The sequence below is a fragment of the Sander vitreus genome, chromosome 14 (genome assembly GCF_031162955.1).
Source record: "Sander vitreus isolate 19-12246 chromosome 14, sanVit1, whole genome shotgun sequence".
Classification (NCBI taxonomy): domain Eukaryota; kingdom Metazoa; phylum Chordata; class Actinopteri; order Perciformes; family Percidae; genus Sander; species Sander vitreus.
Window position 1 is genome coordinate 19,176,226 of NC_135868.1, and position 144,179 is coordinate 19,320,404.

The window sequence follows — 144,179 nt, forward strand, 5'->3', positions numbered from 1 at the left end:
GTGTGTGTGTGTGTGTGTCTGTGTGTGTGTAGGCAGGGCAGAGTCTCTTGTCTGGTATGTCAGGGTGTGTTCCCTTGTTGCTACAATTGTGCATCGCTTAGGTAAGTACAAGGGGACCCATCTGTGTTTGACAATGGAAAGATATGTGATACAAACACTGATCTTTCTGTGTATTCCACTTCACATCACACTACTGCAAGTCAGCAATCAGCATTCATTTTCTCTCCATCAGTTCTCTCAGTCAGTCAGGCCGACATTCCTTTAAAAACCTCCAAAAACAGTCATTAGTTTTGTCAATTCTAAGTTTCTGGACACACCCGGCTCTTACTCTCCTTTTCAAAGACGTCTTTTCCTAACATCTTGTGTTTTGCTTGCCCCTCTGTTGCCATAGAAATAAGCAGGCAGGAAGTAACAGCCTCATGCCCATGCAAAGAAGGACATTTGTTTTGTTGAGTAAACAAATCATAGCTTTGAGGCTGGTTCAGAGAGCTAGAAGGACAGCAGAGGTCAACAGACTGAGCAGAGTTTTCTTTGAAGAAGACATGCGAAGCATAACTTAAGATGGACATTAAATAGAAACACATAAACACATGCTCATTCATTCACCCACATGCTCATTCCGTCTGGGTGCAATCACACAACTTCTCTCACTTACTCATCCTTTCAGCAAACAGTCAGCACTTGTGGGTTAAGCCATTTTTTGCAACCAGAATCTCTGAGGAAAAGCACCAAACAATCTGTCATTGGACTGTTCACTGTGTGATGAAGCAATGTGACCAGATTATTAAGACACATAGCCTACTGTATCCCCACACTGGCTTTTATTCGTGAATAGACTGTGTCCTACAATCCACACCCGGGTTCTAATATTAAAAGAATTCATTAGTCCATTAACATAAACATAATTGATTGATTCAAGCAAAAATATGAAACATTCACACAAACAATTAGATGCTTTTCTTTGTTTTAAGTGATAATAAACTGAATATATTAAGGTTTTGGACTGTTCTACAGACAAAACAAGCAATTTAATGACATCACTTGTAGGAATGGGAAGAATTCCACTTCATTTTGTGACGATTAATCGATAAAATAATTGTCTCTGACGCCATCTGTTCTTATGTACGAGTACACAATAAGTGTTGTGGTCATTGATTAAGGGGGAAAATGGGCCTTTGTTGTTTTTGGTGGTTGTAATCTCAATTTTTAAATCAAGCAGCATACAGTTAGCTTTGACTACAAGGCAGAATGAACGTGAGAGAATGTAAAACAAGCGTGTAGCCTAATTTTTGTTAAAATGAGTTAAAGTGTTAAAGAGTGGGGGTAATGAACAGAAACAATGATAGCCTACATTAACACACAGTAGCACATTAAATCATGTATTAACATGACAGTGTCACTTTAACAGCTGGAGCTTACCTGACGCTAAACTTTCACCTTGGTTTTGTTTACTTTGACATTTTTGTCTACGTCACTCTATGGTACGTTCAAAAAGGTGTCCGCCCAACCCTTGTTCCCGCCCATCGGGTTTGTCCTCGATTGTGATTGGCTCAGTAGAGCCTCCTCCACATAGCTCCCCGGCATTGTAACGAGGAGGAGCAGTAGCCCAACGCCAGGTATGTCTCTACCATCAGGATAGGATGCTGTAGCTTTCGCCACAGAACCGTAAGCATTTCTTGTCATTAACACTCATAACCATGTGAAATGATGTCTCTGCTTTTGCGGTTGTTGTCTAGCTTCCGTTTGAACACAGCGGCAGAGTTGACAGCGCTTCTGTCGTGGTTTTAGCTCACTGTTTCAGCGCTGAAGTGAAATATCGCTTTCGATAGAATTATTAATGGACTTTCTCGTGCCATTTGGTGCCTCCGTGTGCCCGTTTGATGTGCCCATACGGTTTTATCGAGGCTGTGTGAGCGCAGGGTTCACGACCACATGGAATATTGGACATTTTGCCTGTGCTGACAAGTTTGAATTGCTGTGTTGGCTGTTGGCAACAGGAACTGAGCAGGGCTGTGAATTTAAACGGGACACCTGTGGTTTGTTGGTTTGTTCCCGTAGAGTCAGGACTATATAATTTAACCAATCCGAATTGGTTGCTGCGCTGACATCACCCCCCAGAATAAGCAAACTGTTATCATTGCATTTAACGTTATTCAGTGTGTTCATATTAAATAAGTAGTGAGGATGTAGGCTGGTCTGATTTGATGGGAGACATTCATTCAAAGTTGTTTGTTAAGTTTACAGTATGGCAGTGTTTCTGTTTTTTTTAAGAAAGGACAGCATTTTTAGCAATAGCCTGTGTTTTTCATGTGCAGTAGGCCTACTGAGGACAGTACAGTATGTTTCCTAGGAGGCCACACACGCATCCTTAATCAACATACACTTTGCAGCAAGTAATGGACTATTGGTTGAACAAAACAAACAGTTGAATATGTTCACTATTTTCTAAATGTAAATTACTCTACTATTGATTGCATACTACTCGCCATTAATTAATGAAATGACCATGAGCCGTTAAGTGTTTTTTTTTACTCCAGGCTTTTGTGGCGCTTGAGTGGCTTTGTTTTTATTATACTGTAAATCAATACTTGGCCTAGCACCTATTATTTCAGACAGGATCACTTTATGCATGAGTGGTGATAGCATCACTATCAATCACCGGGCCATTCATAGATTGCCTGTGGGCACACAATGCCAGCCCAGTACCCAACCTAGTGTAAACACAACTGTACCCCTGAAGTTTATTGTTAACACATATCTAAACTGAGGGTGAGGCTGGTTCACAGAGTTGTAATGACGTTATAGAATATGTGAAGATTTTTACATTACAGAAAATAATGGAGAAGGATATAAAATGGGTTTAATTACAATTCCTATGTTCAAAAATCAGTTATGCAAACTACTGACAGTTCTCTGTCTAGAGTTAGAGCTGAAACGATTAGTTGATAAATCAGAAAATTAATCTGCAACTATTTGGATAATCCATTCTTGGAAGTCATGTTTTAACCAACATGGCCAGCTTGTCTGTGAGGATCCTGAAAGTGAGGATGTGCTGCTTTTCACTGGTGTGTTTTGTTTTTATACTGAATAGCTTTTGTATTGTTGGCTGGACAAAATAAAACATTTGAAGATGTCTCTGGGAATCTGACATTTCATAAACCAAGTGATAAATCAATTAATCAAGAATAGAATTGCCAGATTAATTGGTAATAAAGATAATCATTAGTTGCAGTCCCAGAAAGAGTAGAAGTAGTAAGAGGCTGCTCTGCAACGCAACAATCTGGGTTCAAACCCATTTGTTGGCATGTAGCTCTGCCCTGTTAAAAAGCCCTTGAGCAAGACACAGACTGAATCCCTACTGACTTCAGGGGGCGCTGTTCCAGGAATGTCCTGTTAAACTTCCATGATCTCAAGCCAACAGAGGATTGTGCCACAGGAATCAATAAAGTCTATCAGTCAGCTGATTACAGTTCAGCCCAAATGTTTATTCTTGCTGTAACATTTCTGGGCGTGAACATCCAGCATGGCCAATGTGACTCACTGAGTTATCTCTATGTCACTCTCTCCTTTGCACAACACCCACTTAAAAGCTGGTAACTACATACAGAGCATTTCTGCCTTGACTAATACACCAAGTAGCCAATCTGGGAATAGCCCGTCTGTAATCTCTTATGGTTTTATAAGGTTATAGGATGTTGTGCCCTACTTCCAGCCAAGCCGACTGGTCGACTCTGACACTCTCATGTGAAATCATGTTTCTGCTGGTAACGGCACAGGTTCTATAAATAGCCCCATGTTTTATGCCCTCAGATTTTCCATTAAGAACAAACACAAACTGAATATATTCTTGCTTTTTTTTTTTGTATCCATAGCAACCCGTGATTGAGCAGTAACACGGAGTGTCCCTTGTCTCAGCAGGAAAGAGACGGAGAGACATCTTTTGTGATGTGGCTTTTCAAAAATACATTGGTCATGAATCTATGGGAATGCTGGCTCACAAGCTTGTTCTCTTTTTGTCTCTCTTTGAGTGCACATGAAAATAACTGACTGCTGAATGCCATATTGGGGCTGCTTTTTACCTCTTTGATCACTCACTGATGCCCACATCAGTTTTTCCTTTGCTGCATACAGGGAATGCAGGCACTGTATTACTTTCAGATGAAAAATACTGTTTAAAACCCTCAGTCAGACATGTCACGGGTCAGATAAGCTGAGTGCTACTGCCACCAACCAATGCAAAACCATATGCTGCCGCACATCTGTTTCTTTACTTTTTTGTAAAATAAGGGTGTTAATGTATGAAGTAGCCAGATAACATAGCCAGATGTGAGTCTATTTGAAACCCACTCTGTTTGATAATAAGTGTATGATGCACAGCTTTAATGTGAAGAAGATTTACCGGAAGATTCTGACACTTTATTGGAGTTAGAGTCACAGATGGGCCATCTGTGAGGACCTTTTTGAAATCCCAGTCAGCCAGTAATGGGGAGGATATAGCCTACAAGGATTTGGATTTTTGGGTTGACGGCAGTCCTGCTGTTGCAAGAATGTGTATAGGCAGAAAGCAGATGGATTGGCTGCTAAATCTATGTCTGTGTCTTTGTCATGCCAGGACTCGAAACTCCAGTCTGACAATTCTTCTGGCTTTAGGCTAGTTGTCTTGAGCTCCTGTCATGGAAACTGGTGAACATCAGATGAGGCTTGGCTTCATGAAAGCCACAGGGCTTTCTGTTCACACAATATGTGGTGCCGGTAGCTATAGTGTACCTTACTTAGGCCTGTAACAATTATTACATAATTGTCAATATTTTCACATAATCGCGGTTTCTTTCTTTAACCGTAATTAATTGCTAACATTAGCTAAGGTCTTAAGGACTAAGCCTGTTGATGGAAATTGTTGATTTTGTATATGCCAAATTGTAATAATATAACTCATTCTTGGTCAGACTGTTATGCGATGGTAGTTGTTGGCACTTGACCCCTATATACGTTCATAGCAACAAAAATGACAAGGGGGGGGGTACAGTTACAAAATGTTTTATGATAATAAAGAGGTGTGGTTTACTTAATAGGCTGTATACCTGTGTTACTACACTATGTTTGTCGCATAACAGTGATATATAACCAAAAGGCATATCCTGGGATTAATTCAAAACTTTATTTTGTGTAAAAAAAAGTAATAAATAAATATTTTTAAATTTGACTGAGAGACAATCATATTGTTAATTGCAATTCTTTCTGAGACAATTAATTGTACAGCAACATTTGGAATTGTTACAGCTCTAACCTTAATGACTTTTAGTTGAACGATGCCTTTTAAGAGCGGCATTCCTGTAGTGCATTTCAGCCTAGGAACAACGTTTGTCATGCGAGAGCTTTGAGGGAGCACCAGTGCTTAGTGTGGTGGCCATTTTAGGGGGCTGAGCACTTTGTTGGTTGTGGGAAATCAGAAGAAAGTAGAAGAAAGGGTTCTACTCTTGTGTGTATTTGCATCTCTGCTTTTGGCTCATGGTGTCTCAAGCAGGTCTGTGCTCACCCTAGAAACTGGGTTTAAGTCAAATCTTAAAGAATGATGTTTAAGGGAGAGGGCTTCTCTCATTGTAAGGTAATTATAGGTACTTTTTCCCACAATGCAGTGAAAGAGAAAATATGCTAGAGGGGGAAAAAAGAAGAAGAGCATACCCAAGGTAGATCTATTTACTGTGCACACAGGTTTGTAGTTAGACCACACAGCACTTATGTTATACAAATGTTAGCTCATGGTGTCCCATGCAGACCCCACTGTTTCATACATCCAGACAAAACGTCTCACTTCTATCACCTTTTATTCCCTCATTTGGGCCTTGTGACTCTGTGGGATTGGCCCTTGCCATGAGAATGACCCCTTTTCCATCTTAACAGATAATTTACAAGCTGTTGTGCTATTAATGATTGACTCCAATTACGTAAGTCTAAAGGCAAAACCCCAGCACTTCTAGTCTTGCAGTGCAGGAGGCTCAGTGGTGTACAATACTACAGTAATTACTCCATCGAGGTAAGTAGGGAACTCAGTGGGATGTTTGGGGACTAACATGTCTCTGCTTCAAAAGTTCATCTGTGGCAGATAGTGTTCTAGACTAATACACAGCTTTCATACAGGCTTTTAAGTTTGTAAAGTGAAGTGTGGTATGTGGTAATGAGGTAGTGACACTCCCAAACTAAATCTGTGCACAGATGCAGTGGCAAGTGAGGTTTTACTCAAAGGAAGTGTTTTGCTGCAAACTTTGCTGCTGAGTTGTGTGAAAGGGAAAAGGCTGAGGGAATAAAGGCAGGGCTGAGTGTGTTATGTAAAGTGGTGCTTTATGCTGCTGCCCTTACTCACCACGTATTGTGTTTATAATCATGACTGCAGTCGGTGCTGGAAATTTACCATCCAGGCCCTGAGATGCAGATATGCAGAAGTTGTGTGTGAATTCCTGAACTTGATTCTATAAAGCTTCAGATGCAGCTGAAGAAGCCAGGCATGTCACAGCCTGAAAAGTGCAAACTGCAAACACAACGACTTGACGAGCTAGGCTAATTTGAGCTCCCCAAGTTTATCATTTGAAGCCTACTCTAATCTGTTGTCTGTCTTTTTAGTCTGTGCTCCAGAGGCGTGGAGTAACTGGGCCGTCCACTGTGTTTCAGGCTGCTTTTAGCCCACTGTTGACTGTAGCTAGCTGTGTGTTATGGTGTGTCGGGGGTATCGAAGCACGGAGCACATTCTTTCCTGTTGATGACTCACGTCCTGACCATGGTACTGACTGTAAGCGAGGACTTGGGGAACTACAGAATACACACACACAAACCACATGACCGTTAGCAGAGGATGTAGTTTGCAGCACGCTTAAAATCCAAGAATTTACACAAATTTGCATGCGAGCACCCACAAAGCACAAAAGCATTCTCTCACTGGGTTGAATAACCAGAAAGTTGTGTGGATGTGCCCTGCTCACATGTACAGTACACACATCCACTTTAACACACCTGAGATTAGTCTTTGATAATATCAGGTGTGGCATTAAAACACACAGAGGTATAAAATACATTACACAGGCAGGTTGGGGCATAAGAGGAATGAATGTTAAATCACAGTGAGAATGTGGTGTTCCCTGCTCATCCTTTGGAACCATAAACTTGTACAGTGCATATCTATAAGAGACTTAACGCAAAACTTTTCATATACGTGTAGAGCAAAACAAACTAATTCTTTTGTTTTTAATAGCGGCTAGTTTGGAATCATAACTTTTGGACAGCAGCATTTTGCAAAACGATAACAACAAACTCTAGAACAAATCAGAGCAAGTTTGACATGGACCCTCTGTGCCACCTAGCAGAGCTTCAGATACACAACATTTGATCAACACATGAAAGAAAAAAATCACATTTTAAATCTGAAATACAATTACAGGAGGAGGCTGCGGAAGGAGCAATTGTTTGCTGAAACCAGCCACTGGTGAAACCGCAAGGATCAGGTTCTCAACTTAGGCAGTATGCAGATGGTGTGGGCTCTAAATGTTTATGTATATGAGCCGCTTAGTGTTAGAAATAGGTTTTGGACATATTTTACGTGGTTGTTGTTTAGTTGCGTCTGGAGTCATAACTTGTATTTATTATTTTTCAATGATAGATGCTCTGCATATTCCAATGGGAATGTTTGCTGTTTTCCTGAAGTTCACATGCTTGTTTACATGTGGGCCTTTTGATCCTAAAACATTTCTGGTACCACCACAGCTATAGATACTGACTTTCAACATTTATTTGAGGTTATGTGTGCACTTAGCTTGAAAGTACCACAGCCCGCACAAAGCCATACAGTCAGTCAGAATGCATCTGAATTTGCATGGTGCAAGTTGAACCCTGAACTGTGTGTGCGTGAGAGCTCATGATAACGATTTCTGGATATTTGTGTCTGTAGCTTCCTTAAAACAAAGCTACTTTGGGGATTTCTCTATTCTCAATTAGACTGCTCACAGTCAGTCAGACACACAGTGAGTAAGTGATTCCTCTCTGTTTTTATCTGTCGTGTCCTGCACGCTGCTGCTCTCCTCTTTTAAAATAACCTTTGTGCTGCTCTGACATCAGTACGTTTTTAACCTTTCTCCGCAGTGCTGACTGTTGTGGCGTGGCCTTCAAAGGTCAGAGTGATGCTCCTGGCGGCTCTGCTGTGATCTCTGTTGCTGCTGTTTCCACAGAAACGAGACAACGGTGGGCAAAAAGCAGTCAAGTCGCAAAAAGATGCCATCGACGTCACCCACTCACAGTGACAGCAGCGGCTCCTCTAAGCACGACAGTAACCAGGTGTGTGTGTGTGTGTGTGGTACTTTGATGTACAGTATTGGAGTTTTTGATGTGTTAACAAAACGTGCTCGTAGCCACTGTTAGAATTTTAGCATTTGTTCTCAGTTCATATCAAAGCAGGTCAAATCTTATTACTGTGCATGTGTGTGTGAAATTGATTCAATTCTTAAGGGCTGTTCTATAGAGATGTATATAAAGTTGGACAGCTTGACAGCTCCCCAAAAGTGAAACCAAAACATCTCGATCGCCTCCTGGTTGGCTGCTGGCTGCAGTATAGGTAATACATCCCGCCCCCTCAATGTTAGCAGATGGGACCTGTGCCAAACTAAAAAGTACAGTTTCTGTCATTTTAGGTAATTCTTATCACGCTGATATTTGTTTAAGTGTTTATTCAGGACTGGTTTTAATTTAGTTATTTGATGTTATAAAAACTTCATGATTGACAGCGGTGATTGACTCTCGATTGGTCGGGCGGGTGTAAGGGCGGGACTTAGATACAGCCCGATTTACTTGCGCAGACTCTGGCTCCAAAATTACAAGAAGGCAGCGCCCGTAACCGGGATAGTTTGGCTTCACTTTTGTACAGTGGGAGAAAGTGGAGATGTGTCGTCCATCTTTATTTACAGTCTAGAGGCTGTTCCCAGTGAACAAACATTAAAGTCTTCCTAGAAATGCAAAATCAAACAAATGCATTAAGTGCAATAACGCTGTTTTTAGAATAATCGTTATTGCAGTCACAACATTATGCACTTAAATGGTATCTGTGATGATGATGATATGTGTTCTGTTTAGATTGTGTTATACCTCCTGTTATTCCAAGGGAAATTTCTGTCTAACTCATACACTATTGCCTCTGTGTCTCCCTTCAGGACAGCTGGGAGATTGTAGAGGGGCTCAGGGGGGCTCCCGCCAGCATGCAGGAGCCTGACAGACAGGAGGGCTTTCTGCTCAAGAGGAGGAAGTGGCCCATGAAGGGGTGGCATAAGGTGAGCACCTCACCAGGCCTTTTACAGCCCAAGAAGGCAACAGCATTGGAACACGTCTTTTTATAGAACACTGCTGCTGCCTTTTTGTTGAACCAAAGACCTATTTTCACTCTGAACTTGATTGCTTTTGATACAGAGGGTGTCAGATAGTAAGCCACATCAGTTTGCACTTATTCGCTGTGTTTCCTAAAAGGATAGATTGTGTTCTAAAATGCCTCATGTCCATTTTGGTAAAGAAATACTGTACATGGGTGTTAGTTGTGATCTCTTACCTGATGATACCAGGACTGAACCAGCAATGTTTTCAGTCCAACCTAAATGTTATCTTTTAATACCTCGAGCTATTTCCACATTTCCTCCTCCTCACCATTATAGTCCTCTGTATTTCCTGCTTTCCATTCTTTGTATTCCCAGCTGATTATACTGTAACCCTGACTCATCTTCCTCCCCCTCTTCTGTGTGCATACCTGGAAAGTTCTGCCTTGCAACATGATTGAATAGCCACGTAAACAGACAATATTTAAACTCACGAGGTCTCGAGTACTGTCAAAGTGCTTAATCAGTGCATTCCTTTTTTGACTGTAAAACTAAAGTGAGCAAGATGTGCTTGTAAGCTGTTGCTATGTCGTTATCTACACTGCTACTTAGTTCCCTGCTGCTGTTGTGAAATGTGAATGGCAGGGTCAAGGGAAAGTGGTGAACGGGTACAATGTTTGCATACCTTTTTTTTTTTTTTATTGGTGTTTTTAACTATTGTACAATCTAAGAGTGCAATAAACATGTGATTCATGGGTGGCAAGAACTGAAAACTGAGTCATTTGTGTGAAGAAATATTGACTGAGTTTGATTTCTTCCCACTTAGAGATTCTTTGTGTTGGAGAAAGGCATCTTGAAGTATGCAAAGCATGGAACTGATGTAGGTATTACCTCAAGAGTGCCCTCTGTCTGTCATTCTTGCATTACAACACATAACAGACACGCTTACAAAGTGTTGTGTTCACAGCTGAAGAAGGGAAAGCTCCATGGCTGCATTGATGTTGGCCTCTCTGTCATGTCAATCAAGAAAAAAGCCATGTGCATCGACTTGGACACCGAGAATAACATCTATCACTTAAAGGTAACTCCTGACACCCATGTTAACGTGAGTCAGTGCCATCTCTCATAGATGGAGATGTACACAAATGCATGAACACCTACACGCTGTCCTTCTTATTTACTCTTTTCTGTTTCGTACAAATACACTGACAGCAGCCGTCTCCCAGTTACTGCTCCTAATTTGACTTTATGGCACCCAGGTGAAGTCTCCGGAGCTGTTTGAGGAGTGGGTGTCAAAGCTGCGTCATCACCGCGTGTTTCGGCAGAACGAGATTGCCATGTATCCCCATGAGAGGCACCTCTTCCACCCCCACCCCTCATCCTCCCCCTCCCTCAATGACTCCCTAAGAAAAGTAAGTTGTTTTCCGTTTGCTCGTTTGTAGAAAACATAGTTGTTCCCTTAGATTTGACACAGTAGGGATGCAGTTATGTGAGGTTGCATATGCCTCACCCTCTCTCCTCTGTCTCATCCGTCTCTCCCTCTAAAACAGAGGGCTACTCTCACTAAGCAGGCGTCAGTCCACCAGGCTAAGGTCAGTTCTTGGCTCCATTCCTCAGAGGACATGAACAACTGCGGCAAAGGTTGGTTGTTATTTTGTCAGAAATGTGTTTCACTGCAGTGAATCTTTCACGTTTCATATTATCTCTCACCATCGCACGCACCCAAACTTTCATCTAATAATAATCTTTCTTTCACGCCAGACTTGGAGGAATGTGAATCGTACCTGCTCGAACTCAACCTCCTGCTGAAGAGCATGGAGGTCCTCCATCGCACATACTCCGCCCCAGCCATTAGTGCACTACAAGTAAGCACAGGCACACAGATTAAGTTTGCTGTCATGCAAAATGTAGAGGTGTTTACTTTATCAAAGCTATTTGCTGAAATATTCAATGGAAATGAATTTGCCAACTTTGTGGGTGTAACAGAACTAAAATACTGCTCTTACTCATGGAATATACGTATGTAAGACTGATGAAGGGAAATACTTTTTTTCTGGTCAAAACGGAATGTAATTTTGTTTACTAATCCCTTAATAACTCTGTTTCTCGTGGTACCACAGGCGTCTAATTACGACATGCCCAAAAAAGAGAAGAGGCCAAGGAGATGGCGATCCAAAAACAATGGCAAAGAAACCAAAGCCACGCTACAGGTACGCACAGCTTTTCTTTTGAGAATTATTAAGAAACTAAATTACAATTAATCAACGGCGGGAAATGAGGGTAAAATAATGGCTTACAGCTCTTCAACGTTCTCTGTTTTTGTCCACCAGGTCCCAAGCTGCATCTCCTCCCAATCCCCCCGTCTCCACGCCTCCAACCCCAATCTCTCCACCACTGAGTCAAACACCCAGGAGGTCTGTCCTGAATCCCCGGACTCGCCTACAGACGCCTCGCGTCTACAGGAGGACTTCTGCAGGCTGGCCAACAACAGTGAGTCTCTGCTGGGATGTCTGCTAGTTTGCAGTTTTTTGTGTGTGTGTGTGTGTGTGTGTGTGTGTGTGTGTGTGTGTGTGTGTGTGTGTGGTAAGATAGTTTCCATGACAACTCTCCACCTGTTTTTCTGTCTGGCGTTTGCTTCTCTCCAGTCCACACCACACTGAAGTCAGCCTTTAGTTCCCTAGTGGCAGAAAAAGACAGACTGAGGCACACCATCGACATGCAGGCGCCACAGCCAGCGCAGGTTATGGGTTTGAAGAGCGCCTATGCCTCAGTGAGTGTCTCTGTGACTCAAAAACATTGGTTCTGCATGATCACATCACACATGTCCACCACCTATCACCACAGGTCCAATTTCACTCAGCTGACTTTTAAAAAAAAAATTATCATCAGGAATGTCCAGGTGGCTCCCACTCCTTGGTCCACCAGGTGTCCAATGAGAGCAAAGCTTCTATCCCAGAGTCCATATCAGAGTTTTTCGATGCTCAGGAGTACCTCCTCTCCTCTTCCTCTTCTGAGAATGAGGTGAGACAATATCTACTACCTTATTCTCTATGTTCAAAGACAAATGCATCGGTCTATTAATCTAAGTCTTAATTGTTTCGTCTGTCACAATTTCAAGGTGCAAATGACTTGTTTTGTATGTTTTAAAATGATGTAGAGCAGAGAAAAAAAAGCAGCAAATCGTAAACTTTCAGAAGCTGGAACCATTTAAATGTTTTGCGAATTTTTGCGAGATTGTTTGACTATAATCAATTAACTTACTATTTGTTTCAGCACTACAGTTGTCAAACAAATCAAGTTCAAGTCTAATAAAGGGTTAGTTGTGTAGGAAAAGTAATCTGTCTTATTTTACTCATAGATCCTCTCCAACACAGCTGGTTTTAGCACAACTAACACCTGCAAATCACAACAAACATGCTGTACACTGGGTGCACTTTTTGTTGTTGTTTGACTTTTGGGTTTGTGGGTTTTTGTCCTTGATTTTACATTCTGGTCGCTCGCTGACCTTTCAACATTGATTTTCTGTCTCCAGGTGTCTGACGATGACTCGTACATCAGTGATGTCAGTGACAGCGTCTCCATGGATACCTACAGCAACGAGGGAGGCAGTGAGAGACACAACTCTGGTACATGATACAGTAACAAGCTGTGTGTGTGTGTGTGTGTGTGTGTGTGTGTGTGTGTGTGTGTGTGTGTGTGTGTGTGTGTGTGTGTGTGTGTGTGTGTGTGTGTGTGTGTGTGTGTGTGTGTGTGTGTGTGTGTGTGTGTGTGTGTGTGTGTGTGTGTGTGTGTGTGGACATCAACTCCCTCCACAATGAGAAAAGACAGACAGCGCAAAGAGACCTTATTCTGTCAAAAAGAGGCAGGGCTTGTCTGTCTTAAAGCCGTTTTACAGTCACCGTAGCTATGTCAAAATGACGTAGATCTCGCTGGGGCGCCAGGATTTTGAGTGCGCAACCAGAGGGCGCGCACCACTCTATTTTTTTCATCGGCGCGCGACAAAGCGGAAACAGGAAGCATGAACGAGCTCGAGAGCAACCGGATGCCAGGACTCTCGGAGTGACTGCAAGTCTCTCTTGTAAACTTACTGGGTTAAGATGAGCTCTTTTATGGCGAATGAAAAGCTTGATCTGACGAAGTAGGTCATTGAATCAAATCGAAGCATTGACGTCAATGCTGCTGCCAGTTCTGCCGTTGTTTACCTTTTTTTTTTCTTCTTCTCCTTCTGGTCTGTAGAAATAGTGAAGTCGGTAGCCTTTCCTCATTAGCGCCACCTCTGTTCAGGAGAAGACTGCAACTAGTTACGGCGCTCCCATGACGTCACACTGGCGCTCTGCTGCGGCGAGTAGACCCCACACATTAGAGCACTTGGGTGCGATTGTGACTAAACCTCTGTGTGCTTTTGTGCAAGTGTTGACATCAAATACATTCTAAATGTCTGGAATCATTGAAATGACTCACCTGCTTAGAGAAATGTGTTGAACATGACCACCACCAACTCCCAGACGTGTTTACAAACTCAGTACGATGTTTCCTCATTCAGTATGTGACAAAGCATCTGTGTAGAGGCCTCATTTATTCACTGCTGAAGATGGTGTTAGATTTTCACAAGCATACACCTTTGCCTTCAGGTAGCTGGTAGGGTTTGAAATACAATGACTGGAGTTGCAAATAGAAAGCTTGGTTTTCATCTGGTTTAGATCCAGAAAGATATGGAGAGTATGATTAGTTTCTGCAGAGAAAGGGGTAAATGAAAATGTCAAGAGATTGGTTGTTTAATCTCTTTGTCTTTATCTAGATTTTTTTTTTTTTTTTTTTTTTGCGTTAAATGGGTTTCTGAAGGCTTATGCCAGTATGATGAGTATTTTTGTATTGATGTTGATACAAATATTTGTGTCAATATTTTGTTTTGTATAATTGAATTCGACCATTTTCATTCCCAAAAAATATCCAAGGAACACACCCATTCAGTCAAACTGAAAAATCTCCCAGAATTTCCTTATTTGCCTCTCAAACAGCATTTAGACAATGCTGGGACACCACCATGCTCCATTCAGACAGGTGTGCTACAGCGTGTTCACATTGGGTGAAACAAGTTGTAATGCCAGACTTAAAGTGCCACCTCTGAAGTTACAACATACCCTCATCTCCATCAAATCGGCTTTGAACATTAGACACAACATCTGGTTTAAACAATGCGCACACTCAAGCAACTCCCTCTCTCCCATTTCAGCTCTCACACACACTCACTTGTCTCCGCTGTTAAAAATCTCACCAGTCTTCTCTCCACATTTCTCCCCTCTAGTTAGCAGCGTGGTGACCCTGGCTCATCGGCGCTCCGTGTTGCCCTCTACCAGCCCCACCAGCAGCGTGAGCCTGTGGAACATCCTGAGGAACAACATTGGCAAGGACCTGTCCAAGGTGGCCATGCCAGTACAGCTCAATGAGCCACTCAACACCCTGCAGAGGCTGTGTGAGGAGCTGGAGTACAGTGAGCTGCTGGACACAGCCAACCAGACCCATGACCCTTACCAGCGCATGGTGAGAGGGGGGAAAAGAAAAAAAAACACACTTGATGATATTGCATGTACAAACCTGCAAGATCTAGATAGAGCCATGTAAGAATGTACAAACAGTTAAGAGAGGGTCTAATGTACAGAGTTATTTGTACACCTACACACATGCACAAAGCAGTCTCACATGAACATTGGCACATGCACTTACTGTATAATAGGGAAAAGATAATTGGAAGTTACATGCTTTTAATAAATGATTTTAGTTTCTGATGTACATGTGTTAACTAAAGTGAGAAACAGATGAACAAATATAGCAAAATATAGATAAGAAATGTTTTTTTCGAGTTTAGTTCTCTCCCTCAGGCAGATTTTTAAAAGCTACTCTGATGTTCGTTTTTTGCTCTGTGCACGATTCTGTTAGAGGCTTTAATAAATATTTTATTTTTGCAAGCAAGACGCTTTCAATTGTTTTTTTCTTCCTAGGATGGTTTGGAAGACTTTTAAAAAAATTTTATAGTTGAGGCACACTTGCACCTAAATATTTTTCTACCTAAAATGATGTTATGTATGAACATACTCACACACACAGTTTCAGTTTATATGTCCATTCAGTAGTCCCATGTAAACAAAGTTGGTGGTGTCACACACACATACATTGTACACACAGTCATGTTCACAACCTCATGGTGACAAATGTGTCAATACTTAATATAATTCATCCCCTCTGATTGTCTGTGCAGGTGTATGTCGCTACATTTGCAATATCTGCATATGCATCCACCTACCATCGAGCAGGAAGTAAACCCTTTAACCCTGTCCTGGGAGAGACCTACGAGTGTGACAGACCTGATAAAAGCTTCAAGTTTATAGCTGAACAGGTAGAGGTTACATAACAACACACACATGTACATTTACTCAATTACTGTACTTAAGTACACATCTGAGGTACTTGTACTTTACTTGAGTCTTTTCTTTTCATGTCACTTTCTACTTCTACTCTACACTACATTTCAGAGAGAAATATTGTACTTTTTACTCCACTACATTAATCTGACCACTTTACAAATTAAGATTTTTGCACACAAAACGTATGTAGTTTATAAAATATGCTGTTTTATTATTAATTAAACTACCCAACAAGATACAGGCCTACTAGTCCAGCTGAAATGATTAGACCATTAAACACTAGTTGACTGACAGAACTGTTTTGATCGTTTCCTTTTAAGTACATTTTTCGAATGATACTTGTATACTTTTACTTAAGTAACATTTTCAATGCAGGACTTTAAATTGTAAAAGAGTATTTTTACAGTGTGGTATTAGTACGTTTACTGAGGTAAAGGATCTGAATACTTCTTCCACCGCTGGTCAGATGTATTAGTGAAGGTATTGTGCACTGGAAGAACAGTGCCCTCTTTCTGTTCGATGCTTGAAAGCAATTCACAAGACTTCTCACAAACTCCAATCCAGTAGCAAACCATGTAAAGCAGCAAAGTTGTACACTGACCTGCTATTCGTCTCTCTGGTGGTCTGGTTTGTTTACAGTAATTCTACTGATCTCTCAAAATAAATGTAGTAATGGTTTATAGCTGGCACAAGAAAGTCCTAGGTTTCACCTTTCTCACCTTTTTGTTTTTGATGATACAACGTCCTGATCTGCAGTGTCCACTGTGTGAAGCTTTTGATAAAGTACCTTTTTATCTCATCTTGTATCTCTTCTCTTCATTTCCCAGGTGAGTCATCACCCACCTGTGTCAGCATGTCACTCTGATTCAAGGAACTTCACCTTTTGGCAAGGTTAGCAGGAGAGAGCATGTTTGGAATAAACGTCTCATTTCTGTCTGGACCACACCTTTTGTTCCTGAGTGTTTGATTCATGCTGTAGGTTACATTTAAAGCGAGAATTGGTGTGGTGGGAGATTAGGTAACCTCATTTAACCTCATGTTGCCTCGTGATCACTCTGTAACTTTCCATCGCATGATAAGGAAGTGATTGATACCTACACACTCTGTGCAGATTATACTAATGTGACCTTATTTGTAGACACTTTAAACAAAAAAACAAACAAAGAAGCTGTGCCAGCTATAAACAAAGACTGCTGCCTGTGTTTGCTTTTCCCTTTGTGCACATGAATAAAGAAGCTGATTTATAAAAAGACGCTGTTTTCCGATGAGACCAGATAAAGCCTTGAAGATTTAAATTAAGACAATATGGTAATTTTCAATGTCACGAGCACTCACCTGTTATTTTGCGATTTTTTTATTTTTTATTTTTTTTTTTTAGATGTCCGATGGAAAAATAAATTCTGGGGCAAATCTATGGAAATTGTTCCCATGGGAACCACCCATGTCACACTACCTGCGTAAGTCTTTTACTTATTGTGTGTGTGTGTAAGGCATGCGCATGAGTGTCCACGTCATTGCGCACAATATCGGCTGCAAGTGTAAGTACTTTAGAATTAACCAACATTCATGTCAACATTATGTCTGTGATTTCCCCAGGTTTGGGGACCACTACGAATGGAACAAAGTGACGTCCTGCATCCATAACATCCTGAGCGGCCAGCGCTGGATCGAACACTACGGAGAGATGTCCATCAAAAATATCAACAGTGACGCCTGCCAGTGTAAAATCACATTTGTCAAGGTGAGGAAACACAGATTTTAAAATCACTGTTCCAACTGTGAATGACAGAAGCTGATCTTTATTCCGCAATTGATTTTTGAGGGTTCTTCTTTTTGAAGAAGTTGGGTAAAACATGTTTTAGTCCCTGTGGGATGTGACTTGCACTCCAGAACATTTCATGTGTCGTTCTATTGTAGAGACAGACTTTACCTATTTGTACTTAACAAAGTGTTTGTTCTCAACTGTTGGTGTGTATCTGTTTGTCACATTCACATGAACCTCTGTCAGACCCTTGTAATCATTACAGTTGCCTGGCTTTAAGCACCTGATTTAAGAGTTGCCCGTCTCTGAACAAACATGTCAAATATGCCCCTCTCTAAAGAAAAGATTACTGCAGATTTCTTTAATGCAGTGCTTCCAACTCAAACAGACATGTTTTACTTTCAGTATTCCGAATCAGCAATACTGTCAAGGCAAACAGCAAACAGCATGGAAAATTACGCAGCAAGAATCCAATCCCTTTTTAACACTGACATAAATCAACCTCTTCCTTTTTTTTGGTAGGCAAGATCATGGAGCTCTACAGTGAACGAGATAGAGGGAGTGGTTACAGATTCGAAAGGAAAAGTTGTACACTCCATCTTTGGAAAATGGCACAAGTCTGTTTTTCAAGGAGACCCACCTTCTGCCACGTGTATCTGGAGAGCAAGTGAGTGATTGGTCCCTGGGAATGTTGGTTATACCGATTTTACAACACGGCACTCAAACAACAAAACTGAGATTGACATGACAGCTGTGTGTGTGTGTGTGTGTGTGTGTGTGTGTGTGTGTGTGTGTGTGTGTAGACCCCATGCCAGTGGACCACGACCAGTACTATAGCTTCACCCAGTTGGCGGTAGAGTTAAATGAGCTGGACTCCACACTGAGACCTCTGCTGCCCCCCACAGACACACGCTTCAGGCCGGACCAGAGGTTGGCACTCTCTGTCTGTTTTTTTTTTTTTTACTGTTTAACCATATATTCTAATCTAATGGGTTGTACGGGTAACTCTGTAGTCTAAATGAATTTAAAGACCATTTTGCCTAAAATGTTTTTTTACAAACATGATTTTGTGGGCCAAGTCTGGTGGAGCCCATGTGGTGTGAAGCAGTTAATGCCTGAAATATGAACGTAACCATGGCAACAGACTATGGGAGTTTAGATCCAGGGGAATGAAGTCACAATTATTGACTCGTGTAGAGGTTTTAATTTAGAATTTAAGATTTTGAACTCCAACAAATAAATGATTATACATATTTGGTTGGATGAATAATAATAACAAATTAGTCAACGCAAGTAGTAATAGTCGTAGTTGTCACTAGAAAATGGTTTTACAATGTAAATGCAAAATGCCTTTTTCACAGAAGGCATTTTGACATGTCACAGTAGGAAAAGCACAGGTGTAAATAATAATATGATGATGATGATGATGATGATGATGGCTGACTTCCAGCTTCAGTTTCAGGGTCCTGGTATTGTGCATGCTGGCTCACTGTCACTCGCCATTTATGTTGGAAAAACTTTCCTTTCACTTTTTTTAATTCAACAAGTAAAAAATGTGTTGTATTTCAGCAGTATACTGAAAGCAGGAGAACTAAGTACACTTTTATCACGATATTCAACAACATTATTGCATATTTTCATCAGATCGTGCAGCCCTAGTTGTCACTAACACTTGTGCTTTTCCCACTATGACAAGTCAAATGTCTGCTGTGAAAAAGGCCTATCTGCAGCTTCTGTACCAAAGTGTTCTACTCAAGTCTTAAGTAGGAACTTTAAGTAGCTATATTGGCACAGCAACAGTCGGCTGCAACTACTATAGCTAAGGTCTACCCAGAGCAAGGGAAAACTAGAATGTTCCTGTTTGTGTAGGAATCATTGGGATGAATGGCGGTGGCGATCTAGTAGGACCAAATTTCTACTGTTTCCTATCCTGACTCACTCTCTTTGTGTTCTTTGTCCAGGCTGTTGGAGGAGGGGAACACAGAAGGAGCAGAGGAGCAGAAACAGAGGATAGAGCAACTCCAGAGGGAGAGGAGGAAAGTGCTGCAGGACAACAGCATGACACACCAGCCACGCTTTTTCAAGTATGCTGCTGATTTCTTTTTTCAACCAAATTGTTCTATTGCACATGATCAGAGATCACCTCCATAGTAGCCACTGTGTCGTATGTGGTATAAATGTCTGTGGCTGTCACAGTCTGCAGACTTGTGATGAACAAACCGGGTTGTTAAGATAACCGTTAATGACTAAAAAAGTAATTCTCTCTAATGTGATTGTCCATTACATCACATCCATTCCAGACGTGATATGGGACTCATCACTTCTCACATGCTCTATTAAGTAACAACTTCTAGTTAAACCTAGACAATTCAAAATACAATCCTCCCTTATATTCCTAGATGTTTTAAATCAGATATTTTTTTTTAGCTCAAAGGGATACTTTTCCAATTTTAAACCAGCTCTGTGTCATCTTTGTGTGGGCAGTGTGTTTAGGTGAACGGTGTTTGGGTTCTCGAGCAGTGAGACACATGACACAGAGCTGGATTTAAATCAGCAAAATATCTCTTCAATAAAAAATGTTATACACAAAGATAAGAAACATTACATACACTATTATTACTACTATTATTATTACAACTAATTCAATTTTTTTCTATTTCTTATAATACTTTTTGTATATTTTTCATATTTATATTTAATGTGTAGTTGTGTTATTCTGATTAGGCATGGGCCGGTTACCTTTTTTAAGGTGAAAACGTCAAGGTTTTCAAAACATTTACGGTCAAGGAGAGAAACTGCAGTTTAGTAATCTGTCTCCCTGCCAGTGTGCAGTGTGTTTAAAAATAAAATACATTGTGTTCAATGGGAAAGAAAAAAAATTTTTCCCGGACATTTAAAAACATTTTAAAGCTGTAATTGCAATACCGTGAAACCGTGATATTTTTGCTGAAGGTTATAATACCGTCTGAATCATATACCGGCCCATTTTATTTATTTATTTTTCTTCTTTTGAGCTGCTGTAACGAGGGAATTTCTCCAGTGTGGGGATTAATAAAATCTATCTTATTTTATGTGATCTCGGCTAGACCACAGAATGTTATGACATTATAAAGGCACAAAAACTTCATTTCATGATCCAGTTTTAAGACGGTTTAATTTATTATTATTATCTAACATTATTCTGGAACTGGTGTGATAATTTAATACCCTGAACATTTGACCAGTATCACTTTATTTAAATATGGTAATCATTCAAGTGAATCAATCATTGAGTGATTTGTGTTGTGTCGGCAGGAAGTCTAACGATGACACGTGGGTGAGCAACAACACATACTGGGAGCTGCGCAGAGACCCTGGCTTCAGTAAAATGGACTTCCCTGTTTTGTGGTGACCTCCGGATTTAAACAAACCTCTCCACTACAACTTAGAGGGGAAGTATAAAACTGAACTGAGACCAGCCTCCAACTGTCCTGACCTAGTTAACATGATAGACTCCATGTCATGGTAACCCAAACCTATCTGGACTTCCTGCTTCCTCTTTCAGGACTGAGCAGAGCCTGTAGAACGTCTGTTGGTTTTGTTTCTCTTGTCTATTACCTTTCTCCTTAAGGTTACATTTTTTCCTCATTATCATAACTGTAATTGACACAGTGTCAGCATAGACTATAGATCCATATCATTATGTTCATCTCAGCATTTACCAAAGTGCCTTTTTATTGCAGTGCCTCACTTAATCAACTGCTGTAGCAGTTATGCAAAAACACTTTTATTCAGAGACTTAAAAAAAAAAAAAAAAACTTGTTTGGATGGTCAATGTGGACTTCACTGAAGAGAAAAGCATCATGGTTGGAAGTGAACTCAAAACCTGCTCAATTATTTCTCCATCCAGTCAGCATCACAACCCAAGGATTGTTTTATTCAACTAGAAGCTGATCAGAGGTCCAAATTATAAATGAGGGACTTAAGCCTTTTTTCAGTACGCTGCCTTGTTGACTATGATAGGACTGTGCATAATGTTTATCAATTAGGAAAACGGCAATAATACTCCATGTTCAAAGAAGAAGATAATAAACCGTACAATGGATGGACAAGTTATGGTGTGTCACTCTTTGTTTGTTTTTATGTGTAACGGGATGAGCACCAATTTACAGTATTTCTTGTTTTGCTCTCTGCCATAAATAAGTATGTCTAATGATCATCAAAAAGTGTCCCTCTTCTGAGACAGTGTCTTTATTGACATTTTCAGACCGAATAGTAATTGCAGTTATAACTTAACACACAAATAAAATTAATTATAGTAATAATGTTAATGACAATATTATTAATAATAGAAGTAATAATAGAGAAAAACAAAAAAATCTGTGTTGTATAGGGTTTTAATTTTATTTCTGTTATATTTTCACTTTTCCCCTCCATAAAAAAATAAGCTATGCTTTCTAATTTTTTTAAGAATGTACCTGGGATCGGTAAAGGAAGAGTTTGGTACAGGTAGAGGAACCTGGGTAGCAGATTCATCTTTATGCAGTTGACCCATCCTATCAAAAAATATAGGTAGGGTGAATTGCGTGGGACACTTAAGGTCTAGTGTTTGTAGGTCCCCCATAAATACATGAATGCCAGTGAAACTATTACTTAGCTAAAGTTTTGGTGTCATGTTATCAAAATCATATTCATGACCTCTCAAATGACCAGACATATGAGGGTGCAGCAGTCATCAACAGAAAGCACCTTGTGTGTCCCACTTTAGGAAATGTGGGGTTTTTTTTTTAAAAGTGGGACAGTATAATTAGCCTAATGTGGGGCAGTGGTAAAGTCAGTCAAAAGGGTGAAACATGGTTATTGACAGGTTTTTTGTGTTGTTATGCAATATAAGAATGCTGTTACTACAGATGTTTAAGGTCATGGAAAACTTTTAGTCTTTGGGTAATGGGTGTGTGTGGGTGTGGGGGTGGGTGTGTGGGTGTCTTAAAATGAAAAATAGCTCTGAATTTAAAAACGCAATAGAAAACCAATAAAGCCATTCCACTTATCATATTACTTATATATACTTTCACCAAGATAACTCAAGTGGACACCATGTCTGATGTTCAATTATCCATGTTTCATCCAACCATTACCAAGAGAATTACTTTTTTTTTGTTCTATTCTACATGAATCAAAGCCTTTTATCATAGACTTTTCATGTGGAGGCTGCAGAGTTTCTCAGATAACTTGTGCTAAGAGCACTAATATGTCTATACTTTCTTTTGTGAATGTGTTTTCTGCATGTTCTCTTTTGATTTGATTAGGGAACATCCTGGGGTTTTTAAAATGATATTGGATGTGGATTTAATGTATTGGCTTCACATCACAATATGTCACAGATGCTTCAACCTGGCCATCGCATTTTCTACCTCTCGAGTTGTAAGAGTATCACGTTCAAGAATGCGTTGTGATTGCTTCTGAGATCATTTTAAGTGAAAGACACTGTAATATTAGACAGTAGAATGCTGTTATAATTACATTTGAAATGTGCAGTTGAACACCAATCAAGACAATTAAAAACACAGGAAGAACAATTAAATAAGAATAATTAAATAATACAGAACAGAAACATTTTTTTTATATTATTTTAATTATATTATTATTATTACTGTTAGCTTATCCCAGTTAACTTTAAGCTCTGGACAAGTCGCCAGTCTATCACAGACAGACACATACAGTATATCCAAGACCAGGGTTCTTAAACGTTTTTTAGGCCAAGGACTCCTAAGCTGATTGAGAGACGGAGCAGATACCCCCTACTTCATGTAGAAGAAAAAGGATGGATGGATATTTATGTTATGTATACATCACATATAATGTTCAACATTTGGAAGCTATTGAAAACAGCTAGTATTTTAATACTATTTTAATTAGCCTACCATAATCAGAATCCATGTTTTATTTAGCCTATGCACTATGTGAAACACTTCACTTTACACTTCTCGTGATATGTGTGATAGGTAAGGCCCTTCAAATTAGCCCTTTTCTCTTGATTTGCCTTTTTTATATTTTGTTTAGGTACAGAGTTACTTGCAGCCAATTGAATTCAACCAATTGCATTATTTTATGGGTATTTTGTGTTAAGATGTCTAATACCTTTCTAATACATTTCTTTTATGTTGTTCTTTGAATAACTAAGACTATAGAAGTGTAAAAACCAAAATGAGGCTATGTCCAGTTATTCCAAGGAACATGCATGAGGGCCCCCCCGGTAAATTCTCTATCTTGTAAGGGGTCCTTGGCTGAAAAAAGATTGAGAACCTGTGAGTCCAATTATGTCCAATTATCCTAATCTGCATATCTTTAGGACTGTGGGAGGAAACCGGAGCACCCGGAGGAAACCCACACTGGCACAGGGAGAACATGCAAACTCCACACAGAAAGGCCAGATTCTTATCAAAACCTTCTTCCTGTGAGGTAACAGAGCTAACCCCTGCACCTCCGTGCCAGCCTAAAGTTGATGTTGTCCAGATGTCTCCAGTCTTTCCATCGCCTCCGCTTCTACTGCCTCATCTTTTTCAAGATCTTCTCCAAATGATGTCTGTCTTTCACTGGGATGATCCTATCCCACTGGACCGTGAATTCCTTCTGGTGGGCGAGTCCTTTGAGCATCTTCTGTCCATAGTGCCTGTGCAGTATATATTTCACATTTAGCAATTTTGTGTATAATCACAATGCCCTGAAGGCTATAAGATTCTGACTGAAGACTGAAAAATCTAACTGAATTATTCACAGGAACCACAAACCATAAGACCATGCAAGACTTGCTAACCCACCTGACTTCTGGTGCAGGATCCACCGCCATCTTACTGACAGCAAGAAGGAAATGCTCTGTGAAGATCTTCCCTGCTGTCAAGATCTGATCCTCTCCAACGATGTCCATCAGCTGGTGGAGGTGCTCGGCTGTGCTGCCCCTCACTGCAACACAGCGGTGCCTGAAGAAGGGACAAAAACCAGAGAATGTCGATTGTGATTCACTTAATTAACTTTAAATGCTGCTGCTACACTTCTTACTAAATTCTGATCACATCCTCTCCTCTTACCTCAACCCTGTGTTGAGGAGAACATTTATTATTCTACCAGGGCTGCAGCCCTCCACCAGCGCATCCAGGGCGAGGTTAGCCTGCTGATGAATGAAGGAGTTGGTTGTCTGTGCCAACTTAAGCAGCAGGACACGGCCTGTCCACTGTGCCTCAGTGTCCATGGCCCTCCCCAGGTGGGCATGGAGCTCTGCTACGGTGCCCATTGCAGCATAGCTCACAGCAGAGCGCTGGTTGTTCACCTAGATAGTAAATAAGAACATCAATCAGTACTCCTGTGTACACAGTACAGGTACATGCACAAGTAGGCAAATGAGAACTGCATGCAACAGAGAAACAAAGAGGAAAATGTCTGCAATACCTCTTCTGTGAGGACCAGGCAGACTTCATGCAGTTTGGTCTGCAGGAATTCTGGATGGTGTCGTGCCAGAACTCGAACAGATTTCAATCCATTCAGTTTCTCCTTCCTGTGTTTTGATGACAACTGTGATAATCATTGCTTTAAAAGCAACAGCAGAATGCTGTGACCATGCTGTTTAAAATCTATCTTTATTTCTGTAATGTGGATGTCCTACCAGTTATCTGAGGTCAGCTGCGTGAAGCAGAGGGACAGGCTCTTTTCAGGGTCGACCAAAGGCTGGAGGTCTTCCTGACCTGCGTCAGCCTTTGGATGGCATTTTGTCCCACGCCGAGGTCCTTTTCTGTTGGGCGGGGCAGCTTCTGAAGGCGGTGCTGGAACTTTGGGCGCAACTGCCCGGGTCCCATGACGAAGTCCGCTTCTGTTGGGCGGGGCAGCTTCTGATGGAGGTGCTGGAACCTTGGGTGCCACCGCCAGGGTCCCATGGTGAGGTCTTTTGCTGTTGGGCGGGACAGCTTTTGATGGACGTGCTGGAAACTTGGGTGCCACCTTTGGGGTCTTACTGGGGGTTGTTGGTAGTTCAGGTGAAGGACGGTGGCGAAACTCGAATTTCTCTAGTGTCTCCATAAGTCCCTCTAGTGTCGTCTGTGATGTCTGGAGCTTGCATCCATCAGCCACCTCCTTGCCTGTTCAGATTAACAGCAAATATAGTCACGATTACTCAAATTTCCACTTTACTGTAATCACAATCTTCACCTATTTCCATTCAAATTCCCATAAAGAAAGTCATCACTCAACAGTATTTACATACCTGCTCCACCAAATTTCATAGCAATCACTGGGAGACGAGACGGTCTCCTGGTTGCTCTGGGAGGAGGGGGAGGAGGAGGAGAAGGAGTAGGGGTGAACAGGCTGGTGTGTGAAATCAGCTCAGTGGGAGTGCGCATGTCCACAGAGCTGAGGGAAGAGTCTCTTCTTGGGCTCCTGTTTGCAGCTGTCCCCCCAGCCATCTTCCTGCCCAGACGCAGCTTCTTCTCATAGAAAGGCTCCTCTTCTACCAACGTCTGATTGGCCCTGGACGTCTGAACCCATTTGTCATCCTTTAAAATGGGCCTAGGTCTCCTCCCTCGCAGAGAGGATTCAGGCCTTCTTGTGGGAGAAGCTGGAGGCTGAGGTGAGGGGAGGGTGTCCTGCTGGATGGAGAATCCCATTCTCTTCCTAACCGCATCAATTTTGGAATTCTGTGAAGAATACAGTCTCTCTACTCGTTGAAGGAGTGCATAAAACTCAGCCCTTTCAGCTCTCTCAATGTCCAGGATCCTGGACTGACTGCTGGAGCCACTGTTTCTTCTGTGGCTCTCTGATGGCTGTAAACAAAAATAATTATATATATAATTTATGTATTTTTAACTCAATTGTTCATTGTTATTCATCTATCTATAAATTGCAGGAATGTCTTTCTGTCTGTCTGTCTGTCTGTCTGTCTGTGTGTTATGCGCATATCTCTCGAACCGTTAGTCCGATGGATTTCAAAATTGACAGGTGTCTTGCTACGGGCACGAGTAAGTGCCGTGCCAAGTTTGACGTTGTTTGGATAAGAAATGCAAAAGATGTTGTCGATAAAAGAAGCACACATTGGTTTCTGCCGCTCTAGCCGCTGGCCACTCCCCCTCTCACAATGCACACAGCGCAGGACCAGACACAGAGAGGAAAAAAGCAGCGGAGCTTTAGCAGCTAAAATCAGACCCACAAAAATGTGCAAAGTAGCACTACTGGGGGGGTGGTGGTGTTACAGCCTTTGACTCTTTTCCTGCTAAGTATTAAATTGCTGCGAGCTGGCAGAACATAAAGTAATCTCGGAGATCATTCCTTCACAGCGCTGTGCAATGTGAGAAAATCTCACACATCAGTTTTCATCAGACTCACCCTGGGTCGGGTTAGTCAAGTCTACTGCTAACTTACAACACTAATAGCATTACCATTGCCAAAATACCCCCGTGAATCAAATCCATACATCACTTTTAACTGTCAAGCCACTAAACCTGTATGGAAATGAACACCTCTGCTGAAGTGTTAAATTCGTTAACGATCATACAACACGAGACAACAACATGAACGACATGAACATGAAAGAAAACATGTTGTTGCCAAAGCAGTTTACCGAAAATACATATAGTACATATCAAATATATACAGTAGGTGTCACATAGATTCTATACTGCACTGATAGTTATACAACATACTACATTACAAAACAACTACATAACACAATATAATACTTAACAGTTTGTACAATATAATTACTGCACAATCCTAAACCAATGTGTAATGTTGGGATGTTATAGTGGTGAGTCCCTCAGGTTGTGGCAGGCAGATAGCCTACATATTTAGCTGTCCCTTCTCCTAGGAGAACTACCAGCTTCTCTTCTGATGTTAACATTGGGAAATTTGCAATGTCTTCCTCTGATGTAGACATAGCCTACACTGTAAATCAGTAGTAGGCTATACAGTGGAGTAAGTGGTTTGGGGTCTTCTGTAAGTAAGTTTGGGGTACAATTTGGTTTTGAAGAATTCTACAAGCAGCAATACCACAGACCAAGCGATCTCCCGTTCCAAACAGGCACATTTTCAACGGGCTAGTACTAGTATTCTTAATTTTTGGACTTAATGGACTCATTTTTGGACATAGTATGATTTGAAAATTTCTGCGCTATTTATTTCTCGATCAATCTATCTTGCAACAGAAGGAGGTTACTTACATCACTGTATTCATTGTAGTTCATCTTCATCTTACACCATTGCAGGAAGGCCTTTAATGTCTCGCAAATACCTGTGAGGAAAAATGCAACTGTATCGTTACAAAATCTATCACTGACTGGATCTGAATTCTCCAATTCCTACATGAACATGTTCTAAGTGATGTCACTCTAGAACCATGGAACATCCAGATGGATTCCATATGCAAATGAGATGTTTTGTAAAGATGACATTCTTTTTTTTAATTAAATGATTCCAAAGCATTGTTAAAGAAAAGAAATAAAGGTAAAGAATACCACAACTTGACAATCATGATATATTTTTACTCTTGGCACACATTTTACTCATTTATCTATATTTTATATTTTCCCCAAGCCACATTTCCATTTTTGGGATTTTTTTTTGCATTTTTTATCACCACATTGCCAATGTTCTCATGCTTTTATCAGGGTCTGTTTTAGGCATAGGTGAGCTAGGCAGTTGACCCTCACCCTGCATATGAATCATGTATAGCCTAATTGACATCCCATATACATGTCATCATGATAAGATCCAAAATGGGATAAGACTCATGACTGGAAAATGCGCCCAGGTGTGTCTTCAACTCAAGTCACATTCAGCTTCAATGAGTTGTTTTATGAGTTACATAACTTTGGAAAAGATAACTCTAAATAAAGTAAATATTGGATTTCTTAAATTAAGACATGAGACCACTTTAGGAAGGTCTTAGTTATTTGTGACAACTCCCTGTCAGCTTTTACAAAGTTACTACTTATCACCAATGGTCACAAAATACGCCCACCCACTCAGACACACACACACACACACACACACACACACACACACACACACACACATAACAGAGTTCATATGATCATAATGAACTCTTCAGTAAAAGTGGGAGGGGAGGAAGCGGTCGATGTACTTCTCTGTGAAGTGGATAACTGTTTAGTCAATCTCTCTCCCGCAACTCGTCCACAGCTCTGACCGAACACCGCTGCTGCGACTGATATCAGGGATTTCGCTCTACTTACGGCTTATACTATAGTTTTGTAATAGACTTAACACTGTGAGGGGAGTGTCATTATTACATCCAGAGGACTATTTCGGTCCGCGTTTGGACAACTTGGTCTACATCGGTGACATTCCAGGAGTAACAACTCGATGGGTCGGAGCTCTGAACGTACTGTATGACGTTTCATCTTGAACTTGTAGAGTTTATACACTAATTTGAGGTAAGCCGCAACTTCCGTTATTAACGACTCATGTATCTATGTTTTAGGGAGACAGAAAACCAGTTTTTCTGTTCTCAGTCTAGTCTAGTTTGTTATGGTTTTCCTGGTCAGAACATGTTTCTTTCCCCTTTATTTCTTTGATTTAACACTCATAATCCGAGTCAAGCGTCGTTGAGGCTCGTGAGCAGTTGATCTCACCAAGCAAACACGCGCAGCTCTCGGTTAACTGCAGCTTGTTCCATTATAAAGAGTGAGCTGCCGGGAAATATCCACGCGCGCTGCCACACGTGCAAGTGCGTGTGTGGTTGTGGATAACTTGTATACTCGTGGCAAGAATGTTGTGGGCAGTCTATGGTTGTGGGTCCTCTCTTTACCAACTGTTTATATTGACAAATATTGTTTAATGGGAAATTGTACTTTCTTCTCATTTTCTTTAAACATGTTCTGCTTTGGACTGCAGTTCAAGTTCAATAAAGTTTAAAGATGTTGAATAAACGCATATAAAAGGTGCATACACGTGTATGCACCTTTTTATAGGCTATAGATAAGGATGGATCCCTAATACTTTTCTAAATAAAAATAAAAAAACTATGGATTTTGTGGATACTGTTGGTTGTTTGCTTTATGGTGGTTAGCCCAACACCAGTGACTTGCCACCATAACAACGTGAACTATATGTTTAGTTAGAAATGTCCTCACATGTTGAAAAGTTATTCCAATCAGGGGAAAAGCTTAGGAGGTCTGATCCTCTCCCCTGTTTCATATTTATTTCTTTAACTGGCCTCTTTCTCTGTCTTCCGGCCAATGTTGCGTTCTTTTGGTTAACTCTAACATTTCTCGATCCAACAGGGACACAGCTCAAACTTTCTTCTATTTCTTTTCTCTCTCTTCCCTCACAGCACAAACCCCTCTCAAGCCTGATTACTTTAAATATTTATGGAATCTGAGCACCAGAATTAGCGAGCCAGGGTATGTGTGTGTGTGTGTGTGTGTGTGTGTGTGTGTGTGTGTGCGCACTTGTGTATTTGTGGTCACACTAACATGTTAGCTGTTCATTGCAGAGTCGTATGGGCACTTACAAACACCCACACAGGGTCTGCTTAGCATCATCGGAGTGAATCACTTGCTTAAACTATCTAGAGTGGAAAACAGGGGAGAATACCAACGGGAAGTCACCCTTAGTGGTTTAGTAATTTGGGTAAAAGCATACCAAGGCTCTTGTCTTTGCTCTCAGTGCCTTTAAGTGGATAAAAAAAGCTCAAATTGAAAGCCTCTCTTCCCTTCTCTTCTTCCAGCTGTCTGCAGTCCTCATCTGCCGAAGCCATGTTTTCCAAAGCCACTGCCAACTTCGTCCGTCATATTGACCCCGAAGGAAGCCTCAAACACGTGTCCCGATTAAATGACTCAGATAAACTGGTTCCCATGGCACTGGTCGTCAAACGCAACCGTATGTGGTTCTGGCAGAGGCCCAAGTACCAACCAACAGATTTCACCCTCAGCAACTTGTTGCAAGGCGACAAGGTGCTCAGTCCTGGTATGTAGGTGTGCATGTACACGTACTGTTTATGTTGTTTTTTTTAAAACATGCAAAGTGGATAGAAATTACTGAAGCTATATAAATGTAATATTTTATTTCCATGCCAGCTAACCTTTACTAAGACATATTCTTCCCAAAGTAGAGCTTTTCCCCACACACATACATCAATAGATATGCTAAAACCACCATGTGTTGTCAGACGTGTCCAAGACAGAATTTGTGACCTACAAGGGGACGTATAGAGACAAACTCTCCGGGAAGCTGGACACTGAGGCTGGCTCTGTCAGAGCCACACTGGAGGGCCAAGGAACTTCCAAGCTCCAATCATGTTTTGGCAAGCTGAAGAAAGAGGAACTGGATGTAAAGAAGCTGTTACAAGACTCCAGCAGCAGGTGTTAAATAATTCCTTTTTATACTATTCACACATTGTTACTAGTCAGCAGAAGGTGACAGGATGATGACTTCATTATGAATGAGATGAATATGCTATAAATGTAGTTAGACATCAAACATTTCACACCTCAGACCAGTAACAAACCACAAAGATTAATAGTGTCATCTTACATAAATATACTGCACTGGTTCTGTCCATGCTTCTTGTGATTTGGATATCTGTTTCTAATGTGAATGCACTCATAGCTGATTGATACAATGACTAATACATTACGCCACCTAAATGCTATACGCACATGCAATACATTCCATTGCAGATTAAAAACCAAACAGTTTTTTCTTTGCATCAGGCTGATAGACATGCAGCAACCGCTGGTGCAGCAGCTGGAGAAGCGTGCTGACGTGCTGGCAGTGGTTAAGGAGAGGATCCTCACCGCCAACTCCTGCACCGTCACCCAGACCAAAAAGGAGCGGTGCGTCTTTCAGGGGATGCTCGGACTGGTGGGCATGATGGGGAGCTCTTTTAAGGTAGGTGTGCTGGTGGAGTTGAGTGTTTGTGTGTTTTAGGAATTTAACAAAACATACAAAATAGTTTGCTACATTTTTAGTGTGATGACCATTTCTGGTCAAATCAATCAACAATTAATTAGTTTTAAAGTAACATCTTAGTCAGATAGTTATTATTATTATTAACAATGTTAATAATGATTAAAATTGCTTGGTCAAATTCCTGTTCTGTTCCAGTTTAAATATCAGATCTACAATCCCAAAAAATATTTTTCTGTCTGATCTTAAATCACCAGATTTCAAATCACAAAATGTGCATGTGCATGTGTGTGTGTGTGTGTGTGTGTGTGTGTGTGTATTCTCAGGTGTGTGTGAAGGACAGCAACAACATTGAAGCGGACTCTGATGTTTCCTTGGAGATCCCCTCTGGTACAGTCATTGCGTACAGCATCCTGGAACTGGAGATAAAGAAAAGTGGACACTTTAGTAAGTTTGTGTGTATGGTGTGTGTGTGTGTGTGTGTGTGTGTGTGTGTGTGTGTGTGTGTGTGTGTGTGCGCGCATGTGTGCCTGTGTGTGTCGTTACAGAGAGGCAAACTGAGATTGACTTATTGTAAAAACCAATTTCTAGGTAGGAAAGTGTGAATCAGTGGTAGATTGGCCAAAGAATCGGAGCGGGAGGGGGGGAGCGGTATTGCATTTGCTTTACTGCACCATTGTGACAAAAGAGAGCTGAGCCGGAAGGCAAAGCTCTCCATTTACCGGGCAATTTTTGTTCCTACCCTCACCTATGGTCATGAAGGCTGGGTCATGACCATAAGAACTAAATCAAGCGGCCGAAATGGGTTTTCTCAGGAGAGTGGCTGGCGTCTCCCTTGGAGATAAGGTGAGAAGCTCAGTCATCTGTGAGTGAGCCACTGCTCCTTTTTTTTTTCCAGCTGAGGTGGTTCACCTGTGTATCTACATTGCTGTGTGCATTTTCAGATATATGCCTACAGCCTGGATCAATAGGAGGCATTGAGGCAGACTCACCTGTGTCCTGGCCATCCCATGATTCCTTGGATGAAGTTGACAAGTGCAATGGGGAGAAAGTACCTTTGAGTGCACTGCAAAACGGTTTGTGTCCATTCATTCATACATTTGTCATGGAAAATAAAAAGAACGTTTGGTTAACACTTATCATTTTGTGAGGAAGGAATCAAATAGGTTCCCCTTTTTTAACACAGATGAACTGTGGATTCAACTGATTGTTAAATTATCTCTAAATATAGTTGGGCTGACCAGGCTCAGTAGCAATCATTGAAAATTAAACTATCTATAATACAAATAACAATGGTATTATTGCAACTCTGAAGACTAAGGTATACTGCTCAGTGAAATGTATTTATCTGTCATTAACAGTTATGTACACCACTTTATCCTGTAATATTTTATAATTTTGCCAAAAAGTCAGCTTTCCATTCTCACATATCAAAATGACAGTATAGTACAACCCTGTCCAATTTACACATTCAGCTGTAAACATATCATTTGTTCCCAAGTGAAAGTAAAAACATGAACAAAGTCACAGAGGGCACACCCCTGCCACGGTTACATAAATATAAATGTGCTATTTTAATTGTTGCGAAGTCTGTCAATCTGCACCTGGATTTGGATCTGCTTCAAAATCAAGACTAAATTGATTAAAAATATGCAGATTTTTGGAGAATAAGACAATTTTGGGATGAAGGTTTGCAGAAATGAAAGTGTGCAAAATGCAAAGTGAGTCAGACTCATGTTTTTCTTTTAAATGAGTCATGGAAATGAGGTTGTCATTGCATAATGTGTTTAAGAATGAAGTAATAGGTCGAGCCAACATTAACTCATTTACTGTTTGTAGGAAAACAGTATCAAAAACACAAATGGGTATATAGATATTTATATGCCAAGTTTGGTGATTGAAAATAGTGGAACAAATATATGTAGGCAGAAGTAGGCATGGCCTATATGGATAGACATGTGTTGATATATTGAATTCAGGAGTTCAAATACAATTGAATTTATTTAAACGTTATGAGCAAAAACCTCCTAACCATACCAATCAAACTATTGCAGCCATCATTTTAAAGGTGGATGACTGAGGCTAGTACCAGCCACACTCTGTATGTTGGTGTAGAGTAAGTTTCAAATCTGATGCAGTGTCTCCCGGTCTCTTACAGGATCACAGGAGATGGACCTCTCTCCTCTGGCAGAGCTCCCTCAGTTGACTCGATGTGTCTTGTTCAAGAGACTCCAAGAGACTCTGGGGGACAGAACTGCTCTGTCATATATGGAGTGTTTGGTGAGTGACACACTAACATAACCCCGACTCCAATACACCACATTTAAAGACAGTATTGAGGCCAAAATCTGTGACACATTTTTTTTTTTAAATGTTCAGTTTTCTCCATTCCCCCTCCTCTCTGTGCCTCTCTCTGATAGCTGGAGGAGTTGTGCAGTGGTGAAACACTCAACATGGCTAAGCACAAAGAGCTGTCGGAGAGTCAAAGAAAATCATTGTCAGCCATACTGGACCGACCCGGCACAGACAGTCACGCTGAGAACAGCCAGTGTGGTATTCTTTCCCATCTAAATGCAGCTCACCTGTTGGTCAGTGCCTTGGAAGGTAAGAGCGAACTCCAGACTAAAGAGGGCTGTAATCATTTTCCTCACAGTGCTATGAGCGAAAAAAGGTAGTACTCAAGAAGTTGTCTGCTACAGTTTAACTTGCTGTGTTGAATATGTATTGTTTTTGTAGAGTTGCCTGATCCAACTCTAAGCCTCCTGAGCGAGAGCAGTGCTGATTTTCTGGAGGCCTTCGACACACTGGTTAGTTTAATTTACTGCACACCACTTCTCTGTTGACTGTTATACATGACAATTTATGTATTTTATTATATAAGTGAAAAAGTGTCAATTATTTGAGAAATTTGTAAAAAAAATAAAAAAAATAAATAAATTGATTTTGTGTTGGAAGACTTTAAAGGAATAGTTGGACATTTTGGCAAATACAGTTATATGATTACTTGTCGAGAGTTAGTTGAGAAGATTGATACCACATGACTTTGCAATAAAGAGCTATTTATCTTTTTTTTTATCAATCTATCCATTTATCCATCCATTTATCTATGTCTTTCTCACCAGATGTGTATGTTAAAGAAGAGCAGCGAGCCTCTCTCCATCCAGTGTCTTCCGGTCCCCCTGCAGGACAACCAGGCCTTCCAACTGGCAGAACAGCTGCTCAGCTCCACCAATGTGACGGTGAAGAGAGACAGCGACAGGCTGTGGATGGAAATGGGAGATGAAGCAGGAGTTCTCCCACTGGTCCTCTGTCTCAGCATACAGGGATTGTCCCTGCTGTGCAAAGGGCAAAAGTAGTGGTAGTGTCTGCATGTGCACTTTCTTGCTTTTTCGTTGAGTATATTCGGTTCATTTCTTTCTTTGCTGTAAAGTTTATTGGGACTAAGATTATTATAAAATCTTTATATTATTATGATTGATTTTTTTTCAGATGTTTACTATTTATACAGTATCATACAGCTATTGCTATTATTTTATTGTTTTATTTTATATTTTTATTACTTAGGAAGCACTTACATATTTTTGTATGAAAAAGGAAATTAAATGAAAATATGTGTCTCACTCTTTTATAGCTTAAATAAATAAATCTGTCCAACAAATTGTTATTGTTTTGTATAAATCCAGTTATATAATTTTTTATTCATAAACATTCAGCTCAATATTAAAATGTGTCTGCATTCATGGGTTGAAATAATTCTGTGACCCCCAGATCCACTGGATCTACTGTAAATGCATAGTGGTTAAGCTGAATTTTTAGCTCAAGAAATCTTTAACTACAGTAGATTTCACATTTTTTGTTAACAACAAAATGTAAAATGTGATGCATGCCAAGAGTACACAACATTGCTAACATTTATACAACTATGCAGAATGCTGAAAACTGTGTTGCACGCCTATTCTTGTTCTATTCTATTGAGGCTGCATTTTATCGCTACTACTGCTCCTAATGAAAAATATTTGCTATTTCATTCATCAAGAAAATGATATATTTAACATTACCTGAAATACAGCATTGTATACCAAAAAGCTACATTTAGTTAAAAAACATGTATTGATGTCTCATATGTCTTTGTACATGAAGCTATACAGTTTTATGAAGCTGCCTTTGCCATGTACTTACTGCCACTTGCCTATTTTGTCTGTTAACATTGTAATTTATTGTTGACTGGAAAAAAAACATGTTTTACTTACATTTTAAAAAAAATCTCTGCATTTAGCTCTCTGTATCATTGCTCTATTAAAGTGTATAATTTTGTCTTACAGAAATGGCAAATAAAACTGTTATATTGCATGGATGACAGTATCTACCGAAGACGAAGAAATGTAACGCAAAATGAAGAATTGTATTCATCTTTCTTGGAAATATTTAAGGACATTTTTTACTTTTGATGTTAACCCAATGTGCTCTATGTCGAAAAGCTATAACCAAATGAACTTCATTCTATTATTATTGAAAATCTTTCCTCATTTTAAAATTCATATTTTCGATGCCAGGCAGCATTTTGTCTGATATTGTCAACATATTCATTATCATACATTATGTGGCGTTGGATTCAATTAGTAATGAGCAATTGCATGACAAGCCTAAGACAATTTCTTAGACAAGTTTTATAATAATACCAGACATACCATACTCACCTCTGTAGAAGGGTGTGTATGCTTTGTACTCATACATGGTACACACACACACACACACACACACACACACACACACACACACACACAGGTGTTTTTTACTTATGGCTGATTAGACCTTTTCTCAGTACAGTTTGTGTTCACAGACCATTAGATGTTCACTATTGCTGCACCTTTTAGGGTGGGATGACTCACACCATTTTATTATTAGTTCATGCACTCAAGTTCACTTGGGGCACTAAACCAGCAAGGCTGGATTACCTACATTTATTGGAAATTTACAAATTTGCCACCAAATGTAAACTGCATTATTACCTTATCCTTTGGCCCTGTCTTGTAGAGGCAGATGTCAAAATCATGTTTGAAGACCTTATTATTTTAAGTTTCTGTTGTCACATGATGCATATTCTTAAGTAAAAAATGTGTTTAATGAAATTACAACAAATAAATGAACACACAGGATACATGGAGTCAGTATCATTTCACTGTAGAAGTTCTGGTCTCTGGGTATAGAACAAAGCTGTTACTGTATGTAGGCTATAATCTGCTGTGTACTATCAATTTGAAGGGAATTTAAAGACATGTTTGTATAGCCTAAACATACAGAGGGGGTAGGTGTGTGGTGTGGGCGCATTAGGTGCCCAACAGTACATTTTTGCCCTAGGGCCCCCTAACAGGTTAATCCGGCCATGCTAGAAAGGGTGTATGTACAGTAAAACTCTGGCAGCTGTGAGTGTAGTGTTTGCTGACCTCAGGGAACTTCCAGCATAGCTCTGTTTAATTTAAGAAGTCTAGTCAACCAGAATAATTGCAAACACCTGTTTGTGTGGATGTACAGGATGCTCAAAGCAGGTTAGCACTGTCTAGTACTATTTTAAGATCCCCCTCTTCTTTAAAGAATCCATCCATCTTCCATCCATCTTCATCCGCTTATCCGGGGTCGGGTCGCGGGGGTAGCAGCTCCAGCAGGGGACCCCAAACTTCCCTTTCCCGGGCCACATTAACCAGCTCCGACTGGGGGATCCCGAGGCGTTCCCAGGCCAGGTTAGAGATATAATCCCTCCACCTAGTCCTGGGTCTTCCCCGAGGCCTCCTCCCAGCTGGACGTGCCTGGAACACCTCCCTAGGGAGGCGCCCAGGGGGCATCCTTACCAGATGCCCGAACCACCTCAACTGGCTCCTTTCGACGCAAAGGAGCAGCGGCTCTACTCCGAGCTCCTCACGGATAACTGAGCTTCTCACCCTATCTCTAAGGGAGACGCCAGCTACCCTCCTGAGGAAACCCATTTCGGCCGCTTGTACCCTGGATCTTGTTCTTTCGGTCTTTAAAGAATAGAAAAATATTTTTGGACTGACTCTAAATAGAAAAAAATACTTTCTTATTAAGCTACCAGCCCATGAAGCAGATCATTTGTAGTTTGATAATCACATTGTGTATCTTCTGTGGAGTGACGTATGACCTTTGATACATTTGACGTGTATGATCTGATGAAGCCAAATCAAATCATCAAAAATCCCTGCTCCTAAAAAAAAAAAAGAATTCTGGTCAATGGAGAAAAAGTTTTCTGATGCAAAACAGCTGTGGCCTATAAACGCCAATGGTTCATCGACTACCACGTGGTGTCACTGTTAACGCGTCGGGGGCGATGACGTAAAACTCCTGCGACTTCAGTCTCGTGAGTCGCACGAAAACAATTGGGCCGAGTGCGAGCAATATTCGGTAGCCCAGATAAACAAACGTTGCGTTTGAAACAACCAACGCCGTGTGAAAATGACAGTGTGCAATTTTTTTCTTCAGGGCCGATGTCGTTACGGCGACAAATGTTGGAACGAGCACCCGACCGGAGGAAACAGAGGAGGAGGAGGTGGAGGATACAACAACAACCGCTCTTCTGCTCAGCATCGAGGAGGAGGTGGAGGTGGAGGTAACGTCCAGGAGAAATACGTTTAGCTAACGTCACACAAGTATTTCTGTAACTGGTCTCTTGTATGTAAAACTCAGCGTTGGCTAGTTTACTGGCGAAGTTAACTAGCGTTACCAAGCAGAATTGACTTACATTGACGATAACGTTACTCTCGGGAGGTTCACTTTAGCTAGTTTCTGAGTATTTGTGAAAACTAAGCGGTAACGTTAAACTATTTAGCTAGGGACTTAATCTCAACTAATTTATATCAATAAGATTAAACAAAATAGTAGAAACACCTCAGTTTAGTACAATTTGAACAGCACCACAATCACTCTACATCCTGCAGAGTGACCAGGAAGTTGATTCAACGACTCTTCCTTTTTATAAAAACAGCAGTTTATACAACAAAACCAAAGTTTTAACAAAAAAAACATTATATACTCCACTAAGGCGGGGTTTAATACGTGGCTGTTGTTCTAACCCTGCATTAAATTTAGCTAAGTGTATCTAATAAAGTGACCGCTGAAATGCAATTTATGCTGCGTTCTATTTACCTCGGAAGCCGGAGCTGGGAATGACGTCATACCCGAGTTGAATGCGTTCTATTAAAAAGTTGGATTTTCATTGTTTTCATTAGCTCTAGCCCGGTTAGCTATTGTTGGCAATACAAGTTGATAACAACGCATTACGCCGTTTTTTTGTGCATGCAAGCAGCGTAACAACATGTCCACAGATAGAAGTTGAACATGCCTGTGTGAACGACTGATTTAGTGACACAAATAAGACAGATGTGCTTATAACTTTATGTTACTGCAGCTTTTCACAACTGTTGATACAGGGGGCAGCCATGTTGGATTTTGAACTCGGGCTACTGCGAGGTTGTACGAGTTCCGAGCTCGTAAATCCGAGGTCAGGGGGCGTGTTTACGACTGTGACCTCTTAAAACCGAGTTGCGAGGTAAATAGAACGCGACATCAGTACCCGATCCATACCGCCTGTAAAATCCGTTCTGCGCATAATTCAGCGCATGCGCAGAAACTCAACGTGTTTTACAACACTGCCTGATCAGTTCTACCAAAGCCCGTCTACGGAAAGCCGTTCCACTCCCTATTCAGCCCCATTGTACCGAATTTGGTTGCAGTTCCACCAGAGTTCCACTGGGGGTGATCGCGGTCCAGTGCTAAATGAATGGAACTCTATGGAGCTAGACGGCTAAAGTTGTCTCTTTCGCCTGATTGTCGTTGAGAAATCTCGGCTTTGATTGTAGTTTTTGCAAGTTCAACATGGATTATAGGTCGAAAGTTGAATGAACGAGTACTTGTGTCCTTTCGAAGCATAGCCTCCTCTTTCGAATGCAACGTTCAAATTACTAGACAAAAGATTATATCCTGAGAAAAGTTGATTTTGAGGGGTATAGCTCCATAGAGTCCCATTCAGTCTGCACTGGCCTGTGAGCGCCCCTATATGGAACTCTGGTGGAACTGCAACCAATTCAGAAGCCGGAAGTAACGAGAGAGTGGAACGTCTTCCCTTATTAGAAATTCTTTGGTTCTACGCTTGCGCGAACACCGGCAAACTTCACAGCTCTATGCACGCATTGGCGTAAGGATGTTTGGACATTTCTGGTTACCAGAAGAAAACATTAGACAGTGACAGTAGACTGTTATGATGGCAGAGATGAAGTTTACAAGGTGTTTGCTGGGGTTGCCTAAAGTATCTGTTAATGATATACGGAGGGTCGTCCGGCCATCCAGTACAACACCATGTAGCAAATTAAATAAAGGCTTCAGATTTTACGTTTCATCATTTCTTTGCAACTTTGAAGGTAATTTGCTAACGCTAGCTAGCCTGAGCTAGAAGCCTTGCTTTGGTGTCTTAAGTCATGACTTCGTCCTGCTTCAGGTTAATCATGCTTTAAATAAAGTTTAAGCATGTGTGTATACCTCTCACTTCATGTGTTTGTACTTCGATGAAAGTATCAGGTAAAAACAGGGCGACAAATGAGATCTCTGTGAGAGACCAGCTAACTCCTAGCAAACTATTATGTAGCTCAATGCTTGACAGTTCACCCCAAATTCCGGTCACTTTACTGTATTTGTATTTGGTTTAGAAGCCTTTATTGTTTTTTTTTACGGTACAAAGTCCTGCTACGTATATAGCTAGCTATATATGCTCCGCTATGTTGTGTTAGCATGCAGCTACAATAGTTAGCTATGAGTATGCTAACGTTAGATTGTAGTGGAACGAAGCAGCACTTTCTAACGTCAAAAATCGCAGATAAAGGCTTCTGAACCAAACACGACACAATCGGACGTGTTTCAACAGGAATGTGACCCGGAATTGGGGAGATTTTAACAACATTGCCAGCTAAGATGACATGTTTACTGCCGTTAGCATGTAGCTACTATAGTGGTATACAGCAGTGGTGGCTGGAAGAGCTGTCATCCCGTCTTCAAAAGAACACTTATGTACGTTTACACTTCATCGCATTAATAATAGACAGTCTATGGTTATTAGTCAAGACGAAGTATTAAAAGTAAAAACATTAACAACACAACAACGACGTCGCTACACGGTTTTGGATCAGTGACAAGTCTCGATTGTTTGTAGCTATGACTATTGTATAATAAAGATTTAATAAAAAAGTTGTGATGTTTGGTCAAAGAATTTCTAATAAGGGAAGACGTTCCACTCTCTCGTTACTTCCGGCTTCTGAACTGGTTGCAGTTCCACCAGAGTTCCATATAGGGGGCGCTCACAGGCCAGTGCAGAATGAATGGGACTCTATGGAGCTATACCCCTCAAAATCCACTTTTCTCAGGATAGAATTTTTTTGTCTAGTCATTTGAATGTTGCATTTGAAAGGGGAGGCTAAGAAAATACACACAGCTGGGTGTTAGGTTTTTTTTTAAGTGGCTTTTTTGTTCTAAAAAGCCTTTTTAAAATGTCAATGACGTCATACACACATACAGCCAGAGATACTGCTTTACGGCAAACTCTGAGTCGCTTCCTTTGTTCTCTCGAAGCATCGACAACACAGCTGACAGGTTAGGCTCTCCCTGTTAATACACGTGCTAGAAAGAGGTTTGCTAATGTTTTAAAGACCACGCCGAAATATTCACTCTGACATTCTGGTTCTGCTTTGGATGCCGTCAAGCGGGATCTCTGATCGTGATCAGTCCTTCACTGACCAATCAGCATTCATTAGCAGAATGCTAGCGTGTTATGGGCAACAATGACTCAACCTGTAAGAAATCGAAAGGACACAAGTACTCGTTCATTAAACTTTTGACCTATAATCCATGTTGAAGTTGCAAAAACTACAATCAAATCCGAGATTTCTCAACGACAATCAGGCGAAAGAGACAACTTTAGCCGTCTAGCTCCATAGAGTCCCATTCATTTAGCACTGGACCGCGATCACCCCCAGTGGAACTCTGGTGGAACTGCAACCAAATTCGGTACAATGGGGCTGAATAGGGAGTGGAACGGCTTTCCGTAGACGGGGTTTGGTCGTAAAGTGTTTCAACGCATGCGTGGTACAAATCGCACAGGGACATTGTTAGTTTTCTACTACGTAATTATGCGCATGCGCAGAACGGATCTTACAGGCGGTACGGCTCGGGTACTGACAGTAACTAGAACACAGCATTATTTTTACCCTGTATCAGCGTCAGCCATCCTGTAGGTGTCCTACATACAGAGTAGACATAAGTGGCAGTAGTAGAATTACAATATGGACAAACGGAATGATTTTAATGGTTTTAACATTAACCGTTTTCCTCTCAACATTGACTTGTGTTGGTGTGCATGTTGTTTCAGGGTTTGGAAACAGAGTTTGGGTGAATCCTTCCCAGCAAAAAGGAGGCTATATCCAGCCTTCATCTTTCTCCTCTCATGGAACTGAGGAGTGGGGTCGGGGAGGAGGGGGAGGCGGTGGAGCTGACTGGGGCCGAGGGGGGGGGGGAGGCGGTGGAGCTGACTGGGGCCGAGGAGGAGGAGGAGGAGGAGGAAGGGGAAGCGGTGGAGCTGACTGGGGCCGAGGGGGAGGAGGAGGGAATGACTGGGGCCGAGGAGGAGGGGGGGGGAATGACTGGGGCAGAGGGGGAGGAGGAGGAGGGGGAGGGAATGACTGGGGCCGAGGAGGAGGAGGAGGAGGAGGAGGTGGAGGGAGAAGAGAGAACATGAAGAGCTCCGAATTCGACTACTCTTCTCAAAACAAATTCTCAGCCTTTGGTACTCCCAGTACCTTTGACACGGGAGGAAGAGGAGGCGTACAACAGGTGCCAGCTGGTGAGGAAGATGATGACAAAAAACTGTGAGTCTGTGTTTTTAGTTTTTTTTTTTTTTTTTTAAGTTGTGCAGCATTGAAATGAATGTCGTCATAAGGAATTCATTTATGTGATGCCTGTCTCACGGTCACCCAGGGAGATCATTCAGATGGACATGGATATTTGGGAGAGCTCAGGGCAGTGGGGCTTCTCGTGTTATTCTAGCTTCAAGACATCTTTATCTGGTCTGTATCAAATACACATTTAATGACATGATTTCTGTTGTTATTTGTAGACACTAGACCTGATCATGTTTGATATTTCTTGTCTACAGGTTTCACTGATCTCTCTCCAGAAGAGCTCAGGCTGGAGTATTACTCTACTAGAGCTTCAGGAGATCTGCAGAGCTATGTAAGTGTAGTGTCACTCATTGTCATTCCTAATAATGGCTTCAGGCCAATTAGAAAATGAAAAGGATACCTTCTTTTTTGTATTTCTGAAGATACTTGACTCTTGGATGCATGGATACAAGTTACATTTTTTTCTTTCTAATAACATGATAGATGACATCTCAATGTTTGATCTTAAAAGTAGTCTAGTGTTGTTTGTGTCTAAAATGTGTAAGAGTCTAAGAAACTCCCATTTCATGTGTTTAGGTCAATGGTATCAATCAGTTGCTCAACCAGTGGAGAAGCAGAGTCCAGGAACTGAAGGTTATGAATCCAGCCACCCGCGCAGCTTTGGTGAGACACACACACACACACAGTAACTGTAACAGTGCTCCCATCTATTTTTATGAATTGCCTTCCTTTTTTTTAAAAAAATTTTTTTAAATACAGTGAACATGCTTTGATTTATTTTCTTTCCATGCAGCTTGCAGAGATAAACAACCCAGCACCTCAGGCATCTTCAAGTGGCTTTGGTTCTGCAACAGCGACTGGATTTGGATTCTCTACATCCAGCTTGGAAAGCAAAGGTGAAGATTGATTGAAGTGTTGTCATTAAAACAGTAGAGGTGTAAAGCAATAGTTGAACATTTTTTCTTGCAAAGGATCAAAGGACGCACCTGCTCGCGGCCAAAAAATAGTCTGGCAAATAACTCCTTGTTTAAAAAAAACAGAAATTGTTGTATCTTCACTTTGCCTTTTTGTATGGATAAAAAAAGTGTTACACAGTGAGCTTTAGAGGTGCTGCTAGGTGGATTTTGTTACTTATTGACAGTAACAAAATCGGTCGTTTCCAGTCTTTGTGCTAAGCTAACTAGCCGACTGCTGGCTATGGAGTTCGACTGTAAATAAAGATGGACGTGTCTTCACTGCCTCCCACTGTACAAAAGTTAAGCCCAAAATATATACGTGTGTGTGTGTATATATATATATATATATATATATATATATATATATATATATATATATATATATATATATATATATATATATATATATATATATATATATATCTATATATATATCATCTCTCTCTCTATCTTGTAATTTTTGAAGCCAGAGTCTGCCCATTAGTGATCAGGCGGTGGAGCTGCGGTATCAAACACACCCGACTAATCTCGAGTCAATCGCAGCTGTCAATCATGACGTTTCACCCCGGTTTTATAGCATCAAGAAACTAATAAAAACCAAACTTATCAAAGAAATGAACTCTTGGAACAAACATCAGCGTGGTAAGAACTGCTCAAAATGACAAAACATCTTTGGGAAACATTTATTTTGTGTAATTTGATTCTTTAGTTTGGCCCACGTCCCATTGGCTAACATGGAGGGGGTGGGGTTTATGACCTGTACAGCAGTCAGCTGTACAACTAAGATGTTTTGGCTTCACTTATACAGTCTATGCATCAAACACTGCTAGTCATATTCAACAGACGGTTATGAGGGTGGCATCATCTCACTTTCTGCAAGAAGGAACTATTGCTTTAAAGTATCCCTCATCTCTCAGGAATACAGTGCTTGAGCAGATGCTTTTACTACATGTCCTGTCTGAATATGGTGATCAGATAATCAAATCCATACTAGCCATTGCTCCTGTGTTAATTCTAAATATTTCTGACCATATAGGCTTCGGGGCTCCAGCACCGGCCCAGGCCAACACTTTCAGCTTTGCTGCTCCAAGTGGTGGATTTGGTTCCTCAGCGGCACCATCCTCAACAGGTTTTGGCAGTGCCTTAGCAGCTCCGACACAACCTCCCTCTGGGTTTGGTTCCTCCACTGCAGCCTCCTCTGCTCTTTCTCCTTCTTCTTTCTCCTTTGCTGCTCCGACCACCGACAAGCCAGCAGCCACTTCAGGATTTGGCTCTGCCTCGGGGTTAAACACCGGCGGAGGATTCAGGAGCGGTTTCGGTGCTGAAGCACCTGCTGCAGCAGGAAGTGGCAGTAGTTTTGGACAGGCGAGTGGAGGGTTTGGGACGACCCCTGCTCCACCTGCAGCAGGAGCCGGGTCTGCCGATCGGGCATTGGACAGTCTTTTTTCACACGAGAGCAATATGACTCCAGAGGAACTTAATCAGTTCAAGGCTAAGAGGTTCACTCTCGGCCAGATTCCTTTAAAGCCTCCTCCAGCTAACATGCTAGTGGTGTGATGCTGTAGGAAAAGTTCACACGATTTTTAAAATAAAGAAATAATTTATATAAAGTTAAGATTTTCTTCTGCATAGTGCTTCTGTTTTAACCAAACTCATATAATTAAGATATGGCTAATGTTTAAATACTTCAGATCAATTCTGACAGGGAAAACTCGCTATGGTTCCATTTAATATTTTTGTGTAAATGCATGGCATGCTTTATGTACAGCTGTGCAATACACAGTACATATTTTTAGATGTCTTTTGTCATATAAAGTGCTATTTTCGAATGTCTTTCAGAATTGTTCCGAATCTATTTGCCCATTTTACTTTCCCCCCCCATTTGTTGAGATGCTGACAGTAAACTGATCAGTTGATGAGCAATGTTTCTGAATGTTTATTTGCATGATTATGTGTTTGAACATGGTCTATATTACAAAACAAATGTGCCTTGAACTTGGTTGGAAAATTTTACCTGCACAAAACTCCTGCAACAATTCAGACATATTGTCCTCTTACCTAGAAATATATTACACTGAATGCTTCATCGTAGAATAAAAGAGTATCCTCTGGTAATATACTGTAATCTTACAGTTTTTATAACTGCTGTAATTGCACAACTCTACCAGGAGAGGATGACAGAATACAAGCAAGAAGAAAATCGATCAGCCTTGTAACATTATCATAAAGCACAAACACACTAGGCAAGTGTAAATAAGTGACTTGGAAGTAACTTGAAAATAAGAGGTCATTTGATGCCTTATGCTGCTTATTAATCTCCCTCTGTTTGTTTTTACTCGCATTGTAATGTGACACTATTGTAACAACTGAAGCCAAGCCCATCACTCTAAAACTATCCATCCACACCAGTTTGCAGGCCTACATCCACTAAAAGAGAGTAAAGCGTGGTGGTGCAAGGATGACAGTGAGTGAGTAAGCTATTCAATACGTATTCATTAGGTGTTAAACACCCGTTGGGACCACAAGTAGAGGAAGACAGCGACAAAGAGACAGCAATAACCTATTCTGCTGCAATAGGGGCTACGACTCTGCTGACTGGAGCATATTTTCAGCTGACAGGGAGTTTGTGATATCGGCAAGAGGTGAAATTGAGCTGGAGCTGCCTCCTGTGTGTGTGTGTGTGTGTGTCTATCTCATGGTTAGGTCAAAGGCATTGTGCATATAAGAAATACAATTTTATGCATGTAAAAGGCAACACAACTAACTGCCAGCAACAGTGTGCAACATAGTAATTTTCTCTCCTACTTCTCAGTCTGTCAGCACTAACCTCTCACCCAACCCCTGCTAGCAGATAATACATAAATAATTCAACAGATAAATGAACGATTGAAAAAGAGATCTCATGAAAAGGCACTTACACGCTTGTTTCAGTGAAACCTGTTTAAATTTGCCATCCGGTGACTTAATTAAATACATCGAACTGAGAAATATGGGCATTTGCAAATCCTTGTTTCCCCCAACAGCAAAATAAAGAAGATTTAATCACTAACTGCTGTTGCGTCAAATTGCCAGCCTGCCTGTGTTTATGTAATGTATGCATTAGCAGGGCAATATTAAAGATGAGGGATGAGTGTGTGGTTGCATGCGCGCACACACACACACACACAGCTAGAAACCTGAATATTACCTCTATATGGTTTATGGTGCAACTAAAGGAATGATTACATTTCCCTCATTTTACGTGTTTAATAGCAATGAATATAATGTATGAATGCAGTCCTTTCCTCCTCCTTCCCTCATGGGGATTGTTCAGTATTCCTGTGAGGGAGCCTGGATTTTAAGAAATTACATTTACGTGGAAATGAACACACACACACACACGCACACATATAAATACCTCCTTTAATCCCCAACCTGCCCCACCCTCCTGTGAAATCATAGCTTACACAAACCCGGTCACATGACTACGATTGTAATTCAATTGACCGTGACCTGACTCCAGCAAAATGGACCAGGCATACAGTACACTGTATATGATGCTCTAATATATTTAACACACTTTTCCACAGGGGCAATAGGGTTGTTGTCTGTCTTGTTAATTCCCTGTTTAAACTGTATACCGCAGCCGTGTATGTGAGAGCGCTGAACGGATCAATCCTTTGAATTATGACTTCTACTTGCAGCGATTAAAATTTCTCTTCCCTTGCTGGCTTTTCCAGATCAGCATTTTGTATGACATGCTGTACCTAAATGCACATTGTGCTTATTGCTATTACACAGCCATAGTGGTCACTACATCAGCTGTTGACAGCAACAGATGCTCTTACCACCGCTTGAATCCCCTCTCTATACAGAATGCCAATGAGGTGATTTTGATTCAGTGTTGGTATTAATGTTTTATAGGGGCTATTTCCAGACGACCCTCCTTACTGTTGCAGCAGAGAACAAGAATTGATTGTATTGTGCCACAGTGGTTCGCCTATGGGACACAGGGCATTGATCTAAAGCCTGGGATTTATGCCTGCTTGAGTGGATTGCCGCATGGATGACTGAGGAGCACATATTTCACATGCAGGGTTTCTGTGCTGCAGATGTTTGGGTTCATATTAGGATCAGTGCACCACTCTTCTAACACACTGAAAGTAATAACACACTTTAGTGAGTAAATACTGTCATTACAGAGAATAATGTGTGAGGCCTGGTATGGATCATTTGAACTGTAGTGGCACTGAGGCTGGGAAGAAAATTATGTATTAATTAGGCTACATTCATTTATGCGTTCGTAAAACTGCAAAACACGTGTCTTGCATGTTGTAGTCTATTTAATACGAATACTTTTCAGTGAAAATCATGACTGCTTTTATTTCTTCTTTAAAATTACATGATGCAGTGCAAACCGGAGCAGGAGAACATTAGTGTAACTGACTTTTCTCAAGCAAGTTTCAAGTCTATACGTTTAGTTTTATAAATGAAAATGAAATGAAAATTAAAAAATTAAAAAGCACATTCAAAATATCCTATCCATAAAGTGCGAGCCAAAACACCTTATGCACTCCACCTCAAGTTTGCTTGGCAGCAAGGTTAGAAACTTAAGACGGTAAAAATATTTTACACCAATTTTAAACCTTAAGAAGTACACTATGTAATTGCAAGATACTGATTAAATAAGCACATACAATGAATGTTAATCAGTAAACCTGAAATATCAAACAAGTTGTGAACACAACATTGACATACCACCATCTTCACGGTTGATATGGTTAACGTGTAAGTGAACAGTTGCCTATTTACACATACAGCAGTCACGGAGAAACTGTGTTTCTGGTCACCTGGCGAATGTTGCTAAGTCCAATATTCACTCTCTAGCTCTGTTTTTGGTGTTCATCCAACTCATGAGGGGAATATCTGGCTCTTTAGCTGATAATTGTTCGACTATAGCTAACGTTAGTCGCTAACTGGGTGTGTCTGTCTGCTGTTTGGTGCTAGCAAGTAGAAAAATACTTGAGCAGTTAGAGTGAACCAAAGCAGTAGCAAAAGTTGAAGGCCATACAGCTAAACAATTAGCTGAAACTCACTATTATTATTTTTTACCCACCGACATAGGAAAGCTAACTTCATCTGTCTCTCTGCTTCCAGTTTATTTATGCTAAACGAAGCTAACCGGCCGCTAAATAGATAACTATTAAGTATATTTTAGCTGACGTTAGCTGATAAATGTGAGTGGTATTGATCTTATCTAGCCAACTATCATTAAAATAGGTGAATAAAGCGTATTTTCCAAATTTTCAAACAATGTCTTCAACACGTAATTTAAGCTTGACTAAGCTTAATTTCACTATTTAGGCTAGTTTACTCTGTATTTAGCTACAATTACATTTGTGTTTAACCAAGCTACCACAAACGGGGTCACTAACTAGCTAGTTAGCTAATCAAGCCATGGCATGCCCATCTGTGGAGTAGACCTAACGTTTGTTTGTGCCAGGCTTTTTAACGCAGGTATCCATGTGCAATTAACCTGGTGACGTGAACCATTTCAGGGCCAACATGTATCCTGATCCCTCTATCTCTGTCACATCACATACAGAGGGACAGTAGAGACAGTATTTATTCACGCTACCCTCACAAGGCCACACGTTGTCGCTGTTTGCCATGCCGCTGAAATCAACCATGCCTAATCTCCTATCCCCTCTCCCTTTCCCTCCCTTCTCTCCTCCGCTCTCATCTCCTCTCTCCACAGCAGCGCGTCTCTCACCGCTCCTTGGATGTCGTGTGACCAGCAGCACTAAACGGAGAAACCGTCCAGCAAACCGCCGTCCAGCACAGCAAAAATAAAACCCAAACGATGACCTTCTTACAGATACGACAGAAGAAAACAATTATTTGACAACTTCCGACACCACACTTTGCCTTCGTCGCTCCTTGCTGTAACGGTAAGTGATCTGATTCCTTTTTAATTGCAGGTCTCGCAGTGCTCAATTCCTGCACAGGGCAGTGATAGCGCCAGTGGACTCATATAATTCTGAATAATGCAATTAATAGCAGATGATCATTGATAAGAGGAGCATGGTTTAAACTGGGCGCAGTCATGTGAATTTGTCTTTATTGTTACAATGTATAGGTCTGGTGTAGAGGCAACTGGCAACAGACTATGATTTATAGGCTCAGCTGGGAAGACTTGGTTTCTTCTTTTGTACTCTCACCTTTGTAGCATTAGAAGCTTAGCAATGCCAAGATGCGCTTACAGGTTACAGTGTCATGCCTTCTCCTACTTCAGTCAATCTCATTAACTGTTTAAAGGGATTTATCTGGTCATATGAGGATAATGCACATTAGGCGTGTAGGAGAGTGATTATAATGTGACCTAAATAATCAAATGTTCGTCTTTTTTTCTCATTCTTTTTTAAATTTATATGAGTAGCCTATACATGTTTGAACATTTACAAATTTGTTAGTGGAGTCATGGGAAATGGTCTCTGTTGATTTAGCCATGTAGGGATAAAGTTCAGCATGTAAGTGGTCAACTTTGCACTTCTACTGGTGACCTATATTAGGGTTGCATGGCCTCAATGGTGTTTTTTGCCTCCAACGGCGCCTTCCAGGCAGCTAACCCTTACCTTAACCATAAACATAACCATTGCCGCGCTGCCTGGGAGGAGACGTTGGGGGCAAAAAACACCAAAGACCGTTGCATGGGGTCAAAGGCCTAAAGGTACCTCAGGATAAATCAGCTATATTATGCACTGCTACCCCTGTTTGATTGCAGTTTGTATGTGTGAGCAAGGGTGACTGTTAAGGGAGGGGCAAGGGAGTGTGGGGGAGAGAATAAGCATATTTTGAGACGCCTGTCCTCTGCCAGCACTCAGGTCAGGCCAAGTGCATGCTGAGGTGTGAGATTATATCAGATGGCCGCACACACAGACACAAACACAACACTGTCCAGATCTTAGCTCAAACTGTGTTCCCCACCTGTGGATGGGAGCAGAAACACGTGATGAGGCTCCAGAGCTTCCCATGTCTTTTTCTAAATCTTACTAAGAAAATCAGTCTGAAAGCTGTTTAATGGTTCTGACATGTGTAATTGTTGGTGTTAAGCACATAGTGTGAAGCATAAAGTGAGTACATTAACTGGCACTAAAGAATTGCACCCTCCTTGGCCCGTTTTCAGGAGAAAGAGAATAATTATCCATGTGCTTAACACTTGAAATCCCTGCCTGACTCACACTTGATCCTCTGAATAATCGATTGAGACAGTAAAAGCTGGAAAGGGACTGAACCCTGCCAAGTGGAAAGCCATGTTTATGTATCTAGATTTACACATAACTTAAAACATATAAATGCAGAAGCCATTTCCCACAAATTCTGCATTCTATATTAGTACAAAAAAATCTGTCATCCCATTTGACGTTCTCAAACAGCTGCGCCACTCAGCTCACAGGACTGTTTATGAAGTATAGGGCCACATGTGGATGGGTGTGGCTACCATGCAGATTTGAGATGTATGACACATAAGTTCAGAGGGCAGGCAAAACCCTGTTCTTTTGAAATATTCACCAGGGTGAAAAATATGTGTATGCTTGTGTGTCTACGAGTATGCGTTTGATTCAGATAGTACCATGAGCTGAAAACTTAAAAGGCCAGCCTGACCTGTTTTTCACTGTATCATCTTCCATCAAAGAGTCTCTCTTCACACAAACGCATGCACGCACGCACGCACACACACACACACACACACACACACACACACACACACACACACACACACACACACACACACAGACATGCTTCTCAAAATTGATAGCTGGAAAGGGCAAAGACAAAGTCCAGTGCAGCACCACAAACACACCTACGCACACTCACATGCACATCTGACCACACTTCAGATCTGTAGCTGGCAGCTGCTTGAAAACAACCAAGGGGCAGAGCAGACACTTACAGTAATCAGCAGGCTTCAGTGTGTGCATCTAGGTGCATCTTAGTATGTGAGTGTGCGTGTTGTTGTTGCACCGTATGTGGCTGTGTACTTGCTAATGAGGCACTATAGTCTTGTATGAGATTAGTTTTGCACTCAGATCGAATCACACCCAGAATAATTCAAACAATATGGGTTTCCACCTGTATTATATTTTTGTTTGTATTTTTCATCACACCAAGTCAGGAGATCACCCAGTTGAATGCCACTGCACTTTTACCCAAGCCATATTGGACTCTGCAACATCAGTCCTCAAATCATCTTAACACTTGATATGTGCTTAAAAGCTGCTGCAGCAGCAAATGTGATCTCCATCATATGCAAGCCACATGCTTGTTAACCTTGAACTAGGCATGGGCCGGTTACCGTTTTCAAGGAATACTGTGGTTTGAAAAAGTCAAGGTTTCAAAACCACTAACATTTTCCATCATACGGTTCCTAAGGTATGAGCTGTTTTTCGAGTGATGAGTGGTCAAGGAGAGAAACTGCCGTTTAGTAATCTGTCTCCCTGCCAGTGTGCAGTGTGTTTAAAAATAAAATACATTGTGTTCAATGGAAATTTGTTTTTTTGTTTTTTACCGAGACATTTAAAAAAAAATAATACATTTTAAAGCTGTAATTGCAATACCACAATACCGTGAAACTGTGATATTTTTGCTGAAGGTTATCATACCGTCAGAATAGTATACTGGCCCATGCCTACCTTAAACCTGTCTCTGAGACAAAAGTCTGCTATGCTCCCTGCTTAAAGAAATTCTACAAAAGAAAAGAGATATGACAATAATTAAAATACTTCTCACAATTACTGTATATCACAATATATGTAGCTATGTTTAGGTAATTGTCAATTTCTGTAGTTTATTATGCATGTTAATAAGAATTTAAACCGTAAGACATCCTGGAAGAAATCTGACTTACAAATTACTTTTACATTTTTTTTTAAATTTAGACAAATAATTACGTATTATGATTCACAATATTAAAAAAAACACACAAAATGAATGCAATGATAGACAACAATGACAGCCTTGAAATCCATTATTAATGGCTGCACAATATTTCTTTTTATATCGTCATCGCGATATCAACTGGCTCATATCGTGCAGGCCTATTGTACCAAGAGACTACTATCAGTCCTACAGATCAGCAAAATACTCAAACATGCAAGCAATTCCAAAAATAAGGTCACCAATAAAAGCAAGATGGGACAGAAATGGATTAAAAGCCTAAGATAGAAGTCAACATAAGCGGGAAGAGAAATAAATGTACAGCTCTTATCTTGTCCTCCCTCAGGATCTGACTACGTTCCAATGCACACATCCCATCTAGAGGTTTCTTAGTAAATAAGACAGGGAGGCGTGCTTTGGTTGACCCTGGGCCGTGTCCCTACAGGCCTGTTTTAGCACCCACCTCAGCACCACATAACCCATGCTGTCTAAACTGGGAATTAGTGACCCAGACATGGTCAGTGTGGTGAGATCCTGTGTGCTACTGCGCCCTGGGCCAGCTACCAGCATCCCAGGTGGGATAGAGAGATGGGGCAGGGTGGCTGAGGGGTAGTGAGAGAGATGTCACTGACCACATTAGTCACCAGAGAAAGCAGGCCATGAGTCAGGAAAGCTCCCAGTCTCATCCATCACGCCCCTCTTAACCCACTTTCTTTCCAGTCCCGCCACTCTGGCTTTTCATTTTTCTATTTGTTGCTAGCTTTTCATCCCCCCTGCTGCTGACAAAGTAACTTTAAAGTAAGTAATTTGTTTTTAAATTGTGATGAAAAGGATAAGAGGGCGCAAAAAGAGAATGGTTCAGTGCTGGACGGGTTGCAGGTTGTGGCAAGAGATGAGATAAAGAAGAGATTTAGGGCCAACCCTTAGAGTGCAGCAAGGGGAACAGTTAGGGAACAGATTTTCTTTTCCCAAATAACTTTTTCATTTGAAGAAAATGAAATATAAGTTTGTTTAGTCTTTATCACCAGGTGACAATGAAGTTAACACAGTGTGTCTCATTATCACACCAGATTCCTCATGGTGGTGAGTAGAGAGAAACCCTGTGAGCTGGTGAGACTGCTGTAGGGTGGTAAGTGATGAAATGAGAGAGGTCTCACTTCTCTAAAAGGCTGCTTGCTCAAATCCTGGCAAAAAGGTATTTGATTCACTGCTGAAACAAAAACATTGTATTGCTAACTCAGCTGTGGAGGGATTAGTGTGGAATGTGGGGGAAGCTGGGGATGATACATTGAAATTACAAATAATACTCAACAGGGTTAGTAATTTGATGTGGCTTAATGCCAAAAGTATTTTCATAGAATTGTTATATACACAGGTAACCACCTACCTCCCAAGTGTGATGGTGCAACCCAGTCTCACGGCAGTTCGTGGAATGGTCACGTTATTTAATCTATTGATTTGTGTACACGGGCACGTTTTTCTCGTTTTTTTTCGTGGTGGCCAGCACGAAAATGTAAACTAATGTATTTCAATGGGAAGCATATTTTGTGATCACAGCACGACTACGGCAGCGAGTAGTATGAAATGCCGAAAATCCACGTAAGGAGGTTGGTTGGCGTGGTTGATGGGTCAAACAACACAGGACTTTCACCGCAGAGACCGGGGATCGTGGCCCACGTGTGGCGTTTTGTTTCCCCGTTGTTGTGTTCCTTATCACAACCGTCACGTTATTGTCGCACGTTCCCCGCGGCCATCTCCCGGCGTGTTAGGCGTACTTTCCCCATTCATCTTTTCCTAAACCCAACCTCCGCCATCCCGTTATTGTCGCGCGTCCCCCACGGCCGTTTCCCGGTGTGTGATGCGTCCTTTCCCTGTTGTTCTTTTCCTAAACCCAACCTCCACCGTCCCGTTGTTGTCGTCGCATGTCCCTCAGAGACTGCAGATCGTGTCTCGGGATGTGACGTTTGCTTCCTCCGTTCATCTTTTCCTAAACCCAACCTCCATATAGATGATTCCCATTTCGTGCTGGCCACCACGAAAAAAACGAGAAAAATGTGTTGTACACGAATCAATAGATTTGTGTACAAGAACACATTTTTCCAGTTTATTACAACTCAGATTTTATTTACCTTTCCATCAGATCATCATTGTAGCATACTCACCAGGTTAATAGCTGAGGTTTTGGAATGCAGCAACATGGCTAACAAGAGGTCCCATAGGGCTTTTACCTCCAAATGAAGTAGTTTAGATAATGCCTTATTGTTTGACCCCTCATGATTTTCGCACAGCATTTCACAATCAGATTTTGTTGTAGTAATGGTGCTGTCTTCCCAGATCTCTGCAGTAACTTAGGTGAGTACCATATTTTCATAACCGTAGTAATGCCAGGCAAAAACTATGAAAATAAGACCCAAGTTGTAAAACACCATAATGCACTTCTAACGGATAATGTTTTAGTATGATAACAAATGTTAGCACTGTAAAATAATCAATACCAAGCAAATTCTTTGTTCAAATTCAAAGATTTTAGCATGCTAACCACCACACAAATATGTCAATTAGCATTAAAGTGTTGAAACTGCCCATGTCTAATGTTATTGTATGCTAACAAAATAAGCTTGCTAAGTTTTACATTTAAGCTACACACAACAAATGTTAGCATTGTAAAATGTTATTTTTATTGAGAAGAGATGTTGTTAAAGAGTAGACCTATAAAAACATATCAACACAACACCATCATTTACAGAACTAGCATGCTAAGGTGTTAGCCATGCTTTTTGTGCTCTTTCATTTTTGCTGAGTGGATGCAGGTAAACACAACCAGCAGTAGTTCTAGCGCCACTGGTAATTCAAGTATGCATTAAATACGTTAGTACTATAATCCATTCTGTTTTAATGACAAATGGTCTTTAACTGTTATTTAGCTTCTGATTAGAAGGCGTCTTATCCATCTGTTCGTTTATTGTTTATCACTAGCCACAGGTATGTGTTGCAGATTTTAATTAAAGGAGAATTCCGGTCAATTTCAACATGTAGCTCTGTTGTTTGGAAATTTGGAGTGCTGTCAGTAGCAAGAAAAACTAAAACAATCAGTGCTGCCTACACCGTGTTATCCTCCTGCTAGCGTTAGCACCCAACAGGCTTAAACAGGGCAAGTTTTAAACATGTTTTTAGCCTCTAAACATGCTCAAAATGTCATTACAAGTGCCTACCCATGTGCAGTGATTCCTTCTGAGGGAACACAGCAAATATTACTGGAATATTGGATTGTATGAGTTCGACAATTGACTAGTGTGGACTTGACCGGCATACAGGAAATAAACAGAGGTATGTGCACTGGCTGGATTAACACAACTTTTATGCCTTTCTGTCACATTTACTGCAGTCAGATTTGCTGTGTTCAATCGGAAGGAATCATTGCACATGGGTAGGCCCTTGTAATGACATTTCGAGCATGTTTAGAGGCTTAAAACACGTTTAAAACTTGCCCTATTTAAGCCTGTTGGATGCTAACGCTAGCAGGAGGATAACACGGTGAAGGCAGCACCGATTGTTTTTGTTTTTTTGCTACTGCCAGCACTCCAAATTTCCAAACAACAGAGCTACATGTTGAAATTGACCGGAATTCTCCTTTAAGCATTTCAATGCTATAATAATTTTTTTTTGAAACAAGCTCTAATTTGACCCTTTAGTTGTTGCTATGATAGAGAAAATGTAAAACTTTGCTTCCCTGCCATGGCTGATTCAGCATGATCCAGGCAATTTGTGTGAAAACATGGTGTGACGGATCGAAATTATGTCTGCCATCACAAGGTGATGTAGAGGGGGTGACTCAGTGACTCACCTCATTAAAGATTTTATTGGATAAAAAATGTGATTGTGCCAATGTGAGAGGCAAAGCGAAAGCTCCTTATGAACTCCTTTTTCTGTTCATTTCACGGCTGTTAGCATTTGATTCGTGTGTGTGTGTGTGTGTGTGTGTGTGTGTGTGTGTGTGTGCGCACAAGGAATAATATTGCTTTGCAAAGTGTAAAATGGGAAACTTGAATATCTTATGGGGATGTGGGTAATCTGGTCAGTTTTTGTCTGATACACTTTACTCTCCGTCAATGCGACACTAAAGAAATTGAATCTGTGTCAGAGCAGAGTGTTTATCAGAAGTCTTTGATGTGAATCAGTGTCAACGGCCCCTGTCATTCAATATTTCGGCTCTTTCTTCTGCCACACTCTGGCACGTACATTCAGTACGGCATATGTGTGTTTGCACTACGCTGGGTTTCTCTGTGTGTAATCCATTTGGCTCTCAGTGGTCCCACAGCCGGCACTCTTTCCTCCGCGTGTGTGTGTGTGTGTGTGTGTGTGTGTGTGTGTGTGTGTGTGTGTGTGTGTGTGTGGCTGCAAAGCCAGCCTTCTGTCTTCTCGCCTCAAATGACCCCTTATGATCAGAGAGATACATCAGCCACACACAAACACGGCACCAGGCCCAACACAATGGCAGCCGGGCCAACACATACAGTACAGTATCATAATCAACTGGGAAGTTGCCATGGTAGCCTCAACACGAAGTGCATTACAGCTCATGCCTGTCCTGCCTGTTTATCAAGAATTTATTTTTCTCTTGCATTCAATGCACATCGCATTTACACAACATGGGATGTAAAATGTAACAAAGAAAATCTATAATCAGAATATACAGTTTCATAAATGTTGTAGCAACATATAAGTAACATACTGCGATACCTTCACTAAAGCCGCCTACACATGATAGGCGGCTAGGGATGTAACGGTATGAAAATGTAACCTCACGGTTATAGTGACCAAAATTATCACGGTTTTCGGTATTATCGCGGTATTTTTAAAAGTGTGTTCAATATGTTCAGAAAGCACTGATAGGCCTACACAAGCTGAAATAGTTTCAAAAAGTGTAACAGTGTTTATTATATTCCAAAAATATAGGTAATAGGCTTGTAAAAACTATTGAAAACTGGCTACTGAAAAACTGGCCCGCTGTAGGGGGTCCGGTAAGAACTTGAATAATATATAAGCCACATCTATTACAGCACACATATCCATAATGGAGCAAACAGTGTAATACACATTTAATAGCTAAGCATGTGGCTCCACAGCGCTAGTCTGTTTACTGGCGATTGCACCTTGCTAGCAAATTGCCCTAACACAACCTGAATATCAACATGTGGATGCACAGGTAGTATTAAACAATCTGCATCTATCATTTATGCAATAAGAAACACAGCAACAGCAATATTATCAAGGCGATAATATATCTCTCTCACTCCAAATAAATGTCATGTCGTTACACGGGCTAAACTTATCCACATCGTAGCAGAACACTTATTGAAATATGAATAAACGTAGCTTAAACATTTACACAGATAACGAGGCAGTAAAACCCATGACAGTTTATCAAGCTACAGAATAGTTTTAACTTACGTTCTGGCCTACACACATCACTTCAACAAGTCCGAAAACGGGAAAGGAATGATAAAGAAAAAAAGTCTGTTACAGCTGCTGTTCTGTCCCCTTCTCTTGTCTTGGCGCGAGTCATTGGCAGAAGATCAAAGCGATGACTCTCGTCACTGATTGATCATGATTGATCAATTGGGAGCGAGAGCAAGTGTTACTATGGCCTTTTTTACAAGGCTGATAAATGTCCTGAGCGCTGTCATCTCCTCCTCACGCCATGATTCCAACTTCAAGAAACGCACTGTAGGCTACGCAGTGCGCCCGCGCGGCAACTTCAGGAGACTCTGATGAAGCTGGGAACACGCGGTTTCCACACCGTGGTAAATATTTGAAAGGAAAACGTTAATTGTTATCATCAACATTTTTACCGTGGTTACCGTTACACCGGTAATCGTTACATCCCTATACGCGGCAAAACCGCTTTGCGCCGGCCGTTACATTGATTTCCTATGGGGAGAGCGGTGCCGCACAACAATGTGCTGCTCAGATTTTCCGCTTTGCGCTGCGCTCAAAGTTCAAATTATTTTAACTTTGACCTAGTTGCCGCTGACCTTTCGAAAGTGCAACCAATGAGATAACAGCATGTTGTTACCTAGCAACGGGAAATAGCTTCCTTGCCACCCTTGATGACGAATACCTGCGCTGCACTTTGCTCTCTGCGCTTTGCTCTGTGCCCTACCTAGCGGTGTGCAGAGAGCAAATCGCATCATGTGTAGGCAGCTTAATTGTATCTTTTTAAACTCCGTTTATCATCAATTTGGTCATCATCCTTCTTAATATGTACATTATGTACTGTATCCTATAGTTTAGATTTTGATACCAATTACTAGGGATCAACCGATACTGTTTTTTCAGGGCCGATACCGATTATTAGTAGTTAATGAAACAGATATTTGGAACCGATACAGTGAAAATGAAACTCTTTAAGTCAGAATTACGATTTTGGAATGTTACAAACTCCAACACAAAACTTTGTTTAAATGCTTTAAGCAATTATTTAATCAATTAGAAACTTTAAAATAATTCACAGTTAAAGATAGTCAGATGGTGTTGTGGGTGGGACATTAAAGCGTAACTCTCGCCAAAATGCAACCTAGGGTCTTTTTGTGAATTTCACCGAGTCAAACTTTCGTTTAAAAGCATATTTAGGACGGAATCGCCACTTTTAAGATTTACTGTATTTTCGTTTTTCGGTCAAATGGCCTTTTGAATGGGAGTCCTAGGGGCACTTTTATGCTAGCCTCAAAATAGCTATTTTTAAAACACTAAGAAGGCTCGACACAACATGAAACTTTGCTCGAAGTATCACCAGGGGCTCTACACATGAACACAAGCATTGACAACATTGTTTGTGTACACAGAGTTTACTAAAAGAAAGGTTTTGAGCAACTCACTGAAGCTGTTGTTCTTCCAGTCGCCGTCTATCGAGCCAGTCAAAAATAGTCGAGGGAGGAGAGTAAAGATGGAAAGCTCCAAAAGCTTAGTTCCATATAAATGCACGGATAATTCGTTGTTTTGTCGTTAGTGAAACACAGTATTGACCTTGTAGTTGAAAAAGGAGCCGCATATAAGAATGACATTTCCTCCTATGGAGTACGTTCATTCGCATTTGGAGATTGCCTATTTTTGACTGGGAAAATGGCGGATAGCATAAACAACAACTGCTAATGTGAGTTGCTCAAAACCTTTTCTTTTAGTAAACTCTGTGTACACAAACAATGTTGTCAATGCTTGCGTTCATGTGTAGAGCCCCTGGTGATACTTCGAGCAAAGTTTCATGTTGTGTCGAGCCTTCTTAGTGTTTTAAAAATAGCTATTTTGAGGCTAGCATAAAAGTGCCCCTAGGACTCCCATTCAAAAGGTCATTTGACCGAAAAACGAAAATACGGTAAATCTTAAAAGTGGCGATTTCATCCTAAATATGCTTTTAAACGAAAGTTTGACTCGGGTACATTCACAAAAAGACCCTAGGTTGCATTTTGCCGAGAGTTACACTTTAAGTCAGACTCAGTGGAGCCAAAGTAGCGCACTTTTTAATGAATTAACTTTATTGGTTATTAGGGAAATATAACGCTGATACAGATAATCTGCAAATTGCCAAAAAACGGCCCGATAATCGGCCAGGGCCGATAATTGGTCTATCCCTACCAATTACCTGGAAAAAATGAAGGAAGCACACTTATATTTTTCCGTTTGAAAAATATAAGCTCCTTAAAAATTAGTTTAAAAATACTTTAATGTTTCAGCCAGGATGACCTTTATCAAATTAAGAGTGACGCACCGGCACTCATGGTAAACACTGGTTGACATTCTGATTACCACGCATGGTAACGTAATAGTCTAGACCACATGTGTCAAACTCAAGGCCCGCGGGCCAAATCCGGTTCCTTGCAAATTCTGATCCGGCATATCAATTTAGGTTCACAGTCAATTTTGGCCAAACCAAAAACATGGGAAACTGTTTTTCAACTTGCAATTATGCAACACTCAAAGCAGAATTTGGCAAATTTGCTGACTTTGAGACTCAGAAATTCCCACAGAACCAGAGAGTTTGCATTTTCAGGCTGTGAAAGAGCTTGTTGTGAGTCAGCTGTGTGGTAGCCTACTTAGAAAATGTTATCATTGTTTTGCTTGATTTGCTAAATTCTAGGATGGCTTTGGAATGTTTTTGCTGACTTTTTCAGGGCTTTATGTGGACCAAACTGTAAGTGAGAAGACTATATGAGACATGCAATAATTGAGTCAAAGATATTTTACTTTTTCAATGAAATAAAAGCATGTCAATAAACTATACATGTCTGGCCCTTGATGTGATTCTCTTTTTCCAGTGTGGCCCTTAGTGAAATTGAGTTTGACACCCCTGGTCTAGACAGATCTCAATCAGTAGGATTAACATGCTGATTATTTGCAATTTAAATGTCTGATGGCATTTGACCAATGAATGACCAGTGCATTGCTAATGGACATGTGTTTTCTCTGTGTATTTAGCTATGATTCAGCTCACTCTCTACTGTCCCACATGGGAAATTCAGCTTGCAGCAGCCAAAAACACTTTTATTTATTCGCATTACTCACCTCAGCTTTATATTGATTACTTTCTGACAAGACACTCGGACCTACAGTATATCTTTACTATCTACTTTGCAGCTAAATTGTAGGTTAATTAAGTGACTGGCAGTGGCAGTGTGGCCTGCATATGAGAGCAACTTTAAAGAGACCATTAATGGATCGCCAAGCCATATCTAATTACCAGGTTGTGACTTTTGTGTTTATAGGAGAAACTGAAATGAGAGGCCACATTTTTATATTCGCGTTTTATGGTCTTCTACACTGTAGCTTGCCAACAGAGATTTTTGCTTGACAGTTGGTGTAATATTAAACCAGGGAAGATTCCAAACATTCAGTATTTTGTCATTCATATAAAATCTACTGCTGTTTTCTGGGTTGTGATTTGTAAATTGTTAAAGAAATTGTTAGACATTTTGGAAAATATGCTCATGCATTTTCTTAGTGAGAGCTACATGAGAGGATTGTCGACACCACTCTCATATCTGTCTTTTGAAGCTGCAGCCAGTTAGCTTAGCTTAGCACAAAGACTAGAACCCAGGAAACAGCTAGCCTGGCTCTGTATAAGGGTAAAGGAATCTGCCTGCCTACCTGTAAAGCTCAGGAACAGGTTTGTTGAATACAGTTTAAATGGCCACAAAACCGAGTAACTGAGTGTGTCTTTGAATGTGTGTACATGGAGGACTTAGCTGCTGTTCTGCTGACACACTGCTCGAGCTCCGTCTCCTGTGTAGACATGGTGTAACGCTCATAAAAATTCAGAGGGCAGATCTTACACAGCAGGGGTTGGTGTTGGGTAGAGACAGCTGGGGTCAAGGTGCTGAGGAGGGGCTGATAGCCACCAGGCTGGGTGGAGGGGGACGGTTAACTGACGGGAGGAGAAATAATGACCTCTGAGATGAGAAGTTGGAGAGCACAGAGGCATATTGCAGGGGAGCTGTCTGGCACTGAGATGAAGATAGATGGTCTCCGGGTTGTACTTCTAGGGGACAGGTACATGGTGGCATCTTCATCAACAGAGTTAACACCACATGCAGATTTCTCTTTATTTTCCCTTAATATTGACATGGTACATGCAGAGGCACCGTACCTGCGTCCGGCGCTTAGCGCCGCCCAAGATAATTGTGATTGGTTTAAAGAAATGCCAATGAACCAGAGCACATTTTTCTCCTATCCCAGAATGTGGTGTGGACTTGCCAGACCTTCCTCCGCAGCGCTGTGGAGGAAGGTCTGGCAACTGCAACCAAATAGGTCATTTGTCAGTGCAGTTAAAAATGATCATTACTGAAACACTTTATATGATCACCCACCGTCTCCTGGCTCTAGCAGCATAGTAAACTGTAAGCAAATAAGTGTATTTCACGCCTGGAAAAATCCAAGCGTACCAAAATGCGTCATTACAAATCACATTCACTCCGCTTATTGGTCAGATGTGTCTGGGGTGGGAGCAAGAAAGTAAATACTGGAAGAGGGTCCTGTCTTCTAGACTAGTGCATATTTCTTGCATCTTCATGGTCAAACCAGCTCATTTCATTTAAATAATCACACATTGTTTTTCGCGAGCGACGTTACTACGTATGCTCTGGTCACCGAGACTTCTCTCTGCTCGGTCGGTGTCTGTGTCCAACTTTAGCGGCGGCTGGTTTGAGCTTGGTACGCTTGGTTGGTCCGTCTAGCCTTTCTTTCTGTTCCAACCATCACCACTCTGGTTTGGTTGAAATAAACCCCTAATTCATCCATTTACATGTGAAAAGATGCTGGCTCTATACACGCTAAAAGTATTGTTTATTTAAATGGAGTCTGGTGAGTTTGGAGTTGGCAATTTCGGGGCTGTTTCTGGTTAAACAAAAAGGATCCTACTCTTTAAGAAAAAGGTCTATCTCTGTAGGGATCATTTCCATAATGTCAGACACAGAATAACAATCTGAGCCCATCAGTGGCAAAAATAGCATTTTTACTGAATGTACATTGACAGTGCTCATTTGCCCCAGCCTGGTTCCTATCTGCTGGTTACAGCATTCTGGCACAGTACTGGACCAGTTAACATTAGTAACTTAGACACCAATGCATGGGAAAATTGAAATTACGCCTTTAAGAGAGGAATGGATGCATGTCTTATTTATTGTCACTATCAGTGTCATACTCTTCTCCCTCTCCTCCAGCTTCCTGCAGTGTTTTTCTCTGTGTCCATTCATTTATGAAGCATTCTCTGCTCCCACGTCTCTCTCCCTGTCCTTCTTCTTCCCTCTCTTGTTCTCATCTGTCCTCATGGCTCTCTGAAAGCTGAATTATTCTGTTTGTCTCCCTTCTCTTGCAGCCTTCTCTATCCCTCCCCTATCCTCATTTTATCCTGCTCCGCTCGCTGTGTGTTCAAAGTACAGAGGCCCCCCAGAGAGCCGGAGAGAAGTGCGCATGGACTGGAATAGAAAGAGTGTGAGCAGGGAAGAGAGGGAAGGCAAAAAAGAAAAGAGAAGAAAATAAGGGCATATAGGCTCACCTGAATTTTAGATTTCAAACCCCTACCTCCCCTCTTTCCTTCCACTCAGTACCCTTTTCCACTAATAACAAATGTCACTGCAGTACCTCTGCACAAAGCATGCAAATTGGCTATTATTATGAGTTTCATTACAAAATGCCAGAATTTGCCCTTTGCTACATCAGTTTATCGTTCCTCAAAAGCACCCACTTTGGTTATTGTGGTAATGCTAAATGAATCCCAACAAAAGTGCCAGTCAGCAACATTTTTTGAGCTGTAAGCATCATGGCTGTGGTGGTGTGACAAAGCAGGGCAATGATGATGATTTACAGAGACATCTGAAGCACAGGGCATTTACATCTTCACATTTGAAAGACGACTTAAATTCATTGTACTGTATATGTTTTATTTATGACTTCCAGTCATGGAAGTGAGTGTTTTTAGTAGCATAAATAATTTGTGCTTTCCTGCGATTAGTGGCGGATTATTTAAAACTGATGTATTTTAGTCACGTTAGAAACACGTCTCTAGGGATGGCATTGTCAGTTGGTCGGTCGGTTGGTATCTCAACAACTATTAGATTACCATGAAATGCTCAGACATTCGTGATCCCCATTAGTGACAATGAGGTTTACATTTGCAATTTTGGGTGAAAAGTCTTAACAACTATTGGATGGATTGCAGTGAAATTTGGCACACACATTCATTGTCAAGACAGGATGAATTGTTTCCTTATGGCGCCACATCAAGTCAAGATTTTAATTTGTCCAATACTTTGGTTTATGACCAAATATCTGCAAAACCGATGACTTAAATACAGCCTCAGCTGTATTAGCGAATGCTAATTAGCAAATGTTAGCATGCTTACACGCTAAGATGGTTAACATGTAAACATTATACCTGATAAACATTAGCGTATTTAGCATTGTCAATGTAGAAATGTTAGCATGATGATATTAGCATTTAGCTTAAAGCACTGCTGTGCACAAGTACAGCCTGACAGAGCTACTAGCATGGCTGTAGACTCTTAAGTCTAATTAGTTAAATTAGGGCTGAAACAATTCCTCGAATAATTCGATTACTAAAAATCCTCGATGCAAAATGATTTGCCTCGAAGCTTCGTTTAATCAATGTTACCAACGTTGTACTGCTCACGGTGTTTCCGCATGGATGATTATTACTGTCGCATACCGGGCTGACACCATGAAGACTGACGGCAGTGTAAATAGTGAGGGGCTAACAGTACAGCTCCACTTTGGCGACACGACTGAAGTGTGGTGTCGCGACGTCATACATCCTTGGTTGATGCTCCACGCCATGTGTCATGGCGGCTCGTTGAGAATACGATCTCATATTTAACGTGCCCGCAAAGCATTCCGGGAAGGCGGCGCTACATTTGAAAAAATGCTGCGCGTCAAAAAGCTGGCTGATTCCCATCTTTATGCAAATGAATCCGTTGAACGCGACGTGAATATCCAGTAGAAGTAGACGAGAATCTTTCAAACTAACCTTTGTCGAGCTGAAATGAAGACATGAAGCAACTGTATGGCCTATTTCTCGCTTAAAGGTGTAACAGCTGTGTGACATTGTAATCAAATATATAAATGAAAATAGGTTGAGTATAACTAATTTTTACATATAGGCCTATATACAGATCAGTCTCAGGTTGAAACTTGTAGTTCTGAAAGTTAAGTTGCACAACTTAAGGTAATGTTTATGTATGTTTAATGTATGCCTTAGTTTGAGGTTGTTATTGTATTTCAGAAAACGTTTTCTTTAAAAACAATGTAATATGACACTTAAATGCACTTAGTATGTTTAGTTTTTTGAGAGATGATATTGTAAGCAATGTAGGCAATACAAATGTAGCTTTTTCTGAAAATTAAACCAAACTATTGTATATTATTGCATAATTATTGCAATAAAACAAAAGTATTTCTTATCCGATTAATCGATGGAATAATCGGTAGAACACTCATTTACTAAAATAATCGATAGCTGCAGCCTTAAGTTAAATGATCATGCGTGTAACGTGTTAAAGCATGTAAACCACCAAAGCTAGACTCATGGCATCAACTCAGTTTTGTAAGGCACTTTAAGAAGGTTCTGAGACTGCAAAAGACTGCATTGCTGTACTTTCTGTGTAAAAAAAAAACAGGAGAAGAAGACAAAAAAAGTATTGCAGGGACTGTAATGATAAAGCACGTGGAAAGAGAAGTTATATAGAAGAAGAGTAGAAAAGAAGGAGAAATATTAATAAAGGGAGAGTGAAAGCACGATGTTGGCCACAGTGCATCTACATATTTAATGTGCCCTTGGGCTGTCGGTTTAGCCTCAGTATAATCTCTCTAAAGTTAGGAGAGAGAAAACTAAAAGAGTAAAAGAGAGGAGAGATGTTTTCTGTGATGGAGATGCAGAAGGATAATAGTAATTTTTTCACAGAAGACATTTTGACATGTCACATTTAGGAGAAGCAAAGTTGCAAATAATAAAATGAATGATGGCGGCTTCAGTTTCAGGGTCCTGTTATTGTGCATGCTGTCACACTGTCATGTCATGTCACTAGTAACACCTGTGCTTTTCGTACTATGTCAAAATATCTGCTGTGAAAAAAGGCCTGTTGTAAGAGTTGTACCTCTGTGTGTGCATCAGTTAGATATTACAAAGTTTATCAAAATATAGCCAGGGTTTGCGCACACACACTAGGATCCTCCCAGGATTCAGCCAACCAGTGATGACTTGAGATTTAGAGTTTATCATGTGTCACTGTTTAAGGTCAGACACAGAATAAGATTCCAAAAAAACACACAAGACAAATACCAGCTGACAGGGTCACCCCTCAACAGCAGGCCAGCCCTGACATTTGTGTGCGTGTGTGACTGGAGATATTTCTTAACTCACTTGAACAGTCTGCTGCCATCTGCACTGTCCTCATCTGCTGACCTTTGTGTTCTTTGTTTTCTCAGTTTGCAAAACTGTTGGAGATCAAAAAGACTTGTCAGAGCTTTTCACTTTTTATTTGTCTTTTGTGGGGTAGGAAGTCATTTCTGCTGATTCTGCAATTAGTGGGGAATTTAATTGAAAACCAAACCGAAATTTAAACTTTGTGTCCTTCAGCCTCAGGGAGCTACTGCATCTGTAAGACAAGCTATTTTTGTGTATTTCATCACCAGAGACACTGCACATTAAGATGTCCTTTATTTGAGCTGTCCCACCATCAACCTCTCTTCTCTACTTCCACCCTCACCTTAACGTCTTGTTTTTTTCCTGTTTCATTTTCATTTCTCAGCCCCTCTCCAACTTAAAGGCCCTCCCACCCAGCCTATCGACCCTCCAGTCCAGCAGGACCATGATGCTTAGTAGCTCTGTGGAGGTGCCCAGCCCGGGCGGGCTGAGCAGCCTTAGCGGGCTGAGCGCAGCAGCTCGGAATGTGGTGCGCTCCTCCAGCATCTCCGGGGCCATGTACAACCTGGAGAAGAGTCCCGGCAGCAGGGGCCCGGACTCCACATCGTTGGCTGGCAACAAGAAGCGGCGCTCCAGTCTGGGCGCCAAGATGGTGGCCATTGTGGGCTTGTCCCAGTGGAGTAGGAGCACACAACAGCTCAACCAACAAGGTCAGTTTGAAATGATTCCGTTGGATGTAAACTCTTTAGATTAAGCTTCACTGTCAGTGCAGATCATTTATTTTCTTCCACGCTTCTATATTTCCTTAACATGATTTTTGAGCCCACATTAAATACTTTCTATCACTAGATATTTTTCTTTTTTTGAAGATAGAATTTTGAATATGTTAGACATTTAATTACAACCTACGACGGCTTATTAGGGCCATTGTAGGAAAATAATGAATAATTACAAAGCTGGGGGAGGGGGGTAATATTCTGAGATTAAAGTTGTAAATTTACCAGAAAAAAAATCTGATACTCTCTGAGATTAAAATCGTAAATTGGGAAAAAGTTGGAAAAATAGTGTTTGTTTTTCAGGGACCCGCACCGCAATGGATGGCCTAATCAAGTTATACTTTGCAATCAGATTTAGCAATAAGGAAATACTAGTGATTTTAGCCCAGAATCGACATATTATTATAAGCATCCGGACATTGAAGAGACATTGCTGTGAACTGTGCTCCAACCGAATTTGGGCTATTTTATGTAGTTTTTGCTATAATAGCTTGCAGGCGCTAGGAAGGGTTCTTTTCAACATGTAAATATCAACACTTGTCTTCTCTGGTGCCATTACTACTGTAAGGCCTTTTCTTTCCTTTGGTGACTCTCTTTACAGCCACCTGAAGGCAGCAGGTATCTGTTCCCTCTGCATCTCTAACTGGAGTGATGATGTCACTGTCAAGCCAATTACGCACAGCAGAGCCGCTGGTTACATTTTGTGCAACCAGCATCAGACTGTACTACTTAATCTACACAGTTTCTTCTGCGTGGCGTGTGGGAGACTGACAGGGTTGACTGAAAACAGTTTACACAGCTCAATGAAAAAATTGTGAATCACTTAAAACTTCTCGCTCCGTTTGTAACTCCCTCAGGACCGTCCGTTCCTGCGGCAGTGTTTCACCCAGTGTCCCCATCCTTAACACCGGGTAACGAGGTAACAGCTGCACACATCATCTTGTTTTAGGCTGGCCTGGAGCTCCACATTTTTTATTATAATATCCTACAGGTTGCCTATGTGTGCTTGTGTATTGCTAGAGATTGTTCAGGTTCACAACTAAAGTTCAAGTAAAGATTTCATTTGAAAATAATTTCCGTCCAAGTGTACAGGATTCCCAAACTGTCAGTGCGTCATGAAGGGGAGAGCTTCTCTGTGATTGAAGGGTTGTGACAGTAGTGAATATGATAAGCCACAGGCTCTAATGCACCCACCTATAATAATGCCTTCTTTCTGATCCAACCTCGTGCCCAAGTTTGCCACAAGTGTGACAAGGAAGCTTGGCTACGAAATTACGGAAAGTGCGTTTGGCACACTGCTGACGCACTTGGCAGGGCGCACCTGATCTGGCTGCGCCGCTGGTTAATAAGAGTTACCATGAGCAGTAGTGGTAGTGTGCACATCCCCACCGGTGAGGTACAGGGCAAAAAGGGGCTGGATACTGAGCATAGTGAGGAAGCATGCTGAGGAAGACCCAGCAGGGTCAAAACGTTGCAGCACAATAAACGTATGGGAGTATTAGCAGAGTGCGGGCATCTCATTATATTCAGTTGTAATAGAGTTACCATACTATAACTCCCCCTTTTTCCTGCGCCACAGCGCAATGGACAGATAAGATAAGATAAGATATCACTGGTTACATCTACAGTATGGGCAATTCAAATGGGATTTGTGGTACAGCAGGACACAGTATGATGGATCATCACTGCAGGCATAATAATACACCGCAAGCAGCGCTGGCGTCTGTGGTGTGACGACGTTGATCCAACCTTGCAAAGTGAACCGATGTGGTTGCTTGACAAAAAAAACACAATTTTACTGCGTTATTTTCCTGTTAATCTGTGATTTTAATCTCAGAGAATTTCTGAGTTTTTTCTCGTAAATGTATCACTTTAATCCCAGAGAATTCGGAGAGAATTTATTCTCGTAAATGTATGACTTTAACTTTAATCTCGGAAAGTCTGACTTTTTTCGCTCCTTAATATTTTTGTTTTCTCTGCAGTGGCCCTAATTAGAGATGTTCCGATACGGCTCCGATACCGCCTAAAACGCTGGTATTGGTATCGGGAAGTACTGGAGTTTATGCACCGATCCGATACCCCGTAATAAAGCCCTAAAGAAAATCTACGTTAAAGTAGTTTATTTATGTTCTTTTTCCGTTATAACTGACTGTCAAACTGGATAATAAAAGAAAGTTCTGTGGCATTCATTGCTTGTGTTTGTTCATGTTTCACAAAGAGTTTAACCTGAGCCAGACTGACAACAAAGATAGAAATCATATCACATCCATACAGGGATAGTAGTATATAGTTGTTAAAACATAATAAAATATATGACACACTGGTATCGGATCGGTACTCGGTATCGGCCGATACGCAAGTTCAGGTATCGGAATCGGTATCGAGAAGCAAAAAATGGTATCGTGCCATCTCTAGCCCTAATACAACGTAGTACCCTCCTGGCTCAGCTTTAACATTTCAAATACTGTTCATGCCTTTAAAAATATTAAATGCTTCCCTGCTGCAGTTAAATTGAAACGGATGCAAACACTGGCCTAACAGATTGTTTCAGTGTATACACAATAATATTACCATAATCCCCTCCAGTGGGTATTTGATGCACTACCTCAGTTAAATTTCCTGTAATATCTAATTCAACAAGCTCTCACTGGCTTTACCTTTTGTGGTATTACCAATGTAATGAGCCTTTTTTTAAAAGCCTGCAACACTGTGCTGAACTCTGAAATGGCAGTAGCAGCTAGTATGTATGGTGGCTGTATGGCAATGATAGCAGCACTCTGTTGTAGTATGGGTCCTGTGGGGTATAATTACAGGTACTGTGCAGCTGCACCAAAGGTGTTTCTAGCTTTGCGCCACAGCAGAGGAAACAAACCCAGTAACTTCTGGTGGGAAGTAGGAAAAACATGTCACACACCGACTCGGCTCGGTAATGGCTGAGAGGCAGGGCCAGGAGCAGCAGGATACACAACTCACTTCAATGCAGTTGAAAACTTCCTTCATTCTTCTGTCAATGACAGAAGAACAACAACAACAAAAATGTCAATTAGTCCAAGACTTATTTCAGTTGCGGTTCGAAAGAAAAATACATACAAATTATAACTATTATAGTTGTAAGCTTATACCACCATCTTTTCTATAAGACACAATTTGACTCTTAATTTCACACATATTTAACAAAATATAGCAAACTTAGCACACCTATATATTATTTGGTGTCTTAATAGCTGCACAAGATATATGCCTGAACAAAATAAATGAAAAATAAAACCAAAAAAATAAATAAATACAATTTGGTAAATAAAGATTGGTAAAGTTATGATTGAGATCAAAAAATATCTCCTCAGAAAATAAGTCTAAGAATCTAACAAAGCAAAGTTCAGTTCTAACTTTCAATACTTGACAGTTTTTGCGACTTAATGCTAAGGACATCATTTCCAAGTGGGACTGGAAGGTGTAAGGAATGGTATCTGTCTCGTCATCTGTCTATCCTCTTTTTAATGCTCTGAACATCTCAAATAAATTCAGTCTTTTGGTTCACTTCTTAAGTAAATATAACGAGACCAGGCAGGTTTGCTTTCTCTATTACTCTCGGCAATTTACGTGTGAACGTTGAAAGATAAGCAAGAGGAAAGAAACCATTTTGGAGGGCAGCGGAGGAATTTGGATGAAAGCATGAAATAAAAAAATACATGCAAGTTTACGTAATATATGTTCCATAGGCTAATTGGCAATGTGCACAGGAACACACATATAGGGCCCTATCTCGTATCCGGAGCAGCGCAACGTGATCGCGTCATTGACCAACAAAAACCTAGTCCAAAGTCAATAACGCAGCATTTCGTTGTTATTTTTACAGTGAATTAGTAAAATGCGCCTAGGCTCGTGCACAGCACGCGCACACTATGCTTGTTACCCACACACACACAGGGACGCGCAGCAGCACACAAACATGCGATAAAAATAAAAATAAAAATATTACAATGTGAAATAGTATTATAATATGATTTGCTCTTTCACTCCACGCACTAGCAGATCAGTTTCTTCAATCTCTCCTTCCTGCTTAGCAAATCTGCCATCATAATAGCAATGCTCCAAGGTATAAACGCGCCTGGCTTTTAAAGGAAATGGGAGATGACACTCTGATTGGTTTATTGCATGTAATGCCCAAAACACACCTATGATTAATGAATACACTAAGTACAACCCTTTTTTCCGCCATTAAACTAGCAAAAGTGGATTTGTACGCGCCCTAAACACACTTGCGCCAGGCGCTTCACGCCGTGCACTTAGATTGTTAAAATAGGGCCCATACAGTCATTCACATGCCTACACACACACACACACACACACACACACACACACACACACACACACACTATGCTCAGTGCACTGAGGCACAGCTGACACTGACGCAGGGAGAGCTGTCGATATTTTCACCACAGGGGCTTTCATGTCTCTGTGTTCGTGGTGATGAGGAGAGCACAACGAAGGGGAAGGTGTGGATGAGGAGGCTAGGAGGGGCTGACGATGTAGAGAAGAGGAAGGGGAGACGAGGGGTGTGTCTAAATTTAGATGTTCTCAGTTGCCAGAGGAACACATTGCGTCTGGAGCAAAATCACAGTATCATGCACTGCTCCTTCCTCTTCCATCTATAACACATCTTGTTATAGCTGTATCAACTTGAGCTCCTGGATGATAGTTCCCTTGGTAAATCTGGGAAAAAGAGAGCACTGGTATTGGATATGGACTTGTTATTGGCAGAGCCTGAGTTTAGGTATCGGTATTGGGGGAGGAAAAGTGGGATTAGTTCATCCATATTTGAAATAATCTCAGGTAGGCTAAAAAAAAAAGGTTTCATTTGATTTAGGTGTAAATTAAATCCCAATCCAGGTATTTTACATTAATACTTTTACATTACATCCACCCAACATAAATATTATGTCACTGTTTTAATGGGAATTGGCTGTTTCCTCACAACTTTACAAGGCTGAGCCTGGAAATCTATACCTGGAGACAAACAAGGCTATTTACTCAATGGCGAAGAGAGGCTGAAATGGGCAATCTGTTGTTTTCCCTACCTCATAATTCACACCAGCTAGAGGCAAAACAATGGCTGCATATAATTAGTTGGGTGACCCACACAGACAGACCGAAGGTCACGCAGACAGATGAACAGAGTGATATGCAGACATTCCCCCTCGCCCGTCGAGTTCAAATAAGGTCCTCTACCTGTTCCTTCCTGGAGGTTGTTAATGGCCCAATCTGGTCAGCTTGTCATTGCTCTATGTTCCAAGTGACACGTGCACTGATTTGCTGATGGAGCAGGTCGGCCCAGGTGCCTGCCCCCTGCTTCGCTCGGTTGGTTACCTAATAGCCGATAAGCCATTGGTTGATTGGTCCCCAGAGGAGATGTGTGATGGAAGTAAGTAATTTAGACTTTGGGTGCAGAAATGGGAAAAATAATTGGAATGCATTCCGCAAAAGAAGAGATAAACTAACCATATGTCTTGTAGCCATTGATTAATTGATTGATATTATTGAATAACTTTCTGTTGTATGTTATGGTGGTTGCAAAGTGAACCTTGTGGGGAAAAGAGAGACTCCACAAAATCTCTTGAATGCCTTTATTGTTTTTTTTTGTCATTACTCTAAATGTATTGCACCCATGTTATGACTTTTTAGATAAGATCATAAGCAGTCCTCTTGTGACTAAATAATAAGATGTATTGTGGATGACTCAATAGAATTAATGGAGAGGTAAAGAGAGAGTGAGTGAACAATGATGTAAAAAAAGACAAACTAAACGGAGACAGTGGGTTAATATGTCAGCGTCTCACCATTAAAGCGCTATTAGGAAGTAATGTGATTATGGTGTTGTTATTTTGTCAGAGTTCCTGCAGGGTATGTTCTAGCCGTAATTCATTTTGTGAATTGGATCCAGTCAATTTACAACTATCGGCAGAATATGTCCCGGTAAGCTCTTATGCAACCATGGAAGTTTGTTTTTGTAGATGTGTCTGAGCAAGAATTGCATTTTATTTTTGAAATAGACTAGTGTTGCGTCTTTTGGAAAATGTAACTTTGAAAAGGAGAATTACTGTTTCTTAATGCAGCCGTTATCTCTTCTCAGATATTAAAGTCTTTCTCATTGGAGGTTCTTAGTGGGCTTTAAAGTGGCCATATTATGCTCATTTTCAGATTCATAATTGTATTTTGAGGTTGTACCAGAATAGGTTTACCTGGTTTATTTATCAAAAAACACCATATTTTTGTTGTACTGCACATTGCTGCAGCTCCTCTTTTCACCCTGTGTTCAGGGCTCTATTTTAGCTACAGAGTGAGACATCCTACTTCTGTACCATCTTTGTTGGGATTCGCACATGGGCAGTAGCTAGGTAAGGATCACATCATCTAGCTAGCTGTTTCTCTAACTGCAGTCAGTACAAGGCAGGATTAGCCGAGACTTCTTCTAAACGAGGTCACACTTCCAACTTTGCGTGGAATACCTGCAGAAGGGGGCTGCATGAGAGCAGCCTGTATCAAAGGATCTAAATATGGACCACACCTTAAACAACACCAGTTTTGTGAAAGTGTACTAAAAAGTGTTGATACAACATTAAGGAATATATCTATCCTAATCTTCTATGCCAGTGTTTCTGGGGTACTTTTTAGTACTGCAGGGGGTACGTGAGATTTATTATGCGTAATTCCTAAAATAATTTTACTACAATAATGAATTAATTTAGTGATGGATTCCAAACATTTGAAATGTTAGCTAGCATTTAAGTGTTTTTTCAGTTAGGTTGTTGTTTAGCCTAAAAGGGTCCATATTTAGATCCTTTGATACAGGCTGCTCTTATGCATTTCTACAAATAAGTACTGTATGTGTATGGTTTTCTTCCATAATGTAACTCACGTTTCCTTATGCAATTCCAGGTACAGCCCTGACTCCCACCGTGTCATTGCCTTGTTATTCTGGGTTTTGTAACAGGCGAGTGTTGAGGATGGCATTTTGGTTCTGTCTGTTCTATTTTTTACCTGCTATTATTGGTGTTGGTGAGGAGAAAGCATGCGCACACGCACGCGTGCACACACGCATTCACACACAGTTTTCCAGGTTTAATGGGTGAGTCACTCCTCTGCTGAACAGTCTTATCTCCTGAGCAGGTTTATCCATGGCTGTAAAAAAAAAAAAGGGTCAGCAGAGCGTCTCTTAGCACACTGTCAGTCTGCACGGACAGACGCGGCTTGCAGAGAAACAAGCGCCTCTGATGAGACGCAGTGCACCAGGAGAGTTAGATTAAAGGAAACCAGGCGTGGATGTGTGTCTGTTTGTGTGTGTTTTTGGTGAGTGTCCCAGTGAAAGGCTTCAACTCCACGCGTGTTTGGCTGGTGCACATTTACACTCGATCACCTCACTCTATTCTGCTCCATTTAGCTCTCTCAACCCACACAACACCCACCCATTTTATTTTCTCAACTTTGCTTTACAATTCCTTTTAGATATTCTTCATTTAAATCTTACTGTATTTGGCATGTTTATTTCTGTGCTGCTGAAATAAACCAGAGACACAGAAAAGAAACGGGGATGGAAAAATGTGACACAAGAATAGAAACCTTGTTAGTTTGCTTATTGAATTGATTCCAACTTTGTTCTCAGACCAATAGCAGCCACATTTCTGGATATGCTATTATCAGACAAATCATTTCTGAGTTGGCTGAGTGTAACTGTAGCTCCAACCTGGGAGTGAAGGTATGTGAAGGGGCTTGTACCATTGCCAGTAATGTAAAGAGACCCATTTTTCATGCTTCTAACTCTGAGAATTATTTATAGTACGGTGCCATAAATATTGTTTTGTTATGCCAAATACTCAAATAAAATCCTTTGTAAGCTTTGTTTCTCTGTGAGGAACACATTTACCAAAGCTATGCAGCTTCCACTACTACTCCTAAACAGCTTTGGAAACTGTATGCTTAAATCATGATATGTGACTAGCTTTAGATAGCCTTAGCATCTATTGGGATTCTGTCATTGACAATCACGGCGGCGGTGTTTTAGAGTTTTCTGTCTTTAGCTGGTTATTACTGATAAGCAAAGAGCAGTGCTTATAATGTGCAACTCTGACAAGATAATGTTTAGCTGAAGCTCTGCTTTGATCAGTGTACATAAAAAGTCTTTGTAGTTTCCTGAATCCCTGCAATGTGAACATTGTGCTCCCCCACATTGAGATAGCTGTGCAGGACAGGCTGATGAGAGGCAGATGGGAGATAGCTACGGATAACATTTTAACATAACATTTCAAGATTGGCATTTTAGTACTTGGGGTGTTTTTTGGGGTGACTCACGCATGCCCTACTTCTAGCTCTGTTTCTGAGTCACAGCTAGGAAACACACTTTAGGAATTTTGGCAGAGACATTTTGGAAAGCTTACGGTGATCAGATCCTTCCAGGCAAAATTTACCCCGAAAGGGAATTCTTACATATAAAGACAGCTCACAAAAGACTTTTAAACAAAATGAGCAATAGTGGATACAAAGCAATGGATTGTTAGAATAGCAACAATAGAAGTTGTTGAATCACTGCAGCATCTGACCTGTGGTAACTGCGCTTTCCTAATAATAGCTGTTTCACAGGATAACTACACATGATAGCTATTCATATTCGCTGTGACTCATGGAAAAGTCCTCATTGACGCTTTTAAAGTGGCCATATTATGCTCATTTTCAGGTTCATAATTGTATTTTGAGGTTGTACCAGAATAGGTTTACATAGTTTAATTTTCAAAAAACACCATATTTTTGTTGTACTGCACATTGCTGCAGCTCCTCTTTTTACCCTGTGTTCAGGTCTCTGTTTTAGCTACAGAGTGAGACCTCTCACTGCTGTAACATCTTTGTTGGCAGTCGCACATGCGCAGTAGCTAGGTAAGATCACATCATCTAGCTAGCTGTTTGTTTCTACAACTTCAGTAGTACAAGGCAGGATTAGCTGGGAGACTTCTTCTAAACGAGGGCACACTTCCAACTTTGCGTGGAATACCTGCAGAATAGAGACATGTAAGTAGTTCTTTTGTAGATTATGGTGAACTAGTGTGTGTTTTGCCATTCAGAACGAGCTAGCATGCTACGGTTAGCCACCTTGTTTCGGCTAGTGACGTAAAAAGCCCTGCCGATTTTGAACAGCTTACCCGAAGACTGAAGGCAGGACACATTCAGAAACCTGTATCTCACTCTTTTTTCCAAGTTTGTATGCGTGTGGAGGCACCAGAGACACAAAATAACACCCCAAATCCCAGAAAAAGTGATTTTTTCATAATATCGGCACTTAAAGCTGCATTTCAAGTGAGACTGCTGCTCGATTGTGTCCCTCACCCCACCTCCTTCACCTCATTTTTCTTTTGAAGTCTGTTAAGTCACTGGCTCTCCTGACACATACTAACTGAAACCTTACTCATGTCTCTAAAAGCTTTCTCTTCGGTGCCACCGGTGCTTTTAGAGGCTACCTAACACCAGCTAAGCTGACCGGCGATCACTTTTTGTCCCCTTTCTGTTTCTCATCTCTCCACTTGCCATACTCCCTCGTCGCCCTCTTTGTGTTTCCTCCAGCTCACTGACATCTTCATTTCCCTCTCTATCTCTCCTTCATTCATCTCTCCTTATTTTCATTTACTTTTACTCAGAGAGCCTATCATGTTATCCCAATCTCGCCCATCGACTCCTCCATGCTCCATTCTCTATTCTTAGCCAGATAGATTGGTGAACCATTCGACTGGGAATCTGTCTTTCTTTGTGCCTGTATACCTGCTAGTGTGTGTGCGTGTGCGCGTGGGTGTGCGTGTGCACGTGCGTGTGTGTGTGGCTAGATTCTGCATGTAAAACACACTGCGTCTCATCAAAGTCTAGACTAATCTCAGTTGTAAAGCACCTACAGTCAGTAATTATATTAAAAGAAATAATTTGACATTTCTTGAAAATAAAAATGCCTATTTGCTTTCTTGCTGTGAGTCACAGGACAGGATTGATACCAATCTAATGTCGGTATGTAAATATGAAGGTACTGCCAGCAGCAGTTACCTCAGCTTAGAATAGAATAACGACAAGAAACGGGGAAATGGCTAGCCTGGCTCTGAAGCTTAAGAAATGACTTCCTGGAGGAAGGTCATTAGGTCATTTTCTTGACCTTATACAAAGTGGAGCTTGCTTTATTATTCTGCCTTAAGTGAACACGGTTACCTGAAAAATAGTTAAATTAGATCAGAAGGAAATGGAAATTTGAGCTGCAAAGATGAATCAATAAGTTGTCAACTATTAAATGAATCGCCAACTATTTTGATAATCGATCAATCGATTGGAGTCATATTTTATGAAGCTGATTCCAGTTTCCTAAATGTGAATATTTTCTAGTTTCTTCACTCCTCTATGACAGTAAACGGAATATCTTTGAGTTGTGGACATAACACGATGAGTATATGTTCAGTGCTTAACAATCAACGGAAGGTGAAATATTAAAATGTTAAGTTTGTTTCTAGCCCTCCGATGTCATCTGTTTCTTCTCATGCTTCTTCCATATAAATAATTTGGCCATCTTGCATAATTTGCCGCTAAGCTGAGTAATCAAGAGGAAATTACATCTGAATTAGATTACTCTTTCCCTCATTGTAATTAATTGGCAGGAGACCGTGCGGCATATTAACTCACTGACAGACATCCTGCCATACATGAAGGTTTTAGATTTCAAGAAACCATTTCCTATGCAACACGGTGCTGAGAAAGGCTAATTGCCTCACATTGACCACTCCCTGGCTTATGTCCCTGCCTGAGCTGTTGATGTGACTCTTACAAACACTGACAGTACACACACGCAAAGACAACACAGGAGATTAGTTTTGTTTAACTCCCATGCGTTATCCTTAACAACAAAGCAACACTTAGGATACTAAGCTACACGTAACGCTCTGAGTTAAATAACTGTTGGAGAAAAGTGGACTGCTGGTAGTGTCTCATAAATGGTGGAATTATAGAGAAAAGGAAAAGGAAGAACACAAACATACACGCGTGATACACACAGACATAAAGATATAAAGAGGGTTTATGCTATTCCCTAAAATGTTGGCATTACTTTGTATTAGTATTATGAAAGATTCTCCTCAGACTGCCCTCAATGGAATAGTTTGGCATTTTGGGAAATACGTTTATTCACTTTTTTGCAGAGAGTTTGATGAGAAGATTTATACCACTCATGTCTGTATGTGCTAATTACTGTGCTTTAGAGGTGCTGGTAGTCTAATTTTATTACCTTTGGCCAGAGCCAGGCTGGCTGTTTAACCTTGTTTCCAATCATAATGCTAAGCGAAGCTAACTGCCTGCAGGCCCTAGCTACACATACAAGTATAAGGGGGGTATTGATCTTCTCGGCAAGAAAGTGAATTCAGCGTATTTCCCAAAATGTCAAACTATGCCTTTAACACTCACGCAGTTAACCTGCTTCATCAGGATTGTGTGGGTTTGATTTTGTCAGATTTGATTGACAGTGGCCAAGCAACCTACCAGCTCTCATCAGATTCTGATTCAAATGCTAAATCCTGATTGGAGCACATACATATGTGACATAATGTTTTTTCTAATTAACCCCCGCCCACATCAAACCAGTGAGAAACCCAGAAATCATCATGTAAAATGACCCAAACTGTTTTTGAAATAGGCAGTGTAGTGTTAGTGTAAGAGCTCATTACCCATAGTAAGAAGCTGATTGAGGAAATACGGGGGCCTTTAAGTGTAAAAAGAAATGTTCTACTACTGTAGCTTAACTGGAGGCATTACGTTCTATTGGTACTATGAATGAGTCTCCTCAGGCTGTTGATGTGCCTTTGAGCAAAGCACTGAAACAGTAAGGCTGCTCACATTCAGGCTTGGTGTTCAGTGTTACAGGCTCATGCTGTGTTTTAACCGGGGATGTCCTGGAGGGTAAAAAGCACTGAACTCCATCTACATAAGTTTTTTAATTTGCAGAATAGAATTTACAGTTTTTCTCAGTCTCTGGTACATTTCTCAGATCAGAACTGAAATTCTCAAAACTACCTGTTCAATCTTCACATCATTGTGTCACTTGTGCACATCAAAAAAGCAGTTTCTCATTTATTTGAACAAGTTGCAAATGCTTTGGTACATCCATGCAAATGATTATGTACAATTCTCTGCTGTTTCCTACATTATCAATTACTTATGTCATGTTGATCAAAATGTATTATAATGGGTCTCTGTTGAATAGTCTCACCCCCCACAACATTTAGGCATTAGTTCATAGCATAAGTCTTTACATGCAAAATGGTTGAACAAGTTGTGATAATATGTCAAGCATATTTCTATACATTAGACTTTTTTTCTAAATCTGTCCTGAATTGGTAAATTTCTCCCAGGTGAATCTTGACTTTCTCAAACGAAGGTGCATCTCATGAACCATCAACTGGCAAGTATATATATACTGTATATACAGGAGGTGTAGGAAGACTGCACTGTAATTCCTACAGCACTGCATGTACAGTTTTCCCTAAGGAGATGTCCTATGTTCACATTTTTGTTTTTTTTCGTTGTGCTATGCAGTGTTGTCTTTTCCTTTCTATATCGCAATGACATGGTCTGTCAACAAATTACAGTACAAACAGTAAAAGCGTAAATGTGAATCTTGTCCAGTCTCTTGCAATCAAACTCCCACATACACTAAGGTGTAACCTACAATTTATAATTGTCATCATTGTACATCAGAACATCCCTCCAGAGTACACTGTTATATTACAGTTTTTCTTGATTGCTTTGACACAGCAGTCAACTCAAACTCCACATTTTTCAAAACAGTTAACACACAGGCCTAAACAGTAGCACTCATGGTCAAAATGACACATTTTGTTTGCAAAAGGCTCTAACCGTGCCAAAACATTTAAAATATGCAACAAAAGAAAATGTTGCCCTCAAACAACACAGCTTGCAAACAAGTGTATGAGCTCTTCCAATCAACCATTACACAGTGGACAACAAAATACTAAATACAGCACTCAGTGCCAATCAGTGCACCATTGCTTGTCACTGTAGCCTATTACTCTACGTAGCTTTCATGCCAGTGACATTTGTCGACAAATTTGCCTTCTTGCAAAGAATTGGAACCAGAATCAGAAATGCTTTGATGCACATTTTGATTCCATTGATCCTTATTTTGAAACTGTGGCTGAAAACTGAAATACTGTAAATATTACACAAAATACATGTAAACCAAAATAAAATCTTAGAGTATAATAAATTAAGAAAATAAAAATAAAATCTATTACAGTAAAGTATAAAATCTATTACTGTAGAGTATAAGAAATAGCCACTATTGATACTCAGTCTCTTCTGTCTTAGACCTCTTCCATCCATGTTGGCAAAGAACACAGACGCTGCACCTTTAAGGCCTGCAGACTGATTGCTAATTGAAGATTTGTGTGAAGGAGTGTCAAACAGGTGCTTCAGTGATTTCATACTTATGTAGGTAGTTTCTAATAGTTAGGAACAGATGGTTTCTGTTTGGTTACCATAGCTAAAACAATGGAGTTTGGACTGCTTGAATGACATCCGTGTTACAGTTTCTCAGTCGCTTTGGTGCGTTTTTCACATCATGCCTAACGTGCAAAATAATAAGTGCATTTTTCAGAACAATTTGTACGAACTGCAATATACATTAGATATGTTTCTAAAGCTAGTCAGTCACTAAAAATTCTTAGGACATCTCTCAAAAGTAAATATTCATGCCAATGACCATGTCAGTGTCATCAGAATGATAAGTCATTGAGTCATTGTTCACGAACAAGGTTGTCAAAATGTTTAGGCATGTTGTCTGGTAACTGTATACTTTGACAGTATTACCTTATATAAACTTAGGCTACAGTTTGGATGACAGTTACTGTATTGAAAATGCACAAGGCTGCACTTCTAATGGCATATATCAATTTCAACAGTACTATTTACATATTACTGTATGTGGGTTATTGATTGAAAGAGACTGGACAGGATTTTGATTTTCACAGCTTTTACTAGTGCTACTTTATGAAAGAAAAAAACAAAACAATTTACAGTAAGAAAAAGACAAGGGGCACAAAGGAAAAAAACTAAATTAGAAAGAAACACAGGAAACACCCCTAAGGCAAAACTTTGCCTGCAGCACTGTACTAGTGCCGTCTCTACACATCCAGACGTTCCTGTCTGTTGGCCCACATATTCTCATCCACATCACACCGGATATTTTCGCTTGCAATGCAACGTGGAAAGAATCTTTTTGGAATGCCTTATCCATCCTCTGCAGGCGTCTACTGTGATGTCCTAACATGCATCCATTGCAGTGTGGCTGACGATTGTACACCTTCCACCTCCATGCTGAAAAGAACTCTTCAATTGGGTTAAGGAATGGTGAATAAGGTGGGAGGAATTCTATGAGCATCCTCGAATGGGTCACAAACCATTGCCTTATGATGTTTGATTGATGGAAACTCACATTATCACAAATGACCACATACTTTGGCAAATCCTCTCTAAACAGACCCCTCTCAGGGATGAGAGCCCTGTAGAGTCTCTAAAAAGTTGAGTAGATGCTGGGTGTTGTATGGCCCTATAATGGGGATATGGGTTAGGATACCATACACCATGCTCCGAAATAGCAGCACACATGGTGATATTTCCGCCCCGTTGGACTGGCAAATCCACAGTAGCTCTGTGACCGATGATATTCCAACCCCGCCTTCTGCATTTGGTCAGGTTGAAGCCAGCCTCATCCACGTATACAAAGTTGTGAGAGGGTTCACTTGATTCCAACTATTCCTATATCCCAGAACACACAGTTGAATTTGTTTTGGTAAGGAAGAGTGACATAAAATGTACATATATTGCATGTTCCTTCCACAGCAATGGAAATGTGTGAAGTTTATGCTTACTGTACTATGTATCACTATAAAATGTTGCTGTAAAGTAGTTACATAGATATATGTTTTACCTTACATACTGGTACCGTAGCTCCTTAACTCTGTCCTTATTCCTTTGGAATGGTACACGGTACAGCTGTTTCATACTCATCTGGTTTCTATGCAGCACCCTGTCGATGGTTGAGATGCTAACCGTATGGATGTTTTCAAAGACATCGTTGTCGTCTATAATGGTCCTTTGCATTTCCCTGAGTCTCATGGCATTGTTTGCTCGGACCATGGTGCAAATAGCCTCCTCCTGTCGAGGTGTGAAAAGGCGTCCCCTGGCACTTCCTATGTGGGGAAAAATGCAGTGATGCATCGCACAATTTCACATTTCAAACACACATTTTACTGTAAAACATACAGGTGGGTGCATGTAAGGTGCAGTATGTATCTGTATAGAGTATATTTCTGTATGCTGTGAAATACAAGTGGACTACTGTAATATGAAGCATTGTAGGAAGTATACAGTATACTGCTTATATACAGTAACAGTGCACTGTACATTAGTGGACATACCAGTTCTCTCTTTTCGAAACGTTTGAACTATTGAGGACACGGTTGATCTCCCAATATTCGGCTGGACCCTTTGACCTGCCTCAGCCATTGTAAGGCCATGATTGACAACATGGTCTACAATAGTGGCCCTTATGTCATCAGATATGCGCCTATGTCCTCTTCTGCCTCTTCCTCTGTTTTGCTTTTCACCACGCATCCTTGCTCTTCTTCTTCTTCTTCTTCTTCTTCTTCTTCTTCTTCTTCTTCTTCCTCTTCTTCCTCTTCTTCTTCCTCTTCTTCTTCTTCTTCCTCTTCTTCTTCCTCCTCCTCCTCCTCTTGGCTGTTCATCCTGTTCGTTTCCTGGTCCTTCCAGTATTGGAAAATTGCAACTCTGTGTTGTGGTCTGCCTATATATGCTTGCCAATTGATTGTTCATGAGATGCACCTTTGAGCAATTTAGACAATTGGTTGATTATTGGTTGAACTAACACTTTACATTCCTTCATGAGTGAGGGTCAATTTCACCTGCACAATTCATCAAATCACGTTTTTGTACAAAAGGTCTAATAGAAATGTGTAAAACTATGCTTGACAGTTTATGATCAATAGTTCAACAATTTTGCATGTAATGGCTTATGCAAGGAACTAATGCCTAGATGTTTTGAGGGGTAAGACTATTCAACAGAGAACCATCTACTATATTTTGATCAACATGACATAAGCAATTGAAAATGTGGAAAAAATCTGACACTTGTACATTATCAATTGCAATATGTACAAAAGCAATTGCAATTTGTTCAAAGGAATAAGAAATTGCTTTAATGATGTGCACAAGTGACTAGATGATTTGGAATTTGTACAAGTAGTATCAAGAATTGCACTTTTGATCTAAGAAATGCACCAAAGCGACTGAGAAAAACTGTAACTGTTCTGCAAAAGGGTGGGGGAAATGTGTCAATCCAATGAGAAATGAAACACATTTGCAAGAGATGTCTTCTGCTCTGCTGAGACAGTGATGAAGAAAACCGAGTGGATCCCAGTTTCTTTAAGCAGGTCAAAGCAATCAAGAAAAACTGTAACACCTTGACTAAGCAATTTGACTGTCTTATCCGTACACAATGACACAAGGACTTGTCATTCTGATGGCACTAACATGTTCATTGACACAGATATTTACTTTTGAGAGATGAACTAAGGATTTTGAGCAAGAGAATGGCTTTTGCAGGTAATCCATGGTGTTTTGCTATTTCTACGAATTGTTTTTGTTTTGAGAAATGCACTTACTGTTTTGCAAATGTCGAGGATGATTGGAGAAATGTACCAAAGCGACTGAGAAAAACTGTAATGTCATTTGTAGGCTAATGTGATTCCTTTAATTCCTAGTACACGGCATAGAAAGTACTATAAATTGGTTTCAAGTTACATGAAGCTCTGTATTATATTCATAGTTTCTTTTTGAAAATATGTTTATTGCAGATCAACATTGGGTACAGACTGCACTGGTTCATACAAGCAACATTATTATTTCCATTTTCTTATTCATACAATAACATGCATACAATTCATACAATTGTAATAATTTGGCGGATTCTAAATACATCAATGGTGAGGCACAGTAGCAAATAGCAAGACATAATCATAGTTATATATATACTGTGAGTAACAGAATCACTGGCTATATTCTTATGTAACTTTATGACAGATTCATATATACATCATCCTATTTATTCTTCTACCTTAAATCCTCCCTTTGTCCAAATTTAGCAGGGGTCCGGTGGTAAAGATACCACAGATCACAGACCACATCAGATCTTTTATCTCCAACACTCATGCTTGGTTACTGTTGCTATGCATAGTGGATCGTTGCCGTCACCGATGCATCCAATAGACATGCCGGCGCAGCCAAGGAGTCTAAAAACAGCATTCTATATTACAGCATATAATGAGAGACGCTTCATCAGTGTTCTCTCCAAATGTCAGAGCAGCTTTAATGATCTACTGAGCACACACATGCACAAGCACACACACAGAAGCTATATATCATATCAAGTGTGAATGCAGTCACAGTGTGTGGCTCTTTTCTGCATTGCTGGCATTTTTTTTATTAATCCCACCTTTCTTTATTTCCCCTCCTGTTATTAATTCTCGCCACTTGAGCTATTCATTCTTTCCATCCCCATCACTTCTGTCTTTCTCTCATCCTAATCTTCTTCCCTGTGACTTGATCTTGCCTTATTGTGATTATCAAACGTGGCTTGCACAAGTATTTTGGTTTTTACACACGCAAAGAAAGTTTTGAGCGTGTGATCGCTCCCTGGGCTGCACATTTTGTGTGAAGATTCATGAGTGTGTCTTCAGGGAATATCTATTACTCATCACAGGGAAGCCAACCGGAGACACTTTTAACAGCCTTGGAGCACACAAAGACCCAAGAACCCCTCTCCTCTAGCACGGCAAAGCACAACAGCTTATGTAACGTTGTTATTTTAGGCATATATGTCAGACTACCTCTAATTACTCCTTCCAGGATGTGTGTGCATTTGATGTTAACACTGTATTACAAAGTTGGTTCAGCAGAGGGAAAGGAGAAAATACACTAAATAATTCAGACGGGATGGACCGGGAAAAGAGATAGAAGTTATGTGATAAAGATGGACGGCGGCCAGAAGACTTGAGAACTACGAGAGGGGACATAAAAGTAAGAATAGGGAATAAAGCAAATAAAGGAGCATCAGTGCATATCAGTGAGTGTATGTATAGGAAAAAAGACAGCAAGTTAACTAAGAGCTGGAGACAAAGAGCCGTAATGAATGAGAGAAGAATGTTGGGAGATCCTAATTTTCTAGACAGAGAGTGAAGAAGAAGCGGTGGCTGATTAAGGAGTAAGACTCATGGAAAAGGACAATACGAGTGAGGAAAGACACGGAGAGAGGGGAAAGGCTTATGAGCGAACACGCCAGCCGGGGCTCTTGGTGCAATGCAGACGGCATTGCCATGGAAACAAATGGAGGGAAAGCACAGACGAGGAGGAGGGGATTAAACAGAAAGGAAGAGATCACTGCTTCGTACCGTGTGTGTGTGTGTGTGTGTGTGTGTGGGGGGGGTTGATCTGAGGGAAGGAGCCGGCTGTCAAATGAGTAACAAGTGCGGATATGAAGTGAAATGAATACTTTATAGTATATAGTATGTAGTGAATTCTTGATAGTTCAAAGATGGGTTTAAAGAGCTGTAAACTAGCTCTTAATGGTTTTTGACAGATCCAACATCCTTATAGACACATTTGATACACAGTTGTAAGCTAATAATGTTCAATTATGAGCCAGGCAGAGTTCAGGTTACTGCTGCAGTGACGGTGTTAGTCGGCGTTTCAGTCTAAAGTGTTAGACTAAAGAGTTTCTGTGAAATGCTGCCTCGATAAAGGAAATAAAAAATAAAAAAGTGATGGGGGATGAGCCTGTCGCCATGGCGCCATTTGTCTCAGGTGGCGTTGTCTGGGTCCAGATCTGAGGGCGGGGGTTGTCATGGCAGCAGGAGAGCATGGAGTTGCAACACACATGGATACACACTTTACACACACACACACACACACACACACACACACACACACACACACACACACACACACACACACACACACACTGTGTGTTGGAAATATTCTTGACTGCAGGATTATAAATAGAAGGCAGCAGAAAGCAGCACCCCTCTCCTTATCTCCAACACCCATGGTACCCCATCATTCTCATCTTCCTCTTCAGCCCAGTGTCTTCACCACTTACTTCTACTTGTCCTCTCTCCCCTGTTTCACTCTTCATCGGTCTCTCAAGGCCCTCTCTGCTCTTGTTAAATCTCCTCTTTTCAGCGCCCCCCAAAGTCTCATCAAGTGGCTTTATTTGTGATCTGTTTATCTCTGTAGTGATCGCTATGATGCAGGGTGTCTGTGGTTGTCATGGCAATGAGAGGGGCACGGTGAGGATGCTTAATGAGCTTGGAGTTGCTCAGGCTAATGAAGTGGGACGGCTGTACCTGTGTGTGCTCTTAACTGGCAACAATAAGCAACCGCTTATTAAAAGTCTCCTTTGGTAACCGTACCGTAACTATCTGGGCTCCCATAGAGGAGAGATGTGTCATAATGAGCTGCACAGACGCAGCACTGAAACTGAGAAAGTTAATCAGTTTGTCTCATTTTTGCTTTGTTAACCAGTGATTTACCTCCAAATAAACAAGTTGAAGAGGGAAAAGTTGTCTTTAAAAGGTTTAAGACATTTTCAAGAATTTAAAACTACTACTGCAGGATTAAAAAAAAATGTGCCAGCCTAGAAAGCCCCTGTCAAAGGGAAGTCCTGGAAATTAGTCTGAGACTTTGTAGAGGTCTTTATAAAGCAAGTTTAGCCCGACACAACGGCTCACAGCAGCTTTCTCATCCTTCTGTCTGACTAAACTGTCAACACCTCGCCCAGACTGCTGTAGGTTATGTGCAGACACTGTGTGAGAGTGTAAATGTTGCACAAAGGTTTGAATGTATAGACACTATTGCTTTTCTAGTGTCATCGTGTGTGTGTGTGTGTGTGTGTGTGTGTGTGTGTGTGTGTGTGTGTGTGTGTGTGTGCGTGTGTGCGTGCGTGTGTGTGTGTGTGTGTGTGTGTGTGTGTCTGTCTGTCTGTCTGTCTGTCTGTCTGTGTAAAGTGCCCTGAGGTGCATCGGTGAGATGTTAGCCTGCAATGCCTCTTTGGACCCTGAGAACGCTGGGTAATGTTGCAAGAATGACAGCAGGGTAGATTTGGGAGTGATGGGAGGGAAAAGGGAAGGGTTGTCTGCTAAAACTGCATGAGTGTGCATGTCACATCATAAACCCAAATCACTTCAACTGTGCTTACTACTTTGAACTCAACATGTCAAGTCACACAGAGATACAGTGTGTCACTACAGGGGATGATGCCCTGAAATATTCTTGTGGGGTTAGCAGCTCTCCAGCTCGATCCTGTTCACCTAGCGTCAGCAGATCTGAGCCTAAATACCTTTCCCCCTGCCTCTCCCACCTCTCAGCTCAGCCTCCCGACTTTCTCTCTACCCCGCCACTCAAAGCGTTCCTCAAGCTGCCAATTTGTGTGCGTTTCTACCACGCAAGTCAGGCTCAGGAGTGTCCCTTAAGCTTATTGCGTCCTGACTCACAACAGCTATTGTAAAATGTGCTGTACTTGTTAAAAATGGGTTGTAGCAAAACCTGCAGAATGGAGAGATGTTTCAATAGTGTGGGGACATCCCAGTGGAAATTAGGTGAGATTGCCTTCTTGCCTGAGTGAACTTGCTTCAAAGTAAATAGTCGAGAGATGGGGGTTCTCAAGGCTAACCTGAATTTGTGTTTACCTGTAGTGAGTTTAAAAAAAGCAAACTAAAAATATTTCTTGTTCAGCCCATCTCACAGACATAAAAAAGTTTGACAGAAACATCCATCCTCAGTTGTTTCGCCGTCTGTTTACTTTTATCTTTACATCTGCAGAAAAAGATATGTAGGGGTTCGGATCTTTTCATAATTTGTGCCTAAATGGACAGGCAGCATGTCCCCATGAAAGAAAGGCTTATGCAGGCACTGGTGCTGTGTAATACCTGACTTACTTATCAGAAATCTCTACGTCTTCCTCTGATTATTGTGCTTAATGGATTGTCTTGCTGAAATGAGGGCACTTAAAGCAGGAGCTATGACCTCTTGTGTTTTTCAGACGGCGGGACGAAGAAGCTTCGCAGCACCATCCGACGGAGCACAGAGACCGGGATCGCCGTCGACATGAGGAACCGAGTGACACGGCAAGGCAGCAAGGACTCAACTGACGGCAGCACCAACTCAAACAGCTCTGATGGAACGTGAGTATCCTACCAGCGATTCATCCACCCATCATCCATGCATATACAGTATCCATCCCTTTCATCATTATTCTGCTTCTTCTCTCTCAGCTTTGTCTTCCCTACCACACGCCTGGGGCCTGAGAGCCAGTTCAGTGACTTTCTGGATGGACTAGGCCCCGCTCAGATCGTAGGCCGGCAAACGCTAGCAACACCCCCCATGGGTAAGCCAAGTGGGATAGACTGTAGACCAACAATGCCATCTTCGCCTGTTCACTCCATCTCATTCTCGTCTAGCATTTTAGCGTTTCTTTCTGAGATCTCATGAGATTCTTTGCACTCATGTAGGATTTAGGTCTGTTAAACAATGGAAAAACAGCATCAATTTGATCAGCAACCAACAACAGGTAAATAAAGTTGTAATATGCGAGAATCTAAATATTGTTCGACTGTAGGATGACAGAGAATCAAATCTACAGTCATATACCCACATGCAAACTGTTAGATGCACAGCAGAGTCTAAAAATACTGCACAATACTAGTGTATTCACTCAGCATGGATTAAGTTATTCTTGCATGAGGTATAAATCTTTCATGCAAAGGTCATTGCTTGTGAAAAACAACAGAACAGAGCACTGTGCGCCACCATACCTGGTTGTGAAGACCGACTTACAGCTCTGTGTCGCCCTCTGCAGTTAGATATTGGCCATTGCAACTCAAGTAAACCAAAGCTCATAGCACACGACGGTTAACTTGAGTTTTTGGTTCTGCTTATATAGATTTCTATTGGATTGTTAGAGATGGTGTGTTTTTCCCTTCACAGGGGATGTCCATGTAGGCATGGTAGACAGAGGAGGGCAGCTAGAGGTGGAGGTCAACCAGGCCAGAAGGTTGACCCCCAAACCGGGCTCCAAGAACACACCAGGTACTCGGAACTGACTTCAACTTCTGCATTCCAATTCTATTAACGTGGCTCCTTTGTCCAATCTGTATGGCCATGTAGGATTTTCACTGTGTTGTATTTTGTTGCTTTGTCCGCAGCGACCTACGTGAAGGTGTATGTGCTGGAGAATGGCGTGTGCTTGGCCAAGAAGAAAACCAAAGTAGTAAAGAAGAATCTGGACCCCACCTACCAGCAGGCTCTGTTGTTTGATGAGAGTCCTCAAGGCAAAGTCCTACAGGTATGGGATGTCTTTACCTTCCTCTCCTTCTCTCTGTCCTTTTTTCCACTTTTTTAAATATATATATATATTTTTAATTTCCTACTGATCTTTTCCACATTGAATACACAAACATAATGCTAGTAAATCCCTCTGTCATTTTATTTATTATTGGGCGTTTTCTCACCTGATCTTCAAGCACCACAGACTGACTTGGTTGAAGAATGACATTTCTGTAGCAGGGTTATGTGCCTTCTTCTTTCATGTTTCAACATATTGCACATTATTTCTAGAAATGTGTGAAACGTGCATTCGAAGCAAGTGGACTCATGTAACCCGACTGACAGAATGTTCCCCTAACTTTACTGTAAAATGTACAATTACATGGACTTGGCATTTTCATCAGTGAATTTATATATTTCTCCCTGAAAACGTATTACTAGAGTGTTGGTTTTAAATGACAGGAATTAGGACATTTTATATTTGCCCCTAAGAACAAGGTGCAATCAGCAAAAACATTTCATACTTTACAGGAAGAGTAAGTAAGTGGAGGTATTCAGAAGTATCTGTAACAGTAAAGATTTATGACTGAATAAGCAACAATCCAAGCCAAAGAAATATATTATTTATTACAAATGTATCACTACAAAAAAAGACTGTTGCTTGTGCTTGTCATCAGATTCTGATTCAAATGTTACTTTGTCTCGCATTGTCAGACCTATCTCCAAAGTGCTGTCTCAGCGCTGGAGTATGGTCTGGCTGCACGGATTAACATTCTGCTTCAGGGGTAAAAAAGAAAAGAAAAAAAATGCTCTCGCAATCATCTTGGGCAACGCTAACCCCCGCCTACAAAACACAGAAATCTCTTCTGTGAAATAACTAAAGCGTTTCTAACATATATACATATATAAAATTAAAATGACAGATAAATAAGGACATGTACTTCTCAGCACAATCTACCAAAGTTATTATAAGTAATTCAAATAAGAAATTCCCATGTTCAAAAAGGAGTAGAAAGAAGTTCATAAACAAACTTTTCTAGTCCTACCCCCTTTCTCTATTTTTATCTTTTAGTTAAATACAAAACAGTTCAACACAATTTTTCTAAACATACACATACACCGTATAACTTCCTACCTACAGCTCACATATACCCATGCATACACAGATACAGATGCATACATACATGCATACACACACATTTACATTTCTTTGGTTGTCTATCTATCTTCTTCCTTTCCGTTTATCTATAGTAAATCAAATAACAACACATCCATACTAGACTTAGTTAATAGGTTCGGGAACCATACAGTCAGTTTCCAATACTATCACCTTGAGACCTTTTCGTATCCATTCAATATATTCATTTTAAATATGAAGATGATTGAGAACATACGTATTCAGAGCCTTTAAAATATGTGACATACATGTCATAGTGTTGTATGTATAATTTATTCTCATCTCTCCTCTAGGTAATAGTGTGGGGGGATTACGGGCGTATGGACCACAAGTGCTTCATGGGAATGGCCCAGATCCTTCTCGAGGATTTGGACCTGTCTGCCACAGTCAGCGGCTGGTACAAGCTGTTTCCTACCTCCTCTCTGGCAGATCCCAGCATCGGACACCTCACCAGACGCCTCTCCCAGTCCTCCCTGGAGAGCGCCACCAGCCCCTCGTGCACCTAAACACCCAGTAGATACCCACATACACAGGCAGAGTCAGACGCGGACACACGTTCTGTATATACACAATGACTGTATTCAAAGTGCAACACAGGTAGGCATACACACACACACACACACACATACACACGTACCCATCTGTGCAGGAAGACACATTTGACATACAGGTGCAAATACCTGATCTCATCCACGTGAATACACACACTGACATGCTGCCATATCCTTCACTACGTCCATACTCTCACTCACTGATCAGTATTTTAGTTGAGAAAACCAACTTCCAATTTGAGGTAGACTCAATTTACCAGAACATGTAGCACTTTTCACCATCCCATTTCAACACTTCCTACCATGACACAGCAAAACTGCATTCCAAGGTACCAGATTTCCGTGGCACGACTCATCCCAGGGCCATTCCGATGCCAGTTTATAAACTCTCTATGCCAAACTAAGGGGAAAAAAACTTTATTTTTTAAAACCAAAGCAATTGTTGTTATTATTACTATAAGTAGTAGGTGATCTAGTATACACTATAAAGTATGGATATGTAGCAGAGTCAATGACTTAGATGTAATGCAAAAAAGAAGATACATTCTACACACACACGAGCTGAGAATGGCAGGCCAAACACATACCTGGGCAACAGGCTTGGATATTCACATAATGGCTATTATGTGATGTAGCAACACTGCTATTCTATAATTTTCACAGGGCAGTTTATATATAGATATACATATATATATAAATAGATAGTTAAATACTTATTTGTGTTTATATATGTATCGGCTGCATTCTGCATGTTTAAATGCAACCCTTGAGACATTTGAAAGTGCTTCAATCTTCTTTTTTTTTTAGCTTGCCTCGACTAATGTAACAGGAGTATTAGCGCCACTTTATTTTGCAATCCGTCCTGGGAAAAGAGCACTGCACTGAGTTAGGGAGAAGGCTAGGCTTTGGTGACAGGGGGAGCGCTATGAGCAGAAGAAGAGAACAAATTACTCAGCCAGCTACTCATTCGCTGATGAAAAAAAATTCTGATCCTGCCTTCATCTTTAGAGTAAGGGACTGTTGCACCACACAGGGCACTTAGCACAAAGGCATTCTGGGAAATGTCTCCAGCTCTAGTCTGGGGTTCTTGTGCGTCTTGTTGTGCCACATCCAGGGGGTGCCACAGTCACCCTTTCTCTCTTTTTGTATACAGGCACCCAGACTTGTTTGAACTTTCTGTTGATTTCCCCGTTATGATGTCCACTTTGTGGCGAGCGTGTCCCTTGTCTCTCACACGCAAACACACACACACACACACACACACACACACACACACACAGCTGGCACACTTACTGACTTTAACTGTTGTAATTCCAGATTAGTTTTTTTTTTAATTTTTAGTTATTCTTTTTGATATCAGACTATGTACGCCAGTGTTAACTTTTCTAGCAGGTTGATTGTTAACCTGTCATGTACGGTAGTTTTACTTGTTTCAGTTGCAACATCACAGTCTTCATGTCTCCTGTCAGGCAGCGTGTTTGTGTTAAAGATGGCACTTTACTGTAATATATGTATTATGTTTGAATTATAGACATGCAGTGGTTGTCCAACTGTTGGTTTATTTTTTATTTTATTTGGTCACACTGCAGTGTGCATCTCTGAATCTTTTAAATGAATGCCAGCATGGACATGTAACACCAGTTTGTGTTTTGAATTTCAGTGTAAAGGCCCACTAGGACAGCTGAAACAGGTCAGTTCTGCCACTGAATATTCAACTTAAATCTGAGTAATCATAATAGTAATTTATTTGCAAAAGCTTCAATCTTGTACATTGGCTTATTCGAAAATGTAATTATGTTTTTGTAAGTAAATCTAAAAAATCTATGTCTGGAAGGATAATGGTGTGTTACAAATAATGTAAACATTTGCAATTGCATTTGAGTATTGGATGTATTTAAAGTTTCTCCTTTCTTTTAAAAAAAAAGAAAGAAATAGCTTTCTCTTTTAATGTTTACTTCGCACAATTACCAACGCCACCATGTTCGTAGTATTTGAAGCATTTTATTTGCATTTGAAATCACTAAAAATGGTAAGACTGACCTGACGGCTGTTAAAGTAAAATGTGCAATGGTTGAGTCTTAATTGATGGCAGAGGAGTAGCAGGGCAAACTGAACTACTGGTGTTTACTGTTTTGTTTATGATGAAAATGTCATCATTCTCTTCAGTGGTTCAGAGTGTTTTTGAATCTGTCTGTCTTAGGACCAACACCAAACCTTGTGTATGGATAAAGACACTTTATAGAGTCATATTTTAGTAGTGTTAGGAGAGATAACAGTCTCAAGTTCTAGGCTCTTAAAAGCTTGTGCGTGTTTATGAGATCAGATTTGGTTTTATCTCCACCGTATGTTCTGTCTTCTGCTAAGAACTGTTTGGCTCACTCCTTTCTTCATCTTTCTGCAAAAAGGGAAACTGCGAGGCACTTTGTCTCGTCAGCACATCAGACCAACAGAATTCACATTTCAACGCTCTTTGAACTTTGGATAAAGGGATCTCTGGCATTCTTGCATTTTTTGGGAGGAGGATGATGGTCATTTTCTGACCCTCCCATCATGTATACAACCCTTTTTAGAAGAACCATCAAGGTCTGGGTTCCAATTTCTTTTTAACCCTTTGGAGCTATTCCTTGCTGGATCTGTATCTGTATGGTCTTGTATATGAAGTAATTTTATGTACCTTTTTAATTTGTATCTTATCTATTTTTGTGGACAGCTGGCATGATGTAAAAATAAGGACTTATACTCTTAGTATTTGCACACATTCTCTTCATGGTGCGCCTTTTGTGAGGACAAAAGAAACTTGGTTGGTATAACTTCCCTGCTGAATGTTTAGTCCTTGGTAAACTTTAAAAATGCTGTTAATATTTTTCCATGTGATGTCCAATGCTTTGGAGCTTATATGAGACCGTATATTTCCCTTTGCTGTATATTGAGTAGCCCGAAACATTAACAGTTCTAATGATTGAAAGTAGAGGAAAACACAATGCAAAGAGATAGTTATTCTTAGGGAGTGTTTTATGGAGAGCAGAGAGCATCTGCCAACTTTGTCCAAATCTTTTGAATCCTGCAACCAAAAGGAAAGTTGAAATATTGCCTTTCTTCAAAGTGTAGTGTGGGTGTATGTCTTTCAATGAGGTGCATTTATTGTCCTATGCGATGCATAAAAATGAGCACCAAAATGTCTGTGAGAGAGAGATTTGAATGTGTAGATATTTATTTAAAAAAGGCCACTTGTAAACTCACGTTGTGGACCACAGGGAGGAGAATTTAGGGATCAGGGTTTTCAGATATGAACATTAACGCCTCTCGTCATTGCTTTTACCTTAGATTAGAACAAATTGACTGTAGTCACACGATTAACATGCGTCATCTCATCACATTTGATTTATTTTGACACTACTGTTCTAAGGGAGTTGAAAAAGGTTGCTTCAAGAGATGTTGAAGCCTCACAAGCAGCAGGGTTAACTATGACAGGGCAGAGTTACAGCAGGGTGTGTAAACGGGAAGGTAGATGCATGCCAGCGGGTCGCTAAATTGTTAGATTAATCAAAGTATCTATTGTAGACACTTTGGCATTTTATTGGAAACCGCACGGAGCATGTAGAGCGTGTTTGAGATTGGTAAAGATAATCTTAGCTTAAATTAGACAGCATCTGGCTCAGCTGAGGTTTGAATGTAAGGGCTGCGGATGCTTTGGAATGTAAACCCACACGCTTGCTTGCTTCCCTGTAAAATCCACATTGAGCATTCTCGAACCCGACTTTTATTGTGTGCAAAACTTTTACATTGTATCTTCAATCAACCGGAATCGTCTCTTGAGTGCTATGTTGGAAATGTATTTTATTTTTGTAAGGAGAGCGGTATTATTCAGAGGAAGAGAGAGAATCAGAGAGGGCAAAAAAAACCTGCCTTGAGATTTTCGCGAAAATGAGGGCTTGTCACGTGTGCAATGGCCTTATTTTGTGTAGGAGACATTGCTTCACTATTGTAGCACACAAACTGAAAGTTTTGACAAATGTATTTTGCTTGAAATATTGTACCGAAGTTATATATGTGTATATGTATAGTTTTATGAATGTATTTCTTAATCGTTACACCAGAACCGAGTGTAATCTTTTTGTCATCTTGTTTGCTATACCGTCTCTTTGAAGACCTTCCAGGGACCTCGCCTGCATTGGTTTTAGGAAGCCCCTACTTTTACTGTACTGTATACTGTATGTCTTATTCTTTGTGTCTTCATTTGAAAAGAACAGCTCAGTGGTTGAAACGAGCATGAATTCTGTGTGGCGAAATGCATTTTTATTTATTTAAATCGCCACGATGGGTTTTAAACAGAAAGGATTGCTACCCCCCCACACACACCTACCAATTAACTTTAACTTGATTTATCTATCAAGCTGATGGAATTGTTAGGATTTTTGTACGTTCGCCGCATGGTTACTTTGATGAATTTGTTGTATTTACCCTTTATGGTGATATGATTATGATAAAAATTATGATAATGACACATGATGAGGAAGTTCTTAGACCCAGTTCAATCTCAAAGGGAATTCACTATCTTAAAGTAGCATGGACTTAGACTTCCACTTTCTGAAATACTTCTTCTGGCAATAACCATTGGCGGTAGCCTCTACTGTTGCTGGGGCCTTCACTCCGGGCCTTGGCTTCTGTCTCGCTCATTACAGTTGGGTTGTGTATATATATCTATATCCATGACCTTCCACTTCCGGGATTGCCCCGTTGCCGCCTGAAATCTGAGTTTTCTGTTGCACGGCTAAAACAACTTGAACGTACACATGTTCCACCAAAACAAGTTCCTTCCTGAGGATATTTTCCAGCGGCACCGGGGCTCCATGCAGCGCTTAGCGCCGCCCAAGACGATTGTGATTGGTTTGAGGAAAAGACTAGGTTGTGGGTGACCTCAGGCTGAATCTACATCAGTTCACCACGATGACAAATAGGATTTCAATTTGAATCACATTTTGAAGCACTAGAAGCAATTTAGACCTTACAGAGCATGCAATGCATTGTGAATAAATGCTATTTTATAATAGCCCCCACGAGCAAGAATCTTTAATTTTTTGAGTTTTTAATTAACTTTCTTTCTTTCTAATGACGCATGCATTCCAAATGTCTGTTTGCCGATGTACAAGAACAAAACAGACATATACTGTTATCTGATGGGGCAAATTGGAGTTTTTGCTGCTGATTATGCCAGTTTGTCTTCATCCACATCTATAAATGTGGGTAATCACAGCACAAGTCTCCTGAGTAGCCATTTTGTCCTTTTTAACTGTCTGTCAAACTAAATTAAGGCCACGGTAGCTCCCCTCCCCCCTGTCAAGACAACCTTTATCTTATCAAGCCCAGCAAAGCACATTTAACTTCCAAAACCGAGGTGAAACTATGAATATTGTTGACTTGATTTGATGGACCACAATGAGCCAAGCACATAAAAGTAAATGGATGCCTTGGAAACAAATCTAAAGATGGATAAAAGCATCTGGTGAAATAAAACATTCAGCCCAGTTAAATTGGATTGCTGGTGTTGGTAGATGAGCGGTTGTCTTTTCTTAACCAGCCTTAACCTTTCCACCAAGGAGCGCTCACAGAGCACGTTTCAAAAGGGCAAAGCATAGCAGACCGCCGATGAAAGGATGCTTATGAAGAAGAAAGAGGGAGCTGTAATTTTATACCTGTGCTTTGTAAATGTTTTCTATGTGCAGTATTTGATAATGTAAAACTGGTATTTTTGTGGTTTGTACGCTGCAGAATTGATTACTTAAGGTGCACGTAGTTTTGTAAGAAAATGGAATCAAACTGAGGAAAAAACTATTTTGGATTCAGAAGCCTGTATTTGCATGCCCTTTGCCATCTGGACGCAAAGTAAATAAAGTTTATTTGAATCACAAGCATTTGTCAAGTTTGTATTTTAAACCATTCAGTCCCAGGCCAATAAATGTGTTATTTTTCTTATATAGTATGCCTCAATTCATGCAGAAGCCTCACTCAAGCAGCACTGTGCTAGGGTGGAACTGATGGTGTAAAAAATTCAAATCACTACAGTATATAGAATTTAATCAAAACAATATTAATTTTGTATATTTTCACAGAGATGAGTATCACATGTTACATATTCTCAAATGTAAGTGACGGACTGGTGTAGACATGAAATCAAAAGGGGACAAAGCTTGTGAAAAAAAGCAGAACTAATATAAAGTATGTTAATCTTGTTTAAGGGACATAACATACAGAGATATTCTGATAAAGAATAAAGTACACAATATCTTGATTGACAAGTAAAAAGATACATTCCTTTATTTGCTCTTATTTCACAGAAAAGATATACCAGACCAAAAAAAAAAAAGTAACTGATTACAAACAAACTAAAGTTAAAAGATAATCACAAATGAAAACGCTCAGATGAGGCCTTATCACCCACAGAGATGGATTTTTACTGCTTTTTCCAGAAACTTTTCTTCACTATAGCTGACAGATCTGCTGTTACACTGCCCAGATGGTGATATTGCTCTCAGCTGAGAAAGTGTCTGCTGCTGTCAAACTGTTGCCTCAACTGCCACCAAATTAGCTCAAATTGAAAGAAATACCTGGAAGAAATAGACGGGTTATCTGAGTTGTGAAAGGCTGTACTGCTTGTTTACTGGCAGAAGTTAATATGAATCTTATTATGGCAGAGTATGGTAATGTATTTCTCTTTTAGCTCTTACTCCTCACAGTCAAAGTGTCAACTTAACACCTAAGTGCTTCTACGAAGAAAAACAAAAAACAAAGACAGATTATTTACACTAATGGCTTCATGCATTTATAAGAATGGACATATTTAGAAACACTTTCAGAGAAAATCAGGACACAGAGAGAGATGGCTTGTATGGGAGAGGTGTGGAAGAGTTCTCTTAAACATTGAGAGGTGACAGATTGTGGCCGTACAATCGCTTTTCGCTTCACAATGTGATTTGGCCAAACTGTAAATGACCCCAAGTGACCTGAAAATGTGTCAGTCTGGTCACAGTTTGCTGTTAATTTGACAGTAAGATATTTAAAAAAAAAAATTGGTTGAACAATTCTCCAAAAACGGACAGGACGACAGAACATTCCAAAGACACGACGTGTACATTGCTCGACAGAGTCGTAGAATATCAAAAACAAGCACACCCCAACAATACTCAGGTGTGCATATTCAAAACGAGTTGGTACATTTGCAAAACACATTCAGGACGCACATTCATTGAGACATTTTGTTGTGTCTTGGTCGTAGAGCGATCGACATGTAGAGAGATTAACATTCAGAGAGACACATTCAGGTATCTTGATAAACATACAGTACATACAGTCACAGCTAGATAAACATTCTCTTCATGCAATTCAGTGGAAGAATCTGAAACATGGCTGATCTGTACCTTAAAGCTTTTCTTTTGGCTATGCCCCCATCTCTCTCTCTCTCTCTCTCTCTCTCTCTCTCTCTCTCTACTTATCTCTTATTTACAGACATTCAACATTATTTGAGGCCTCTATTGTACAAGGTAGATTAACTCGAGGTGTGTGAGTGTTACCCCAACATTTACGTGCATGCAAGTGACTTATTAAATGTCCCACCGGAAATAGCACAGTGAATTGATATGCCCAAATGTTCATTGTGTAAGAGCAGGTTTGACAGAACATAATGTTAAAGGAGTGTTGAATGTTCTACTGATCACTAGCTAAGTGTCTACACAGATGTAACAAAGCATTGGGATACTGTACAACCATAATAAAGCTAGCGTTGATCTTTGGTCTCCCAAAATCCAGTTTAGGACTTTTGACACTTATTAGATATTGAATCTAAAAGAAGCCCTGTGTAAATTGAGTAGAAGACATCATAAATAAGGTTTAGGTAGGTTGTGTTGCTGCTTTAACTTGTGAGACAGTGAGGATCTAGGAACTTATCAACGTAAAGGGATTTCTTAAATTTAAATGTTGTATTTAGGAAGGGGATACATTGTTGTTTGTAAGATTTTACAACTTAGGTACTTGAAGGTGATAAATTAACAGACTAAGTTAGCATAGCCTAGCCTAGCTTGATTTTCCTTCAAACAAGAAGGGAACTATAATTTAAAACGATTTGTCGACTGAAACCTTTAAGCTATCAAACTCTTAACCTTTGTGCGCTTAAAAGCTGGCTGGAAAAACATTTTTAGTTGCTCCTTCACAAATACGGTTGCGGCTCAAATTAAGCTTATTATCGGATTCTGATGTGAACTATTTAAGAAACATTGTTATGGGTTAAAAGATTTCGGTTTAACATGAACCAAAATCTTAGCTGAAGGCTAATTCACGTTCCTGCCAAGAGTTACATGAGAAAATTGATAGCACTCTCACGTCTGCATGGTACGCTAACGGCAGCAGCCAGATAGCTTAGCACAAAGACTAGAAACAGGTGGAAACAGCTAGCCTGTCTCTGTCCAAAGTGTCAACCAGCACATCTAAAGCTCGCTGATTAACACATTATATCTCATTTGTTAAATACATACAAAGTCAGTCTTTTTTCTAGTATTTATGCTAAGCTAACCAGCTGCTGGTGGTAGCCTCATATTTGACGTACAGACATAAGAGTGGTATTGACCTACTCATTTAACACTTAGCAAAACATCAAATAAGAATATTTCTCAACATGTTATACTATTTAACAAATTACAAAACATTAACCCATTATTCTTGCAACAAGATATGTTTTTCTCTTTTTATGGTAAATGCGTATTGTTCAAATAAACGTCAATATTGAAGCACATCAACCAATTGAGTTAAAGCTGCGCTGATTCTGATCAAGTAAGAAAAACAATGTTCTCCAAAAACCAAACTGTTCTTTTAGGTGAAGCAGTTAGTTGACACCCACATACAGCAAATGTATGTAATAAAAAAAATCCATTTTGTCTCTATGGCGCACACAATCTCATATACAGGCAGATAGGAAAGATGTGTAGATGTGTAGTCCTAACCAGTGAACCTCTGAACCCTGTTGTCTTGGACATCATACCAAAGTGTCCTGAAGGCAAGCATGGGAATATGCAAAACATGGCAATGTATGGGACGAGAAGAGGAAGCATGGGCAGACTGGAGAGAAAAAGAGAGGTAGTAATGGTTTCCCAAACCCTATTTTTCTTTACATCTGTCTCCTCCTCCTTCTCCTCCTCCCTTGCATTAGAAAATGTCCTCCTGGAGAGTGTGATCCACCGATTCCTACAACTCAGTTCCCCTCTCTTTTGTGGGTTATTGGCGTTAAATCACTTTCTGGATAGATGAGATCATTTCCAAACGTGTGCTGTCATGTGCGCTGAGCTTGGAGTTGTCGAGCCTCCCATTTGTTGACTGCTGTATCTCATCATGCCGTTGGTGTTGTAGAGATTCATGCCGGCCATGTGCTGAGTCACCTGAAAGCCACAAAACACACTTTGTTATTACAGAACGTTTACTACCTTCAAAATTCATATGGTCCAAAACACACACAGACACACACAAATTTAAATATGGAAATAGAACGATATAAACCACTGTGATGCATTTACAATATTTACAATCACACACACACACACACACACACACACACACACACACACACACACACACACACACACACACACACACACACACCTGAGTAATGTTCCACTGTAGCTGCTGGGCATGTTGCACTCCGTACACCTGCTGATGAGGTAAGCCTCCAACCTGCTGCTGTCCCATCATCCCACTCTGCTGCTGTCCCATAATGCCACTCTGCTGCTGAACCATCATTCCGCTTTGCTGCTGTCCCATCATGCCCTGGGTCATTCCTGTCATGTAGGGTGATGCCATAACGCCATTAGGCTGAGCCATGGAACCCGTGGCACCCATTAAGCCATTCTGCTGTCCCATCATGCCGCTCTGTTGAGCTCTAATCGGGCCGCTCTGTTGCTGTCCCATCATGGCCATCTGTGATGTCATCATGGCGCCTCCCATGCCACCTGCCTGAGCTAAGGAATGGTACGATCCGTACGGGTGTGTCGGGTATCCTATTTGGTTCAAGTACAACCCTGCTGAAAATAATCACAGATGAAAAGTCCATATTGGCAATTGGTAAGCAATTCATATTTTCTCTAGTCTCTTTGATGAAACTAAGTCACACATTAAATTAAGACACATGGAGACGACAACATCTGAGAGAAGGTTCTCCAGTTCTCACCATGAGTAGCCATACTGCTGGTGTGCACTGAGGGGGTAGAGGCATACAGAGAGAGAATAGAGTCCTTGGACAGTTTCTTGACAGTGGCCTCCTCTGTTTTGGGTGCCGGATCCAGGAACAGACTGAGGTTTTCAGGCACTGAGGCAGTCACTCTGCTCTGATGCATGGAGCTGGAAACAGGCTGGAGAGAAAGAATGACAAGGTGGCAATGATAGAGAGACAGACAGAAGGTAGGGGAAGGTTATCATCAGTAGATGCTAACAGTAGGATTCGTCCTTTTGGGACCATGAATGTCTGTACAAACTTTTACGGAAATCCATCCTTAAGTTGTTGAAATATTTCAGTCTGGATCAAAGTGATGGACAGACTGAGATTGCCATCCCTAGAGCCAAACCGCTGGCATGGCTATGAACATAAGCATTCTTCGGAAAGCAGACAGTGTACAGTATGTGCAGCGTGTTACCATGGTTTTAGTGAAGGAAGCAGAGGAGGGTGCTGGCAGGGAGCTGAAGAGATCCAGTGCAGAGTGTGCCAGAGCTGGATTGGACACCGCTGGGCTCTTATTACTGTCTGGAACACATCCTCCACCATTAGACACTACAGGACTTGCAACAGGGGCATCTAATAGAGGGTAGATGGAAGCATGGTTATGAATATTTAAGATTATTCACGATTCAAGTATAACCCATCTATTTCTATTTCTTTCTATTCTCTCTATGCTGTAAATGGGTGTTAGTGTGTGCACGTGTGTGAGGTGCAATACCTAATCCGAGCAGGTCTGTAACAGACTGGGAATCTGTCTTGGGACTGATGTTTTTTTTCTGTCACAACAGAGAAAGTCAATACAAGTAATGCAATATGTCTACATCGACATATGAGCTTGAATTCAGAATCCTTGTTCTCCAGACTCCCTGGTGGTAACAGCAAAGTTACTCCCAAATTCCCCCTGCTGGCTGAAAACTCCTCTCCTCAAGATGTACTTCCTCTTGTGTCACCTTCTCCTCACTGACTGATGCCCTTTTTCCTGTTTCTTAAGCTCCTAGTCTTCTTCTCCTAGCACTCTTTAGCTCAATCTAATGCTGCACTCACTCACTTTCCATAAGAGCATGAGCTAAATGTTAACAATCAAACAATTTAAAGACAAGATCAGTTCTCTGTGATACAGCCAGTACTTACCAATTTCATCTTCTCAAACACAACTGGTTCTTTAGGTATGTTTTCACAGCTCTTTTCTTTCTATACAGGGAGAAAAACAGATGGTTTCGTTGAGCAAGCAGACACTTCAGGTGGAATGGCTTTGCTTAAGAGTATTTTGACGGTAGTAGATGAGACAAGAAAGTGTTAGTTTTTTTAACTTTCTGTCAAATTTGCTGAAACTGACCATATGTTCCAGTAGAACTACATGAAGCAGGTAATAAAAAAAAAAAAAATCCGGCTCCTCACAGCTCATGCACACGCATTCATTCTCCCTTGTGGGGGGAGGGGCTTAGGAGACCGTTTTGGGCTTTAGCAGAAAGGGGGGAGGGACTGAGAAGTTGATGTTCAAATTTTTGGGCTAAGTCCTGGATCTTTGCAATCCTACCTACAGCACGTTTAAGACGCAAGCAACACATTTTTGTTTCTGTGGACTGACCCTGAGCATCTGGATGTCAATGACCTTATCCATGTACTTCTTCTTGTCATACTTGTCCCTGATGAAGCTCTCTGCAGACTGGTCTGTCTCAGGGCGCTGAAAACACTCAGGTAAGAATGCCTCGTAGAGACGTTTGGCTTTGGCATTTCCCATCTCCTGAACACACTGGTGACACCGAAACACAACAAACATTATTACATTGTTAAGCAGTCTAATAAAGGAAAGATACCCAGGGTCCTAATCATATTGCATGTGGGGGAGTCCTGCTAATAAAACAGTTTGCATTCTTATTGTGGACGTAGAGAAAAGAGAAAAATAAAGATGCTGACTATAGGAAAATGATCACACTGGGAAGCATAATGCTGACTGTCAGACAAGAGGAGCTGCATGCTAATGAGAAAGTGTCTACTTCCTCGACTGCACATGCAAGTTTATCATAAAAAATCCCAGACAAACACAGTTGCAGCAACCAGAATTGTTATGTTTTTGACAAATTTATCCTGCAGCCAGAAATAGAAGTAATAACCCAACAACTCGTCATTTCTGACCCAAGGTTTTACTATAATACTGTTGGACAAGAAGTCTATTTATAAAACAGCCTGCTATTAACAGTGTATTTTCATTGTATAATTCAGGAACCAATTAAAAATCCTGGCTTCTACTTGCCCTTAAATGCAGGCACAGTGGAAGAAAACATAGGATCAATTATATGTGAACTCAGTCATCATGTATTGTATCTTTAATACAATAACATGAGCCAACACTTAAAAATATTCTGCACTATGTATAGTTATTTGTTTATTACTCTGTGCCTCTGACTGTGACATGTGCAATATGCCATTTCATATTCATCTGTATGTATATTCTCCCCACATGTATATAAAAGAAGTGTTTATGGTTTACATACTACCATTATTACTCTCTTCTTCTTATTTTCCTATTTCCTATTTCATTCTTTCTGTATTTTCCTATCCTATTTATATTTAATGTTTATTTTTCTTATTTGTTGTGTTGCATTGAGCTGCTGTGACGAGTGATTTCCCCATTGTGGGATCAATAAATGCTATCTTATCTTATCACATTAATATTTTGTGGGAAAACCATTTCCTGTATGTCACACATGTAACAAATGTCCCCATCTTGATGTTTGGATCTGTAGTGTGGCCTCTGACCTGGACCTGCTCCTGTGTCCACTGGTCCAGATTGACAGACTTAACCTTGGATATGTGGACCCCCAGGTTTCGATGGATACCAGCACAGCGGATACAAATGAAGATGCCCAAATTCCAGGACGACCATCTTGGACCTGGCAGAGAGAGAAAGGTAGTGTTTAAAATTAAGAGCAGAGGGCCTAAAAGTATAACAGACAGGCAGAGTAAGCAGGAGAGAGGATTGGGTGAAGAATGATGAGCAAAAACTCAGATTATTTTGAGTCCAATTATAGAGAGACAAGCCTGAAATTCAATTATGAGTTTGAATTCAGCTGGGAACTTGATTAATCCAATGTAAGTCATTTGGTGTCCTGACACATAATGGGATCCAGTAGGAGAGTTAGCCTACATAACTGAGACTGAGAGGAGAGAGGGGGAGTAGAAAGTAACACACACACACACACACACACACACACACACACACACACACACACACACACACACACACACACACACAAGCGATCACACACATTCGGGATACCTGCAGGGATGATTACTCATTTAGTCATGAGCCTGTGTGTGTGGGTGTGTGGTATTCTGAGTGGGACATGTTGTCCATCTTGCTGCCATATCAATCTTAATGGTTACATTTTTGTGTTGTGTGCCCCATATTCACCCCAGTGCTTTTATAGATTTAAGCTTTATATCATGCCTCGCTGTCAGGGATCTTTGCCTTTACAGACAACTCTAAGACGGGGGAAATAAAAACAACACCATCAGGCTATTTTTCGACTGAAATTATGCAACCATCCTCTTCAGAGAATACAGTCAGCTTCAAAGAGAATACTCTCCCCATCTCATCTTACATTTCCCTCTCGTCTTGCCCCTCCTCCTCTTCTCTTTCCTCCATCTCTTTCTGCTCCCCCCTCCCTTCACTCACTCTAGTTGGCTAAACTACCCTCTGCCTCTCTGCTCATCTCCTGTTCTTGTTCCTGTTCCTGAGTCCTTGCTTGCAACCTTGCTACAAGTTGATGCACTACGGCTTTTACACCACTAGATGGAAGAGCAGATTTTCAATTTGGATTTCTCATTGGCATCTTCTGTCTGGCAAAGTCATTGTTCAGTGTTAAAGAAATGCCATTATATGCAAAGGAAAGAGGAAGTAAAGTTTCAGAATAGAAAACATGCAATGCCTTCCTGTTTACGGCAGCTGTGGAAACACTGTGTCTGCGTACAGAGTCAAATACCGTAATAGCCTCTTGTCTTGGTTGCATCCTGAACTATGCATGCTAAAAAAGTTTGCATCATTAGAAGGAAATCATAGGACTGGCTCTGTATTTTCATGTATTTCTGAGTTGCCTAGTTTGCAGGCTACAGTTTCAAATAAGGAAAATAAAAGATGTCAATGGGCAAAAATGCAAACAAAAGTAGAGAGAGCAAACAACAACAGAGGGTCACCAGACAGACAGAATATGTCCATCAACCTGACCGTCTGGCTGCAGCATTAGCTGTCATGCAGTCTAATAATAGTAGAATTACTCTGCAAAGCCTGTTAACTGCTTTAAACATTGGCACTGACAGAGAGAATAAGAGAGAGATTGTCAATTGTGTTGAACTCCTTGGACACTGGAATTATTTTGTCCTTCTCATCCTTCATTCTAATGCTCCTCTGTGTCCTGGCCGCCATTTCTTATCTCTCTCATTCACCACCGCTGCCTCCGTCCTCCTCTCCCCTGTCCCTCCATATCTCATGCTCACAGTTCTAATTCTCCCTTTCTATAACATTCTCCACCCTCACTTTCTGGGATTTCACCCAATTGCTTTTTTTGTGAGCATGCATATTGTACTGAATGTGTATCTCTTTTGAGCCAGGCCAGTGGTGTGGCTCTAGGGGTAGCAGTGTTGGTCTGTTGATCCACTGCTTTGGTCCAGACTGAAATATCTCCATCGCTATTGGATTTGGTATACCCATGGTGCCCAGAGGATGAATCCCATTGACTTTGATGACCCGCTGCTTTTTTGACATATTGAGTTTTTAACGAAACAGCTCAAAAACTGTTAGACTGCCATACAATCTTGGTAAAGATATTCATAGTTCTCAGACGATGTATCCTTATGACTTTTGTGATTCCTTGACCTTTTTCTCTAGTGCCATCATGAGGTTGACCTTTGCAGTTTTGACTGAAATGTCTCCAAAACTATTGGACGGACCATGACATTACACACTGCATATTTCTTTCCAAACCATGTTCGTTCATGTGTCCAGTGTAAGTTTGATCTGCTTATAATGTTTGGAGTCATTGTGCTCAGGTGTCTACGCCAGTGTGCCGACAAGGAAGAGGGAGCAGGACAGAGTTGAAGGTTAGTTATTTAAAGTGAACCACACCTGCACACTGCACCACAGTAACCCTGTTTGGTTCTAATCAATGCAGTGCTTGAGTAAGAACCCATATACAGCATGTGTGTCCAGCAACAACGCACACCTCCAGGTACTTTGAACAGATATAGTAGCGAGAGAGTAGGAGGAATAGACTTCGAAAAAAAGGAAGGCAAGATTCGACAAACAATCTCAACAAACGCAATTCTCTGTGTTACAGTTTGTGCATTGCAGTGTACTTTTCATCACAGTTTGAGTAACAGCGGTGAGTTAATAACATCCACTATTCTTTTTGCAATCAAACAAACACACTCTTTTTATAATTGAGGTTCGTCTAATAAATCTGTCCACAGTTTTTATAGGGCAAACAACCTAAAAGTAAAAGGGTTGCATAGGAGATAGATGAATCATCCTGGCAAAAAAATGAGTGTGGTTGTGGTTGTCAAACATGCAGCTTGAAGCACATCAGGGGAGGAGAAAGCAGAGCCAGGGCAAGAGCCAAAAACAGAGACAAACAAGAGGGGATTTTTATAGTCATCAAATGATGGACTTTAGCTGTTTGATATCCTGCTGGGATTTACAGGGGGTATGACAGGCAGCAAGCGAGTGCAAATAGAGATCTATAATCAACCTCTCTGTCACACACCCACACACACATGCACACTTGTGAGCACCTTTACTGGCTACATTTATTTTGTAACCCTTCAATGTTTCTTTCTAAAGTATACTTTTTACTTTAATAATTTCCTTAAATAAAATGTTAAATTCAAAGGGCCACACTGGTGTAACTGCAAGTTTCAGGTGTATAATTTACATTTTGATTTTAAATATATTTCATTCAGCTTCAAGGTTGCCATTGATTCCCATTCATTAGCACACTCTTGGCTATATAAAAAAAATTGACTTGACTTGTGTAAGTCTACATAGCATACATTTTAGTCAATGTTATATTGTGTGGTAAAACTAGAAATTGCAACAGTGAACTTCCACACCTCATAATGACGATGTAACTTTATCAAAAAATAATACAGACTTATTTACAGACTGTTCAAGATGAAGAATTATACAACACAAGAGCCTGCTAATAGATTTTCATACCATACACAAATAAATGGAAATCAATGGCTGCCTGGAAGGTAACTCTAAACTGGGAAGAATTCCTCTCATTTATCGATCTTATGAGGATATTAATCATTTTAAATATGGAAATAGACTATTTACGCACACACACACACACACACACACACACACACACACACACACACACACACACACACACACACACACACACACAGCATAGCATTAAAGACCTTGGGGAAAGTAAACAGAACTAGGTTTTTGGCTTGAAAGGCTAATTTAATTGATAAATAAGGTCAAGACTCTTGCCCAATTCTCCTGTTGCTGAGTTGCTTTACTATCTACACATGTTCTGGAGAAAACAATTCCAACAGGTCCAACAGCTTAACTGAGTATGTGGTAAGATTTATAACAGAAGCGCCCTTAAATATCTCAAATATCAACATGTTACCTGTTCATTAAGGTTCTGTGGTGCCAGCAATTTGATATTGTGTTGGCTACTTAGTCACCTAGACTCCGGCATCATTGCTACCCAGGACTACTATTGAAATAAGTCTTGGACACTATTGTGTCTTTTTTTGTAGTTGTATGTGATGTCCTCCGTCTCTGGTCAAATAAACTAAACAAAATAACAGAATCATAACATAACATAAACATATACATATTACATCTTCCTTCCGAGGTGTGCTTTTCTGACACACATCTATAGTGAAACATAGAAGTGCACATGTCGTCACACACAAACACATGTATGTACACATGCGCACGTGTGCGCGTGCGCACACACACACACACACACACACACACACACACACACACACATATACAAGCAGGTGCATATTGCTCATTAGCCTATATCCCACAAGGATAAATGATACTTTCTGCACACGTCCAGTTACAGTAATCCCACAGAGCCTCAGTCATCAGTGGATCCTACGCCCTCCTACGCCACCACACAAACACACACTCATGTATATGGACACTCATCCTCCAGCACCTCAGCAGCTAAACCAATCCAAAAAACCTGAGGCCATCCAGTGACCCAGTCCCAGTCTGAGCTAAGCAGATGGACCCCTATTGATAATTTACTAATACACACCCACCATCTGTGTGAGAATGCAAGTGACACAACTGTGATCCTGCAGGTGAGTCATTAAAGTTTGAATGAGTTATACATCAAAAGATGAGTAAGCACCCCATCACAGTAAGCTTTAGATTCTTCTCAAAACACATTTTTAGACTTGAATTTATGCTTGATTTCATCCTATTACTGATACTAGCGTTTGTCCTCTCTGTATGTAGTTGGAAAATGGATACAGTACTGTAGCCTATTTAAACTCATCTTCAGTCTCTATTTTTCACTTGAAAGATAATGCTGTTGACACAAAAGGGGTCATTTGATTACTTTGTAACTTTGTTTGGGAATATGGGACCCAGAATGTTATTATTTTTGCCCAAGGGCCCCGAACAATCTGGCCATGGCAGTGTATAGACTCTGTGCCACCCTGGTACTGTGAGACTCTGAGCTCTATGCCAGCCAGGGGACACAAACAGCCAATCACCTCCTTGTTTCAAAGGAAATCCCTGCTGGCGTCTGATTGGATGATAGTAAAGGGTGTAAAGGGATGGGGGCTAGGTGGTGGTGGAGGGATATGGCATGATATCACCAGGTGATATCTCCATGACAACCGTGGCCTGGTGTGTACATAAACATAAGTACAATGGAGACAATAAAGGAGGTGAGGCTTTTAAGCAAACACACACACACACACACACACACACACACACACACACACACACACACACACACACACACAGACACACACGAACACACGCAATCCCTTGAGACTGAAGCCAGAGGTAGAAGTGTTGACTACATTATGCACCTTCCTCAGCCTCCGCTCCCCTGTCACTTCATTATTTCCTGGCAGTATTGAGGATTTACAGTAGAAGTGTCACGTTGTGAGGAAGTGATAAAAAAAACAAATAATACAGTATGTAATGCGGTACAGAGGAAAAGAGAGAAAGGAAGTCGGGCAGCTGTAAACTGCAGTCAAAAAGCAGAGATAGTATTTAATTGCTGCAGTGTCTATACAGTAAGCGTAGATAGGGATGACCAAATAGCATCGTTAATGTGTTTTTGTGGGTTTTCATCTGCTGGTGTAAGCATGCACTTGGCTCCACACATCTCACTCACTTCCTCTTCAATCACCCAGAGGGAGGAAGGTGATAAACGCACAGTAATCTATGTCAAACCAAACAAGATTAGACCAACCTTCATCACAAGCCATATGGTCAAAAGCCTGACTTTAGAGAAGGAAGGGGACGGGGATATTATGCTTTAAATGTGTGCACGTGTGTACACACGTGTGTGGTTTTGTTAGTGCATGTGCTTGTTCTCTAATGCAGAAGAATAACACTTATAGATTTAAGAAAAAGTGCTAATCAGGTAGGAGGTATAATACCCCTTTAAAGCACCTACCTAGATTACAGTGTCAGCTTATAAACACAGTTACATGGGGGGAAAAGGTGGGAAATGATGAGAGTGATGTGTGACCTTTAAATCCCTATGGAGCCATATATGTTCTTAAATGGTTAAAACATTAAATGCAGAACATATTTGTTCGCACACTTGACAGAAAACATGCTTTGGATTTTAGTAAGAAAGAAATATCCCTTTTTTAAGATTAAAGCCAGAGCTTCAGCATGCTTGGTGTATGTGTCTATTTTCTCCCCTAACCCCTAATCTCATCTGCAGTCTAATTAGACCAGTCTGTTGCACAGTGAAGTCACGCCAATCAAATAAGCGATGCACTGGCATGTTTGAGTATGTGAGAAAATAAAAAAGAGAGATAACAGATATCAAATCAAAGACAACAAATTCAATTTCTCTCTCCACATGTCCCTGATTTGGTCCAGAAAGGTCCACTGCTTCACAAATGCAAATATAATGCCTTATTTGTTTTCCTCTGCTTTTGTTGACTGTAGTCTAGTCTTAGAACAGTCACATCTTCAGATGAGCTGCATGGGTCTGATCACAGTGTTCTTTTTTGAAGTGATTTCTGAACAGTCACAAGTGCGTTTGCCTGAAGTCTAACAGTGGCTGCAGTCCTATTTATATCTTATTTAAAAAAAATACCATCCAAAGGCCATATGCTCTGGGACAAAACCTTGTTTTGTAAAACGTTGCGTTCACGGTATCCTGTTGACGTCTACGGTTTGAATACAACCAAGACCTTGAAATCACATTTCATCTCAACTTAACTAAGTACTGTACTGTATCTCGCCATTGTCTATGTACTGTGAACAGGGCCACCAACAGCAGGGGAACATGGGGTCAGTTGTCTTGGGCCCTGGGTCAAGGGAGGGCCTGAAAGCCTTTAAATCATCTTGTCCTGGGCAAGCGCAAGACACATGGCAGCCCTGGCTCTGTGTGTACTGTGTGTGTGTGTGTGTGTGTGTGTGTGTGTGTGTGTGGAAGCAAGGTTTGATGAAACTTGGGGAAGTTGACTTTTTGTGTTTGGACAGAAAAATTAAGCAAGAAAACTTGTACAAAAAATTTAGCAAATGAAGCATCTGTCATAAAACAAAGTATAAACATGCCAAAGACTGGGCAGACAATGTATAGTGGATTTGCGTTTACAACTTTCACTGATGTCTCTCAAAATCTTGATTTCTTACTTAAAATCAGATTACCAACAGGGTTTGAACCTAACAGAATTTCTTTAGCTAAAACTTAACTTTTTAGTTGAGGTTAATTGTAAGCTATGGCGGTGAATTTGTATCAGTGTAATGATGTTATTCTATATTATGTAAGGTTGCATGTCCAAAGAAAAAATCATTCTCTCTACATCCGTATTTGACAATTGTTTTCTTTTTCAGCAGCCACCTGACGCACCTAGTGCTTCTTATGAAATATTTGGGATGCCAGCATTTTTACCTGCATTTGGCAGCTTCCTGAGAGATACAGAGACCCAGACTCAGTATTGTGAATGAGCACAGAGACAGACAGAGATTAAGAAATATAAAGAGAGACACAGATGGAACACCCAGATAGTGATGGCCCAAATGAACAACAAGCATAAACTGGGCAGGAGCACTGAGACTTAAGTTTAGTCTGTCTGTCTGTCTGTCTGTCTGAGTGTTCACAGCTACACTTGTTTGCACCAAGCATTAGAATTGTTTCCCCCTGTCATGACTGATCCTGGCAAACAAATCCAGAGAAAAGCTACCATGACGTATTGATTTCGAGTCTGAGTGTGCTTTGTACACATCAGAGTTATCTGCTGTTGTTTGTTTGTCTATCTATCTCTGTGTCTGTTGAGGAAGCAAACCCAGATCTGAACTTGAATGCAGCACTACGGTATACAGCTTAATCCCTGTTAAATATGGGAAGCTGCTTACTCGTATGATTCATAAAGTTTTCATTAGGAATCGCAAGGGTGTCCCCTGTGTGACAGCCTGCAGTGATTTACGTACGTTCAGGACCTTCACTTGAGAATTAATGATGGTGGGAGCGGTAGCAGCCATGTGGAAGTGGAAACGTAACATGCTGTTGAACCATTTCTCGGGCATGCTATGGATTATTATCAATCTCAACAGCAGCAGTGTCGCTTAATAAGATCAGGTTGAAATCTAGCATAGAACATATATTGGTATCAAATGGGCTAACACTAAACCTACTTAAACAGGGTAACAGGACTGTATTTTTTAAGGTTTCTAAAAAATCTGACTCCCTTGCTGCTGCAACATTGTGAATGTCCCCGTTGTGGGATTAATAAAGGATTTTGAATCTTGAGTGAGAGTAGTTCACTGACACCTGGAACCAACGCTGGCTGTGAAGTAGTTTTATGTGCATTTATCTGCCAATGTGTGGACCAATAGTGGCACGTGAATGTTGAACATTTTATATTCACAGATATCAACTTGTTGACAGTTTATCGCCTAAAATAAAATGAAGACACAATGTTGGAGAATCGGTTTGTTGATTTAGTCTCAAACTCAGCGTATTTGTGACCAAAACAGCAGTGTTTACCCACCAGAATGGCAAAACAGATTCAGCAAACAGCTGATGACATAGTCCAAGGCCTCATTGAGGCTACAAACAGACAGAAGGGTAAGTACACATGCACAAACACATGCAATTGAGAGTCTGGCTGTGGTAATTCTTATATACTGCATACATATATATATATATATATATATATATATATATATATATATATATATATATATATATATATAAATCCTATAATACATGTTAGAACGAATGCAGAAGGATACTACACCAACATCCCACAAAAAAATGAGGGACAGTATGATGACTACAATCAACTCCTTTATTCATGGTAACTACATATTACACTAAAAGTAATAACTGGGGATGACAGACCTACAATGCATCCCTACAATTCCATCATAATATGCAAATATGGTTGTGCCCTTTTGTTAAGAGTTAGGCTTACCTCTGCCCCATCTGCACTCAGACTGCAGGAACAGTCTGTTCAGGGTGACTCAAAGTCAGATATCTATCTCTATGTCTGCTAGCCCTGTGGTTTTCATACTGGTGTTCAGGGAGCCTCAGGTGTCTTGCAAGGGTCCAAACAGTTGGAGTACTTTTCACTGATGATCTCATTCACTCATTTGATCCTGTTATATATTGTCCAATTGTCATTATTAACAAAAACCTTCTTAGATGAGAGGGATTCCTCATAACATCTTATAACATTTACAATAGATCCACTGTTGCGACCTGGTTATTATGGATGAACTATTAGCCTACTTGGGGGAGCTGGCATGATATAGCAGCATGCCATGCTCCAGCCTTGAGAGGATGTGGCCCCGTGTCTTGCATCATAGTACAACGTAATTGGTCGAGGTATGATGAATGCAACGCCGCATTTTCTAGCGTAGTAAATGAGCAAGCGGGTCGATTCATGCCCTGGCCATTTGCAGGTATGGACAGGATCAGCCAGGTAAACAAGCAATTGGTAATCACCTACCTTTTGATTCGCAGTCAGCGCAGTATTTATTATCTTCCAGCGCCAGTAAAGAGTTGAGGACAGCCTGGTATCTGTCAACGTCTTTTACAGATTTGCCCGTCATCATTGCACTCGTCCACCTCCTCCGCAGCCCCTGCAGTCAGTGCCGGCTTTTGTCAAATAGCCTCTCTTATTTTATTATTAAAGCAGTGTGTGCAGAGCCGATGCTTTCCGTTCCTCCTCTTCCTCGCTGTAAAGCAGGGCGAGTTTGTTACACCAAGATGGGACGATTGCCTTTCAGCCAACCAGCATGCGGGTTATGCTAATAGCCTACTAATACTAATCAAGACGTAACGTGGAGGAAAACACCATGTGAGTGCTAAGCTTCAAAATGAACAGTAATGGAAGGTCGACTTTAAAGCGCATCTGTAACCTGACGTTCACTGATTGTTAAACTGATTCCTTCAGCCAGCTCTCTCTCTCTCTCTCTCTCTCTCTCTCTCTCTCTCTCTCTCTCTCTCTCTCTCTCTCTCTCTCTCACACACACACACACACACACACACACACACACACACACACACACACTGATACAGCTGCAAAAGTCTGAATAGTCACTACATTATATTTTTTGCGGGCTATAGGCTATTTCAAAGCTATATTTTCCTGCTTTATAAAAAATGCCAGGTCGTTTTCTTTACGATATTACTGTTAATATATTACGTATACTGCCATCTTGTGGTCAATCATAAGAAGCTTTTGAGAAGTATATGTCTCGCTGTAGTCCTGTGTTCCCCTCCCGTACGCAGGACGGCGATAAAACAACATGCCAAGAGGAAATAGCCGAGGAAATGTTGGTGACAGCTGACTGGAGTTAGTAAAATTACCAAAGCAATGCCGGAAATTAGATTACTTTTGTCTTCAAAATAAAGTGTGTAATGTGTTTCTCCTGTAAAAAAGGAACTCTATATGGACATGATAACAACAATACTTTGTTTGTTTGTGTTAGTGTATTTAGTTTTTTTTTCGAATACGTTGTTTCCTTTCATATATGTGTTTTGTATTACTCTAGATTTTCTCAATAAATCGTTTAAACTAAACTACGACCGGAAGTGTATGGTTTAATCTAGTTAGCTTGGCATTAGTGGACGTGTGTGACTACACTGGTGATTACGGAAATAACTGCTAAACCAGAATCAAATAAATAAAGGATTAATATCGAGTCGCCACCTGATTAAGCCTGTAAGACTGTCCACAATGTCCAGGCAATCCAACCGAACAACAGACAGCAAGAAGATGGTAGGCGACTCCCGCAGGATTAACGTCAGCCAAACCTAGCTAGCAAAATGCTAACAAAACAAGTGGCTACACGAACGTTACACCTCTGCGAGCTAAATTAACGTTACTCGTTAGCCATGTATTTTTGACAGGTGTTGCTAGATACGTAGCTAAATAGCATTTGAACCAGTTAAAAAAAAGTATTGTATTCATAGTTGAATATATTACTGGCTTTGCCAGAAAGTGTAACGTTTAGTTCGTTGTAGCACAGAAGCTAGCTAAATAGTTAGCTAGCCTCCGTAGCTGTACATAGTCCTGTCCCAGATCGTTCACCTTTTTAAAATATAATTTTCCAAATGAAATCCATAAATGCGATCATTTAATCATGTTCAGTTATGGGTGAGTTTTTATTTGCCCTGTTGGGGGTGGCATTAAAGTTACAGCTGCAGTGAAGACTAGTAATACTTATACACTATTTTAATTAAGTATTTAAGTGTATAGTGTTTTTTTTTTATCATTTATTCAAACCATTGTATTTTTGTATTACTGTTATCAGACTTCATTTCAGCACCAGGAGCTGTCCATAGCAGGACTTGTTAGACTTCCTGGTGCAGAAAGTAACCCTGTAACCTTATCTGGTGCCTCTGTCCAAATTAAAGAAATTGTATGTTAGCCTTGACCTGTGCCAAAATGAAGGATGCTTTATAAACTTAAGAGAGGCAAGTTAACTGGCTACACTACTTTAAAGAGTGTGAACCTTTTTATCATTTTAACCCTAAACCACAAGGCACTACTGGCCACTATTTATGTTACATCATTTTACCTGGATGCCTACTGCTTTGTTCAGCAGCATATCTTTGAGGGTGGCTTGGTGTTTTGATATGAAAGAAGAAATTAAATGGTATATACTTGGTATTTAGATGTTTCTACCTGATTTGATAATTCCCTGTTTATATTAAAACTTGCTACCCACTGGTCATGTCATTATAGATGTACATGTACATTTTTGGTTATGGTAATTTAAGGACTATCCCAAGTAGTTTTCCACATTTAACAAGCAGGATGCATGTTTTTTTATTAGATCACCACATAATAGTTTGCCTGTCGTTTTCTCTGTTGTAGAACTCTGAGCTGTTCACTCTGACTTACGGGGCCCTGGTCACCCAGCTCTGTAAAGACTACGAGAATGACGAGGAAGTCAATAAACAACTGGACAAGATGTGAGTGTCTCCATCTGCTGGCATTAACTATGTTCAAACCCAACTGTAGTTTACACATAGTGTAGATGACAAGCATTTGTGCTAAGACTTGCAGGTGTGAAACAAACAAAATGTGTTTTTAAAACTGATTCATGCACACAAAACATTTTATTTTCTTATTGCATAATTTGGTTTTATCAATTGCATGGGTCCTTTTTTTTTTTTTTTAGCACTAATTACCTATTACTAAAGTTTTGTGTATGCCAGCGCAATTCTCTTTAATAACTACATCGGTGGAATTTGTTATTGGTACAGTATGTAACAGCAAGGCTTCCACATTTATAATATACATCACAAATAACCTTCAAATGTCCAGCAAAATACCAGAACCATACCATACCAATACCAGTGGACCACACAATACTGAACATATTGTACATGAAGTATTACAAGATGTAACCTTGCTTTCTGTGCATTAGCTAGATTGTGTTCCCGCTTGCTTGTTAAACCAACTAAAGAGAAGTGATTTTTTTTTTTTTTTCTGGCCTCTTGGATGTCTCCCTTTAACTCGTACCTTCACACTGCTCTGACACATTCTGCTGCACTCTATTCATAATATACCTCGACCCAAACTAGAGCAGAGCGATGACATAATCAGGTTTTACTTCTCACACTTCTGTGTCAGAGGTTCCCCTTTGCTCTTGTAACTTCTTTATAACTTAGAGGGTGTTTGAAGAAAAGAACATTGTTTTTATGAGGGGGAAAAAAAATCTCTGGAATGCTGGATACTGTTCTCCATTAAAATAAGATTAAGAAAAATCGATGGGTTTATAACTCAAAAATTCAAGAACATCCTGTCATGGTGACAGGACTTTGGACTGGTTGTATTTTGCTTGTCTGGTTGTGCAGCAACCTTAAGCTCTTTCCAAGCTAAGTCATGATGAGGCTTGCCTTACCTGGCCTTAGAAGGCAGTGAGTCCGCACTGCCCAGTCTGCTAGTTGCCAGCTGAGTGGTCAGAGACAGATCATGTTAGGATCAAGATGCATCAGTTGGCTCTAGATTCTGTAGTCAGGATAAGTTGACTTGATCTTCTAATCATAACTATCATCCTTTGCCAAGTGTTTGACCCCAAAAATGTTTAAAACATTTGGAACCGTCTTCTCTTTACTATCATTTTTCCTCAGGACTTTTAATTTTCTATGAAGAGCAAGAATGACTTTTTCTCTCATTATCTTGCCTCTGTCTTTCATAGGGGTTATAACATCGGTGTGCGTCTGATCGAGGACTTCTTGGCACGCTCCAGCATCGGCAGGTGTCAGGATTTCCGAGAAACAGCCGATGTCATTGCTAAGGTAATAGACTTTTCCAGGCCAATCAGAGCGTGACCGTGGACTTCTCCCAAAGATGGAGGGAAGGAGAGGGAGAGACGACAGAAAAAGAAAGATTAGAGAGACTGATGTTGATGATAAAACACGAACGAAAGGGGAGGATGTTGGGAGGGGTTGTGGAAAATGGTCGATTGTGACCGAGTACAGTCAGAAAAACTTAAAGTTCCAGTTCTAAACTTAAGGCCAAGATCACATTCGTCTTTGCTTTGTGTGTTAGTTACCTTGTTATTTAGAAGGTGAGGATTCACCTACATGTGGACTGAAATGTAATCTCATCTGCCGGAAAGGTGATCCACATTCAGTGATACCCCTTCTCTGCTTCACTGTCCAGGTACTCTTAGTTAAGCTCTAAAACAACTATAGTACATATAAATGTGTTCGTAGTCTTGTTATTTACTCGATCACCTGGCTGATCATATTACTTTTGTTATATGTTGTACTTTAAACTTCGACTTTTAACATATCCTTGTCTCGTTACGCAAAAGTCAGACTACCTTAATGTCTGATAGCTAGAAAGATGTAGGCAGACAATTAAAGGCTGCGCTCAGGCCTGTCTGTGTGTTCAGCAGCACTCCAGCTGTTTTCAAGGTTTTACTGCTGCCTGCTAGGGAAGTCATTCCACAGATGTAACCCCACACTAGCTCAAGGAACTGGCTCTTGGTCATGAAGTGAAGGGTTATGTCTGTAAATGGAGGACCACTGTGGGACAGCGGTTTGGAAGGTGCAATGATAGCCTTGCCTGAGGATATCACATAACCTCTAGCTAAACTCTGAAACCACCTGAGTCATTCATCAGTGAAATATATACTGTAATAGAGGTCTGTTGTTTGTTCAAAAACAGATTTTCTAGATCATGAATGGTTTGTTTCGGAAGGCAAGACTTAATGAAGTTGTGGCGCTATTAGCCAATATTCTTTTTTCAGTGTTTCTAAAAGTACTTTTTTTGTCAGGGTAAGACTGCTCTCCAGAGTGCGTCCATTTTACATATAAGAAAAAATATTAAGTCCGTCCAGCGCTAGTGAATATATTCATTGCTTTAACTGCAATTTCATTAGCCTGAGCGAACTTTGATTTGTGCATGCGTGAGAAAGGATGCCAACACACATCACAGGAACAAAGTGCTGCAGAGGACGAGAAGCAACAGACAGCAGTTATCAGGACTCAAGTGTGTGCGAATAGGATCTGCTAAGTAAATGTGCAATCAATTGAGTAAACTGCACTTGTTTTCTTTTTTATCCACTCCTCACTCCTGCTTGGGGTGGTTGTTAGGTTGCATTTAAGATGTACCTGGGAGTCACCCCCAGCGTGACCAACTGGAGCCCGGCAGGAGATGAATTCTCCCTCATCCTTGAGAACAACCCGCTGGTAGACTTTGTGGAGCTGCCGGATAACCACAGCACGCTGGTCTACTCCAACCTGCTGTGTGGGGTCCTCAGAGGAGCCCTGGAGATGGTAAGGGCAACCTACTCACTGTACATTTTACACTTAAGGTAAAGTCGTAGAATAGAGTAGTCAATAGATTTCCTGTGCAAATTTGTGCAACAATTTTACCAAGAGGAAAACAGTCTGTGCATAGAAATGTAAGTGATTATGTATCTGATTTAGGTCCAGATGGCCGTGGATGTGAAATTTGCTCAGGACACTCTGAGAGGGGACAATGTGACAGAAATCCGCATGAAGTTTATCAAGAGGATCGAAGAGAATCTCCCAGCAGGAGACGAGTGATGGAAATGAAAAGTTCCTTCCCTCAACTACTTGTGTCTCATTTAGCAAGGACTGAGTCATCTGAGGAACACCTTCACATACAGAATCAACGGGTGAATGAACAAAGTCAAAACTTCAAGATGTGTGGTAAACACACTCTTTAATTTCTAGTATCTTCATCTCCCGCTCCTTCTTTCTGTGTTGTTGGGAGAAGAATGCTAGGAATTAGAAGAGACTATTGAGATTCCCAGGGAAAAGAAACACTGTACATTATGGAAACATAACACAAGATCATAAAATGGCCCTGCAATCTTGAATATTTTATGAGTTAAAAAAAAAAAAAAAAATCCTTGGCACTGATCTGTGGTCCAGTTTGAGGGAAATGTTTTTGTAGGTCTGTGCCTAAATGACAGCAGTTGCTGCTGAGGAGAAGAGAATCCCTTGGACCATTTATCTGTCACCATCCCTCATGTAAAGTCACTTTTTCTTCATAGGTAAAATATCTGTCACGTTTCTTGAAAGAGTGATTCATTTTTATTTGGCCATGTATAGATCTTTTTCTCTTTTTTTGTGCAAGGCTGAAAAGCCTTACATCATTATGTTTTTATGTTTGTCTTTTTTTTTATTTTTTTTTTTTATAAAGAAATCGCATTCTATATTGCTGCCAATCATATGGCATGTTAATTTATGTAGATGGATATGTCAAATAAAAGCGGCATATTCAATATAATGCTTTTCTCATGTGATTGTGACAGTGAAAGACTTGAAACTTTATAACATGCCGGTTGGGCTGCCTGATGTAGTTTTAACTAGTTGCACAGATTAGATCCATACACACACACACACACACACACACACACACTTACTTTGTCCTCAGTACCACCTTGTCGGTTCTGCTTCAGTGTACTGTGTGAGCATTATTGCTTTGGAGTACCACAGCCGCTCTGCAAAGGCAAACAAAAACAGACCTAATGTCTCTCTTCTGTTTGTTCAGTGTGTGTGTGTGTGTGTGTGTGTGTGTGTGTGTGTGTGTGTGTGTGTGTGTGTGTGTGTGTGTGTGTGTGTGTGTGTGTCACCAGTGCTTGGTTCTGATTATCACACCTGTGAATGGTTTTACATCACCCAGAAGTAACGAATAGAACTTGTCATTTAGACCCACTGCACACCTCGTCAATAACGGAAAACACAGGCGGCCATTCACACACACACACACACACACACACAAAAATCATCCCCGGTCTTGCTTTAGAAAAAAAATATCCAGAAAATCTAGTCTGGATACCACAAGAACATGAGTCATGTTTTTCTTATTCTTTGTCTTTTTTTAACATTAGTACCAAACTCACGAGTCTGCTCAAAGCACTTAGAGGATGAGATTGTCAGATAAGGATTTCCTTTTGGAGAAATCTGTCAGCTATTAGCCGCTGGAAACGTTTTGGGCTCTACACATCCTATTTTACAGCTGCTATTACACAAACCCATTTCTGCTTTTACAGTTTTAATGTCCAGGCACTTGAAATAAAATTCTCCAAAAAGCCACCAGAGGTTGCTGTGTACATTACATTCCTCAGCTGTAGGCAGCATCATGTTCAGTATAAGGCTTAAGTGGGTATAGTGGGAGAAAAACATTCCCTTATTTGTGGGAGTAAAGGCTCTAGCTGCCAGAAAACAAATCAAAGGTTCATTTTCAGATTATGAATATGGGAAGAGCAGACAGTTCGCAGTAGTTGAGCAGAGTGGTCGATGCCAATATATGACTCTAGCTTTGATTTGGCTGGAGATTAGACAAACGATGACAACATGCAGTCTTTGTACCTTATAATGCCGAGTAAAATGTATTAGGATGGGATTTATTTATATTATTTACTGATCTAAGCCTCTGTCCACTCCTGTCTGGGGTAGTGCTCATTTAAAAGGATAAAGAGGGGAAAGTGGAAGCACCCCGACGGCAGTCGGCTGGCAATAAGCCTCATGGGCCATTAGGCGAGCTCTCAACACATTACGTGCACATATCTATGCACCCTGTAGGCCTGCGATGTGGATGTTGGATGGAAAGCGGGCAGGAAATAGTTTTTGTGCAGAAGCTAAATGCAAATGACTTGGCAGAATTAGAGCCGTGTACCTGGGGAATGGACGGACAGCTGGGTTTGTGTACTTGTGAAAACCTGTATCACTCTGCCATATGCTCGCAGGAATTTGACTTGACAAACACACATATATATGCACACATACTGTACATGGAGGCCAGAGTGCAGATGATGAATTTATTACAACCACTGTACTCACAAATAGGTGTTAATACAGACTAGAAGGACCTTGTCCAAACACACAAGTAGGCCATTTTCTGTCTCCCACCACTAAAAGGTCGACCAATATGTCTAGTGAGAGTTTTGTGTTGATTGTTTTCACAGTTTTACCCATTAAACAAGAAAGTATGAAGACTACAAAATAACGATCGCTCCGTTATGACTTCACTCCTCATAACCTCTCCATCTGTGATTTCTATTCCCTTTGCAAGACTGCAGATGTTGTTGCAGAATGAAAACACAAGGAGGAAAAAAAAAAAGTTGTTGTTGAGGCATTTAAGACTCTCTCCAAGCCATGAGGAATTGCTTCGAAGATGCTATTATTATCTATTGTCCCCCCCCCCTTCTCTTACACAATACAATCCTCTGGGAGAAGGTCATTTCCCATCACTTGTACCTCACACAGTTTACTTTGGTGTCTCCTGTCGACACATGCGTCATTTTTATTTTATATTTTTGTTTAGTTTGTGTCATCATCAATAATATTATGTTTTGCAGCTGCCTATATTTTTCAATAAACTTTATTATGACAGACCTGAAAAACAAGTAGCAAATGTTACAGGCCCGAGACAACGTGCACCGATCTGCTTTAAGCCAGCTAAACATTTCCATGTGGCCTTTATGGGAAACAAATGGTGAAAGGCACGCTGTGACAGTAAAGCCCAGCGCACAGCCTGGTATTGACCTGCACTTATTGAATACCGCATCCCTTTCTTCTACCGCCACTCCATCCATTTCTATCCACCGTTTCTCTTAGTTTTCCCACTTTCTTTTCTCAGTCACTGTTTCAATCATTCCATCTTTTTTCCATTTTCTTAGTCTTGTTAATGTTTTGCTGTTGTGCTCAAGGGTAGCCAGCAGTTTCTAAACCAAAGAAAAGGATGTGTGATAGTCAACCTTTTGGGAATGTCCTGCGTCTGATTGGAAACGGGCTGTCTCTCAGGTGAGGTAAGAGCTGACTGGAGAATATGCAGTCACCCGGGATTTCCAGAGGTTTCCGGAGTGTGTGTTTGTTGTCTGGTCAGTGGAAAGAGCGGAGATGACAGCAGGCTGGACAGCACTCTTTAAAAAGAGAATGCAGCAAACAAGTGTGTTCATGGTAAAAAAAAAAATCCCAGACAGACTGAATAATGTTCCCAGGCAGTGAAAAGGTGGTTTATTTAATGAGCGTGTCTTTAGTGCGCACCTGAAAAGATGCTCACAAGAACACGAGAGATGTTGTTACATAATTGACAGGCTCTACACTTGTCTGCAAAAACACATCTTGTTGTTCGTGGTGAAAGTGAGATTTTAGCGGTTTGAGGAGATGTTCGTTTGGGATTTATATGCATAAACACATCAGTAAATAAACATGGATGTGGTTTCGAGGCGTGATTATGAGTTGACTTGGTTTTCAGTCACATTCTATACCCACTGAAATATGCTACAGCATCTGCAAGCCATTTGGAATATGAATCATCACCCACTTCCAGACAAACTTATAAATCTAATAACTCATGCATTGCTCAACTATTTAGCATGGACTGCACATCCAATAGAAAGTGAGAGGTTTGTAGGCCTCCCGAAGTTATGTTTGGGTCATCAGGAGTGTTAGCAGGAAGGGTGAAATGAGAAACAAAACTAGTGAAACGCACCTCTCCAAGCTCAAAAAATAAAAGCATGGATCAGATCCAGCTAACCCATTCAATAAAATCCTGGATCACCAGTGTCACAAGGGATTCATGTTAACAAAGAAAACATCTTCTTTGCAGGAAGACATGTCAGGTTGAAATTGATCCAAAGCTGAGTCTTTTTTTCTGTCTCAGCATTGACCTGGCTGGTTCCATGAGGGTTTCAGCCGGAGCCCTGGACGCCATCGAGCCATTTAATGCCTTGTTTTTAGTTTTTCCTCCTTCCTTTTCTTCCAGGCTTTTTGGATGGGAGCTGCTAAGCTGCCTTCACTCTGCTTCAAATTTCCTCCTGCTCTTTTGTTCTTCCTCTTTTCTTCAGGATCTGATGAAGAGGAGTTTTTAGACGTTCCTGATGATACAGGTTTTACCCGTTCCAGATCCTCTTTATCATTGAGCTTTATTTTCCCACAATACACTCAACTTTTAACTTGTTTTTCTCCCTCTTTTCTTACCTTTTTCCTGACCCCGCAGCCGTTCGAGCGGTTTATGTAACAGCAGCAGAACTTTCCAGCTTGGAATGGCCTCACTTGAAGATGGAGCAAGGAGAATGAGTTGGAGAGAAAGAAAAAAAAAGTGTCATGTAATATTACACTGGCTAGCCCAGAGGGCAAACTGCACCTCACCCTAGACTTCATTATTCAAGGGCATTTTCCTCCAAATGCACATATGTAAGCATATATTATTTATATCAGTCTCAGGCAGTAACACATACATTAATTCCAATTGAAAAGCAGGAATGTGAAAGTCCTGGTTTGCCCTGGACTAAAATCAAACCAGAGCACAGGGCTGCCTAGAGGCTGCACACCAGCTGCACTGGACGGGATATCACCGCTCACCACTGCCAAGCATCAACCGACTGCGTGTGTGTGTGTGTGTGTGTGTGTGTGTGTGTGTCACATTAAAATGTTGGAGTGACAAAACACACACCATATATTGATTAGAGTGAAGTACTTCTGATGACGCAGTTCTCCTGAGCAGGTCATCTATCTAACTTTTAGAGCATGATATCCGAGCTTATATCACAGCATAAATCTAAACACCAGCCCAAAGGCTTTATGTCTTCAGCAAGTCATTTATTATCCGCCCACTTCAAGCACCTTTCACACTAGTCCATGTGATTGTAAGGGGTCTGGATGTGCTATTATGCAGGCTATAGACGTTTCAGTCTGTGAGTATGACTTTCCATATAAAACACCTCAAGCTGTCACACTGGAAAATACAGAATCTGACGGATGAAGGTTCATGACAAAATTTCCAGTGTGGGAGATGCATGATAGTTCATTACTTATGGAAAATGTTGGTGACATTTCAATTATAACGGCCTTATTTTAGTATTTATTTTATAAATGATTTGACACATTACTTTCCATTCACTGTTCCTTGCTACATATAGCTTCCTCCATTTTGTGTGAGCGAAGAGATTATCAATTGAGAACATGATCCGTTGCGCACGCACTGTGGATTATGGATTCAGACAAATAAAAAGTTAGGTATTTGTGGGACATTGTGGTGGTCACATACTTTACAAACAACAGTCAAGGAAATGCTTAGCTGTTCAATAATGAAATTGAAACATTTTGCCAGACCGGACACACTAAACATTGACAATGTTAGCATGCTAATGAGTAGCAGGTTATATTTACCATGGTCCCTGTCTTAGTTTAGCATGCTTACAATTGCTAATTAGCATTACAAAAAGTACAGCTAAGGAATTAAAGTTTGACCTGGTTGTGGTGTTTAAAGGAATACGCCACCGTTTGTTGAAATAGGGTTATTCACTGTCTCCTCTATATTTATATAGGTGGGCAAACACATTTTTGTCTCAGTGCATGCACTGTCTTAGTCTGGCAGCACCGGTGCTAGCTTAGCTTAGCGTAGTGAATGGAATCCTATGTTGCCAGTTAGCATGTCATGAGTAAAAGTGACCCAACAACAAGAAAAACAAAACCTGTGGCCTACGTATTCACGAGTACAACTAGCTATGCAGATTAAGACTAGACGATTTCCTAGGCACATATTGACTTGGGACTATATTTGGTGTAGTAGGCTATAGCCGAAGCACTGCTACTCGGGTGCAGATATATCACGCAGCAACTCTGTGTGAGTACAGGTCTAATAAGGGTCAATCTATCCCGTAAAATAACCATGCATCATGTTTACAACAATCACTTACTCTGTGGACAGCTGTTTATTGGGTCCAATCGGCGTTTTTTCCAGTTGACTTTATCGCACTGGAAAAAAAAGTCGAGGACTGCAGGATGGATCAACGGCGAAAAATCCTCAGTAGCTGTTACACAACTGCAGGCACGCTCATTTCAGTCGCCATATGTTGGCATATTCCCCCACACTCACACCACCAGATTGTGTTGAGTAAGTTGCGATCGCAACCTACTCCTTCTGTCGTTCTATTTCCAAAGCACGCAGCTCCTCTTCTGAAAACTCTGGTTTGTAGAGGTATGGTTCTGGATCTTGACTGTCTGAGAAGTCATCCTCTTTGTCTCTCACAAAATCCGCCATGTTCATCGTCATTCACGGTCTACTGTGGAAAAAATAGCCAGCTAATATTCACGCCGGTATGTTGACGGAAGATGGGGGTTTCAGGTACTGCGTGATATCTCTGTGCCCAAGTAGCAGTGCTTTGGCCGTAGCCTAGGATATCTGCCTAGGAAATTGTCTAGTCTTAATCTGCATTGCTATTTGTACTCGTGAATACGGAAATTTTGTTTTTGTTGGTGGGTCACTTTTACTCACGACATGCTAACCGGCAACATAGGATTCCATTCACTACGCTAAGCTAAGCTAGCGGCAGCGCTGCCAGACTAAGAAAATGCATGCACTGAGCCAAAAATGTGTTTGGCCACCTATATAAATATAGAGGATACGGTGAATAAACCTATTTCAACAAACGGTGGCGTATTCCTTTAAGTCTGGGTAAAGCAACATTTGTGATTTCTTTCTAAACACATTACAGATGTAAGAAAATACTTAAAAACATGTAAAAAGACTAAACTGTGTGGTACTGAATTGTTGAGTTAGACTGTTAAACAGTTTTTTCAACATTTCTGTGTCCAAGATCTCTTTCAGTCTAATAAATACATGAATAAACAACTTTGTTAAATGCAGCAATCAAACACAAGCAGAATAGCTGGCAATAACGTACTGTACCTTTCAGTCTTTCAGCCCAAACTGGCTACCTGGCTCGCCGGCAGTTACTGCTCAATGCAGTGGGTGTGTGCTTGGTGCTGTTTGTCGCCGTGAAGTCGCACTCTTTTTTGGGCTCAGGGTGCATCTGCTGTCCTACCATAGATTGTGTGTATTCTACTGGGTTAGCTGCTAACGATAGTCTGTTGCTGCCGTTCCTGGTGCCAATCACCAAAGTTATTACAATTCATCCTGTAGGAAACTGTAAAGAAATTTGTGGGAATCTTTCTAATAGTTTGCTCAAAACCACCCAAATGACCAAAATGTGACAGGAATGTCAGCCTCCTGATTGCCCTAGAGGTCTGGAGATGACCAAAAGTCATTAGGATACATCATCTGGGAACCATGAATGTCAAAACCTTGTAACAAACCATCCAATAGCCTGATTGTTGAGATATTTTAGTTTTGTAGTGGTAGTTGACTGGCATCACCATCTCTAAAGCTCTGCTACAACATGACTGATAGAAATAATGAATTTGTCTTTGCAACTCAGCTACTGAAGGCATAATTCTATAATTTCTGCTCTTTAACCTTTTTTCATTAAAGACAAAGCCAGACAAGTGTTTACATTGTCTCTCTATGTATTATTTTCATCAGGTGTAGTGATTCTTCATCCCAACACTGAAAGAGTCTGTGGTGGTATGTCTGCCCAACTTTAAAGCCTTCAAAGTCTTTCTATTGTTGCCAAGTTCAAGACCTCTTGTTCACCTGCTGGGCAGTGATACAAAGGCCTCGGGTTGATGAAAGATTTATGTATGGGGCCGTATTCATTGGACAGGCCAATATGCAATATTCATGCCTCTTCACTGATCCATAAAGCCTGTGAAAGATATGTGCTCAGACATCTTAGTACAGCAGGAGTGGTATTGCCTGTCATGAAAGTCCTGTGGTTCCAGATGTATGAAGTTGCAAAATGTATGCTTTTAACAAGATGCAAAAGTATAATTTATGCTAACAATGTGGGTTTTTGAGCAGCCCATTAGCACAAGAGAATATGTTGGCAATACAGGAAAGGTGTTGTACTTTACTTTGTATACTGCCTGAGAAAGTGCAAGAGGACACGTATACCTGTGTGTACTTATTGTCCTTTGAATACAACATATACATTTGGGATGCATAATGGGAGTGTATTCTCAATTGGCGTGTTCGTGCCAAATATGTGTAGCTGAATGTTCAACTTTTGCCTTTCCCATTCCCTTGCTCATGTCATTCAGTAATGTGAGCACTGCGCCAAAAGTTCTTCTTAATTTTCATGCCATTGAAATCGTGATGTTTGCGTCTGCGTGCGTACATATTGTAGAGGATTTCTCCTTACACACGTGAACATGTGTGCATCTGCTTCACCTATGTGCCTCCCTGTGTGATTCCGTTACTCATTCAATATGGAGGTGCTGAAAGCGCTCTCTGCGGACCTCATAACGCACAAACCTTTTTCCAATTAGCTGGCCAGGTTAGGCTCTGTGTTGCTTAGATCTTCTGTAAATCTGACCCAGTCAAAACACCCACTGGGTCCTGCTCCAAAGGGACATATAGACTGGGAGGAAGCTGTCAAAAGCTGTGTAGAATTTTGTTGGATAGTTTCCGGGCGTCTAATGCTGCAGGTCAGTGTCTGGCCCTCTGACTGTCAGCATCCACATCCGTTAGCCTGTTAAAGGACAGTCATATGGTTTCATGTAGGGAAAAATTAAAAAGCCAGACAGATTCTGATCTGTGTGGCCATGTTACAACCACACACATGTATATACGCAGCCACAAACGCAAATACGATGTTACAATGTTTTTTCACTGTACTGACTGGACCAGAAGCATGCCTCATGTCAGCAGAAGGGTGTCTTGTTTACAGTAAACAGCGGGTAACTAACTCACTCAAGTGAGATTCTTTTTGTGTTTGTTAGTCTTTTCAGCCACTGTCATCTGGGCACACTGTGGTTTATGTTTCACAGTAATTATGAACCAATTTTGTTGTTAATATGCTGTGAGACCATGTAATTATTTCATATTTCCTCTTTAGTTCTATGAAAGCATTTCATTGATTCAGAAATGTAACCATAATCAGTTAAACCAAAACTGTATTCCCAAGAAATGAAGGAAAGTGAAACATAATCACTGAAAACAATTACATTTGGTTTCTTTTGCACTCAGTATGCAACGTACACCATGGAGACATTTTTTGGTGGACATAAAAGCCAGTGGAGCTGAGTGAATGAGACCTGGATGTCCTCGGAGATATGCTTTGGAAGACAAAAGCATGACTCCAACTGCAAGGGAGCATCCAACATTCACATTCTTTCTCTTCACTTTTATCTCTCCTTTGTCCTTCTCTGTTTTATCTACTTCTTGGCAGGTGTGAATGAGTGCAAATAGATGATGCTGTGAGATATGCCTTAGCCAAGATGAGTGTGTGACACTTTCTTTTTGAACAGTACATTTATCTGGCATGAGTAACCAGTTCATTGTCGGTCTTTGTCCACACAGCAGTGAATCCAACATTTTTCTTCAAAGCCTTCTATTCTTAACACAAATCAGAGCAATAAACAAGGATTACTGTCTTTAAAGCTTTAGTGCGTTACTTTTTCATATTAATGAATGACCATTACATTCAAGCCATTGCCAAATGAGTTGATACAAAGCTTATTAAGACTATCAGCTCCAAAAAACTCTCTGTATTTCAGAAAATTGTGTCGTCCGGCATCTTTCGTGCACAGAAAATTGAGTGAAGATAATGACCTCTTCTGAAGAGTCCATGTTTTTTTAATCCTCTGTGTCCTCCTTGGCTACAAGCAACTGCGTGGAGGAGGGGTGGGGGTGTTGCGCGATCGTGGAAGGCTTGTATCATGTGGATGCAACGGCAGTTTTGTTGTCATTACTTAGAATTCCTCATGGTGGTGACAGAAAATATGCACTATAGCTTTAAAGGTATGTCTTTAAAGGATTTCTATTATTTATTCCGCTTAAAATCTGAAAATCAGTCTGTGTACATAAAGGTAACAAACGCAATAGTGTGAAACATTTAGATTATAAAATACCAATAACAGCAAAGTCTCACTTACATAGTTTTTTAGCCGTGTTTACGTGTTGCTCAACGGATGGCAGTCGTCCCATCCCTTTATCCAGAGTGAAATATAACACTTAAATAAATAAATTGCTACAAACTTTTATACAGGCATTCATGGTTCCTAGAGGATGTATTCTGTTGACATTAGCGATCCCTGTACTTTTCCTCTGATACCACAATGAGGCTCACTTTTATGGTTTTAAATTAGATTTCTCAACCACTACTTGATGGCTTGCTGTGAAATTTCATTGCCTCAGGATGAATTGTAATCACTTTGGTGGTCCATTAACCTTTTATCTAGCATTATCATTGTGTCCAAAATGTATGACCCAATATCTGCTTAACTAACTAAAACATTCTTATCAGTGTTAGCTGCTAACATGTGCTTATTAGTAAATGTTAGCATGCTAATACCTTAAAGGGATACTTCACCGATTTAGCATTAAGCTTTGTCTCAGTAGAAACACGGTAGTATTTTTGAATGACTGTGCTTCCCTCCCTCATGTCCCCCTGAGACCAGAGATCTCTGTATTGTGGGTCTGCAAAAAAATCTTCCGATGACGTAAATTGACGATTTTTGCGTCATCGGAAGATTTTTGACCAGAGGCAAAGGACTACAGCCAGTACTAGGAGCTACTTCCGCATAGCCCATAGGGGGTTGGACTCCGGCATTCTCCAGAATTTCACGAACCAAAACGACTGTCAGCCATCTTGAATCCTCACGTAGCTTAGTGGCTTCTCAGCATCAAAACTTTAGATAGATAGATTTATTCATCCCGAAGGAAATTTTAGAACAACAATTATGTGCATTCAAACTACCGCACACGTGTACCAACGGGATACATTGGTACAGATCGGAGAATATGCAGGAAACTTTATTACAGACGGAATACTCGACACAGCTTCGCCCGCCTGCTATGGAGACCAGCGGTGCTGCTCGAAGCCTCTGGCCGGTGAAGGGACATCATCAGCGGGGAAGGTTGAACGAGTTTGCCTGTGGAAAACTAACGCTAGTCGGCCACCTGTTCCATCAATCCTGCTTGCAAGTGTCCGCTCATTAGACAACAAACTGGACTACATCCAACTTCAATGAAACTCCCATGTGTTGTGGAAACAATTGCTGTATTGGACTATCCAGCTACCAGGCTGGCTGCTCTACACCGGGTAAGACTAGCTAGTGGAGGTGGGCTGTGTTAACACGGACTGCCTGGTGCAGAAATGGGGGTGCTTGTATCCAACTAACTGCTAACTGCTGGTGAAGTTTGTGACTGTTAAATGCCGACCATTCTACATCCCACGCAAATTTTTATACTCTGTGATACAGCCCACCAATCGCTAATGCTAGTAGCTATGTGTTAGCTGAACTTTACAGAGCATATCATGTGTGTGCACTAAATGTAGCTTGTTTCGTGTGTCGTTTTCATATAATGTCGTTTTCACATATTTTAATTGTGTAACCAATTGAGCCACGGTGAAACGTTGTTTCGTGTATATGGTTGAAATGACAATAAAACACACTAAAGTTGAGTTGACTGTCTCAATGTCTGTCTGTAAACGGTAAGCGTGGCTTGGGAGTAGACGCTAAAGCAGCAAAGCAAGTGCATTGTGGGATTTGGTGTCTTTCATCCACATGAGCCAAAAACACATTTTCTGTCTTTTCTCGGCCTAGAAGCCACCAATTTCTAAAATAATTTCACATTTCTACTACATAAGTGACCCAATTTAAAGATATATTCATCTTTCCAACGGTGAAATATCCCTTTAAACTAAGATGGTGAACACAGTTAACAGTACCTGCTAAGCATGCTAGCATGCTGACATTAGCTTTTAGCTCAAAACACTGCTGGGCATAAATACACCTTCACAGAGCCAATAGCGTGAGACTTGATCTTGTTAAACTATATGAAGGGCATTTGTTTAATGTAAAATGTGATCCGTTTTTTCTTGCAGCACTAAACAAAGCAATTTTTATAATTTGTGTGTTTAAATTGATCCACTGCTTTTACATAATTTCCCAAGTAGAAGCTTTTAAATCAGCTACTGATGATTGGTATGAATTTAGTTATTTAACAACTCAAAAACATTTCCAATTTTAAATTCTTTTTAGGCAAGAAACCCTAAAGGTTAAGGCAGAATCATAAATGATCTCACTAATGTTGCTAGTTGTAGTTTATAGTAATGGGATGTGTTGCAACCAGAATTCGGTTGAAACACTAAATCTACTCTAACACCTGAAGCCAGAGGCAGCAACCATCCTGATGGTGACACCTCTACCATGAATACTCGATCCACTAGGGTGGACCTGGTAATGGAAGTTTAAAGAGTGGACTGTTCAGAGACACAACCCCCCATTCACACCCAGCTCCGGTGCTGCATGGTCTGGTTCAACTTTACAACATAAAGGGGGCTCTTAAAACATGCCCTTCACTACTCAACCTCCAAAAAATGTCACTGATTTTAACTTACACACACACACCCAAACACCTGCCCATGGCTCACCAATCTTTGACACGTGCCAGGAGAAAGTTGGGGTTGTAGTTTAAGCAGGGTATATCATGACATCATCAGGCCAGGTGATGGAGTGCTGTGTCATGCTTTGTTTGGTTTTCCAGTACTAACTGTAATAGCAATAACACCAGCTCTGGGAAAACATGTGAGTGTAGGATATAAATGAGATTGGTGCACAATGGTGAGGAGAGTAAAAGAACATAAAATAATAACCCAGGGGGTGAATGTGTTCGGAAGAAATTTGGGTTTTAACATAAATGTGTAATTATAACAAGGTGCAGTCAATGCGGTCACAGTTTCAGCTCCCTCAACCAGCACACCTCAGTGACCCCTGACCCCCCCTTTTGCACACACCACAACACTAACATTGTTCTCCTTGCAACATACATATACTGTACATATATGGTTACATACATATACTGTAGAGCCAAATTCTTGGCAAGGTTAATTTGCTTTAAAGGACTGTGCCAGTGGTTGGGGATGTTTTAGCCCATTTTTAACTACGGTGTAAACACAAATCACAATTTTCTAAAGCATTTGTCACAGTTTTATATACATTTTCTACCATTTTGGCAGTCATTGATTTCAGTTTATTTGTGTATGCTACAAAAAAGACTTGAAAGGGTAATCTGTTACATTTGTCTTTTTTATTCATTTTTTATTTTGACAAAGTTACATAATAATGCCGTTGCAAGCGGGGCCTGTCCATGGTGAATGTTATTAATCCCAACATTTTGATGCAAAAACAACAAAACATTTTTTGTAGGTCCTCTCCGATATAAATATTTGACAACATAACTTGTTAATGTGATGTTTTTTGGCAAATTAATTAATTAACTTAAATAAAATAAAAAATAATGTGACTTTAATATAATACTGTAAATAAATAAAGAATACTGTGATTGATTATACATATATTAAGCAAGTTTAGTATCAGCAAGAGATTTTTATTGTGTCCAACAATTAGAAGCCAGTGGCTACCTGAAATGTTTTATGTGGTTTGTAGCCAATAAGCTAAAACATCTAAATCTAAGTATGGTTCTTTAAGTCCATGAACAGGAATAATAGAAAGTGTATGTCACACCGGCACTGGGCTCTCCCTCAGCCATGCCCACTACACAGTCTCCTCTCAATCAGTATCATCGTTCACTATCCCCAGCCTATTAGCACTCCTCACCTGTTGCCTGTTTGAACTCGTTATCTCATCTACAAGAACCCTCTCCATGGCTCAGTTGTTGTCTGGTCTCATCACTATAGAACTCTACATGACATTTGGGCTTACCCATTTTTTTGGCTGTTGTGGCAGATCTTCTGGACTGTGTTCTTTTAAGTTTATTAGAACTATTTTGACTTGAAGTCTCCAGAGTTTTCTGTGTTTTTTTTTTTTATTTAAGTTTCCTGAGTTAGAGGCTGTGTCTTTGACTGGAAGTTTCCTGAGTTTTTCTGTATTTTTGAATTGAAGTTCCCCGAGTTTTTTCCCTGTATTTTTGGGTGGAAGTTTCCAGAGTTTTTCTGTAATTTTTACTTTTTGTACCCTGTCCAAGACCTCCATTAAAGATATTCGGATGGTATTCTGTGTCCTGAGTCTGAGTCCGTGACAAAGTGGGAGTGAAATGCTTTCAGATAAAGTGATGGATGGATGGAGTTTCAAAGTGTAACCCAGTGATTTTTCAACCATTTATATAATCACTTGTCTGCAATAAAAACAAGTTAGAAAATGAGAGAGTGGGCACCAACATTTAGCTACCACGAAAATAACAGAATGACTTCGGTCAGTAGTGGAAGGTGTGGACGCTTGAATCAGCAAGGAAAAAATGCCAGGCGTAGTGGAGGTTTCCATGAAATGTGTGTCATGTATTAGCACCTCTTTATAGAGTTGTGTACCTCATTTAAAAAAAAGGTACACTACCTAAAAATAGGAGCAAGAAACATGCTTGGAAAACGGCATCTGATATTTCCATTTTCACATTTTGGGTAAATGATGGTGGTGTGATGTGGTCAAAGACACATCGCACCACCTGTAGACCTGCCTCGCTGCTGATGTTCTAAAGGCCAAGTAGGCCTCTAACACCAACTAGCAGTGCAAGGAAATGCAGAATTATTTCCAATTCCTGAAAGGACTCAAAATCTATATAGGTTATCTTTTGTGTATATAGGTATGTGCGTGTACAGTGTGTCCGTATTTGTCAGTAATATGGAATCATTCATGATCAAATATCTGCATCTCTTGATGTTTATTGTAGCATGCAAACATCAGTGAACTTTCTATAGGCCACTAGACACAGCTACATTTGACATGCTACATGAAGGACAGTGGGATGGTAATGTTTCCTGACTAATGTTTCTGTTTCAGGGCACCTGGAGACTAAAGTGGGAGGAATGTGGATGCTTGCCACAGCTGTCAGACGAGGTCACTGTAGGAAAAGGAAGTGGGATGCACTTGTTTGATCTGTCTACAGGGCGTAGGAAATGTGAACCGTCATCTGGGGCCAAGTCAGGCCAGGTCAGTCTGTGTGTGTCTTTTGCACCTATACTGTAATAGCCCCTGCACTGCTACTTATTAGAGGCCGAGTAGCAAAGCTGCATGGACCCTCTTGTTTTATTTTGTTTTATTTCTTCTTCTTCTTCTTCTTCTTCTACTTCTTCTTCTTAAGTGTGCCAAACTTAATCAGTCCAATTTGTATGCTAATAATCCTGATGGTAGCGCTACAACAGCCATCTTAAATTCTCAACTTTTAGAATTCATAACAAATCAACCGTACATGCTGCAACGTCGCAACTTACGTCAAACTGTATCCCCAATACAGCAGAACATTTGTCCTGCTTTTACCCAGTAGCAATTTTGAAGTCCATCACTCTACTTCTTAAACCTATCTCCTCCAACATTTTTCGTTTTCTCTGCAAAGGAGTCTGCCTACAGTTGGAGTGGAGCGGACGACCCACTACTGTCTCGTCAATATAGTAATCTATGCTGTCTCGTTAGCTAACATTAGCTTGTTAATTTCCTCTATCCAACATGCATTCATCCTACACTGGTTACTGTAAAATAAGCCAAACAAACATGTCACTCATTTGGCGATATCAATGTGCTTTCCTTAGATTGGACAAGAGCGTGTGAATTAAACATTAAGTTCTTACATTTTACTAATTTAGAGACTGGCCGGCTGGCTGGTAATCTAGCTTGCTTGCTAGGGGGCTAATTTTTTAGCGGTGCAGAGGGCGCAGAGAGAGGTCTGTTATGGTCTTTATATTAAATATCACGGTGAAGGATATTAGTTTATTAACGTAAGTTTATTTTGTAATGTAATCAATTCTCACACCATTGTAGCCATTTTGCATGCAGTAGGCTAGGCTAAGGTAAGTAGCGATAGTTAATTTTAAGTTTACTTAAGTGGAAGATGTGACTAATAATAAACCTAGGCCTACAAGCACTAGGCATTACATTTTGAACATGAATCAGATTATATTAATATCAAAAGCTTAAATCTTCTCTGGACTCGATCATAAATACATGTCTGACCTTTGGAACGAACCAAAAAAACTAGAAAATCGCATGAGATTTTGACGATATATGGTGATTTTATTTCCGTTAGACCTTTGCCTACACTGACGCTGATCCTTTTGATTTGAACCTTTTTCTTGTCAAGAAACTACGCAGGCAATTGGATGATAGTGACAGCTAGTGGACAAACAAATGAACTGCTTGTCAAATTAAAACATAGTTAGGCTATCATAAAAAAGTTGCATTGTTTGCATAATAAAATGTAATCAGGTAATCCTCAACAATGTAACTGTAATCTGATTACACATTTTTGTAATCTGGGTTGATTATAGTTTTTGTAATCTGATTACGTAATCCAGATTACATGTAATCCGTTACTACCCAACCCTGACCAGGTACAACTTGTTATCTGTGTATAGTTAGCAATGAGAAGGACAGCTCTGTCACAGCTAAACTTAAGACTGGGGAATGCACAAACGTAGTTGGAAAAAAGTGTTTATAGCTATATTCCGGACGGCCACACTCGAAGGTGTGAATGAAAAGACTACTGCATTAGATAAGTGGTTAAATGTGATGATTTTTCAAAAGGGCAGTGTCTGTTGCCAGATTTACTGTATCAATATAATCTAATTGAGGGTCCTGATTGGTTTCTCTTGAAAAGCTTTGGTGGGTACGGATCTGTCGCACAGACCCCCCTCACCCCAAGGTAATTATGAAGTCAGTGGTGCAAGATAATTGAGTTCTGTTATCATTGTCTGGATGAGTGAGGGCAAACAAAGCTGTCCTGCAGTGGAGGGGAACAATGGTCATCCCATTGCACACTATTACCTAAGCCACTTTTGAGGTGAAACTGGAAAGACATCCCGTGCTGTGGAATATTTCTGGCTAGCTGAGGGGATCAGATATGGGAGAGGAGATTAGTATAAATAGATAGATAATTTGGCAAAAAGGTTTAACAGAGGCGTGACACCCTCTAGATAGAGGGTGGATTAAAGAGTTCAATTGGATGAGGTCTGGCCTCTATACAGAGAAACCACACCAAACCATATATCCATTAAGTCATTCCTGATCAGTTTTTGGCATTCATTTTACTCTTTTTTAATACCCCACTCCATCCTCATCTCCTAGTCACTCAGCTTCTCCCCTGCATACTTTTTTTCTCCATGGTATTATGGTTTCAAAGTGATAATTCCAATTTACCTTCATGGTTTTGACACAGCGTAAATCTCTTTCACTGGTCTTCAACATGGGCTTAACGCAGCATAGCAGGCCCAACCCAAATGCACTTTCCTTCATAAACCTCTCGATCCTATTTCCCAGACTATTATGCTTGCATATTTCAATCGGCATGGAGCGCAAGTGAGGGGTGGAGGAGGAAGGGGTGAGAGGGAGTGGGAGAGGGGAGGAATGAAAAACACAAGGAGGTCAGCGAGAGAGACATTTCTTTCTTTCACACCATGTGTTACTGTAAGATATTCATTTCCTCTGCAATTCCTCTCCCTCCCTCCAGCCCTTTGTTTTTCTTCTCCATCACTGTCAGTGTGCACTGGCTGAGGTAGTCCAGGTCGCATCAAGTCCACTGGATCGCGTCTCTATCTTGGATCCATCCTATCCAATTGTGAACCATGCAGAGTGCAGCTGTGGTAACCTGAGAGCTTTCTGTTGTAGTTCTGAGCCGCCAAAGCCCATTAAAAATGAGCATGTTTGACTTCTCAGCCTAGTTTTGTGATTAAACTAAAGGAACAATCTTATTTATCAAATTGAAAATCTTGATAGAGATCTGTAACATGGCAGCAACACAATCTGCTAACAGGGCTTTCATTCGTAAGCCAGTGAAATGTTATAAATTTATGACAGGCAGTAATTAATAGATTCTTTAACAATCAGGAAATCATTGGGAAAAAAGCAAAGAATCCCCTCCCTCATTTCTGTCTCATTTTTTACTTTTTTTCTCTTTGTCCATTTTTTAACCCCTGGCCTGTACTACCTCTCCAGTAAGCCTGAAGTTATTATTTAACAGTGCAGTATGACTCGGGCTTAAGACATTCTCATCATAAAAACATGACTGTGGTTATACTTCAAAATGCAAGGCATTCTGGCAGTCAGAGAGTGGATATAAGTCATTCCATGTGGAGGCGAGGGTTGCTGAGGCTCAAAGTGTCCAAGCTTCTGTTGCAGCTCTTTGGTTCCCATATACAGTAGCCAAGGACCCTCATTAAATTGTGTGTTTTCAGTCTTAAAGGAGAATTCCGGCCAATTTTTACGTTAATCTTGATCGCTATAGCTACGCGAGTACTTTCGATAGAAAAAACCCCGACCCAAATCAGTGCAGGTAACACGGAGAAGCTGCAGCTACGTACTACAAGCGTCCCCTGAGCTAAAACGGCAGTGGTCGGGGCAAATTTTAGAGTGCCTTTGTGCCTCTTAACAGACACAAAATGCAATTAATATGTCTGTTCCAAATGAACAGGGCCCTTACTGTCAACAAGATGCATTTTCAACTCAGACATTGTTTAAATTCACCTACCCTGGTGCTTGTGTCGATCCTGCCGGTAGCTAGCTTGCCCTGCTAGCTGATAGCCGTTAGCTGCTAGCTGCCGTCCAGTGAGTGTATTCAGACAGGCTTCTGTAATAATCATCCCAATAACAATCCACGGAGCGGTGGTGGTGTGGCTATGTCCTCCAGAGGACAGGTCATGTCACGTCGTTGAAGTGTATTCCCCCCTAAAATAAACAGTAGTGCGGTAGTAGCTGCCCTCCGGTGAGTGTGTACAGCCAGATAGCTGTTAGCCGTTAGCTGCTAGCTGCCGTCCGGTGAGTGTATTCAGCCAGGCTTTTGTGATAATCATCCCAATAGCGGCGGTGGTATGGCTATGTCCTCCAGATACTGAAGGCTAGCTTTAGCTTGCGTTTGGAGCATCAAGTTCATCTGCCTGTTTTCCCTGTGTCTGTCTCGTTTTTTCCAACTCTTGTGAGGCTAGTTCTTCGACTGTATACTTGGGTTCAAATAAATAAGGACGACCATCAAACTCAAAAGGCTCTTCCATGTGTTGTATATCTGCTATATTCTCCGTTACTCCAAGCTTCCTCCCTCATAAACAACTCCGCTCTTCACACACTACGCTCCAATCTGCACACTACTGTTTACCTTTTCCTGCTACAACTGAATTCCCAGGTGACAGCGCAATGCTACAGCTAAGCTTCAGTAAAGCTATTACTGTGCAAGCCACAGACATCGTTTATCCCATTTCCATGTAGTTACATAGTCACTGATATGGTCATAACCACTACAGTGCTCAATTACCTATTTTGAGGGGGAAATAATCTAAACCTTTCGCTGCGAAGGCATGAGCTGTCCTATGCAGGACATCCACCAGACCACCGGGCGCTCCGTGGATTGTTATTGGGATGATTATCACAGAAACCTGTCTGAATACACTCACCGGAGGGCAGCTAGCAGCTAACAGCTACTACCGCACTATTGTTTATTTTAGGGGGGAATAAACTTCAAGACGTGACATGACCTGTCCTCTGGAGGACATAGCCACACCACCGCCGCTCCATGGATTGTTATTGGGATGATTATCACAGAAGCCTGTGTGAATACACTCATCGGACGGCAGCTAGCAGCTAACGGCTAACGGCTATCAGCTAGCAGGGCAAGCTAGCTACCGGCAGGATCGAGACAGGGACAAGGGTAGGTGAATTTAAACAATGTCTGAGTTGAAAACGCATCTTGTTGACACGTAAGGGCCCTGTTCATGTGGAACAGACATATTAATTGCATTTTGTGTCTGTTAAGAGGCACAAAGGCACTCTAAAACTTTCCCCGACCACTGCCGTTTTAGCTCAGGGAACGCTTGTAGTATGTAGCTGCAGCTTCTCCGTGTTACCTGCACTGATTCGGGTCGGGGTTTTTTCTATCGAAAGTACTCGCGTAGCTATAGCGATCAAGATTAACATAAAAATTGGCCGGAATTCTCCTTTTAATGGGCTGTTGCTAGCTGGTTACATCATCGAAAACCCAAATTAGGAACAGGATGTTTTTGACATCCAGCCTGATTTAAATGCAATCCATCTTTTTAGCAGATGTACCATGATAAGCAGATCAGAGGTCACATGACACAGGTGTTCACAAGGTTTGTTATGCTGACAGGAAGCTGAACTGTTTCTCAGGGTAACCATAAGGTGCCATGCCCTCCTGTCCCGCTTGTGAACTTTCTTTATTTGTGGATGCAGTCTTTGTGTGGTTGATGAGACTCATGTCAGCCTCAGGTTCCTAACTCAAACAAACCCAGCAGAGCCCTGGAGTTGTCCAAATAGTATCCATTGTTTAGGCTTCATCAGTCAAACTTCTTATCTTGTCAGTCAAATTTTTTTGTCAAACAAGCTCAGTCACTACTGCAACCACCAGCAGCCTTCGTCACGTTATGTTGCTTTTTCATACGTCAGCGGACTAATTTGCCTAATCTTCACAGGTCTTTAGACCGCGATGGAAACGCAGACAACAGCAGGATGAAATACCCAAATAGTTCTTATAATTGTTTTTCCAGGGACTTAAAAGCCCCCGGAGCTTTGGGTCAAAATGTAACTAAAGTTTCTAAACCATCTCTGGTAAAAAGGCCAGCTCCTGCAAGATTTGTGTAGTCCCATGCGTGATCCCAATGCAGTCCCCAATACCCTATCTCGCAATGTTAACGAAAACAAAAAATAATGTTTGTGTCCACCCGTGATTCGGATCCATGGGGTTTTCCACGGCCAATCCTACACCCTTCCACCAAGTTTTAATCGAAATTGGCTGACATACAAACAAACAAACAGACAAACCAACAGACAAACCGAGCCGGAAACATAACCTCCTTGGCACAGGTAAAAAAAAACTTTTTACAGTTTAACAGTCCTACAGTCTAATTAGCCAGATAGCTACAGCTAATAAGAATTCCAAGTAGTAAATATGCCACTGGTATCATTGTAAACTGCATACAGTAGGCTATGCGCTGTTTGAAGGAGCACATCGTTAATGACAGATAATTTGTCATCAGACGATATCGTTGTGTTTTCTGAGGACGTCACCAAAGCATTGCTGGGATAATATTTTGCCAGGTGCTGAATGTGGATTGGAAGACGTTTATAGAGCTGAGTGCTTTATGGTATCCATATCCCCCCCCTCTTTGGGATCAGAGCAGTAACACAGAGGTCTGCCTGCACAGTGTCCCCTAGAGAGAGAGAGAGACAGAAAGAGAGAAAGGGGAAGATGGAGTGAGGAGGAAAGAGCAGGACACAATGATGGAGAGAGCGGAAAGAAAGTGAATACCATATACATATATAGAAAAATACCTCTGTGTCTGACAGTGACAGTTGAATCCAATACCCTGCAATGCTGCAAATGAGGCCCTATACTCTTGCTGTTTTCGAACAATTTGTAAAAGGGAGATGATCACATTTTGGATCGTAAGAGCTTCACGCCACAGTGAAGTAGAACTAAAGAGCTCTGCTAAATGCCTGCCTTTGGAATTTGGATTCCTGTGTTTGGAGACATATGCTTTATATACGAGCCTGGACTGGACCAACGCACTGCTTTATTTTCTTAACCAGACACCCACTGGCATGTAATGTAACTGTGGTCAAAAACAGGGAGAGGGTTCAGCAGTGTCCAGACCCCACCCCAACTGTAGATGTCTGTGCACGGTGCCTCGACCCACATGGTCAACTCACTTGTATGTGTCTGTGAAAGTAGGATTTGGGCCCTACCAGAGGGCCACCTCGGTGGCTAGGGTTACCTCCGCTCATTCTTCCCTCCCCTCTTTTTTTCCACATGAACAGGAAAACCCTGGCTCTCCCTCCCTCTGAGTAGTGGTGTGTAACTCTATGTGTCTATAAGAGAAAGGTGGTTCGAGCTGGATCTGCTTGGCCTTGGGAAAACCACATACTAGAGTGTACCTAGCCTCCGACATGCTTCCCACAGAGAAAAGCACATCAGGGACGTGCACAGCCCCCTCATAAAATCTGCACCCCACTTTTATCTCCACTATGTCTTTCTTTGTTTCTTTGTCCCATTCTTTCTTTCTTATTTTTCTTAAGTTTCACCAAGTTTAGCATTCTTTCTTCCCCTCTTTCTTTTTCAAACGTGCAAACATGTCAGTGGTAATTCATGTTGATAGCGGCTTTTTGTCCAAATATTTCCACTGTAACTTTAACCAAGAAATCAATGGTAAATCCTTTTAATCGAGCTGTTTGCTGAGGTGGCCACAAAGTCCTGCTTTCCTTGGCTAGTTTGCAACGACCTGTTTAAATATACGCCCGTTTCCCTGTTTAGAGTGGAGTTTTGGATTTAACCCCTCGATCCGCCAGTCATCGCACCTGATGGGAACAGATCTGAACTGAATCTGCTTAAGCTGTCAGTCAGAGTTGGTCTTGGCTGCAAATGCAGCATGTGTGGGTGGTGTGTATGTGCAATATATCTACAGTGTGTCAGTATGTTTGTGTTGTGCATATGGTTTTAGGGTACAGAATGTATGCAGGGATTGTGTGGGTCATCTGGATGTACCGTGATTATGTAGAGTGTCATGTATGTGCAGTGTGAAGGTTTGTCGGCCTCTTGATAAGTCTGTAGTGTGCACCATACAAATAATGTGCCTCTACAGTGTGTCTTTGCACTGTGTGTATCTTTTCACTGTGTTTAAATTGTGTGTACAGATGTTTTCTCATCTGCCACCTCTATAGTTAAAGTTCAGTTAAGTTTAGGCAATTCAAACTATTGTATGCATATTATGACTGGTAAGGACTACACCCTTGTACCATGCTTAGTAAAGTAGTATGACTACATGGACATCTATATTAGAGGTTGGAAGAACAGGATAAAAATGTTTTATGAGGAAACATAAAGCATTACAGTAAAAAGTAAAAAAAAATAGCCATGTCAATGAATCTGATGATGTGTCAGTACTATTTCATTTAGTTTTACTTTAAAAAAAAAAAAAACTATTTATAGTATGTGTGTCTTTACATTGCCTTGTGTTTCTTTTATATATTTTCTTGCCTTTATGTCTTATGTAAAGAACTTTGAAATGCCTTACTGATTAACTGGCTAGGGTGATGATGCTCCAAAAATGTGAATTAACAGTTAAGGCATGATGGACACACACGCCTGGTCTTGGTTTGTTCACACATATGATCCCAATTACAGAATGATATACCCTGTGAACAGCCTCACTTTCCCCACTGACTGATGACTGTGAGATTTTAGGGAATCAGAACTGCACCACTTGATGGCACAAACATGGACACACGCAACAACACACACACTAATACATAGTAATTATGGGTCCACTGAAGGATACATGTTACACATACATGATCTTAAATGCAGTTTGACATAAATCATAACCTAGCCACCTATTCATTCAACCACACACAACCACAATCTCTCTTTCACACGCACACACACACACACACACACACACACACACACACACACACACACACACACACACACATACATAGCGCAGTCTGTTCTCATCTGCAGCCCGTCCCAGCCCACAGATGTTCCCTCTCAGGGTGATCTCCAGGATTTGGGGAGTGTTTTGAAGCGTTGGGCCAATGACGCGCTCCAAAGCCCTGGAGATTTCAGTGGCGGGTCCTAAAAGAGTATTTGCCCTACCTGCTGAACTCTGCAGAGAGGCCAAGCTGCTACTGACCAGATATCTGAAAAGACAAAAATGAAAAGACATACATTTTTTACTTTATTCTTAGGAAATATGTGTAGCACAGCAGCCCTGTGAGCTTTCATTCTTGAAGTCTGTAGACCTTTTTTATATACAGATTACATGTTGGCAGCCTGCCTCTGAAACACATGTTTTCTGTTCCCTAATCGGAGAGACTCTTCATTGACCCTATTGACATGTTTGTTCCCCTGATAGCTGATATATTTTGTAGATTCGGCTTCTCAAATCTAAGAGCCAATGGGGAATGTTCCCAATACAAACCTGAACCAGTTGTATACAAAAATGTTTGTTTTTGTCTGCTGCACACTTTGAACTCTTTTCATATTTAAATGTTTTTATGATAGTTTCCTGACTAGAGGCAGACTTCTCCTTATTTGTTCATGCTTGCCCTGAGCGTGGCGGATAAAAACATTAAATCAGGCAAAATTTGCAACATATTACCATTTAGTTGTTTCTGACATCATGTCTACACATCCAAATGGTTTCGCTTTGATAGATACCACACATAAGAATAGCATGATCAGAAAAACCATAAAACGAGTCCAGACTCGAGACACTGTCAAACATTTAACTTAAATTAAGTTCTGAAGAAAAATCTGTGAATGCTTTTACAATTTATTGCAAGACAGATTCTTATCAATTTGTGTTTACTATAAAGTATTTCGTGGTCATAGAACAACAGGCAGAGAGGCTACAGCCATGATTCTCCCATCCTTGACCTCTTCATCACCATTGAGAACTCCGTAGTGTCCCCGACTGGGACTGCAAGGAACCTGGGTGTGACACTGGATGACCAGTTATCCTTCGCTGCCAACATCTCTGCGACAACCTGCTCCTGCAGATTCATTCTCCACAACATCAGAAGGATACGCCCATTCTTCATCCAGGAGGCAGTGCATGTTCTGGTTCAAGCCCTTGTCATCTCACGCCTAGACTACTACAACTCCCTCTTGGCTGGTCTGCCTGCATGTGCCATCCGACCTCAGCAGCTCATCCAAAATGCAGCAGCCCGGCTGGTCTTAAAACCTACCCAAGTTCTCCCACACTATGTTGTCATCCGCACCC

General features: G+C 40.8%; 7 protein-coding genes across 10 annotated transcripts; 5 read left to right on the forward strand and 2 right to left on the reverse strand.

Moving 5' to 3' along the window:
* The first annotated feature begins 1,574 nt into the window (after positions 1-1,574).
* Positions 1,575-21,620, forward strand: LOC144528466 (oxysterol-binding protein-related protein 3-like). The gene is made up of 22 exons (XM_078267053.1): positions 1,575-1,665; positions 8,128-8,319; positions 9,189-9,305; positions 10,168-10,221; positions 10,309-10,422; positions 10,601-10,753; positions 10,892-10,982; positions 11,103-11,206; positions 11,462-11,551; positions 11,672-11,831; positions 11,987-12,111; positions 12,231-12,362; positions 12,874-12,967; positions 14,647-14,882; positions 15,598-15,735; positions 16,591-16,654; positions 17,142-17,220; positions 17,360-17,504; positions 18,048-18,192; positions 18,329-18,455; positions 19,487-19,609; positions 20,820-21,620. Exons 2-22 carry the CDS (start codon positions 8,257-8,259, stop codon positions 20,914-20,916), a joined length of 2,451 nt encoding a protein of 816 aa, XP_078123179.1. The 5' UTR covers positions 1,575-1,665; positions 8,128-8,256; the 3' UTR covers positions 20,917-21,620.
* Positions 21,621-22,958: 1,338 nt separating this feature from the next.
* On the reverse strand, positions 22,959-24,938 carry LOC144528467 (TOG array regulator of axonemal microtubules protein 2-like). The gene is made up of 3 exons (XM_078267054.1): positions 24,593-24,938; positions 24,326-24,484; positions 22,959-24,177 (listed from the first exon to the last, which is right to left on the reverse strand). Exons 1-3 carry the CDS (start codon positions 24,793-24,795, stop codon positions 24,051-24,053), a joined length of 489 nt encoding a protein of 162 aa, XP_078123180.1. The 5' UTR covers positions 24,796-24,938; the 3' UTR covers positions 22,959-24,050.
* A 3,652-nt stretch (positions 24,939-28,590) lies between these two features.
* LOC144529083 (gasdermin-E-like) lies at positions 28,591-35,765 on the forward strand. Its single transcript, XM_078268027.1, has 10 exons — positions 28,591-28,939; positions 30,235-30,473; positions 30,676-30,868; positions 31,220-31,397; positions 31,742-31,862; positions 32,360-32,491; positions 33,574-33,695; positions 33,836-34,019; positions 34,152-34,222; positions 34,538-35,765. The coding sequence occupies exons 2-10, from the start codon at positions 30,263-30,265 to the stop codon at positions 34,769-34,771; spliced, it is 1,446 nt and encodes a 481-aa protein (XP_078124153.1). The 5' UTR covers positions 28,591-28,939; positions 30,235-30,262; the 3' UTR covers positions 34,772-35,765.
* Positions 35,766-37,772: 2,007 nt separating this feature from the next.
* nup42 (nucleoporin 42) lies at positions 37,773-45,242 on the forward strand. Of its 2 annotated transcripts, XM_078267980.1 has the most exons (8): positions 37,773-38,034; positions 41,839-42,114; positions 42,172-42,334; positions 42,444-42,532; positions 42,622-42,698; positions 42,944-43,030; positions 43,161-43,263; positions 44,360-45,242. In XM_078267980.1, the coding sequence occupies exons 1-8, from the start codon at positions 37,881-37,883 to the stop codon at positions 44,878-44,880; spliced, it is 1,470 nt and encodes a 489-aa protein (XP_078124106.1). In that variant the 5' UTR covers positions 37,773-37,880; the 3' UTR covers positions 44,881-45,242. The 2 variants fall into 2 exon arrangements, with proteins under 2 accessions (XP_078124106.1, XP_078124105.1); XM_078267979.1 differs by lacking the exon at positions 37,773-38,034 and having other exon boundaries at positions 42,076-42,087; positions 42,166-42,334.
* A 3,860-nt stretch (positions 45,243-49,102) lies between these two features.
* rims3 (regulating synaptic membrane exocytosis 3) lies at positions 49,103-91,110 on the forward strand. The gene is made up of 8 exons (XM_078268367.1): positions 49,103-49,247; positions 51,143-51,146; positions 66,573-66,879; positions 88,145-88,286; positions 88,377-88,489; positions 89,089-89,190; positions 89,307-89,446; positions 90,898-91,110. The coding sequence occupies exons 3-8, from the start codon at positions 66,615-66,617 to the stop codon at positions 91,108-91,110; spliced, it is 975 nt and encodes a 324-aa protein (XP_078124493.1). The 5' UTR covers positions 49,103-49,247; positions 51,143-51,146; positions 66,573-66,614.
* Positions 91,111-97,440: 6,330 nt separating this feature from the next.
* Positions 97,441-114,158, reverse strand: smap2 (small ArfGAP2). Of its 2 annotated transcripts, none has more exons than XM_078267386.1 (9): positions 113,603-114,158; positions 104,168-104,301; positions 102,996-103,160; positions 102,539-102,598; positions 102,126-102,183; positions 101,826-101,983; positions 101,363-101,543; positions 100,798-101,216; positions 97,441-100,577 (listed from the first exon to the last, which is right to left on the reverse strand). In XM_078267386.1, exons 1-9 carry the CDS (start codon positions 113,706-113,708, stop codon positions 100,452-100,454), a joined length of 1,407 nt encoding a protein of 468 aa, XP_078123512.1. In that variant the 5' UTR covers positions 113,709-114,158; the 3' UTR covers positions 97,441-100,451. The 2 variants fall into 2 exon arrangements, with proteins under 2 accessions (XP_078123512.1, XP_078123513.1); XM_078267387.1 differs by having other exon boundaries at positions 100,798-101,213; positions 113,603-114,157.
* On the forward strand, positions 113,543-119,878 carry trappc3 (trafficking protein particle complex subunit 3). Of its 2 annotated transcripts, none has more exons than XM_078267389.1 (5): positions 113,543-113,575; positions 115,979-116,076; positions 117,309-117,408; positions 118,714-118,896; positions 119,050-119,878. In XM_078267389.1, the coding sequence occupies exons 1-5, from the start codon at positions 113,558-113,560 to the stop codon at positions 119,167-119,169; spliced, it is 519 nt and encodes a 172-aa protein (XP_078123515.1). In that variant the 5' UTR covers positions 113,543-113,557; the 3' UTR covers positions 119,170-119,878. The 2 variants fall into 2 exon arrangements, with proteins under 2 accessions (XP_078123515.1, XP_078123514.1); XM_078267388.1 differs by lacking the exon at positions 113,543-113,575 and adding an exon at positions 114,702-114,877.
* The last annotated feature ends 24,301 nt before the right edge of the window (positions 119,879-144,179 follow it).

Bases quoted from the DNA above. Each gene is read 5' to 3' on its own strand.
- LOC144528466 (XM_078267053.1), top strand. From the start codon at position 8,257: ATGCCATCGACGTCACCCACTCACAGTGACAGCAGCGGCTCCTCTAAG. The intron at 10,423-10,600 runs GTAACTCCTGAC...TATGGCACCCAG, and splicing joins ATAACATCTATCACTTAAAG to GTGAAGTCTCCGGAGCTGTT. The intron at 10,754-10,891 runs GTAAGTTGTTTT...CCTCTAAAACAG, and splicing joins TCAATGACTCCCTAAGAAAA to AGGGCTACTCTCACTAAGCA.
- LOC144528467 (XM_078267054.1), bottom strand. From the start codon at position 24,795: ATGGGCACCGTAGCAGAGCTCCATGCCCACCTGGGGAGGGCCATGGAC. The intron at 24,485-24,592 runs GTAAGAGGAGAG...TCCCTTCTTCAG, and splicing joins CTCCTCAACACAGGGTTGAG to GCACCGCTGTGTTGCAGTGA. The intron at 24,178-24,325 runs GTGGGTTAGCAA...TATACTGCACAG, and splicing joins GATCCTGCACCAGAAGTCAG to GCACTATGGACAGAAGATGC.
- LOC144529083 (XM_078268027.1), top strand. From the start codon at position 30,263: ATGTTTTCCAAAGCCACTGCCAACTTCGTCCGTCATATTGACCCCGAA. The intron at 33,696-33,835 runs GTGAGTGACACA...TCTCTCTGATAG, and splicing joins TGTCATATATGGAGTGTTTG to CTGGAGGAGTTGTGCAGTGG. The intron at 34,223-34,537 runs GTTAGTTTAATT...CTTTCTCACCAG, and splicing joins TGGAGGCCTTCGACACACTG to ATGTGTATGTTAAAGAAGAG.
- nup42 (XM_078267980.1), top strand. From the start codon at position 37,881: ATGACAGTGTGCAATTTTTTTCTTCAGGGCCGATGTCGTTACGGCGAC. The intron at 42,335-42,443 runs GTGAGTCTGTGT...ACGGTCACCCAG, and splicing joins GAAGATGATGACAAAAAACT to GGAGATCATTCAGATGGACA. The intron at 43,264-44,359 runs GTGAAGATTGAT...CTGACCATATAG, and splicing joins ATCCAGCTTGGAAAGCAAAG to GCTTCGGGGCTCCAGCACCG.
- rims3 (XM_078268367.1), top strand. From the start codon at position 66,615: ATGATGCTTAGTAGCTCTGTGGAGGTGCCCAGCCCGGGCGGGCTGAGC. The intron at 66,880-88,144 runs GTCAGTTTGAAA...TGTGTTTTTCAG, and splicing joins ACAACAGCTCAACCAACAAG to ACGGCGGGACGAAGAAGCTT. The intron at 88,490-89,088 runs GTAAGCCAAGTG...TTCCCTTCACAG, and splicing joins GCTAGCAACACCCCCCATGG to GGGATGTCCATGTAGGCATG.
- smap2 (XM_078267386.1), bottom strand. From the start codon at position 113,708: ATGATGACGGGCAAATCTGTAAAAGACGTTGACAGATACCAGGCTGTC. The intron at 102,599-102,995 runs GTCAGTCCACAG...CTCCCTGTATAG, and splicing joins TTGACATCCAGATGCTCAGG to AAAGAAAAGAGCTGTGAAAA. The intron at 101,217-101,362 runs GTGAGAACTGGA...GATTATTTTCAG, and splicing joins CAGCAGTATGGCTACTCATG to CAGGGTTGTACTTGAACCAA.
- trappc3 (XM_078267388.1), top strand. From the start codon at position 114,836: ATGTCCAGGCAATCCAACCGAACAACAGACAGCAAGAAGATG. The intron at 116,077-117,308 runs GTGAGTGTCTCC...TGTCTTTCATAG, and splicing joins AATAAACAACTGGACAAGAT to GGGTTATAACATCGGTGTGC. The intron at 118,897-119,049 runs GTAAGGGCAACC...TATCTGATTTAG, and splicing joins TCAGAGGAGCCCTGGAGATG to GTCCAGATGGCCGTGGATGT.